The 141341-nt window shown below is 44.7% G+C and overlaps 6 protein-coding genes across 7 annotated transcripts in view; 2 read left to right on the top strand and 4 right to left on the bottom strand.

Annotated features, from left to right (window-relative positions):
* CAPN1 (calpain 1) overlaps positions 1-20539 on the bottom strand; it is a 34946-nt gene extending 14407 nt beyond the window's left edge. The window contains exons 1-7 of the mRNA XM_087705265.1: positions 20404-20539; positions 8801-9097; positions 8041-8110; positions 5257-5375; positions 2878-3011; positions 1036-1204; positions 205-288 (exon numbers count right to left, since the gene is read on the bottom strand). Of these exons, the coding sequence (XP_087561391.1) occupies positions 205-288; positions 1036-1204; positions 2878-3011; positions 5257-5375; positions 8041-8110; positions 8801-9067 (843 nt within the window). The 5' untranslated portion in view covers positions 9068-9097; positions 20404-20539. The remainder of the gene's footprint in view (positions 1-204; positions 289-1035; positions 1205-2877; positions 3012-5256; positions 5376-8040; positions 8111-8800; positions 9098-20403) is intronic.
* A 1111-nt stretch (positions 20540-21650) lies between these two features.
* Positions 21651-32016, bottom strand: SPDYC (speedy/RINGO cell cycle regulator family member C). Of its 2 annotated transcripts, XM_087703714.1 has the most exons (7): positions 31951-32016; positions 29593-29850; positions 28566-28624; positions 26969-27054; positions 26138-26309; positions 25157-25439; positions 21651-21963 (listed from the first exon to the last, which is right to left on the bottom strand). In XM_087703714.1, exons 2-7 carry the CDS (start codon positions 29804-29806, stop codon positions 21902-21904), a joined length of 876 nt encoding a protein of 291 aa, XP_087559840.1. In that variant the 5' UTR covers positions 29807-29850; positions 31951-32016; the 3' UTR covers positions 21651-21901. The 2 variants fall into 2 exon arrangements, with proteins under 2 accessions (XP_087559840.1, XP_087559839.1); XM_087703713.1 differs by lacking the exon at positions 31951-32016 and having other exon boundaries at positions 21651-21955; positions 29593-29892.
* Positions 32017-36415: 4399 nt separating this feature from the next.
* SYVN1 (synoviolin 1) lies at positions 36416-66881 on the top strand. The gene is made up of 16 exons (XM_087705264.1): positions 36416-36700; positions 43060-43210; positions 44666-44758; positions 47973-48125; positions 49007-49055; positions 53693-53796; positions 55723-55849; positions 57026-57125; positions 57299-57364; positions 58872-58988; positions 60095-60258; positions 62246-62398; positions 62480-62599; positions 62796-62982; positions 63530-63669; positions 65737-66881. Exons 2-16 carry the CDS (start codon positions 43079-43081, stop codon positions 65877-65879), a joined length of 1848 nt encoding a protein of 615 aa, XP_087561390.1. The 5' UTR covers positions 36416-36700; positions 43060-43078; the 3' UTR covers positions 65880-66881.
* An 8438-nt stretch (positions 66882-75319) lies between these two features.
* On the bottom strand, positions 75320-82724 carry SLAMF8 (SLAM family member 8). Its single transcript, XM_087703712.1, has 5 exons — positions 82659-82724; positions 80562-80891; positions 78918-79208; positions 77161-77277; positions 75320-75809 (listed from the first exon to the last, which is right to left on the bottom strand). The coding sequence occupies exons 1-5, from the start codon at positions 82693-82695 to the stop codon at positions 75760-75762; spliced, it is 825 nt and encodes a 274-aa protein (XP_087559838.1). The 5' UTR covers positions 82696-82724; the 3' UTR covers positions 75320-75759.
* A 6053-nt stretch (positions 82725-88777) lies between these two features.
* On the top strand, positions 88778-100369 carry VSIG8 (V-set and immunoglobulin domain containing 8). Its single transcript, XM_087703445.1, has 7 exons — positions 88778-88826; positions 89712-89887; positions 93120-93435; positions 95053-95217; positions 97089-97205; positions 98424-98565; positions 99928-100369. Exons 1-7 carry the CDS (start codon positions 88778-88780, stop codon positions 100367-100369), a joined length of 1407 nt encoding a protein of 468 aa, XP_087559571.1.
* A 6928-nt stretch (positions 100370-107297) lies between these two features.
* On the bottom strand, positions 107298-124420 carry LOC148048726 (V-set and immunoglobulin domain-containing protein 8-like). The gene is made up of 7 exons (XM_087703443.1): positions 124390-124420; positions 123044-123222; positions 118767-118968; positions 115243-115407; positions 113727-113849; positions 111909-112152; positions 107298-107830 (listed from the first exon to the last, which is right to left on the bottom strand). The coding sequence occupies exons 1-7, from the start codon at positions 124418-124420 to the stop codon at positions 107362-107364; spliced, it is 1413 nt and encodes a 470-aa protein (XP_087559569.1). The 3' UTR covers positions 107298-107361.
* Between the last annotated feature and the right edge of the window lie 16921 nt (positions 124421-141341).

Below are 141341 nucleotides of genomic sequence, written 5' to 3'. Positions count from 1 at the left end.
AGAGACCTAAGTCCAGCCCACCATGAATTCCTTATCTCCCGCTAATTTCCCTTGGCTGTTAGTAGTTCAGGTTCTCGTAGAGACCTTAAGCTTATGATAAATCTTTACATCCATTTGAACGGTCTGGATCTCCTGATTTCCCTTGGGCTTGACGTTACTCTTCGCTTTCTAGTTTGGTTCTTATGACGGTTTAACAATTCTCACCTGCTCACCTCCGGTGACTGAGTAAGCATGGCCCTTCACCAGTTTCTTGAAAGTGACGGCTTCCATGTCGAATGCACTGGTGATCTGGAATTCAAAATGGGAAGGAAGACGGGTTAGAAGAGGAAACACCCACATCACAAATTTTGAATGCCCACAAAGAAGTGGAACGGAGCTACTACAGGTAGTCCTCAACTTACAACCAGTCTGAAGTCACAACAGACTTCCGCAGCATTTGCTTAACGATTGACTGTAAAATCTGGTCGGTCTTGTGGATGATCTGACTTAAGACTGTCATGAATTATGATTGAGATGATCATAATCATGGTTGTAACTCAAGGACTCGCTACAGAAGTCCATCTATTCCCTCTGGTTTTAGTACAGCCTTTAATATTTTAATCTGTGTAATTTTGATGTGTCCATGTTTTAATTATATTTACTTGCTTTGTCTCCTTGCATAACAATTCAATAAATAATAAAATAATGAGAGCAGGCATCATAATTTCATTTTTTAATGGGTGCCAATGTATTCACTGAAAAAAAGTGACAATAAAAGTTATCTTACCTTATCTTATTCCTATCCTAGCCTACCTTATATTACCTTACATTACCACCTTCTCTTCTCTACTCTCCCCTCCTATCATCTTATCTTAATCTTGCCTTACCTTAACCTCTCTCCTCTCCTACCTTCCCTTCCCTCCTATCATCTTATCTTAAACTCGCCTTATCCTACCTTATCATCTTCTCTTCTCTTAGGAGTCGACCCACCTGTGCCCCTCTTGCTAAGATGCCCATCTTTAAGCGAAGGGAAGATGACCCCCCCAATGTACTCACGTCAATGGAGCATCCCATCAGAGATCCTCTCTCCAGGGCTTTCAAAATGATCTGGAAAAGGTCGCTGGGAGGCTTCCGGAGATCGTACCACTCGGTCACCCCGCCTGTAAAGTCCTCAAACCCCTCGGAGGTGCTTCCTCCAGATAAGGCCTCATAGCAGCCATTCACCCTAGGGAGACATCGAATCATAGCATCTATCCCATGGCCACTCGAGGGTGATGTTATCACGGCTTGAACCTTAATTTAATACTCTTGTTTGCTGGTGCTGCACTTAAGACTTATATTTGTGATTATATGTACAGTATATAATGTGTTTCGTTAGATAGCAGTTAGCAATAGCAGTTAGACTTATATACCGCTTCATAGGGCTTTCAGCCCTCTCTAAGCGGTTTACAGAGTCAGGATATCGCCCCCACAGTCTGGGTCCTCATTTCACCCACCTCGGAAGGATGGAAGGCTGAGTCAACCTTGAGCCGGTGAGATTAGAACCGCTGAACTACAGATAACAGTCAGCTGAAGTGGCCTGCAGTACTGCACCCGCACCACTGCGCCACCTCGGCTCTTCCGAGTGGTGCGGTGGCCTAGAGGTGGAGCTCTGGCCTCACAATCAGGAGGCTTGTGAGTTCAATCCTAGGTAGAGGCAGATATTCCTCTCTCTGGGCACCGTGAGAATATAGCTGCTGAATATAACTCCACATTGGCAACAGGAAGATCATCCGGCCAGTAAAACATTCTACCAGCTCCATACAGTTGGCCAACTCCACCCCGCAAGGGATTATGGGGCCGTTAAAAGAAGAAGATGATGATGATAAATGTGTTTTATTACAGTGATCCCCGACCTTTCTGGCCTTGTGGATTGGCAACAGTGGCGGTGGTCGGGGGAGAAGGGATGGTTTCATGCTGCTTGAGCCAGTGGAGCTTCCCACACCTATCACTTCTGCAGACGAGTTCCCGATGGGCCGCAGGCCAGTACTGGTCTACAGACTCGGGGGTGGGGACCCCTGTTTTATTACTATTGTATATCACGTCGGAGACTTCAGCTTGTCCAGAATGCAGCCGCGCGAGCGATCGTGGGTGCACCTCGGTTCACCCACGTAACACCTATCCTCCGCGAGCTGCACTGGCTGCCTATTGGTCTTCGGATACGCTTCAAGGCGCTAGTCGTTACTTATAAAGTCCTTCATGGTATTGGACCTGGGTACTTGAGAGACCGCCTGCTGCCAATTACCTCCAATAGACCGATTAGATCCCACAGATTAGGCCTCCTCCGAATTCCATCCGCCGGCCAATGCCGACTGGCGACTACCCGGAGGAGAGCCTTCTCTGTGGCTGCTCCGACCCTCTGGAACGAGCTCCCCGTGGAGATTCAAACCCTCACCACCCTCCAGGCCTTCCGCAAAGCCCTTAAAACCTGGCTGTTCCGACAGGCCTGGGGCTAAAGAGCTGTTGCCCCCCGCCTCGAATGGTATGACTGCTGTGTGTTTTTTAAATTATGTATTGTTATGCTCGGTCTTTTTATTTCTTGTCTGTACCCCCCTCCCCTGATTTGAATTGTGAGCCGCCCTGAGTCCCCTTGGGGAAAAGGGCGGCATATAAATGTAATCAAATCAAATAAAATCACTGACTGCATGATTCTGTTGGTGTCATATGAAATCACAGACCATCAGGCTGCAATTTCTCTGCCCATTTCTCAGGCGGGGAACATGGAATCCCTCTCCAGAAGCCAATTCTTGGAAGCGGGTGGAAGAATGCCAAATCTTCTGACAGCTAAGATCAACTCTGAAACACCTTCCTCCTCATCCCCTCTACTCCCCCAAAAAAGGAAAATAAAACGATACGTACTTGGCATAAGCTTTTTCGAGCAGGGCGCTCCAGAACTCGTTCCCTTCGGCTGAATGAACAAAGACCAGCTTGCCATCTTTCGTCGGGAGCAAATCGTCCACCACCACATCTATCCATTCCCCAAACTGCCAGATCTGTTTTCAGAAGGCAAAAAGAAGTCAAGAATCCTTAAATTTGCAGGTCAGCCGGACTCAGCGGCTGTTCTGTTAAGGAAACGTGTGATAATAATAGACCACAATTGTGCAACCGTAATAAACCAACAATCTCGGCCCTTTTTTTTTAAGTGCCTTTGGTCAATCCAGGTGGTCCTCGATCTACGACCATCACTGAACCCAACGTTTCTGTTGCTAAGCAAGACTGTTGTGAAGTGAGTTTTGTCCCGTTTTTACGAACCTTCCTTGCCACCGTTGTTAAGTGAATCACTGCAGTTACGTTAGTGACACGGTTGGTAAGTGGCTTCCCCAGTGACCTGGCTTGTGGGAAGGTCGCAAAAGGGGATCACTGTGACCGTCATAACTATGAGACAGTTGCAAAGCCTCTGGATTTCGAGCACGTGGCTAAGGGGATGCTGCAAAGTTCATAACTGTGAAAAACAGTCATAAGTTGCTTTTTTTCAATGTCGTTGTAACTTTGAACAGTCACTAGGTGAACGGTCGTAAGTCGGGGACTACCTGTAGTTTTTCTCACTCTAAAGGTGATGGGGAACTTGCAAGGTTATGCTAATGGAAAGTTATGATGCATATAGAGCTATACAACTCCGCGTTATAATTCTGGTTGGTATACCCTGCTTGTATTTCAAAATAGAATGGAATAGAATAAAATAGAATAGAATAGAATTTAGAATAGAATAGATAATATGGAATGGAATGGAATGGGATGGAATAGAATAGAATTTAGAATAGATAATATGGAATAGAATAGAATAGAATTTAGAATAGAATAGATAATATGGAATAGAATAGAATTTAGAATAGAATAGATAATATGGAATAGAATAGAATTTAGAATAGAATAGATAATACGGAATGGAATGGAATGGGATGGAATAGAATAGAATAGAATTTAGAATAGATAATATGGAATAGAATAGAATTTAGAATAGATAATATGGAATAGAATAGAATAGAATTTAGAATAGAATAGATAATATGGAATAGAATAGGATAGAATTTAGAATAGAATAGATAATATGGAATGGAATGGAATGGGATGGAATAGAATAGAATTTAGAATAGATAATATGGAATAGAATAGAATAGAATTTAGAATAGAATAGATAATATGGAATAGAATAGAATTTAGAATAGAATAGATAATATGGAATAGAATAGAATTTAGAATAGAATAGATAATACGGAATGGAATGGAATGGGATGGAATAGAATAGAATAGAATAGAATTTAGAATAGATGATATGGAATAGAATAGAATTTAGAATAGATAATATGGAATAGAATAGAATAGAATTTAGAATAGAATAGATAATATGGAATGGAATGGGATGGAATAGAATAGAATTTAGAATAGATAATATGGAATAGAATAGAATAGAATTTAGAATAGAATAGATAATATAGAATAGAATAGAATTTAGAATAGAATAGATAATATGGAATAGAATAGAATTTAGAATAGAATAGATAATATGGAATGGAATGGAATGGGATGGAATAGAATAGAATAGAATAGAATTTAGAATAGATAATATGGAATAGAATAGAATTTAGAATAGATAATATGGAATAGAATAGAATAGAATTTAGAATAGAATAGATAATATGGAATAGAATAGAATAGAATTTAGAATAGAATAGATAATATGGAATGGAATGGAATAGAATAGAATTTAGAATAGAATAGATAATATGGAATGGAATGGAATAGAACAGAATAGAATTTAGAATAGAATAGATAATATGGAATGGAATGGAATAGAATAGAATAGAATAGAATTTAGAATAGAATAGATAATATGGAATAGAATAGAATAGAATTTAGAATAGAATAGATAATATGGAATGGAATGGAATAGAATATAATTTAGAATAGAATAGATAATATGGAATGGAATGGAATAGAATATAATTTAGAATAGAATAGATAATATGGAATGGAATGGAATAGAATAGATAATATGGAGTAGAATAGAATTAGAATAGAGAATAGAATAGAATAGAATAGAATTCTTTATTGGCCAAGTGTGATTGGACACACAAGGAATTTGTCTTTGGTGCATTATATTCTCAGTGTCCATAAAAAGAGAAGATACATTCGTCAAGAATCTTAAGGTACAACACTTAATGATAGTCATATGGTAGAAATAAAAGAAAGAGGAGATGAATCCGTAGGCCCTGGACAAAGGATGGGGGAGGTATTTACCTGGAAGTGGAAGATACCAGCATATCCGTTCTGGAAGCTTTGTCCGTGGGGGACCACGCGATGGAGAAGGGGGTCGTTCAGCGTGAGTGACGCAATGGCAGCTAACAGCCAGCAGTCCCCTAGAGAGAACGATAGCAGAAAATTCAGCCAGAAAAAGCCCATAAAAATTAGAACATGGAATAACAGGGTCGGAAGGGACCTTGGAGGTCATCTAGTCCAACCGCCCCCTTGCCCAAGCAGAAAACCCTGCACCCTTTCTGACAGAGGGCAGTCCAGTCTCTTCTTGAAAGCCTCCAGGGATGAAGCTCCCACAACTTCCGAAGGGAACTTCTGTTTCATTGAATATAGATTATCCCCCCACTCCGCCGAAACTAGAAATAAACATCAGTTTCCAAGAGGGGAAAATTACTATACAGCCATTTACATCATCCACAATTGACAAAGTGTTTTACAGATCATCCATTTACTTAATGACGTCAGTATTCGCTTAACGACCCCTAAAAACATGGCCGCAAACGTGGATGCGGCTATGTGGTAACCCATTTAATGACTGGCACAACTTAGGACTGTGATTCTGGTTGCAAATTGTAACTTTATCTTTACTCTAAATCCATATAGACTCACATAGATTAAAAAGGCCTAATTTTTGTATACGAAACTCACCGGATCCATTCTCGACATATCCAGACAAGACTAGACAAACTAAATCAAATAAAACTCACAGGGCTTCTATCGATCAAGAATGCTGGGCAGCAAAAGTTTGCTCGCTTGGTTGACTTGGTTGCAACCTGATTCACACACCTTGTCAGTTTGAAAGGCTGTGTTGTTTGGAAACCCAGCCAGTTGTGGCTTGTTGGACACACTACGCTTAAGACAAGCCGGGGTTTGCGTGCAAGATGCATCTTCCAATTGGTTTGCAATTTTGTAGGCTCACGATCGATCGGGAAGTCTTCTGACCTCGGCTTCCCCAACTGCACAAAGCCGAATCCTCATCCATATAAACCCCTTTTATTGAATTGACGGTGAATTCCTCTCCCACAAAAGTCTTTCCTCTCCCATAGTCTTTCAAGATAGTTTACAATTACCGACTTTGATCAGGCTTGGAGAAGGGCCAGGCCGGTATCTTTCGGATGCCGCGATACTTGGTAAGAATGCAGGAATGAACTAAATGCCTCCTGCAAGCTCCACTCCCCTTTCGTTCCTCTTTTATTCCCTCTGGGAGGGGCCATTCACCGTCCACCTGTGGCCTTATTCCCAAGTCGACCCCTGTTCTTTAGCTGTTCCCTTCGTCTGGCAGCTCTGCGCATGCGGACACTGGGAACAGGCTCCAGCTGTTCTTCTGCTCCACTGATGTCTGACTCCGAAGGCAGCTGATAACTGGCACATGGCTCTGGCCCCCTCTCTGCCTCCGACACAGAGCCCTCATCGGAGCCTTCCCCAGACTCCAGGACTGGCCCATCTTCCTCCCCAACCTTCTCATTGTCCGAATCTGCTGCCAACTTTGCTGGTGGGCCACAACACATCCCTTTTAGAGCGCATTAGCTGGGGGATTCTGAGAATTGAAGTCCACTCATTGTAAAGAATGGAGGCTGAGGAATCCTGGGAGCTGAAGTCTACCCGTCTTAAAGCATGCTAGCTGGGGGATTCTGGAAGTTGAAGTCCACTCGCTTTAAACCTTGGAAGCAGAGGGATCCCGGGAGCTGAAGCATGCTGGCTGGGGGATTCTGGGAATTGAAGTTATATTCCTCCCCCCCCCCATTTTTTTAATTTACCAGGTTGTGGTCATGGAACAGCACTGGCAAGAAGTTCATTGCATCCAAACTCTACGAGGTGATTAAAACACCCTCAGCATCCCTGCTCTGCCATACTCCTCAAAGTGGATCTACCTATTAATTTACAACCTGCGGTGATGAATCCACTTTATGACCGGAATTTCAGGCTCAGTTATGGTCGTAAGTGGAGGACTACCTGTATGTAATGTCTGTTCTAAGCTCTGGAGGTTTTCGTGGTCTTTTTTTGATTTTCCTGGACAAAGGGGAATGTTCCTCCCCAACCTCCTCACTGTCCGAATCTGCTGCCAGCTCTGCGGTTGGGCCACAACAGGAAGGACCACGGAGGGGTGGTAGAGTCTGGAATTGCTACAAGCTTCAACCTGTCCTTTAGCCCCAAAGTTGGCTGGGCGCCAAAGGGTGGGGTGGCAGCGCTAGGCAGCCGCGGATCAGATAATTGAGAGGAGGGTGTGGAAGCAACCAGAAGGGGGGAGGGGGGGGAATTCCCTGCAACTTCTGGGGCCAGAAGAAACGGTTAGAAGCTGCTCAGAGGCGGATCCAACCTAGGACTAAGAAAGGATTTCCCGGCCGTGAGAAAAACTAATCAGTGGAACGGGTGTTGCCTCCAGAAGTTGTGAATGCTCCAACACTGGAGGTTTTTAAGAAGATGTTGGATAACCATTTGGCTAGAATTTTATACAGAGTAATAGACTTGGAAGGGACCTTGGAGGTCTTCTAGTCCAACCCCCTCTTCTCAGGACAGAGACCCTATTCCCATCTCAAACAAATGGCTCTCCAGCCTCTTCTTAAAAAGCCACCACTGATGGAGAACCCACCATTTATGGTGGCAAGCCGTTCCACTGGGTTCATTGTTCTCACTGTCGGGAAATCCCCCTGCCCTTAGTTCTAAGTTGCTTTTCGGTTCCCGTCTGATTGGGTGGGTGGGTGGGGAGACAGAAAAGATCCCAAGGATGTGGAACCCCTTGTGGTTTAGGGTTAGGGTCTCACCACTCACCCAGAGCTCCCTGACAAACATCGGTCCGTGTGGCGCCGTCTACGATGAAAAGTGGGTTCCGGCACATTTCCTGAAAGATTGAAAGAGACAAAGCTGTTAAGAGGCAGAAGAACGTGAGAACGCCAGCAGGGTGTGAAGACACTGCATCAGGCACCGGACTTATTTTAGGGGCCAGATAGATGCCCTCTGGTTTCCCCAGTTGCAATGGATTGCTGTGGTGAATCTAGGCAGCATCGTAAAAAGCAGAGACATCACCCTGCCAATCAAAAGTGTGTCTAGTCAAGGCTGTGGTTTCCCCAGTGGCAATGGATGGGTGTGAAGGTTGGACCACAAGGAAGGCTGAGCGCCAAAGAATGGAGGCCTTTGAACTCTGGTGCTGGAGAAGACTCCTGCATTGAGTCCCTTGGACTGCAAGGCCATCCAACCGGTCAGTCCTAGAGGAGATCAACCCTGGCTGCTCTTTAGAAGGCCGGATCCTGAAGAGGAAACTCAAAGACTTTGGCCACCTGATGAGAAGGAAGAAGGACTCCCTGGAGAAGAGCCTCATGCTGGGAACGATGGAGGGCAAAAGAAGAAGGGGACGGCAGGGAATGAGGTGGCTGGATGGAGTCACCGAAGCAGCCAGCTTGAGCTTCAATGGACCCCAGAGGATGGTAGAGGACAGGAAGGCCTGGAGGAACGTTGTCCAGGGGGCCGCAATGGGTCGGACACGACTTCACAACTAACAACAACAACCGTACCCTAAAAATTCAAGACTCACCGTTGGGCGTTTCCACTTGACTCCATGGACCTTAGAAGAGTTTGGCCCCAGTTCTTTGAAACCCAGCGAAGAGGCGGTGGCGGGGAAGGTTTCATCCCTGAAGAGGCTCCCATTCCGCAGACATTCGTTGCGGAGCATCTCAAAATCCTGACCCAAGTGCTTGACTGCGTTCTCATGTTTCCCCAAACCCAGGTCTTTGGCCCGTTGCTTCTGGACTTGAGCTGAGACCCCGGTGCAATAAATCGGGACGATGACCTCTTCCGACATGTTGGTGGATTATCCAAGAAATAGAATTCCCTGAAAGAGGTAAGAGAAGAGATACTATCACCTTTCCCCGAAAATAAGACATTCTTTTGGCCCCTGAAATAAGCGCTTGGCCTTATTTTCGGGGAGGTCTTATTATTTTTGAGGTGCGGGAGGCGGGGAGCGGGGTCACCTCTTGGCTGCTGCTGTGTTGCAATATTTGGGGAGGGGCTTATTTTCAGGGGAGGGGTTATTTTAGCGCATGCGCTCAAAAGCCCGATTGGGCTTATTATCTAGGGAGGTCTTATTTTGGAGGAAATAGGGTAGTCAGTAGGAAAACTTTTGTCGATTGCTCGGTACAAAATGGTATCTATACGTTCAAGCCTCTAGTCCTTATGGTTACTGGAAAGAATTTGAAAGCATAACTGCACAACTATCCAAAATAAAGACAGGGAGTTTTAGTAGGTTGCAGACAAACCATGCACGCTTGCACACACAGACACACACAAAATGCACACACAAAATGACAGAATTTATTATGGCCTCAGATCAGAACTGAAAAGAAAAAAATATGGAAGGTCCTTAACTTATGGCCACAATTGGGAGCAGAATTTCTATTGCTAATGGATGCGGTGAGTAACCATGATTGGAGTTGGATCGGAGATTAGAGCTGTTTTTACACTATTTTTACTATTTGTTAAGCAAAACCCACGGTTTTTAAGTGAATATACGGTTGTTAAGTGAACTTCAGCCTTGTAGGGAGTTAATATGATTTATTACTTAATCTTCGGGTCAGCCAAGCCATTTAGAGTTGAAACAAAAATGTGAAGGCTCTGGAAAGAGTGCAGAGAAGAGCAACAAAGATGATTAGGGGACTGGAGGCTAGAACATATGAAGAATGGTTGCAGGAACTGGGAATAATGAAAAAGACTAGGGATAAAATGATAGCAGTCTTCCAATATCTCAGGGGCTGTCCCAAAGAAGAGGGAGTCAAACTATTCTCCAAGGCACCTGAGGACAGAACAAGAAGCAATGGGCGGAAACTAATCAAGGAGAGAAGCAACTTAGAACTAAGGAGGAATTTCCTGACAGTTGGAACAATTAATCAGTGGAACAGAAGTTGCCTCCAGAAGTTGCGAATGCCCCAACACTGGATGTTGGAAGATGTTGGATATCCATTTGTTTGAAGCGGTGTATGGTTTCCTGCCTAAGCAGGAGGTTGGACTAGAAGACCTCTAAAGGCCCCTTCCAACTCTTATTCATTTCTAAGCTATGACTTGATGTGTCTTTTACCCATTGTGGAACCTCAGCCTGCTGTTATTAAACCACAACGACTTGGCTCTGCCACAAACCATGGTTTATAAAGCAGGTCTGCACTAAAACTGCTTTATAAAACAGACGCAGGATGAAAACCTGCCAGCATGAAGCTCATCAAATTATTAAATTAAGGAGTTGGCATGGGGACTGCTGCCTCTGTACTAAACGTGTCTGCGTGTTTAAGTGAAGGGAACATCTGTTTTATATAAGGACATGGCCTTCAAAATCCCGGAACTTTTCTAGAAAAACTTGAAATTCAGCAAGATAGCCAGCCTTGTGCAAGTTGATCAGAGTCCCTGAGGAATTCAATTGTTGAATTTAGGTCATTGCAAACAGTTCCCCTCCCTCCTTTCTCCTTTCATACAATGAAGAAAACAAGCAGATGTTACAGCAACGAAGGAAAAGAGGGAAAAAAAAACGCCAAACCTTGCAGTGGTGGGCAAAGAAATGGATTTCCTTTCTTCCTTCCAAGTTTCTGGCTAGAATAGAATAGGAGAATTCTGAATAAAATAGAATAGAAAAGAATAAGAGAATTCTGAATAGAATAGAATTCTTTATTGACCAAGTGTGACTGGATGCACAAGGAATTTGTCTTTGGTGCATATACCGAAAGAAAAATAAAATACATTCATCAAGAATAAAAAAATGCAACACTTAGTGATAGTCAAGCTTACTAATAAGCTATCAAATTGTCCCAGGAAAAAGATAAAGCAATATAAATTGAAAGATACAAGCAACATGGCTATGGTCATTAAGTGGGAAGAGAGATGTACTAGGAACGAAGAGAAGAATAATAGTAATAAAGCCTTAGTGAATTGTTTGACAGTGTTGAGGGAATTATTTGTTTAGCAGAGCGATGGCGTTCGGGGAAAAACTGTCCTTGTGTCTAGTTGTCTTGGTGTGCAGTGCCCTATAGCGTCGTTTTGAGGGTAGGAGTTGAAACAATTTACGTCTAGGATGCGAGGGGTCTGTAGATATTTTCCCAGCCCTCTTTTTGACTCCTGCAGTGTGCAGGTCCTCAATGGAAGGCAGGTTGGCAGTAATTGTTTTTTCTGCCGTTCTGGTTATCCTCTAAAGTGTGAGAAGTTATCATCCAGCCCTCTCCCAGAAAAATGAAATATCCTAGGAAATATTGAAAAGGCAGAATATTTCTCTGGATGTGAAAAGAAAGAAACATGTTTTAAAAGACAGAATAGCTCCCTGCAGCTTCCTGCCCATCCCCACTTTGTTAATGGGCCATTAAGAAGGCCAAGCTAGTCCACTTTACATAATAAAGACTTCTCCACTTCAGCTACAGGAAAGCATGATAATATTGGCCCCAACTGACCACATGGAAACTGAGAACTCAACCAAACCTGGATTCAAAACACAGCCCAGAGAGTTGCCCCTGCATGGCCCCATGAGAGTCTGCCAACCAATCAGAATACATTTCTTACACAGGAACAGGAAACAGAGAGGTGGGACTGGGGGGGGGGTATAAAAAGCCTGGCAAGCCCCTCCCTCAGCCCTTCTCTTCTTCTCCACCAACATTGAAGCATGTGATCACCTTTTCTGTTCAGGGCTCAAGCCATGTGGCCCTGTCTAACAATAAACCATCTTTCCAAGCAGCCTCCATGTCTCCAGTGTCTTTTTCTCCACTTGGAGCTGAACCCAGAAGGACATTTCTTTCATCAGAAGTCTGCAAAGATAGGGGCAAGGCCTAGGAAAATCTGAAGAGACAAATTGGGGCCTGGAGGATAGCTTCGAAATCCCACAAAAAAGCCGAATTTTGTTGGTTCCATAGGATGAGATCTTTTAATGTTTTTAGGAAATAGAACCCTATACCACTTCAGACAAATCGGTATCCAACATCTTCTTTAAAACCTCCAGTGTTGGGGCATTCACAACTTCTGGAAGCAACTTCTGTTCCACTGATTAATTGTTCTGTCAGGAAATTCCTCCTTAGTTCTAAGGCTGCTTCTCTCCTTGATTAGTTTCCACCCATTGCTTCTTGTTCTACACTCTAGCGGTCTTTTAAACCAAGCGTAGAACACACTGGCGCTGGTTTCTCCCAATACCCATTAAATGCCACCTGTTGCATCCTTGGCATTCCAGTGTCCAGGCGTCAGAAGCCCAAAAGGACAGCGCACAGGGACACACACACACACACACACTGAATTCCTGCCTGCACGGCTATCCCTATTGAACGAAAGCCAAGGGCGATCATTTTCCTGCCGGCTCTTAATCTGTCTCAGAAGCTTTTGCAGGTATCCAAGATCTCCGCCGCAGAGGCTTAGGAGGAGAAAGAAGGATTGTCTTGCGGGTTCTCGGCTTACGACCGTTCATTTAGCGACCGTGCCAAGCAGCATTGGGAAAAAAGGGGGGGCTTATGGACCACCCCGGAATGCCTGCCGTTCATGGGATTGCAATTTAGGCCATGTTTCACCTTCCCCAGCCAGCTTCCGGCAAGGTAAGTCAACGAGGGAAGCTGGATTTGCTTAACAACTGTGTGATTCACTTAACGACTTTAAAAAGATGATTAGGGGACTGGAGGCTAAAACATATGAAGAATGGTTGCAGAAACTGGGAATGGCTAGTTTAATGAAAAGAAGGACTAGGGGAGACGTGATAGCAGTCCTCCAATATCTCTGGGGCCGCCCCAAAGAAGAGGGAGTCAAACTATTCTCCAAAGCATCTGAGGGCAGGACAAGACGCAATGGGTGGAAACTAATTAAGGAGAGAAGCAACCTTAGAACTAAGGAGGAATTTCCTGACAGTTAGAACAATTAATCAGTGGAACAACTTGCCTCCAGAAGTTGTGAATGTTCCAACACTGGACGTTTGTTTTTTTATTAAAAAAAATTTATTTTCAAAACAAACATACAAATCCTCCTTCTTTACATACTGTAGAAAGTGTATCAGTTGGTTACAAAAAGCTTTTGTGCATCTCTTCCACCGTCATCAAATATAATTCATATTAATTCTAATATCTTAACTCAGATATTTATTATATTACCATCATCATACCTCCACTTTTATTTGACTATAATTATTTAAACGTCCATCATAAAATATACCAAGATTTAATACATAACCACATGCTGGCATTTCATTTACTTATTTATAAAGTCCTCCATTAACATTAAATCCTCATATCCTGTTTTAGCTAAACATCCATAATATTTAATACCGAAATTTTCTAATCCTCCATGTATATAATTTATTATCATTATCCTTCTTTGTTTAACTATATCCTAGATCATAACATTTTCCCCCTATTAGTTAAAACTTAGCTGTGTCTAATTTTATTCTTTTTTATTGTTATTGTTATTAATAACCTTTAGATATAGTACAAAAATATTTCTAACCTTCCCTTCACGGGTAACATTCAATATTCATATCCAATTATTACTTATCGTAACAGCTCAACATTGTATACATTACTATCATTATCAATTTTTATTTAACTATATCTATTATCACTGAATTTAGCTAACACTGGATGTTTTAAAGAAGATGTTGGATACCGATTTGTCTGAAGTGGTGTAGGGTTTCCTGCCTAAGCAGGGGGCTGGACTAGAAGACCTCCGAGGTCCCTTCCAACTCTGTTATTCTATTTGAACAAATCCTTAAGAGATGATTCATGACTTCGGGGAAACCTTTGGCAGACCCGCCCATCATAGGGATAGGTTGAGACTCGCTCAAACCGGTATTAGGTGAGAAGATGAGAAAGCGAGAGACACAAATCCACACTTCAGAACAATTCAAGGGCAAAAAAAAAGACACATTTGAAACACCGACTCAATATTTTGACCTAGCCAAATCTCACTGTATTTACAAAACATCTCCTGTTGTTGCAAAACACACAGTTTGAGAAAATCTGAAGGCCTATTTACATTTTGTAGATTATCATACTTACAGTGTTGAAAACCATCTCTATTTTAATACAGACATTCATAGTCTTTTTTCCTCTAATTCGTACCCCTTTTCTCTAGCCACTCATAAAAACTGTTCCATATTCCGGTAATATTCCCTTTCTTCTTTATCTTTAATTTTAAAAGTTAACCTATTCGTTTCCGCGCATTCTAAAATTTTCCTAATCACTTCCTCATTCTGGTGGGGTGTTTTCATTTGTCGAGTATTTAGCAAATATAATCCTTGCTGCTGTCAGTATAGGTAAAACTAAACAGTTGGTCCAACGGTGAAATTCAAATTTTTAACTACCATTTCTGTGGGTGTGGCTTGGTGGGCATGGCAGGGGAAAGATATTGCAAGATCTCCCTTCCCACCCCACTCCAGGGCAAGGATACTGCAAAATCCCATTCCCTCCACACTTCAGGGGAAGGATACTGCAAAATATCCATTCCCACCCCACTCCAGGGGAAGGATACTGCAAAATCCCATTCCCTCCCCACTCCAGGGGAAGGATACTGCAAAATATCCATTCTCACCCCACTCCAGGGGAAGGATACTGCAAAATATCCATTCCCTCCCCACTCCAGGGGAAGGATATTGCAAAATTCCCATTCCCTCCCCACTCCAGGGGAAGGATACTGCAAAATATCCATTCTCACCCCACTCCAGGGGAAGGATACTGCAAAATCCCATTCCCTCCCCACTTCAGGGGAAGGATACTGCAAAATATCCATTCCCACCCCACTCCAGGGGGAGGATACTGCAAAATTCCATTCCCTCCCCACTCCAGGGGAAGGATACTGCAAAATATCCATTCTCACCCCACTCCAGGGGAAGGATACTGCAAAATCCATTCCCTCCCCACTCCAGGGGAAGGATACTGCAAAATATCCATTCTCACCCCACTCCAGGGGAAGGATACTGCAAAATATCCATTCCCTCCCCACTCCAGAGGAAGGATACTGCAAAATCCCATTCCCTCCCCACTCCAGGAGAAGGATACTGCAAAATATCCATTTTCACTCCAGGGGAAGGATACTGCAAAATCTCCATTCCCACCCCACTCTGGGGCCAGCCAGAGGTGGTATTTGCCGGTTCTCTGAACTACCCAAAATTCAGAACCTGCTGAATTTCACCCCTGATGTGGTCCCTTTATTGTAACCCTCTGGTAGATTATATAAGATGATGTAATATATAAGAAAACACAGTTTAAACTATTTGGTTATACTGTTACAATTATATCTAATACAAGTGTTATATTATAGTTCCTGTTATGAATTCATGTGTTAATGTCTATCATGATTTTTTTCATGAGATAGATAGATAGATAGAGATAGAGATAGAGATAGAGATAGAGAGATAGAGAGATAGAGAGAGAGAGAGAGAGAGAGAGAGAGAGAGAGAGAGAGAGAGAGAGAGAAAGAGAGAGAGAGAGATAAGATAGAGAGAGATTGGATGCAATTACTGGCATAACACCTTGTCCTGAATCTTGATCCCAAAGAATCAAAGCCATGTGGAATTTAAAAGGTTAAAATTTTCGCAACATAGGAAGTCCTCGACTTGCGACCAAAATTGAACCCTAAATTTCTGTTGCTGAGTGAGATGTTTGTTGAGTCAGCTTTGCCCCCTCTTAATACCTTTCTTGCCCCAGATGTTAGTCGCTGCAGTTGTGAAGGTCATAACCCGGTTGCTAAGTGAATCGGACATTGGCTTCGCTTGTCGGACGGTCGCAAAAAAGGACACTGGCGGTCGCGAAAAGGGGCACTGCAACCGTCATAAGTATGAATCAGCTGCCAAGCGTCTGAATTTTGATGACATGGCCATTGGGATGGCTGCAACGACGCAAGTATGAAAAACAGTGATAAGTCTCTTTTTCAGTGTTGTGGCAACTTCAAACGGCCACTAAATGCAAGGTTGTAAGTCAAGGACAACCTGTACACAATCAGCTCAGATCTAGAGATTTTATTTCATTCAACTTGTTTCTTTTTTCTTCTGCCTTTTCCCCAAGCAGGAAGAATCTTGATTGCTTCCTCTTTCTACTGAAACACGTCATTGTGGTCATTTCAGAACCTGTATTCATCTCCTGTTTTGGAGGTAGACTCTTCAACTTACAACCATTCGTTCTACGTTACGATGGGACTGAAAAAGGCGACTCGTATCCTGTCCTCACACTTACAACTGACGCAGCATCCCCACAGCCGCACCGTCGAAATTTGGGGGGTGCTTGATGATAAAATGCCGTCAGATGAGAGTGTAATTAAGAAAATATTAGAATGCGCAGAAATGGATAGATTAACGCACATGATTAAGGATAAAGAAGAAACTGAATATTTCTTGACGTGGGATGTACTTTACCCACAGTTAGACAATAGAAACAGAAGTTAGAAAGGAGGAGATATAAAAAAGAGGAAATGCTGATGTGGAGATTTTGATGATGAAGATGTTATGCGCTATTGTAATTATTTTGATATAAGGTAAAGATAAAGGTTCTCCTCGCACATATGCGCTAGTCATTCTCAACTCTAGGGGGCGGTGCTCATCTTCATTTCAAAGCCAAAGAGCCAGCGCTGTCCGAAGACATCTCCGTGGTCATGTGGCCGGCATGACTCAACGCTGAAGGCGCACGGAATGCTGTTCCCTTCCCACCAAAGGTGGCTCCTAGTTTTCTACATGCATTTTTTACGTGCTTTTGAACTGCTAGGTTGGGAGAAGCTGGGACAAGGAACGGGAGCTCACTCCGTTACGGGGCGCTAGGGATTCGAACCGCCCAACTGCCGACCTTTCTGATCGACAAGCTCAGCGTCTTAGCCACTGAGCCACTGTGTCCCTTTATATTGATATATAGTTACATTATTATTATTATTGTGATAAATATAATAACAATCATGTGGGTCTAAAACCCAGATTTCACACTGTTCAGTGGAAACGAAAAGTAATATAAACAAAATAAATAAAACATGGGGAAATAAAAAATTTTTTTGGGGGGGGGATGCTTGAAAACCAACATGTATTTGTGATCATTGCCATGCTCCCAGGGTCACACGATAACCATTGGTGACTTTACCAACTGACTTCCAAAAAAGTCAATCCAATGGGGAAATCTGGGTTTGCTTAACGACCATATGATTCACTTAACAACCACAGCGATTGACGGCAGAAAAGGCAGTAAAAATAGCACACAATTCGATGGCAGCCTCACTTAGCGATGAAATTCAGTCCCAATTGTGGTTGTAGGTTTGAGCACCCCTTGTATTCTATTCCTCCTAAGGCCTGGGATGAAGTTTGTCCTTTCCACAAAGGAGTCCTTCGGGATTGGGCGGCCTATAAATCTAATAAATTAAATTAATTAAATTAAATTAAATTAAATTAAATTGCACGCCCCATGCCAGCTTTCCCCTACGTTTTCCACCTGGCCATGTTTAGAATAGAAATAGAAATATTTAATCTTGCACATAATTACAGCAGCCAGAATAGCACTCCCACAATGTTGGAAAAGAGATACCATGCCGACGGACTTTGATAATCCAAAAGATTTTTGATTGCGCAGAGATGGATAAACTCACATTGGAGTTAAGGGACAAGGAAGACTCAGAATATTATACAATTTGGGAAAACTGGTATCAATGGATAGATAATAGAAACATGAAATGTATATCTTAGAAACATAGATGTATAGATATAGGAATAATTAGGAATGTATGAAATGTATTTGAATAACAAATGGTTATGCTAGTAGTGCCAAAAAGGATTGTAAGTTATACCAAACTATTTTTAAAAGTACTTGTATTTTAAAGTTCATAATTTTCAATAGAAGTTTAAAACTTCTTAAAGGAAAAAAAATAGAAATAGAAATGAACAGAATAGAAAAGAATAGAATAGAATTGTGATTGGACACACAATGAATTTGTCTTTGGTGCAGATGCTCTCAGTATACTTAAAAAGACAAGATACATTTGTCAAGAATCATAAGGTACAGCACTTAATGAAAGTCACAGGGTACAAATAAGCAATCAGGAAACAATCAATATCGATAGAAAATAAGGATACAAGCAATAAAGTTAGTCCTGCAATCATAAGTGGGAAGAGATGGGTGATAGGAACGATGAGAAGACTAATAGTAATAGTAAGGCAGACTTAGTTTCATGATGCTCTGAGTTTTGAAATGCACAGAGGCTTTTCAACTTCCTGGAAAGTTTCTCTACTCTGAGTGAGAGCTGGAGGCTCAAAACACCCAGGTTGATTTCCCTACCGGGAAATCCAGGTTGGGATAACGAATGACTCCCAGTTTAAACATCCTGCCGGTTTTCAGATCAAAAGGCCTTGGCATCCTCCTCTTGAGAAACTAATGGGAGAAAACCAAAATGCACAGGTATGTGGTACCTTGCTCAATAGTAGTAACTGTGAGAGTCCTTGGAGTCCTAGTGGACAACCATTTAAATAGGAGCCAGCCGTGTGCAGCAGCTGCCTAAAAAGCCAACAGAGTTCTAGGCTGCATCAACAGAGGGATAGAATCAAGATCCCGTGAAGGGTTAATGCCACTTTATAAGGCCTTGGTAAGGCCACACTTGGAAATACGGCATCCAGTTTTGATTGCCACGATGTGAAAAAGATGTGGAGACTCTAGAAAGAGTGCAGAGAAGAGCAACAAAAAGGATTAGGGGACTGGAGGCTAAAACATATGAAGAACGGTTGCAGGAACTGGGGATGTCTAGTTTAATGAAAAGAAGGACTAGGGGAGACAGGGTAGCAGTCTTCCGATATCTCAGGGGTTGCCACAAAGAAGAGGGAGTCAAGCTATTCCCCAAAGCACCTGAGGGCAGAACAAGAAGCAATGGGTGGAAATTAGTCAAGGAGAGAAGCAACTTAGAACTGAGGATAAATTTCCTGACAGTCAGAACCAATCAATCAGTGGAACAACTTGCCTCCTGAAGTTATGAATGTTCCAACAATGGAAGTTTTTAAGAAGAGGTTGGCTATCCGTTTGTCTGAAGTGATGTAGGGTTTCCTGCCTGAGCAGGGTGTTGGACTAGAAGACCTTCAAGGTCCCTTCCAACTCTGTTATTCTATTCTAATACATCAATGCAAAACAGTTAAATGGCAAGTAGAGGCGGAGAAACAGAATTCTGCTCCCAATGTTTCCAGGAACATCTGTCAAAATTCCCCGGGTTGAAGTTCTGGGAACAGGTAACAAATTTCTACACCACACTCAGCCACAGCAGAATGCAGGACTATCTTTGGATTTGCAATCCTCAGCCTCATGAGGACTAGAATCTTCACTGGAGCATCGTTTCTAGAAGAAGGACCACAGGACACTATAATACAGATCCAGGTTTGCCCCCAGAAGGCCTAAAAAGTTAAATCCCAGAATTTCCAAACAGACTCTAGAAACTTACTGATCAAATTTTTGAAAGTCATATCTATAAAAACCTGGCTGGGATGCCCAACACGGTGACTCAGCCCGCAGATATTTACAGTATATTCCTTTTAATTTGCCTATAAAATATGCACACACACACCCTGCTATTGTTAGATGTGCTTTTTTTTTTTACAATTCGGCCACAACATTACGGGGAAATCCGACAAAAAGTGGTGGCAAAGGAACCCAGCAATGCCCTCAAATGCATGGACCACACCACCCATCCAAGCAAGAGGGAATTGTAGTCCAGATTAGGCCAAACAGATGGGGGGGGGGAATCTCACAAACACTTGGCACAACCCTTATTTTCCTGCAGCGCAAATAACCAGGCTGATCCGCTGCTTTCACGCAGTTGGAAAGCGCAATCCTCTCGGGGAGAACCCCTTAGCTTCTCTGCCCATGCTCAGAAGTACCCTTTCTTCTGCATTAAAGCCACGGAGGGCCAGCGGGAGAGAAAGAACTCTGAAAGCAAACTTAGCCGCTTTCGCTGCTGCTGCTCCTCCTTAACCAGGGCGCTTGCTTTCCCCTCCCAAATAACAAATTGAATATTTAAAGAAAATAATAAGGCCAAGTCGGACCGCTCTCCAGGAAGAGCGAGTTGTGTAATAGGCAGATACTAAGAATATATATATATGTGTTTCCCCCTCAAAAGGCCAATCCCAAACTGATCGCAAACTCCAAGACTTTCCCCTCTCCAATCTCACCTCCCCAAGCCAAGCCCCGAAGTCTTTACCTGCGCCCGGAGCGTCTCCTCGGCCTAAGGACGGAGTAAAAAAAAAAAGGCCCCGATCTTTACACCGGAGGAGGGCAAGGGAAGCTTTTTTCGGCGTAGCAGGAGCGTCGCTCGGGCACCCCCTCCTCGCCGCCCGTCTCCGCCCGTTCGTGGCAGAAGCAACTCCTCCCTCGCTGGGCGTTAGCCAAAGGGAAGCAGCCGGAGCAGGGCGCGGCGGGGAAGCCTTGCGTAAAAACGCACGGGCCGGGGAGGCCAGTTGGGGACGGAAGAGGGGCGGCCCGGGAGGGTCTCTCTCTGTCGCCGATCTCCGGTTTGTTGGTGAGGCCGAAGAGGGCAAGAAGCGGGGCAGACGGCCTCCTCTCTTCCGCGGTTGGAAGCAGCCGAAGCCTGCTTCTTCTCCCCCGCGTCCGCATTCTGCCTGCATTGCAACACCCGGGGGAGCCGCGCCCGAGAGAGCTTGGCGGCGCCCCGAAGCGCAAAGTCGGTTTTCATTTCTTTGCGCGAAAAGAGGGATGCGGATCTGCTAATGCGCGATCCCCAAAAGCGGCCGGATTTGCGGGGGTGGTGGTGGTGCAGCTGCCCCTCTAAGCCAAAATGGCTGGTTTTCCCAACTTTTTTTTGGGGGGGGGGGGGGAGCTTAGCTGCCTAACGCGCGAAGCGTATCAGCCTGGCTGCGATTAGGTTAGCTGTGTCTGTCCCCAACACTCTTTCAGAAACTTCCAGCAAGTAAAGGTGTTTTCAATTCAGACTCCAAGCCCATCTGTCATAATAATAATATAGTTAACAGGAAGGTGTTAATTGCCATTTTTATCCATGACTTTCCATCTATTTGATACTAGTTTTCTAATATTTTGTCAGCTGGCCGAAGGGCCAACAAGGCACAAAGGTGTGTCAGAAATCTAATAAGTAGCCATTGCATTAGGATATGGCTGAGGAGACAAATGGCTTTAAATCCCACCCCTCTTCTAATCTTCCATTCCTGTGGCCTGCCCCAAAATTTCCACCATGAAGGTCAACTGCAAGTAGCAAAGTAAAAATTGTCCATTTTTTCTCTTCCTCTCTGTTTCGCCCTTGTGTCTAAATACCTGAGCTCAGGGAGTGCCACTTTTCAATTGACCTGCAATTCATTCCAGATTCCTTTGGGCTAAAACAGCCATTTTAAAAAAAGCTTGTAATTCTACCAATAAATGTGCTACGAATGAACCAGAGTAAAATGTGATAAAAAGTTTGAAAACATATCCTTGTAGCCTGTTCTAGACGTCTTTATTAAGAGTCATTCCAACTGGCACATGTTGGCATTGTACAAGTCACAATTCATAAACTTTTTTGTTTTAAATATATACAAATATATAAGTATTGATGAGTGTCCTCTACAGGAACAGGAAGATAAAGTGCTTATAAATAGAATGCCGCAGATGTAGATGGAAGGACATCCATGAATACTACTACTCCGATGGGGGAAATCCGGTATGCAGAGGGGGTCTTCAGCCATCGGACATTAAGCCAAGAACTGCCAATCTTTCTCTGTTCCATCTGTCTCCATAGTGGGTCCCTGTAAGACTACCAAAGATTTATGTTGAGATTCGGTCTACGCAAAGCTTCAAATTGCATTGGGAGGTTGTCCTTGAAAACTGAAAAGCTATCTGGGGTTCATTAAAATAGCCACGTTCTTTTGCAACTTGGAAGAGATGCTACAGCTGCACGACCCTTTTGTTGATGTTTTAATGAAATTTATTTTAACAAAATATTTTGTTAAATTTCAAAAAAATGAATCGAAAGAAAGCAAAGTGAAAGTAAGTTGAAAAGAAAGTCAGATGAAAAGCAAAATCACACTACAATATTGAAAGAAAAAGGAAAGGAGGAAAAGTGGCTGTTGGCTTCCTTCAGTATAGATGAAAAAAATACATTCAACTCTTATTCTAAAGTTAACAAAAGGAGAAGGGAGGTGTGTTAAATATATTTACCACCACCCTGAGAGTTATTTGTAGAAACAATAAAATGGGATATAAATAAATAACTTTTAGAATCCCATATAATCCTAACCATCATAGCTTACGTTCACTTCTCTGTTTCTTACCAAAAGTAGCTATGCTTTAATTAAACAGATAAACTGCATTCAAACTTCTATGTGGTTCTGGCACTTTCAAAAGTAATTCAAAACACTGCACAATAGTCAAAATTATACTGGGGGGGGGGGCAAACAGTGGGCAGCTACATATATCTGGCTTGAAAAGTAATCAAATGATGACTGATGAAATTCTTGTCTTGGGCGGGGCGACAGAACGCTGCACTTCTTAAGCACGATGAAAAATTCTGGAGGATTCAAAGGTTGGAATCTTTTATGTCATTTTAGTTGGTAAAGAAATTGTCCAACTGTAGATTTCTTTCTCCACTGTAGAGTTAGCCGTTGTCTTAAAATGCTATATTCATTTAGCATTTTACTCCTATCTTAACATTGGAAGGGCTAAATGATGCTGCGCTTCAATGGTTAGATGGCCTAGGCATTGGAATTTGAACCGAAGTTCAAATAATATATTAATATGAATTGCTACTCCATGTATGCTATGCCGTATGCTAAATAAATACATAAATTGGAAGGGCTCCCCAAAGGACATCTAATTCAATTCCTGGTAGTATCTGCCTGATCTACGTCCTAATCCTGGACTTACAATCATTCATTCAGTGACCATTTGAAGTTACAATGGCACTGAAAAAAGAGATTTACAACCAGTCCTCGCATATATGACAGTTGCAGCATCCGCACAGTCATATGATAAAATGGCTAGAGAGAAAGTCCCTCAGGTTGGACTCCCAGCGTGAGTCTGAAAGCTCGGAAGACAAAACCTCTGGGCCCAGATCGGATCCTGCATACAATAACAATTCGGATGCTTGGCAACCGACATGTATTTTTAACTGTTGAAGCGTCTCAGGGTCATGTGATTCCTATTTGCGACTTTCCTAGCTGGCTTCCGGCAAGCAAAGTCAATGGGGGTAAATCAGATTCACTTAACAACTGCATGATCCACTTAACAATTATAGTGGTTCACTTCAAAACCCTGCCCCCCCCCTCCTCAAAAAAGGTTCATAAAATCAGACGCCTTGCTTAGCAATGGAAATTTTTGTCTCAGTTGGGGCCGTAAATCAAGGGCCACCTGTAATTTTGTTTTAAATATAAAACTGTCTGGTTTGGTTCTGCAACCCAATAAGACAGACAGAGATTTCAGAGGAGAATCAGAACTGCAGAAAAAACAATGGCTACCCACCTGCCTTCCATTGAGGATTTGCACACTGCGCGAGTCAAAAAGAGGGCTGGGAAAATATCTACAGACCCCTCGTATCCTGGACATAAATTATTTCAACTTCTACCCTCAAAATGACACTATAGGGCACTGCACACCAGAACAACTAGACACAGAGTTTTTCCCCCCGAACGCCATCACTCTGCTAAACAACTAATTCCCTCAACACTGTCAAACTATTCACTAAGACTGGATTACTATTACTCTCATCGTTCCTATCACCCATCTCCTCCCACTTAGTAACTTTGTTGCTTGTATTCTTACGATTTATATTGATATTGTTTCCTGATTGCATATTTGTACCCTGTGACTCTCATTAAGTGTTGTACCTTATGATTCTTGACGGAATGTGTCTTGTCTTTCTATGGACACTGAGAGCATCTGCACCAAAAGCAAATTCCTTGTGTGTCCAATCACACTTGGCCAATAAAGAATTCTATTCTATTCTATTAATCTGAACAGAAGGATAAAGGCCAAATTATTATGAGCCGGAAGAAACTTTGGCGACGCTCCCAACAAGGTCCCTGGATTGGAATTGGAGAAATGGTAAGCTTCATTTCACCACTCTGAAGTTTATCAAGACACTGGCACTGGCTTATCGCTCTGTGAATGCCCCAACACTAAATGTTAACTTCTTTAACACAGTGATAAAAGGATAAGTTCAATTTGCTCTAGGGTGGATGAACGAACAATGAAGATAACTGAAATGAATAATCTTGTGGGTAGAACAGTTATGTGTTAAGATATCTAGGAGAGTTATCAGATCCACAAAGCTAAACAGATCTTTCCATTATTGGAAATAAGCCCCAAAACATGCTTATTCGGCATTGGGTTTATTTCTAACTTTTAACCCTAACTCTGTTTAAACCAAATGGGGAATGTGGAAGATTGATTTCAAAAGAATGTACGGGGGGGGGGGGGAATTCTTCAACTTACAACAGTTCATTTAGTGACCGAAGTTAAAAACAGCACTGGAAAAAATGACTTGTGATTGTTTTTCACCCTTAACGACCGCTGCAGCATCCCCATGGTCTCATAATCAAAATTCAGATGCTTGGCAACTGACTCATATTTATGACAGAGTGTCCTGGGATCGTGTAATCCACTTTTGCGACCTTCCAACAAGCAAAGTCAATGGGGAAACCATATTCATTTAACCGTGTCACTAACTTAACAACTGGAGTAATTCACTTAACAACAGTGGCAGGAAAAGTCCTAAACTGGAGCAAAATTCGCTTAACAAATGTCTCACTTAGCAATAGAAATTTTGGGCTCAATTGAGGTCATAAATCAAGGACTAGCTGTACATTCCATTCCTTCTGAAATATAGCTTTCAAAAGTACGTGTTTTTCATTCTTTTTGAAATGTAGATTTCAAAAGAATGCATAACGGGCGTGTGTTTTTAAATTCAAAATGCCCCTAGAGATGAATTGAGATGAATGGTTAGAACTTACTTTGCATCATTGTGTAGTTAGTCTCTGAATCCAACATGAGAAAAGGACAGCTTTCCAAATCTCCTTTCAACACCTCTGTTGGTAACAGATCAGTGGCAGGGGGAGTGATCTGAGCCACATTTTCTTCCATGTCCAAAACGCAGAAAAGGCACACCGGGGGCGTAACACCAGGCCCTCTGGGGAAGAAGTCGTCTTCATTCTTCAGGTAACTCCTCAGCGCCCCGCTGTGGTGAGACGCCCGTTCACGGGACCAGGCCCAGTGAGAGGGCTCTCTCAGCATTATCTAGATAACAGGAAGATAACTGACAGTTATAAAGAGTCGGTTTCAGGAGACGGTTTTGTCAATATCAGAACAAACATCTCCCTTTTCAGGGGAAGAGACCTGCTGCTTTGCCACGGTACAAGCAGGCAGTTAGAAAGAAAAAAAAAACATTTGTTTTGGTTTAACATACTGGAATATACTGGTTCACATGGTTAACCATTAACATGCAGGAATCTTTCTGTAAACCCCATCTCTTTTTCTCAATAAACCTTGCTAAAGTTGGCACGTGTTTTCTTTTTTCTTTTTGTGCCTGGCATCTTCAACTTCTTTATCAACACGTAAAGATGCCACGAAAGGTATGAAATATCACTAGACTTCTAATACAGTATGTATTAAAATGAACATTTGCATCTTGTAGTGTTTAATGTGGAATGTTACTCTTAATCTTACACCTAATGAGAATATTTGCAGAATGTCAGGGAAGTATCTTTTTTCTAAAATCTAACCCAAGGAGAATGATTTTGGACACACCATATGCATACCATGCACAACATTAAATTTCATTCCATTATTTGCTGTTTTCCCTCAGTCATCCTCCATCACTCCCCCATCCCACTGCCAGTATCTACTGTAGAGTTTCCTTTGCAGTATTGGAAATAATTATGCCCTTCCCTCCATCATCAAGCCACCGGTATTAATCATATTAAACTGCAGCTGACCTCATCACAACATCGCTGGCTAACAAACGCTCTGTACTTCATTTTAGCCCAAAAGCCATCTCTCATTTTTAAGAATTGTGGAAATAGTTTCCTCCAGTTGTCGCCAAGGGCCCAGGGGAAGATTTCATATTTATAGTCTTCCGTGTCTTCTTCCATGTCATTGGCTAAGTACCTATAATTAGGACAGAGAGATGTTGGAAGCAGGGAAAGCCGCCGGGATTCCTTCGGTGACAATAATACTGCATAATTTTTTCAAGAAAAGCTGAGTCACTTTCTCAGTTTGAAATACACCCCTTTTTACAACTGCACAAAGTTATAATAGTCAGAGTAGAAACTCAGATTTTGTTCACATTCAAGGACAGCTTAGAGCATGGGAATAAGATAGTGGATCACCTATCTTCCACTTGTAATAACAGCTTAAATAAGTACCAAGGACAACCCCACCCCACAATGACGGCAAGTACTGTACATAAACAGAAAACAAAACCCACTTCCTTTTTCCACTGAAGATGTTATCTAATTGGTAATAAAACATCTAAGAACAAACAACCAAGTTCCGAGCAATCAGGGATTCCACAATTCAACTCTTAAGCTACAGATACCCTCTACTATTAGCGTACCAAATGGCTTATGTCAATATAATGCAGCAAATGTTTTCCATTTGTACAGTATGTACTTTGCTCTACATGATCTAAAGATTGCTTATGAATTATTTCTGAATAAGAATGTGAAGTCAACAGCCTGAGCCAAACATTTAGGAAGTGTTTAAAGCAAAACAAATGAATAACTATAGGACAAACATGAAGCTCAAAGGATAACTGTGCCACTTACAGAGCTATGAAGAAATTGATCCGTGTATATTCTTTTGTCTGTAGGCCAGCTCGTTTAAAGTACATCATAGTCATGGCTATAAGATACTGAATGAAAAAGTGAGTTTTAATATTTTTAAAGACTGGAATGGGGACAGGGAAGGAAAAAAATCATCCTAAGTACATGCATAGAAACAGAACTGAAGAGCCAAAATACCACCTGCTTTTGTTAGGAAAGCCATTATTGCTCTGTGGATTTCGAAATGAGGGTTTAATAGCCAAATTACCCTGATATCACAGAAGGTTATTGAAAGGGAAAACTAAGTGGCAGCTTGCCAGCTAAGCCCTCCCTAGTAGGCTGTTTTTTTAATTTCCTTTTCTAAAGAAAACCATTAAGAACACAAAAGTCACGGAAAAACCCAACAACACGTTTTCAGTTATAGCATCAGGAGCTCTGCATTGGGAAACCTCTTCTCTTGAATGGTTGAGTTTGGGTTGCTAAATAACATTATCATTGTAATGTAAATGTTATGTAAACAATTAAGCATGCTGTTGCAATGCTGCTTCCTGGTGCCAATGCAAAACATGGAAAAACTGTCATTGTGAATTTAAATCCAAACTAACGAAATCACTATTGTTAGCTGGTTTCATTCCTACTGCAGGACTAGAACTCACGGTCTATTGAATTTGATGCCTTTACCACTAACCAACTGGCTTTAGTTTTGGGTTACCAGTGTCCAATTTAAGAACAGGGTTTTATTTCTGACATGCTTCTAACTATGATCAGTACAGCTATAAAACAATTCTCACACTATATTGCAATTACTCTTTACATAATATAAACAAGGAGCTTCTACATTAAAAAAAAGAAAACAGAATATAATAACCCTTCCTTGATATATAGGTAGCCCTCAACTTACAATTGCGCCTAACATTTCTGTTGATGAACAAGATACGTAGATGAGTTTTTCCCCATTTTACCACCTTACTTTCCACCGTTGTTAAGTGAATCATTGCAGCTATTATGTTAGTAACACAGTTAAGTGGATCTAGCTTCCCCATTGAGTTTGCTTGTCAGAAGGTTGCAAGAGGTGATCACAGGATCATGGGACACTGCAGCAGTCATAAGTATGAAACAGTTGGGAAGCGTCTGAATTTAGACCGTGTGATAAGGGGGATGCTGCCACACCATGCCACAGACTTAAATATGAAACACGGTCATAAGTCACTTTTTCAGTGCCCTTGTAACTTCGGTTACTAAATAATGATTGTAAGTTGGGCTCTACCTGCATTTGTTTAGGTGGGGGAGGCGTTTGGGAGGAACAGAATGTATAAAGAAAAGAGATAACCAATATAACCTATTTTTCTGGAAACTGGAACAATATACACTGGAAAATGGAGGCAACCATCATTTTATCCATTCTGCTGAAAATTGTTTTTTTTTTTTAACAACAGCTGTTAAGTCTCTTATGAAAACAAATAAAAGCCTATTCTGGAACATCCTGTCTTATTTGTGTGAAAAGTAAGCTTCCAATATTGTCAATTAAAATCGAGTTGTAAAACTACAATATTGATCTAATACTGGAAGTGTTGACACATTAACATAGCAGGAAGCATACCTTATCTGAGATTCTGTAACACGTGTCTGTGGACAGGAAGTCTTGTACCAAGCCATCCTCTGATGAGAAATAGAGGGACCCAATTTAAACTACACGATTCATATAACAGACAAAGTTTAAATTCAGGTAATACAAAGTACCTTACAGTATTTTATGCTATTTTATAGCATCTGAAAAATATTAAATAAATCCAACTCTTGATCATAACGCACAATAAGAGCATGACATCCTGTTACTATAGAATTTGCCATGCTTATGAAAAACAGGAAAAACTGGTGGAATTAAGAGATTCAATATATTAGCGCCACCCCCACTCCTCCAAAAAACCAACCACATACGGTAATCACCCATGTTTGAGTGGAAAAGAGGAGATCCAATATTTTCCTGGACATATTTTAAATTTTCATTAACCTTAATTTTTGTTAATTTCACATAAACATTCCCAGACATAGCTTTTAGTGATACCATCTCAAAGCTACTAAGTCTAAAAATATTTTGTCTTTCCCTAATCAACTTCAAATCAAAAATTTTGCCATTCTGAAATGCAGATGTCTTAAATCAGCTAATCCATGATTTACTGGAAAAACACATCTCCCAAGGCCATAAACCAGAAGTTGGACAGCAATCATTTTGGATCCTATAAATCATTCTGTGATTTTAATTAAAGATCCAACTGGCCTTCCATTAAATCCCATCACATTTAAGTGGCTGTGTGATTGCATTTTTTATCATGGATTAGCTGATTTAAGTTCAGAATGCAAAATGTTTGATTTTAAGTCAATTAGGGGAAAACAAAATATTTTTATAATATTTTAATGGGGGTGGGGGGAGAAATTTGAAGGCAAGGTTTGCAATCTATCAGGCACTGTGCTGCCATACAGAAAATTGGACAAATGACACACTGGTTAAACTTTATGTATCAATTAAGTTAAAGGCTCCATTTTGCAGGCCAGCTGTGCTTTGAATGCTGTCCATCTCTGTCCCAAGCAGAGCTGAGGCCTAGCACAAGTAGATACAACTACTAGACCTAGGAGATTGAAGAATGCTTCTTGTTCTTCTCTGCGTAGCAGGAAAAATGGCTGCTGCGAAATTTTCAAGGTTGTCGTGGAAAATTCCCTCTCAAGCCCCTGTGTAGAACCACCAGTAACCAAAGCACCCTGCGTGCTACGTTGCCGTGCGCTCCCTGGCTTCACTACAGCCGTGAGTGTAGGAGGAACACAAGTACTATGACTGTCTCGCATTTTTCTTTGAAGTGGTTGATAGTAGAGGCCTCAAAATGGCCTTCCTGGGAGGGGAAACACATTCATGCATCAAATGTAAAGCAGACACATTGAATATTAGTTTTTAGAAACTTTTCTTCCCAATACATTTAAACTCTTTCAAGACTCATCTAGCACTATAGTTAAATTACATTCCAATTTCTAACATCAGATTTACCCGTGTTGTTTCTCCATCCCCCCAGCAGGAGAAATGAGAAAGTCTCAAAATAGCTACCTAAGGTTAAACTATTTGCTTAACACAAGATGCATATATTACTGAAAAGACACAATTATTCCATATATACTATACACCAAGCATTGGTGTATACTATTCTACAGTATACTGAAATGCAATAAAAGACAAACTTATATTTTGGCCTTTAACCAATAAAAATGCAATGAATAAAATAAGCAGCATAAAACTGTCCCCTAACAACAAAAACTATTAGAAAATACAGCCTATATTCTTCTCTATTGCCAGCTCTATAGACACATTTGCCACCAGTCAATTGCCTGTCTTATTTAAATTTCTGGGGCACCTTAATAGCTTTTATCTGCATTGTTTCATAAATAAGATAAATTTATTTCTCTAGATGTAATAAATTTTTGCTACATTATGTGTAAGTTTGCCCACAAATGATCGCTAACAGTTCTTGTTGTTAGGGGATAGTTTTGTATTGCTCATTTTTTTGTATCTTTACTGGTCAATGGCTAAAGTTCTGTCTGCAACAAAAGCAACACTTCATTTAAAAAGACAGCTTATTTAAGGAGATTTCAAGACTCAAAAGCAATGTTGCAGCTATTCTGAATTTGTACAACCACAGCTTAATATTAGTGCCGAATTAACCCTACTATCCACTTAGAAAAGATCTATGTTGTGTACATATATTTTTGGTAAACTCCCAAGACACTTAAGTAAAATGGGCAGAATATAAATTTAAATAAATAAAATAGGACACACACTGCACTAAGCAAGGATTTGCCCCAGCTGTGGTATAAATTATTCAACTGGCTTTATCAAACATTCTAGGCTACAAACCACAACTTAACCATAATGGTGACATTTATGGGCTAATCTAATTATATTAAAGATTATCTAGGAAAGAGTAGTATTATTCCTATTTCATAACTCAATGTACATGGACAATACAGTATTCAAAAACAGCTCCGAGTTTGTTTTGAATTATAAACTATAAAATCCCATCTAATTGTAGCCCTTAACACACTTTCTGGTGGAAATAAAGAGAACAGATTCATAACTTTGCCTGAAGCTCAATTAGATTTTTTTTCCCATGCAATTTATAATACAAGAAGGATCTGTATGGAAGGGATTCCATAAAACACAGTAAATAGTTTGCTACCACCCCAAAATTCCCATATTAGTGTTTTATGCTTGGGGTTAAAATGGGCCCAAAGCAGGACTCATCTGAAGTTATTCCCAATTAATATCTACATTTTCATTTCTAACACCAGCAGATACAAATTAAGTATTGCATGGAGATGGTCAATTTTAAAGATACATTTTCATACTATTTCCAAACACTAAACCTTTCAGAACTGGGATTATCTCCTAATCTTTAATCTTGCCACAAACTGAATCCCTGCCATTTTTTCCTCTTTCGTTTTTTTTTTTTTAAATGGGCTAGCCCGCTTGAATTCCTCCTAGTTATAAAAAAAAACATCCTTTGAGTTGCATTTCTCCCCCATTTGAATAAAACCACAGCAGGTACAATTTCCTTTGGGAACTGCTTCTCTTGCTATCCTGACAGGACTGCAGAGTTTAGGGTGAGGGGGGGAAAAAACCCCTCAAAGATGCCTTATTTTGCTGTTTTCTGGGTTAAATTGAGCTTCAATTACCCCCACAACAAACACACACCCTCAAATGGGAGCGTATTCAACCAGGGTTTTTTTTCCCATGCAAAAAGAGCAATGATTAATGTCAAGTCTCTGTGGAGAGCGCGAGAGACACCAATAGAAGAGGAGGGGAAAATGGCCACGCTCCTCTTCCTTCTTCTTCTTCTTCTTCCACCACCATTCCCCACCAAAGCCGTTTCCCGCCAAAATTTTCCCGCCCTTTTTACACTCTCCCCCCCCCCCCGCCTCCACCTGAGCACAGCGACACCCACCCAAAGAACAGAAGCAAAAGGGGCGGTTCGAAGAGCACCGCTAGCCTCGCCCACTTCTCCTCAGCGCTACCGTTTATAGGCTCGGCTGCCTCTCCGGCTGCACCAATCCCCGCGAAGAGGAGGCGGGGATAATTGGGAGAAGTCTCCCTCTTGCCATTCGTCTCCCCCCTCCCTCCCCCCCCCGTGTTTCGGGCGAGCTGTCAATCAAGCGTTGCTGACGTAGCTACTGCTTTGCTGGGAAAACTTTAAAAAAAGTTTGTAAAAGTTGTTTGTTTTTTTTAATTGCCAAATTGTGCTTCGTTTTAGGACAGGTTTGCTTGCCAAGCCGGGAGAGCTTGTACATTTTTTCTTAATAGCAATAAAAAACTTATATACCTTTTCATAATAATTATATGGTACTTATTTGGGGCTACCAGGCAACCAGCGTTAGATGGCAAAGCTATCATTTTTAAACAGTGTTACCCATTCAAGTGCAACCCTTATTATCCTTGGCTAGCCTAGGGTGGATATTTTGCAGATGATACCACTCTAATAGCAGAAAGTGAAGAGGAACTAAAGAGATCTTGATGCGGTTGAAGAAGGAGAGTGCAAAAGTTGGGTTGAAACTCAACGTTCATGACCCTATGTGGACCACATTCTTCCAGGACTTCCTGTCCTCTCCCATCCTCAAGCTCATGCCAACTGCCTCAGGACTCCATCCAGCCCCCTCCTTCTCTGCCATCCCCTTCTTCTTCTTCTGCCTTCCATCGTTCCCAGCATGAGGCTCTTCTCCAGGGAGTCCTTCTTCCTTCTCATCAGGTGGCCAAAGTCTTTGAGTTCCCTCTTCAGGATCTGGCCTTCTAAAGAGCAGACAGGGTGGATCTCCTCTAGGACTGACCGGTTGGATGGCCTTGCAGTCCAAGGGACTCATGGAAGATAGATAGATAGATAGATAGATAGATAGATAGATAGATAGATAGATAGATAGATAGATAGATAGATAGATAGATAGATAGATAGATAGATAGATAGATATAGAGTATAGATAGATAGATAGATAGATAGATAGATAGATAGATAGATAGATAGATAGATAGATAGATAGATAGATAGATAATTAAGTAAGTTGATAGATAGGTAGGCAGTCAGTCAGACAGATAGATAGAAGAAGTCCCCTTCTTCTTCTTTTGCCCTCCATCGTTCCCAGCATGAGGCTCTTCTCCAGAGAGTCCTTCCTTCTCATCAGGTGGCCAAAGCATTTGAGTTTCCTCTTCAGGATCTGGCTTCTAAAGAGCAGTCAGGGTTGATCTCCTCTAGGACTGACCGGTTGGATGGCCTTGCAGTCCAAGGGACTCAATGCAGGAGTCTTCTTCAGCACCAGAGTTCAAAGGCCTCCATTCTTTGGCGCTCAGCCTTCCTTATGCTCCAACCTTCACAGCCATCCATTGCAAGTGGGGAAACCAGAGCCTTGACTAGACACACTTTTGATTCGCAGGGTGATGTCTCTGCTTTTTTTTAGCGTGCTGTCTAGATCCGCCATAGCTTTCCTCCCCAGGAGCAAGCGTCTTGTAATTTCTTGGCTGTAGATCCCCTATCTGCGGTGATCTTGATGCCCAGGAAAATAAAATCTGTCCCTACCTCCATTTCTTCCCCATCTATTTGCCAGGAATTGAGAGGGCCAGATGCCATGATCTTAGTTTTCTTAATATCAACTTTTGCACTCTCCTCCTTCACCCGCATTAAGAGGCTCTTTAATTCCTCTTCACTTTCTGCCATTGGAGTGATATCATCTGCATATCTGAGGTTGTTGATATTTCTCCCGGCAATCTTAATTCCAACTTTTGATTTGTCTAGACCAGGGGTAGTCAACCTTTTTATACCTACCGCCCACTTTTGTATCTCTGTTAGTAGTAAAATTTTCTAACGGCCCACCGGTTCCACAGTAATGGTGATTTATAAAGTAGGGAAGTAACTTTACTTTATGAAATTTATAAAGCAGAGTTATAGCAAACCCCCACCGCCCACAATTTATATTGTTTTGTTTCCTAGTATGATTTGATTGCTTATTTAATAACCTATGACTATCACTAAGTGTTGCATCTTTTTATTCTTGATGAATGTATTTTATTTTTCTCTATGTACACCAGGGGTAGTCAACCTTTTTATACCTACCGCCCACTTTTGTATCTCTGTTAGTAGTAAAATTTTCTAACAGCCCACCAGTTTTCACAGTAATGTGCGGGAGGCCGCTCGTGTCCTTGGCCGAATTGAAAGGAAAACACCAGGCAGAATTCCTCGGGATGAGCGAGCTTCGAAGTACATTCGAAGACCTCTTTTATTAGAAAAGTTAGTTACAGCGTCATCAAAAAGGAACGTATCAAAAGGCATATATAATCACACACGATACAAGTAAACTAATGAAAAGTTCACAGCATTCTACAAATAAACCAATAGAAAATCACAGCATCGTATAGGGAGGGCAGAGGGGTGTGATGTTCCCGTGGGGGAATCTACTGCTCAGTCTATATATGGTCTACTGCTCAGTCTATATATATGGTCAAATCCTGGACGTCAATGGTAGGGCACATCTCAGAATGTTATGTTATGCATTATCAGGATGTTATGGCGTTGTAGGAGTTTGTTTTCTCCTGTGTGGTTCAGCGTGACTCTGCAAGCCCTAGTATGAACTAGGCCATGGAGGACACACACCTACACACACCTACACGAGGAACTATATTACAACAGAGGGGGAATAGAAAGTTACAGCCTAGCATAGGGGGGAGAAGGGGCAGGTGTGGGAGTAGCTGGCTCACATAGTTCATGTTACATGAGGCTGCCTAGTGAGTCCTGACCCTTAGGCCGGAAAGATGTTTCTGGTGCGATGTTTTTGCATCCCTGTGTTTGTGTGTTTCAGACACTGCCCTGCACACAGACACCCAGAATGGATTCCAACAGTAATGGTGATTTATAAAGTAGGGAAATCAATTAAATTAAAAAAAGGAAAGTGCTTCAGTATCGGACAAAACCCTGACTGCCCACCATGAAAGCAGGAACGCCCACTAGTGGGCGGTAGGGACCAGGTTGACTACCACTGGTCTCGCCCCACCTTTCTCATGATGTGCTCTGCATGGAAGTTAAAATAGGCAGGGTGACAATATACAACCTTTGCCTAAATGGCTTATTAAGGACAGCATATCTACGCCTCAGCATTGAACTGGGGTCTTCTTGGGGCCCTGGCGATGTTTTCCTAATGGGGTAATGAAACGCCTGCAAGCCAATAACCCTGAAGCACCAAGCATTCCATGGTTTGCACTGGGCAGGGGGTTGGACTAGAAGGCCTCCAAGGTCCCTTCCAAGCCTTTGTTGAAAGAAAGGTCCTTCTGGGTTCGACACTGGAAACATGGAGGCTGCTTGGAAAGATGGTTTATTGTTGGACAGGGCCACATGGCTCGAGCCCTGAACAGAAAAGGTGATCACATGCTTCAATGTTGGTGGAGAAGAAGAGAAGGGCTGAGGAAGGAGCTTGCTAGGCTTTTTATAACCTGTTCAATCCCACCTCTTTGTTTCCTGTTCCTGTGTAAGAAATGTATTCTGATTGGTTGTCAGACTCCCATGGTGCCACGCAGGGGGCTACTCTCTAGGCTGTTTTGAATACAGGTATGAGTTCTCAGATGCCATGTGGAGAGTTGAGTAATATCCCTTCCCCCTACAGCTGCAGTGGGGAAGTCTTTATTATGTAAAGTGGGCTAGCCTGGCCTTCTCAATGGCCTATTGACAAAGTGTGGATGGGCAGGAAGCTACAGGCAACTATTCTGTCTTTTAAAGCATGTTTCTTTCTTTTCACATCCAGAGAAATATTCTGCCTTTTCAATATTTCCTAGGATATTTCATTTTTCTGGGAGAGGGCTGGATGATAACTTCCCATACCTTTATGCTTCTATGTTCTAGAATGCAATTCAAAGGGATAGAAACACAGCCATGAAGATGGAAATCAATGCCAACTAATGCATAAAGTTGCATTTTTTTCAATCAATTTTTTATTTTTTTATAATCTTTATACATATAAGTGTGTGAATGGTTAGGTAACTGGGCAACATACATTTCAGTAAACATAGTCTTATTAATATAATATTTAGGAAAAAATAAGCATAACGTTGCATTTTCTTGTAACTGGGCTCGCTTCCCTCCCGAGTAACACTTCTGCTCCAGCGTAGACAGAACACCGCGTCGGCGCATGCGCAACATCCCCATCGAATTCGAACCCAGAACCACCAGGCTTTTCTCCGCTGCCTTCGCAGCTCGCTTCCTTCGCCTAGCAACAGTTATTCCGTCCCACTCGCCCTAACTCGGCAACCATTTTCCCATTGGAGGAGAGGCCAGACTTTCAGCCAATCAGCCGGAGCCACGGGACCCTCTTCCCCCCGCCCCCGTCCAGCTCGGGAGGACAACACCTCGGGACCCTGTTATGGGCCGTACCATTAAGCAAGCTCTAGAAAGGGGTGGAAAAGGGCGGAGAGAAGGCCGAGAACTTGAGAGGCGTTCGAAAAGATTTGGTTAGAAACCATCCTTCCGAGACGCTCCAAAAAAGCAGGAAAAGAATAGCGGGAGAGAAAGAGAGAGAGAGAAAAATAATAATTAAAAGGGCTCGACCGACGCGCTTGGTATATCCCGGGCGGAAGTGAGGTGTCTTCTGAGCGTCTGGACTTCCGGTTGAGCAGAGGAGAAGAGTTGGTGGTTCAGGCTGAGGGGGCGCAGAGTCTTCCGAGGCTGGGTGAGTGAGGGGCCGGCTTTGTCAGCGGGGGAAGGGGAGGCGGGCCTGGCGCTGGCCGCTCCTGAGGACCCTGCGCGGCGGCTGTCATGGCTATCGGGGGCGAGGTTGTCTTCCCTCCTTCCCTTATGAACCCTCCCCCCAAACCTATGAGTAGGTAGTCATTGAGATAGGTAATAATGGGTGAGTAATAATCGTCATACTATCTTGTTTTATTTGCAGCCTTTTTATTTGGCAGCTAGGAAGTGCCAGCCAGGCCCAGCCAGCCGGGTACGCCCCCATTCCTAGGTACCATTTTTACAGCTAGGAAGTGCCAGCCAGTCAGAGAAGCCCCCATTCCTGGACACCATTTCTGCAGCTAGGAAGTGCCAGCCAGTCAGATAAGCCCACATTCCTAGCTACCATTTCTATAGCTAGGAAATGCCAGCCAGCCAGGTACGCCCCCATTCCTAGGTACCATTTCTATAGCTAGGAAGTGCCAGCCAGTCAGAGAAGCCCCCATTCCTAGGTACCATTTCTGCAGCTAGGAAGTACCAGCCAGTCAGAGAAGCCCACATTCCTAGCTACCATTTCTACAGCTAGGAAGTGCCAGCCAGCCAGGTACGCCCCCATTCCTAGCTACCATTTCTGCAGCTAGGAAGTGCCAGCCAGTCAGATAAGCACCCATTCCTAGCTACCATTTCTGCAGCTCGGAAGTGCCAGCCAGTCAGAGAAGCCCCCATTCCTAGCTACCATTTCTACAACTAGGAAGTGCCAGCCAGTCAGAAAAGCTCCCATTCCTAGGTACCATTTTTGCAGCTCGGAAGTGCCAGCCAGTCAGAGAAGCCCCCATTCCTAGCTACCATTTCTACAACTAGGAAGTGCCAGCCAGTCAGAAAAGCTCCCATTCCTAGGTACCATTTTTGCAGCTAGGAAGTGCCAGCCACTCAGATAAGCCCCCATTCCTAGCTACCATTTCTGCAGCTAGGAAGTGCCAGCCAGTCAGATAAGCCCCCATTCCTAGCTACCATTTCTGCAGCTAGGAAGTGCCAGCCAGCCAGGTACGCCCCCATTCCTGGACACCATTTCTGCAGCTAGAAAGTGCCAGCCCACCCGATAAGCCCCCATTCCTAGGTACCATTTTTGCAGCTGGGAAGTGCCAGCCAGTCACAGAAGCCCCTATTCCTAGGTACCATTTCTATAGCTAGGAAGTGCCAGCCAGTCAGAGAAGCCCCCATTCCTAGGTACCATTTCTATCTAGGAAATAAATGCCAGCCAGCCAGCCAGCCAGTTACACTGGGGGTGGGGGGGTCACATAACCCCAGGGTATTGAAACTGTATAGCCAGTTTCCAAGCATCTGAATTTTGATCCCATGACCTTAGGGATGCTGCAATGATTGTAAATATAAAAAACAGTCAAGTCACTTTTTCAGCATTGTTGTAACTTTGAACAGTCACTAAATGAACTGTTGTAAGTTGGATTTGGATTTGGATTTATTCGACTTGTAGGCCGCCCTATTCCCAAAGGGACTCAGGGCAGCTGAACAAAAACCAAGGGGAGGGGAACAAATACAAAAAGTAAGACAAAAACAAAACAACAATACAAACAGTTTAAAAATCACAACAAGCACAACCAATTCGAGTAGGGGTGGAACTCAACAGCCCCAGGCCTGCTGGGACAGCCAGGTCTTAACGGCTTTACGGAAGGCCTGAAGGGTTGATTCTTTCTGAATAGTGTTGGGGGGGGGGTGCGTGCCTTTACCCTTGCTTATGAGTGTACCCATTTTTAGCAGTGGAAAAACTGACTTGGGAATATGCTAAAACTAAGCACCCCAAAGAAATTTTCTTCTTTCTCTGTTCATAATTCATTCTACAGATTCCGCACGTAACACTAACTGTTTGCAAGCCATTTTCATAATTCCCATATGTGACTGTGAGTCTGTAAATCATATGTACAGAGTGGGCCATGTAGATACAATAAGTGTTGTTATTGGTGGGCGTGAGAGCAGGTAGGTCTTCTCAGCTCCCAAATCTAAACTGACAGTGATTAATATTAGTGCAAATTCTTACAATAAAAATGTAGTAATGAAAGAAGCGACTCAGGATTGCCGTATGTTAACTAACACCTGTAGAACATAACATTGATCTATGTTATGCATCAAATATATCATGAACAAATGTAAAAACAGTAACCTAGAGTTTGAAATTGCCGTAGTCTGCTTCCTTGATACATAGACCTTTAAAAAAAAAAAAAAGATTTATTGAGCTTAACTTTAGCCTGTTTACCTTTCTAGAATAGAATAGAATAGAATAGACTTATTTATTGGCCAAGTGTGATTGGCCACACAAGGAATTTGTCTTTGGTGCAGATACTCTCAGTGTACATAAAAAGACAAGATACATTTCTCAAGAGTCATAAGGTACAACACTTAATGATAGTCACAGGGTACAAACAAGCAATCAGGAAACAAGCAAAATCAATATAAATGGTAAGGATACAAGCAACAAAGTTATAGTCCTGCAGTCATAAGTGGGAGGAGATGGGTGATAGGAACGATGAGAAGACTAATAATAGTAATAATAACGCAGCCTTAGTGAATGATTTCACAGTGGTGAGGGAATTATTTGTTTAGCAGAGTGATGGCGCGCGGGGAAAAACTGTCCTGTTGTCTTGGTGTGCAGTGCCCTGTAGCATCGTTTTGAGGGTAGGAGTTGAAACAATTTATGTCCAGGATGTGAGGGGTCTGTAGATATTTTCCCAGCCCTCTTTTTGACTCCTGCAGTGTGCAGGTCCTCAATGGAAGGCAGGTTGGTAGCCATTGTTTTTTCTGTAGTTCTGATTATCCTCCGAAGTCCGTGTCTGCCTTGTTGGGTTGCAGAGCCAAACCAGACAGTTATGGAGGTGCAGATGACAGACTCAATAGAACTGTATCCAATGTGTGTTATAATATGCTATCAAACAATTTTAAATAAGTATAAACATGCTAAGGTACCAGTGGCTACAGATTACATAGCCAGGTTTATAAGATCTTTGATAAAGGTAAATATTTATAGTTTTAATAAGCATGGAAGCTGGCTGAGTGGCTTTGTCCAATCTCCGGGAGGCAAGGAGTTCTAGTCCTGCCTTAAACACAACAACTGGCTTGGGTGACTCTGGGCCAATCACCAGTAGACGGAGAGTTCTAGTACCATCTTAGGTATGAAAGCCACCTGGGTGATTTTGCACCAGTCGCAGTTGGATTGATAGAAAGTTAGGAGGATTTATTTTTTTCCTATGGGAGACCCTTCAGGCATTTTTCTGTGCTTTGAAATTCTCTTCTCTCATTCAATAGTCACAGGTAGTGTCAATTAAAGGTAGTCCTCCAGTTATGACCACATAGGAGCCCGACATTTCTGTTGCTTAGCAATACAGTTGCTAAGTACGTTTTGCCCCACCTTACAACTTTTCTTGCCGCGGCTGTTAAGCGAATCACTGCCATTGTTCAATTAGTCACATGGTTGTTAAGTGAGCTTGGCCCTCCCCATTGACGTTGCTTGTCAGAAGGTCGCAAAAAAGGGGACACTGCAATTGTCGTAAAGACACGGCAAACGTCTGCATTTTGGCCACGTGTCCACAGGGATGCCTGCAATGGTCGTAAGTGTGAAAAACGGCCCATAAGTGTTGTAATATAGTTGCAGAGTCACGCTGAACTACACAGGAGAAAACAAACTCCTAAAACGCCATAACATCCTGATAATGCATAACATAACATTCTGATATGTGCCCTACCATTGACGCCCAGGATTTGACCATATATAGACTGAGCAGTAGATTAGAAATTGTACTTTTGCAGGCTGTTTTTAACCACATGCTATTGCTCCTCCTGCCTTTGTGCTATCTCAATAAAAGGGGCTCTCAGACCCCAATCCGAGCCGAGGTGGCGCAGTGGTTAGAGTGCAGTACTTCAGCTGACTGTTATCTGCAGTTCAGCGGTTCTAATCTCACCGGCTCAAGGTTGACTCAGCCTTCCATCCTTCCGAGGTGGGTGAAATGAGGACCTAGATTGTTGGGGGCAATATGCTGACTCTGTAAAACGCTTAGAGAGGGCTGAAAGCCCTATGAAGCGGTATATAAGTCTAACTGCTATTGCTAATGTGGGTCGCTCCATCCCGAGAAAGGTTGTCTCCTGTCTTTTCTCAACATTGGCCTCATGGGCGAACCACGTTACACATAAGTCACTTTCGTCTGTGCTGCTGTATCTCTGGACAGTCACTGAGCGAAAGGCTGTAAGTCGAGGCACTCTCTTGCTTGCTGCACAGTGAAGGGACGATAACCTTGCCTCTTAAAAATAGTATACTTCTCCCCGAATGAAACTTGTTATGCTTATTTATAGGGGTGTTATGTGTGCGTAGCTCAAGCACATTCCCTAGCATTAAGCATGTCTATTTCAAGAATAACACACACAGATGCTGTCGTTGCTTCTTCCTGCAATTCCTAGTGTGAACTCTTGATATATATATATATATATATATATATATATATATATATATATATATATATATATATATATAGAGAGAGAGAGAGAGAGAGAGAGAGAGAGAGAGAGAGAGAGAGAGAGAGAGAGAGAGAGAGAGAGAGAGAGAGAGAGAGAGAGAGAGAGAGAGAGTTTCACATTACAGCTCATTATGTATTTTATCTTTTTCTTCTTGTTCAACCCAAGTCACAAAGCTATCTCTTGCTGCAGAGGCCTGCAAATCCACCATATCTTTGTTTTACGACTCCTTGGCCCGTTGGAAAGTAGGAAAACAGTCTCAGTCTAGTGTAGCGTTTCTCAGCAGCTTTAAGGTGCATGGACTGCCAACTCCCCAAATGCCACAGCTGGGAATCGTGAACCTACAATTTTCTGGTGGGTTTTGTTCTGACCCATGAAGCAAACTCTTGGTCCCGACAAAAATACCCTTGTATTAATTGACTGTGAATTCTGCTCATTCACATCCAGCCAAGTCTTTCGAGGGAGGATTTGCAGTCACAGAACTTATCTGGCTTGGAGAGCTGCCAGGCCGATCTCTGCAAATCTTGGCCAGGAGTCTCAGAGAGTCACGAACCAATTAAGCAAACTAATTGTCTCTCCTGCAAACTCCACTCCCCTTTCGCTCCTCTTTTATTTCCTCTCGGAGGGGCCATGCCAAAAGAAACTCGACTTTGTTTTTCCTTGAAGACGTTTCCCTTCTCATCCAAGAAGCTTCTTCAACTTCTTCTTGGATGAGAAGCTAAACATCTTCAAGGAAAAAGCAAAGTCCACTTTCCCTTGGAAAAAGCATCTTTGGAACACCCATGACCTGGATGGAGAATCTCCATAGACACTACTTTTATTGTAAGGTCCCAGTAACAGAAACAGTTAGCATTTCAGATACAATCACAATTAGCAGAGGTCTCTCTCTCTGTCTCTCTGTCTCTCTCTCTCTCTCTCTGCCTCTCTCTGTCTGTCTCTCTCTGTATCTCTTTCTCTCTGTCTCTCTCTTTCTCTCTGTCTCTGTCTCTCTCTTTTTGTCTCTATTTCTCTCTCTCTGTGTGTGTGTATCTCTCTCTGTGTGTCTTTCTGTATCTCTCTCCTCTCTCTCCTCTCTCTCTCTCCTCTCTGTCTCTCTCTGTGTGTCTCTATTATGGAGAACCGAGTCAAACATTAAAAATTGTGTTGCTAGTCATATGTTATATTCCTGTTTGGCTTAACTTTTGGTAAGTTTTTAAGATAAACTTTGAAATATGTAGGTAATACCTATTGTTATGAGCAAGATTTAGGCTTCGGGTTTTTTTTTTTTTAACCAATTGCGTTTTCCCCCATGGCTGTTTCTATAATTTTTAAGATAAACTCCGGCAATGTGCAGGTCGCACTTACTGAATTTTTACGAGCAAGGTTTTAGGATTCAGGGATTTTGAACAGTAGCATTCCCCCCTCCCCCATGACTGTTGGTAGTAAAATCAGTCTTATCAGTTGAAGAAAGAGGCTGCTTGAATTCAAGTTAAACCCTGCTTGTTTCTCAGAGTTCAGCTTTTTTTTATTGCTGCAGCTTTAGTGAATTCCAGCACTTGCAAGGATAGCTACAGAGGTGGCTAACCCCGGGGAAAACGGATCTGACCGCCGCTTTCCCCTCTGCAGTTGATAGGTTTGGGGTTGGTTGCCATGACAGACCCTCGTTTCCCATAGGCGAGGGACACTGGAGCACGTAAATGTCCCAGCAAGACACGCTTGTATGAAGCGGTGCCGTACGTCAGAGGTTGAGAATAGCAGCCTGGGTGCGCTGAGACGCGGCATGCAAATCCAGCAGCCAGCTCTGTTTTTATTTTTCAGAGAGTGTCAATTCAGGCGTGTCCGTCATTCAGCTCCTGTCTCTCTTCCTTGCAGTGCGCCGGACGTTGGGGAGATGTTCCGGACCGCCATCATGATGGCTGCCAGCTTGGCCTTAACCTCCGCCGTGATAGCTCACGCCTATTACCTGAAGCACCAGTTCTACCCCACCGTGGTCTACCTTACCAAGTCGAGTCCCAGCATGGCGGTGAGTCTGCCCCTCGCCAGTCGGTCCCCCGGGAGTAGCAGTAGCACTTATATACCGCTTCTCTAAGCGGTTTACAGAGCCAGCCTCTTGCCCACTAACAGTCCGGGTCCTCATTTAACCCACCTCGGAAGGATGGAAGGCTGAGTCAACCTTGAGCTGGTCAGGATCGAACTGCTGGCAGTGGGCAGAGCTTGCAATACTGCATTCTAAAAGGAAGGAAGGGAGGAGGGAAAGAAGGGTGGAAGGAAAGAAGGAAGGAAGGAAGGATGGAAAATAGCAACAGCACTTAGACTTATATACCGCTTCAAAGTGCTTTTACGGCCCTCTCTAAGCGGTTTACAGAGCCAGCCCATTTGCCCCCAACAATCTGGCCCTCATTTTACCCACCTCGGAAGGACGGAAGGCTGAGTCAACCTTGAGCCTGGTGAGATTTGAACTGCCAAATTACAGGTAGCAGATGTAGCACTCTAACCACTGTGCCACCGTGGCTCAGTGTAGCCTTGAAAAGGGCCTTTGGCTTTTCTCCAGTTCCTTGCCCTTGGGACGTGCTATAGTTCGTAAGCGAAGATTTCTAGTCAACGTAGGCAGTGGAGTTGTAGTTCCAGCCAGGTTGAAATATTGATTCTTTATTTACTTATATTTTTATTTATTTAACCACCTAACTAGCTAAAAGAGCCGTGGTGGCTCAGTGAATAGAATGCAGCATTGCAGGGTAATTCTGCTGCCTTAGGCACGGAAGTCAACTAGGTGCCTTTGGGCCTCTGGGCTGAATATGTGCAATGAATGCTTGTGTTGCTGTAGAGAGTCTTCCCCTTTGGGGTCTTTTTGTGGGGCAGAGGGGGGCAGAAATTCAAACTTGGGGTCTGCTTCGGCCTCCTGGTGGGGGGCTTTGGGCGAAGGCTGGAGGGAAGCACCGCTGGTGGCGAAGAGCCGGAGGGCCTCGTTCCAGTGGGACAGCATCACGGCCTGGAACTGGCTGACCATCTCAGCCCTGTGAGCTTCCAGGCGCCGGCACCTGGCCTTGCATTCCCGCAGGCCTTCCCTCTGCTTGGAAAGCCTATGCTCCTAGTCCTCAGTGAGGTGCTTCTGCTGAGCCTCCTTCTCGGTTCAGATCCAATTTGAACTGGGCTGTTTTGCCAACTCTTTCTCCGGGTGGCTGCTTAGCTCCAGCAACTGCTTCCTGTTGGGGCCCTAAGGAGCCCGGGTGGGCTCAGGAGAGGAGTGGCTGGGAGGGGAGGGGGGAGTAGAGGATGGCAAGGCGCCCCTCAAAGTGAGTGACACCGAGTTGGCCACCCCCACTCAGTCACATGACCGCCCAGCCACGCCCGCCCAGCCGTTCATGAGGCAGATCGTATTAGTGGTCCACGGGATTTAAAATTATGGATTCCGTGGTCCTCGAGGCCCAAAAGATTGGCGACCCCTCCTCTAAACCACATTTTTCTTTTGCGATGCCAGGTGCTGTACATTCAGGCTTTCGTCTTGGTGTTCCTGCTCGGTAAATTCATGGGCAAAGTGTTTTTCGGACAACTCCGAGCGGCAGAAATGGAGGTGAGTCTTTGCCGAAGCATAGAGGGAGGACCTGCTTAAGTGGCTTTTAGCAAACTTCGCTCTCCTTTTGCAAAGAAACGTCTGTTTTGAAGCTGGGAGCATCAGTTTTTTAAGACATCCCTTTTTTCTATTCCCCCAAACCACAAGTCTTATCTTATGAACTTCAGAAAGAGCCAATTTGTACAAAGCTAAGTCTTTATTCTCTTGGGCTACATTTTTGTAGAGTGTAATTAACATCCACACACACACACTTAATAATTTGGAGCTCCCTTTGATTGGAACTGTTTTTGACTGTGGAAATGAGAGAGACGTGAAGAGATCCAGTTGCAGGACTGAGGAATACAGGTAGTCCTCGACTTACAACGGTTCATTTAGTGACTGTTCAGAGTTACGACGGTCTAAGTTACAAAAGCAACTTAGGACTGTTTTTCGCACTGAGGACCGTTGCAGCAGCACCCGTGATCACATCCGGGCATTTGCGACTAACTCGTGTTTATGACACTTGCAGCGTCCCCGGGGTCACGCAATTCAATTTTGTGACCTTCTGACAAGCAAAAGTCAACCGGGGGGGGTACCCAGATTCACTTAACAATGGGGTGACTAGCTTAAGAACTGCAATGATTCCCCATAAGAACCGTGGCAAAAAAAAGTCATAAAATTGGGCCAAACTCACTTAACAGACATCTCGTTTAGCAACAGTTGCGGTCGTAAGTCGAAGACTCCCTGTATTCAGGATCTCTTGGTGCCCAGTTTTTTTTTTAAAGTTCATTTGTTCACTTTGCAGCCAGAATGACGAAAGAGTATACTTTTAATCATAGAAAACTACGGAGGGGTGACTGCTTCAGCATATCGCTTGTCCCTTGGCTCGATTTCCTTTGTCAAAACCATTTAATTAGCTGTTAACCAATTCTGGTTTCACTTCCCTTCGCAACAGACACCTGGAAGGAGAGAGAGAGAGAGGGAGAAAGACAAAAAAAGCCCAGCCATTAAAACCGATTTACATTTACAGCAGCAATTAAAAAGCCAGATTCATAAAGGAATCTTGTAAGAAAAATGTGGGGAAAGGGAAGCAATTGTAGTAAATATTTAGCGATATAAGAAGAACCCTGTGAGATCCAGCTGCTGGCCAGTCGAGTCCCAGCATTCTGAGCCACACATTTGCCAAATGTTGCACCTTCTTATAGCAATAAGAATAGCACTTAAGACTTAATGGGCGTTCTGGCCTAGGCTTCCCCAAAAAGCACGAAGCAGATTCCTGGTACCGACAAAACCCCTTTTATTAAACGAATGTGAATTCCTCTCATTCACCTTCAGCCAAGGCCTGGCAAACAGTCTTTCAAAGGTGTATTTATGACCACAGACCTTATCTAGCTTGGAAAGCTGCCATGTCAGTATTTTCCAAATGCAAGGAAAGACTTGGGCACAAAGTCTCTGAGATTCACGGACAGATCTTCACACACCTCAAACGAACAAATGAATGAATTGCTTCCTGCAAAAGCCCCCCTCCTTTTTCGCGCCTCTTTTATTCCCTATGGGAGGGGCAATTCACTGTCCACCTGTCACTTTACTCACAAGTCAACCCTGATTTCTTAGCTGTTCTTCTGTCAGCTCTGCGCATGTGCACACTGGGAACAGGCTCCAGCTGTTCCTCTGCCTCACTGCTGTCTTGCTCCGAAGGCAGCTGAGAACTGCCAGACAGCCTTGGCCCTGTCTCTGCCTCTGACACAGAGCCCTCGTCTGAGCCTTCCCCAGCCTCCAGGAGTGGCCCATCTTCCTCCCCAACCTCCTCACTGTCCGACTCTGCTGCCAGCTCTACTGGCCACTGGCGGGCCACAACAATGGGAAGCCACAGAAGATATCCTTCGAGGGATCTTCTCCTAAGTTGGATACCTCCAGAGGCACTGGGGTTCTCAAAACCTCAACTTACTATTATTAATCATCCAAAGAGTATACAATATTTAGTGTAGCATATTCAACACCAGAAATAGTTTCCCATTGCTAATCCAAGTAGTTATTGAACTTTTCAATTCATATGTATGTATGTATGTATGTATGTATGTATGTATGTATATGTCAATTTTTCATTACATCATCATTAGTCCATTTAACATATAGAAATCTTACCAGTATAACATGGTCAATGCTTACAATTATACATAGGATTCAAATCATCCCATTCTTGTACATTAAATACATAATTGTCCTTTGTAAATCACATGATTAATAATAGCGGTAACTTGAACACATAATGCTCAATGATAAGTATGTATTTAGTTATGTTTGATGGATAACCAGTGATCTTATTTCTAATTGTAAAAACTGATGCACAAAAGTTTGTAACCAAATGACATGCTTGACGAAATTGAGGAAAGTTTTTTATATGTGTTGTTTCATTTTTGTTAGTTTTAATATATATATATTGCATTTGTGCTGATAAATAAACCGGGTTCAAATCCCAGTAAGGGTATGGCTAGCTGATGAGAGCTAAATAGCTTGAAATAGATCTATACTAGTCTCCCTTTATTTATTTATCAGCACAAATGCAACACAAATGTAACAAAAGGGCAACATTAAAAATAATGGCTTTCTGTCTGAATAGTCTCTTGGGATGAGCCAATAGAGAAAGGAAGCAGTATGTTTCCTCCCATATTTGGGCATACCAGGGGTATATATATATATATAGTGTCACAACCCCTGGTATGCCCAAATATGGGAGGAAACATACTGCTTCCTTTCTCTGTCTATCGGCTCATCCCAAGAGGCTATCCAGACATATATCTATCTATCTGTCTATCTGTCTGTCTATCTATCTATCTATCTATCTATCTATCTATCATCTATCTATCTATCTATCTATCTATCATCTATCTATCTATCTATCTATCTATCTATCTATCTATCTATCTATCCGCAACTTACGTGTCTGGGATTTATGACAATTGGCATGCTACTTCCTCTGGGTGATGCCAGCTTGACGGGCACTAGTGCATTGCCAGGCATACAAATTTGGAGGAATGGCACCAGCACTGGGTGGGATTCTGATGTAATTTCCAGAATTGGGATTTGCACAGATGTGCTAAGATGTCTGATTTATTAAATTGGAACTTTAAGGATCGTTTTGCCTTGGACTCTGATTTAATTCCACTTGATACTTGGAGCGCTGACATTAGTTTGGGTTTAGCGGCATCTTATACCCCCGTCTTTTCACACCCAGCATCTGCTCGAGCGCTCATGGTACGCCGTGACCGAGACCTGCCTGGCCTTTACCGTCTTCAGGGACGACTTCAGTCCTCGGTTTGTGGCTCTCTTCACCCTCCTCCTCTTCCTCAAGTGCTTCCATTGGCTGGCTGAAGACCGGGTGGACTTTGTAAGTGCAATCCCTACTCGAGGTGGTGGGTTCAGACACGAGACATTAACCAAATCAAGGGAAAGCTGGTTTCCCTGCTTGAAAGGGTTACATGACTCTAGTCATATAGTTTTTATTGATTTAAGGAGCAGTAGTAAGAGTGCAGTACTGCAGGCTAACGTCTGCTGACTGCCGGCTGCCTGCAATTTGGCAGTTCACATCTCACCAGGCTCAAGCCTTCCGTCCTTCCAAGGTGGGTAAAATGAGGACCCAGATTGTTGTGGGCAAGAGGCTGGCTCTGTAAACCACTTAGAGAGGGCTGTAAAAGCACTGTGAAGCAGTATATAAGTCTAAGCGCTATTGCTATTGCCCTCCCTCCCTCCCTCCCTCCCACCTTCCAAGTGGTTAGAATGCAGTATTGCAGGCTAACTTTGCTCACTGCCAGCAGTTTGATCATGCCCGGCTCAAGGTTGACTCAGCCTTCCTTCCTTCCGAGGTGGGTCAAATGAGGACCCAGATTGTTGGGGGCAAGAGGCTGACTCTGTAAACCGCTTAGAGAGGGCTGTGAAGCGGTATACAAGTCTTAAGTGTTCTTGCTATAATGTGAAATGCAAAGAAAACACAAAAGCAAATTTTGGGGAAATTAGGAAAGGAAAAAGGGAAGTGGGTATTGGGGGAAAGCAAGGGGGAAAAAAGGGGGGGGACATTGACTTCCGACTCCTTTGCTGCAGTAAAATAAGGCATTATCATCTATCCTCAACCTTTTTTACTTTTTCATAATAATAGAAACCATTTCTATAACAATTAAAGCCATGGTTCTTACCCTTGGCCACTTGAAGAGGTGTGGACTTCAACTCCCAGAATCCCTCAGCCCCTTAAACCGTGATGTTTCTTCATTCTAGATGGAGAGAAGTCCCAACATATCTTGGCTCTTCCATTTCCGCATTGTCTGTAAGTACTTTTTTAAAATTTATTTTATTAAAGTTCTGTCAAGTTTTTTTTTTTTTTTGACTGTCCTGTGATCTCTTTCATCTTGTTTTCGCTCCAGCTGATTGGTTGTGGCTTGAGACTGGATCCCAGTTTGGCTTCTTGAGAATCGAGCCATAAAATCTACCTGAAAACAATTTCCCCGGGTAGAGTTATTCTGTTTCTCTTAGGGTTATTTTTACGTGTGTGGCTCATTTCACAACAGCTTCATCGTTCATATGTCTAGTTGCAGCTAGCTGCTCATAGTCTGCACAGGTAGTCCTCGACTTACGACTCAGCAACAGTTCTGTTGCTGAGCAAGAGAGTTAAGTCAGTTTTGCCCCATTTTATGGCCTTTCTTGCCACAGTTGTTAAGTGGATCACTGCAGTCGTTAAGTTAGCAACACGGTTGCCACAAAGGGATGGCCAGAAAGAAGAGGTGGGGGGGGGGTGTCAACCTCTTCTCCAAAACACCAGAAAGCAGAACAAGAAACAATGGATGGAAGCTAATCAAGTAGAGAAGCAACTTGGAACTAAGGAGAAACTTCCTAACAGTAGAAGATTGGCCAAGTGTGATTGGACCCACAAGGAATTTGTCTTTGGTGTAGATGCTCTCAGTGTCAGTGGTAGTCAACCTGGTCCCTACCGCCCACTAGTGGGCGTTCCAGCTTTCCTGGTGGGCGGTAGGGGTTTTGTCCGATACTGAAGCACTTTCCCTTTTTTAAAAAATTTAATTGATTTCCCTACTTTATAAATCACCATTACTGTGGAACCGGTGGGCGGTTAGAAAATTTTACTGCTAGCAGAGATACAAAAGTGGGCGGTAGGTATAAAAAGGTTGACTACCCCTGGTGTACATAGAGAAAAATAAAATACATTCATCAAGAATAAAAAGATGCAACACTTAGTGATAGTCATGGGTTATTAAATAAGCAATCAAATCATACTAGGAAACAAAACAATATAAATTGTGGGCGGTGGGGGTTTGCTATAACTCTGCTTTATAAATTTCATAAAGTAAAGTTACTTCCCTACTTTATAAATCACCATTACTGTGGAACTGGTGGGCCATTAGAAAATTTTACTATTAACAGAGATACAAAAGTGGGCGGTAGGTATAAAAAGGTTGACTACCCCTGGTCTAGACAAATCAAAAGTTGGAATTAAGATTGCCGGGAGAAATATCAACAACCTCAGATATGCAGATGATATCACTCCAGTGGGAAGAGAGAGGTACTAGGAAGGAAGAGAAGAAGAATAGGAATACAGTCTTAATAAATCGTTTGACAGTGTTGTGGGAATTGGTTGTTTAGCAGAGTGATGACATTCGGGGGGGGGGGGGAAACTGTCCTTGTGTCTAGTTGTCTTGGTGTGCAGTGCCCTATAGCGTCGTTTTGAGGGTAGAAGTTGAAACAATAGCAGTAGACTTATATACCGCTTCATAGGGCTTTCAGCCCTCTTTAAGCGGTTTACAGAGAGTCAGCATATTGCCCCCAACAATCCGGGTCCTCATTTTACCCACCTCGGAAGGATGGAAGGCTGAGTCAACCCTGAGCCGGTGAGATTTGAACCGCTGAACTGCTGATCTAGCAGTAGCCTGCAGTGCTGCATTTAACCACTGCGCCACCTCGGCTCTTAAACAATTTATGTCCAGGATGCGAGGGGTCCGTAGATATTTTCCCAGCCCTCTTTTTGACTCCTGCAGTCTGTTAGGTGTCCAGTGAGGACAATTAACCAGTGGAACAGCTTGCCACCAGAAATTGTGGGTGCTCCTTCATTGGAGGTTTTAAAGAAGAGATCGGACTGCCATTTGTCTGAAATGATATAGGGCCTCTGGCTTGAGCAGGGGGTTGGACTAGAAGACCTCCAGTGTCCCTTTCAAACTCTATTATTTTGGTAAAGGTTGGATCTAAAATAGCCCTTTGATGTCTTTCTCAGCTGAGTCGCTGCTTTTGCCGGTTGCCTTGTTAAAAATACTTGTAGCTGGGCAGTGACAGAGCCATTCTTGTCTGCTGTGGGTTATTTCCAAGGTTAGATGAGGTCAAGTGACTATCAACACCAACACTGTTTGAACTGTAACTGTAAATAAGGCAGATGTTCTGGAAGGCTAATTGTGGGTGGTGATTTGCATATCGAAAATATGCAAAATTTTGCATGCAAATTTTTTTGGTTATTTGCATGCAAAAGGCCCCAAGATGTTCTTGATAGTCCTTACTTTCAGTTTTTTTAATTATTATTATTTTCAAACTTGTTAGACACCTTCTGCACCTCATTTTTCCTTCTGGCATGTTAGCTGTTACAGAGAGTCCTTGATTTACAACCATCACTGAGCTCAGTATTATCATCATTGAGCAGGTCACTTACACTATTTATCCCCCTTCCCTTGTCTATTGTGAGCCGCCCGGAGTCCTTCGGGAGTGGGCGGCATACAAGACAAATAAACTAAACGAAACTAAACTATATTGCCAAAAGTATTCGCTCACCTGCCTTTCCTCGCATATGAACTTAACGGAAGTGACCTCCCATTCCTAATCCATAGGATTCAATATGACGTTGGTCCACCCTTTGCAGCTATAACAGGTTCCAATCTTCTGGGAAGGCTGTCCACAAGGTTCAGGAGTGTCTTTATGGGAATCTTTGACCATTCTTCCAGAAGCGCATTTGTGAGGTCACACCCTGGTGTTGGACAGGTTTACGTGGCCTACCACTTCGTGGCTGAGCTGCTGTCCTTCCCAAACACTTCCACGTTCTTATAATACAGCTGACAGTTGACTGTGGTGTATTTAGGAGCGAGGAAATGTCACGACTGGATTTGTTGCACAGGTGGCATCCTATCACACTTCCACGCTGGGATTCACTGAGCTCCTGAGAGCGACCCCTTCTTTCACCAATGTGTGTAAAAACAGCCTGCACGCCTAGGTCCTTGGTTTTATACCCCTGTGGCCGTGGACGTGATTGGAACCCCTGATTCTGGTTATTTGGATGGGTGAGCGAATACTTTTGGCAATATGGTGTATCTGACTTGATTTTATGACGTCGTTTGTGAGGGTGGGGGTCATCCAATAAACCCTGCAATTATTAAGGGAATCAATTTTAATTTATGGGCACTTTTTGGCAGAAACTGGAAGTTACTTCCAGAAACTGGAAGTAAACACCAGAAACCAGCAAACAAACTGGGAAAAAAAATTGTGCTTGTGTGACCACGGGATGCTGCAAACTGCCCCAAAGAGTAGAACGTCTACACCTGTGGTGGCAAACCTATGGCATGCGTGCCAGAGGTGGCACGCATAGCCCTCTCTGTTGGCACATGCGCCCTCACCAGCTGTTTGTAGGTGCCAGAAAATGGCCTGAAAATGCCCCCCAAAAAACCCAGGGTGCTTTTTGAGCCGTTTTTCTTTGCAGCCAGCTGGTCTTCGTGGGTGCCCAGAGGGCCAAAAAATGGCCTCAAAACAGTCCAAAAAACGGGCCAAAAAACAGGCATGCGCGTGCCGGCCAGCTGGTCTTCGGGTTTACAGCATGCACATATGCATGCCTGTTCTGGTTTGGGCACTCGGGTGCCGAAAAGGTTCACCATCACTGGTTTATACCTTTAGCAATTGTCTCAGCGAAATCCACATCCAAAACCCATGTAGGTTTATGTCCCCTTCTTGGAGGGCCGCAGCTGAGGGTTCATCTGATGAGGAGATGCTGGGGGAACGTCTGACTCCAATGAGGATGGAAGCTGGGTGCTATCCTTAAGTGTTTGTCGGATGTGTGGATGAAGCCCTTTGTCTCACAGCTGTTTCTCACACTCTGGGACTGTCAGTGCAGTGACGCCAATGTCGGCCTGAGTGACGCTATCTTTTTTTTTTTTAAAGTATTGAAAATGCCCCCAAAACAGGACATTTTGGGGGGTGTTTTCTGGGCCTTTTTTGAGCTGTTTTCAGGCCATTTTTAGGTGCTTGATGGAAAAACAAAAAACAGCCTGAAAATCATCCAAAAACGGCCCCCAAAACAGGCATGCGCGTACTGGCCGGTTCCACCACAAAACCGTGTTCGACTAAAGGGCGCTCGACGAAACCGCGTAGCTGACGTCATCACAGCGCGACAACAGCCCGGAGAAAAAAGCACGCTGTAAACGCTAAACCTAAAATTAACACCTAAACCTAAACCTAACCCTAAACCTAACCCTAAACCTAACCCTAAACCTAACCCTTAACCTAACCCTAAACCTAACCCTAACCCTTAACCTAACGCTAAACCTAATCCTAACCCTAAACCTAACCCTTACCTTAAGTTGAATCGGCTTGCTTTCAAAGCGCTATTTAAAGCGCCCTTCTTTCTCCGCGCTCGCTGTTGTCGCCCTGTTGATGACATCAGCGACGCGGTTTAATCGGGCGCGCTTTAGTCGAGCGCGGTTTTGTCGTGCCACGGTGCTGGCCAACTGGTCTTCAACTGGTCTTTGGGTTTCCAGCAACCCCTGCCTGTGTACATGCATGCGCGATCCGGTTTGGCCACCTCGGTGCCGAAAAGGTTTGCCATCACTGCCCTAGGACGTTGTGAGTTCTCTGGTGTGTTGTTGTGTGTTTCCTTCGCTCCTTTCTGCTTTTCCAGTGACCGAACGGCCTTTCTTTTTTCCCTAGCTCTCATGGTACTTCTAGCCATCCTAGATTTCCTGTTTGTCAGCCACGCTTACCACAGCATCCTGACCCGGGGGGCTTCCGTCCAGCTGGTCTTTGGCTTTGAGGTGAGCAGATACCCATAAGAATAAGAATAATAAAGAATAATAATAACAATACCCTGTTTCCACCCCCCAAAATAAGCCCTCCCTGGATAATAAGCTCAATTGGGCTTTTGAGCGCATGTGCTAAAATAAGTCCTCCCCGAAAATATTGCAACAGCAGCAGCAGCAGCTATGAGGTGACCACACTCTCTGCCTCCTGCACCTCAAAAATAATAAGACCTCAAAAATGTTTATGGTTTAGGTTTGGGTTTATTGGTTTTGTATGCCGCCCACTCCCGAAGGACTCCGGGCGGCTCACAATAAACAGGGGAGGGAATAAATAAGACAATACAACAATTTTAAAATCCACAACAGTCACAATTAAGACGGGGCTGGGTGCTTTAACAGCCCCCAGCCTGCCAGAACAGCCAGGACTTAGTAGCTTTTCGGAAGGCCGGGAGGGTAGTAAGGGTCCGGATCTCCACGGGGAGCTCATTCCAGAGGGCCGGAGCAGCAACAGGGAAGGCTCTCCCCCGGGGGGTGGCCAGCCGGCATTGGCTGGCAGATGGAACCCGGAGAAGGCCAAGCCTGTGCGATCGAATTGGTCTTTGGGAGGTAATTGGCAGGAGGCCAATCACCTCCCAAAGACCAATTTGGACCAATGGATAAATCAGCTAAATGTTGGAAACGTCGCCAATTGCCAGAAACGTATTATCATATGTGGTGGATATGTAGGCATGCAAAAAGCTATTGGGTTAAAATACAAACATGGTTAGAGAAAATGATACATTAAACCCCTGGAGTTTAAGCCAGAGATATTTTTATTGGGTATTCTACCAGAGAAATACAGTAGATCAGATTCATATTTGATTGTACGAATAATAACAGCAGCTAGAATTGTATTTGCACAAAACTGGAAAGCAGAGAAAATCTCGTCGGAAGGGGAGGTAATAAAGAAGATATTAGACTGTGCAGAAACGAACAGGTTGACATTGAGAATCAAGGACAAAGAGGAATCAATGTACTACAGGACATGGCGATTTTATGAGTGGCTTGAAAAAAGATATAAATAGAAGGAAAAAGGAACAAAACCTGAAATAAATATCTCAGATGGCACATGATTAAAATAGGGGGAGGGGAAATAAGAAAATACCAAAATGTGAATATACAGGCGGAAAAATGCTATGAATTGACATATGTAAAATAACAATTATAAGAACGTATATCTAAGAATGAATTTGAAAGGAAAAATAAACTTTGTGCAATAATAATAATAATTGGCTTTCAGGTGAGCAGATACCTATAATAATATATAATAATAATAATAACACCCCATTTCCCCGAAAATAAGCCCACCCCGGATAATAAGCCCAATCGCGCTTTTGAGCATATGCGTTAAAATAGATAGATTAGATAGATAGATAGATTTTTTATTTATATGCCGCCCTTTTCCCTGGGGGGACTCAGGGCGGCTCACAATCAAAAGGGAAGGGGGGACAGACTTTTACATATAAGACAGCACATGATTAAAAACGCAACATTCATACCATTCGGGCGGGTAACAATCTTTAGCCCCAGGCCTGACGGGATAGCCAGATTCTAAGGGCTGTGCGGAAGGACTGGAGGGTGGTGAGGGTACGAAGCTCCACGGGGAGATCGTTCCATTGGGTCGGGGCTACCACCGAGAAGCCCTCCCCCCAAAAATATTGCAACAACAGCAGCAGGCAGGGAGGTGACCACGCTTGCCTCCTCCTGCACCTCAAAAATAATAAGACCTCCCCGAAAATAAGGCCGTGATTATTGGGGGGGGCGGTCAAAAGAAAATAAGCTATCGCCGTCATTAAATGAAACTGGACTGGCTTTACAATTCTTTAGAAAGAAGCCAAGCCTGTTGGCATCTTGTTCCACTAAGTTTTGGTTGGAAATGCTTTTCCTCTTGGCTCTCCACAGTATGCCATCCTCATGACGATGGTGTTGACCGTCTTCATCAAGTACCTGCTGCACTCCATCGACCTCCAGAGTGAAAACCCCTGGGACAACAAGGCCGTCTTCATGCTCTATACAGAACTCTTCACGGGTAAATAGATCCGGGGGGTGAAGGAAAGAGACACGACCCCCTGGCCCACCTATCCCAAGAAAGTAGGAACTCTGGCAGCTGAGGCACACAGGCGGCCCTTGACTTCAATAGCAATAGCATTTAGACTTATATACCGCTTCAGAGTGCTTTTACAGCCCTCTGTAAGCGGTTTACAGAGTCAGCCTCTTGCCCCGCAACAATCTGGGTCCTCATTTGATCCACCTCGGAAGGAGGGAAGGCTGAGTCAACCTTGAGCCAGTCAGGATTGAACTGTTGGCAGTGGGCAGAATTAGCCTGCAGTAGTAATCACTAGGAAGGAAGGAAAGAAAGAAGGAAGGAGGGAGGGAGGGAGGGAGGGAGGGAGGGAGGGAAGGAAGGAAGGAAGGAAGGAAGGAAGGAAGGAAGGAAGGAAGGAAGGGCAATAGCAGTTAGACATATACCACTTTACAGTGCTCTTACAGCCCTCTCTAAGTGGTTTACAGAGCCTCTTGCCCCCAACAATCTGGGTCCTCATTTGATCCACCTCAGAAGGACGGAAGGCTGAGTCAACCTTTAGGAGGAAGGAAGGAAAGGAAGGAAGGAAGGAAGGACGGGCAATAGCAATAGCACTTAGATTTATATACCGCTTCACAGTGCTTTCACAGCCCTCTCTAAGCACTTTACAGAGTCAGCCTCTTCCCCCCAACAATCTGGGTCTTCATTTGACCCACCTCGGAAGGATGGAAGGCTGAGAACCTTGAGCCGGTCAGGATCGAACTCCTGGCAATAGGCAGAGTTAGCCTGCAATACTGCATTCTGACCACTGGGAGGGAGGGAGGAAAGAAAATAGCCGGCTTCCGACATCAAGAAGACAAAACCATGAGAGCCAAGGACCCTCCTGCAGGTGTCTGCAGAGACTTTTTCTCATATGACCTGCGCTAATAGAGGGAGGGAGAATCCTATACTTTAATGATGTGGGTTTGTGCGGGAATTATCTAGATCTGGTTTTTCCCTCCTCAGTGCCGAAATGATGTACTCAATAAAGTTTTGCTCAGAGATCAGATCGTCTCGACCGTGCTTGCTTCGGTTGGGTCCGTCAGTCGGACTCGGAACGTTGACCAAGAAGGGTCTTTTTGGCAATGACCTGGAAGTGAAAAACAAAACAAAAAAATCAAATTATTATCCTTTCCTCCTCAGGTTTCATCAAGGTCCTCCTCTACATGGCCTTTATGACTATCATGATCAAAGTGCACACCTTCCCTCTCTTCGCCATCCGGCCGATGTACCTAGCAATGAGGTGAGTCCGGCGCGGGATAATTGCGAGGATGCATACCTGCAGCTCTGCACCTGTCTGAAGGTGGTCTTTTCAGCTCCCTTGCGCCGCCGCGCCGCCGCTGCCCACCCCCCGATTGCCTGCCTGCCTGCCTGTTCACCCCCCCTGAAGCCTAACTCTCGCTATCTCCATTCTAGGCAGTTCAAAAAGGCAGTCACAGATGCGATCATGTCTCGTCGGGCGATCCGCAACATGAACACATTGTGAGTATTTGCTGTCCCCCAGGAGCGCCCGATACATAGACAGCAAGATTTTTATATTGACACTGGCTGACAACCTGGCTATCAGCGTCCCAAATATCATCCAGAATTAAATCAGAGCTCAAGATATTGCCCGGGTATTTATTGATAGGGGGGGGGGGAGTGGCCGGACCAAACATCATTTCTAATGTCGGATCCCCCCCCCCCCTTACCAGAGGCAGCCCCCTTGTGGAGTACTGTGAAGCCGTTACCATGGCAACTCCACTGCTTTGTACAGTAGAAGCCATTTTATGGCTCAATAGGCTGTATCTTAACAGAACACACATCCCCGAGGGGTGTTAGGGGTCTTTTAGCCCAACAGTATTTGTTTCCAGAGAGTAAGTCATCTGTCTACCAAGTTTGGTTGAAATTGCTCCAGGCGTTCCAGAGTTATGCTGGAGAAAACACCCACACGGACACACACACTAATCTATTTCCTAATTGAAGGTGTGTCTGTTATCATCTACCTATCATTCATTTATCATCTATGTGTTTATTATCCATCCATCCCATCCATCCATGCATCTATTTCTCCATCTATGATCTCTATCTATCTATCTATCTATCTATCTATCTATCTATCTATCTATCTATCTATCTATCTATCTATCTATCTATCTCCATCTCCATCTCCATCTCCATCCATCCATCTATACCTCTTTTTGTCTGTCTTCATCCATCATCTCTCTATCTATCTAGTTCTTTCATCTATCTCCATCCATGATCTATTTCTTTCTTTCTTTCTATCTCTCTATCTCTCTACCTACCTACCTACCTACCTACCTACCTCCTCCATCCATCCATCCATCCATCCATCCATCCATCCATCCATCCATCTCTTTCTGTCTGTCTTCATCCATCATCTCTCTCTCTATATATTTATCGATCTATTTCTTTCATCTATCTCCATGATCTATTTCTATCTATCATCTATCTATCTATCTATCTATCTATCTATCTATCTATCTATCTCCATCCATCCATCCATCCATCCATCCATCCATCCATCCATCCATCCACCTCTTTCTGTCTGTCTTCATCCATCCATCCATCCATCCATCCATCCATCCATCCATCCATCCATCCATCCATCCATCTATCTATCTATCTATCTATCTATCTCCATCCATATCTATCTATCTATCTATCTATCTATCTATCTATCTATCTATCTATCTATCTATCTATCTATCTATCTATCTATCTATCTATCTAATCAATCTATCTATCTATCTATCTATCTATCTATCTATCTATCTATCTATCTTTATCCATCCATCCATCTCTTTCTGTCTCATCTCCATCCATCATATATCCATCCATCCATCCCAAGGAAAGGGCATGAAATCACACAGAGCTGAGCAGAGGAAAATTCCCAGGCAGCCTTTCTGCTCTCCGCAATGTCCACCAGGTCAGCTGTAGGCCCGCTGGATGAGGAAGGAACTGAGGTGTCTGGCTTTATTCCCCTCAGGTACCCTGATGCCACCCCAGAGGAGCTGCAAGCCATGGACAACGTTTGCATCATCTGCCGGGAGGAGATGGTGATGGGTGCGAAACGCCTGCCATGCAATCACATATTCCATACCAGGTGGGGGAGGGGGGGTGTTTTTTTTTTAAATAGAAAAGCCGAGTGAATCTGGATGCACTTGAAAGCTTGATTTGTCTGCAGGAGTGTGTGGCAGAGAAGAGAGGGAGGGAGGAGAAGAGAGAAAGAGAAAATTAAGAGATAGGGAGGGGAAAGGAGGGAGAGAAGAAGAGGAGAGAGAAAAGAAGAGAAAATAGAAAGAGAGAAAAGGAAAAAAAGAAGAAAGACAGGAGAGAAAAGGAGGCAGAAGGAGAGAGAGAAGAGGGAGGGATAGAGGGAGGGAGGAGAGAGAAAATGAGAGATTGGGGAGGAAGGGAGAGAAGAGAAAAGAAAAGGAAATAGAACGAAAGAGAAAATGAAAAGGGGGAGAAGAGGAGAAAGAGGGAGAGAAAAGGAAATAGAACGAGAGAAAAGAAGAGAATGAAAGAGGGAGAAAAGGAGAAAGACAAAGAGAGAAGGGGGAGGGAGATAATGAGAAAGAAGAATGAGAGAAAAGGAGAAAGACAGAAGGAGAGAGAATGAGAGAGAGAAAAGGAGAAAGACAGAAGGAGAGAGAAGAGAGGGAGGTAGGAGGGAGAAAATGATAGATGGAGGGAAGGAGTGGAGAGAAAAGGAGAGAGAAAAATAGAACAAGAGAGAGAGAAAAGGAGAAAGAAAGAAGGAGAGATAGAGAAAAGGAGAGAGAATGAGAGAGAAAGAGAAGGAGAGAGAAAGAGAAGGAGAGGCATAGAGGAAAAGGAGAAAGGAGGAGAATGAGAGAAAAGGAGAAAGACAGAAGGAGAGAGAGAAGAGAGGGAGGGAAGAGAGAAAAGGAGAGATGGAGGGAAGGAGTGGAGAGAGAAAAGGAGAGAGAAAAATAGAACAAGAGAGAGAAAAAAGAGGAGAGACAGAGAAAAGGAGAAAGAAGGAGAGAAAAGGAGAAAGACAGGAGAGAGAAAGAGAAGGAGAGAGAACGAGAGGCAGAGAGAGGAAAAGGAGAAAGGAGGAGAATGAGAGAGGAGAGAAAAGGAGAAAAAAGAAAGAGAGAAGGAGAGAGAGGGAGAGAAGGACCTGGAAGGCAGTTTGGAACTCACCCATTAGAACTGCAAGGGCTTCTTCATCTCCTTCAGCTGCCTCCGATCCTGGTTTCAGCGCCAGCAGACCTGCCCCACCTGCCGGATGGACGTCCTGCGCGCCTCCCTGCCCACCCAGTCGCAGCCGCCCCCCGAGCAGCCGGAAGGAGGGCAGCATCCGCCCCCCCATCAGGCCCCCTTGATGCCTCAGCCGCCCAACTGTGAGTCCCACTTCATCAGCTGTTGCTACGACTAATTAATCTTTCTCACCTATATCCTCTTTAAAGGGGGGGGGGGCGCAGATTTCGACTCTCAACATTTCCCAGACAGTCCCTACAACAACTCTGTGGGGTAGGCTGGGGTGAGAGAGAGGGACTGGCCCAAAGTCACCCAGCCTAAGGCGGAACTGGAACTCTCTGTCTCCTGGTGATTGGCCCAAAGTCACCCAGCTGGCTTTCCAGCCTAAAACGGGACTAGAACTCTCTGTCTCCTGGCGATTGGCCCAAAGTTCCCTAGCTGGCTTTCCAGCCTAAGATGGGACTAGAACTCTCTGTCTCCTGGTGATTGGCCCAAAGTCATCCAGCTGGCTTTCCAGCCTAAAATGGGACTAGAATTCTCTGTCTCCTGGCGATTGGCCCAAAGTTCCCTAGCTGGCTTCCCAGCCTAAGGCGGAATTGGAACTCTCTGTCTCCTGGTGATTGGCCCAAAGTCACCCAGCTGGCTTTCCAGCCTAAGATGGGACTAGAACTCACAGTCTCCTGGTGATTGGCCCAAAGTCACCCAGCTGGCTTTCCAGCCTAAGATGGGACTAGAACTCTCTGTCTCCTGGTGATTGGCCCAAAGTCATCCAGCTGGCTTTCCAGCCTAAAATGGGACTAGAATTCTCTGTCTCCTGGCGATTGGCCCAAAGTTCCCTAGCTGGCTTCCCAGCCTAAGGCGGAATTGGAACTCTCTGTCTCCTGGTGATTGGCCCAAAATCACCCAGCTGGCTTTCCAGCCTAAGATGGGACTAGAACTCACAGTCTCCTGGTGATTGGCCCAAAGTCACCCAGCTGGCTTTCCAGCCTAAGATGGGACTAGAACTCTCTGTCTCCTGGTGATTGGCCCAAAGTCCCATAGCTGGATTTCCTACTAAGGCGGGACTAGAACTCTCAGCGTCCTAGTGATTGGCCCAAAGTCACCCAGCCTCCTTCCATGCCTAAGAGGCGGAACTAGAACTCTCTGTCTCCTGGCGATTGTCCCCTAGTCAGCCAGGTACCTTTTGTGCCTAATGTGAGACTAGAACTCGCAGTCTGTAGTCTGGTTCTTCATCTTTTCACCTGCATTTGTCTTCACTGTCTCGCAGGTACGATTCAGATCGGGCTTTTCTGATTCAGAAAAGGGGGCTAGGGATAATTTTAAATAATGGCAAATTGAAGTTCTTGGATGGCTGGGATGATCCAGTTCTCTTAGAACCAAGGTGGGAAACGATGGCCCTTTTATGACTTGTGGATTTCAACTCCCAGAATGTTCTGACCGAGGCTTCCCAAAAGCATGAAGCCAACTCCTCGTCCCGACAAAAACCCCTTTTATTAATTGACGGTGAATTCTGCTCCTTCACATCCAGCAAAGTCTTTCCAGGGAGGATTTACGGTCACAGACCTTATCTGGCTTGGAGAGCTGCCGGGCTGATCTCTGCAGAACTTGGCCAGGAATCTCGAAGAGCCACAAACCAATGAAGCAAACTAATTGTCTCCTGCAAACTCCACTCCCCTTTTGCTCCTCTTTTATTCCCTATGGGAGGGGCCATTCACTGTCCACCTGTCGCCTTACTCCCAAGTCGACCCCTGTTCTTTAGCTGTTCCCTTCGTCTGGCAGCTCTGCGCATGCGCACACTGGGAACAGGCTCCAGCTGTTCTTCTGCCTCACTGATGTCTGACTCTGAAGGCAGCTGATAACTGGCACACGGCCCTGTCCCCCTCTCTGCCTCCGACACAGAGCCCTCCTCAGAGCCTTCCCCAGACTCCGGGACTGGCCCAGGTTCCTCCCCAACCTCCTCACTGCCTGAATCTGCCGCCAGCTCTGCTGGTGAGCCAGAACACAGAATTCCTGAGGCAGCCATGCTGGCTGAGGAATTCTGGGAGTTGCAGTCCACAAGTCATAAAAGGGCCATTGTTCTCCAGCGCTTATCTTAGAAGCAGCGTTGATGCCCTTCTTCTCTTCCTCCAGTCCCTCAAGGCCTGCTGCCTCCGTTTCCCCCCGGGATGTTCCCTCTGTGGCCACCCATGGCTCCCTTCCCTCCAGTGCCGGGCGCCCAGCCCCCCAACAATGCCGACGGTGCCGCGGCGGCTGCGTCCTCCCCGCCAGGATCCCAAGGGGCAGGTGAGACACCCCCCCACAGTCGGCTGTTCCACTGGGGAGCCACCCAAGGGGGGTCTTAACAGGGCTGCGTTTCCTCAACAGGCGCCCCCAGGCCCACCGGGGATTCGGCCACCACGTCGGACGCCACGACCTCCGCAGGGACCGCCGTGCCGGGTTTCCCCTTCCCTCCTTGGATGGGGATGCCGTTCCCCCCTCTCTTTGGTACGTTCCAAGGGTGCCTGGGCGTGGCTTCCCGCAAAGGGGTGGAGAGATCGGTGGTCATTTTTTTTCTGTCGGCGGCTTCTGATTGCCCGGTTTGCTGCCCTCGGGGGGGGGGGGGGAATTGAGGGGCTGTTTTTTTTTTTTTTGTGGGGGGCGAGTCCTTCTCTGCCATGTCCCCCTCCTCTCCTTGCTTTAGGCTTCCCTCCGATGCCGGTTCCCCCCTCGGGATTTGCAGGGCTGACTGAGGAGGAGTTGCGGGCCATGGAAGGCCACGAACGGCAACACTTGGAAGCCCGGCTGCAATGCCTACAGAATATCCACACCCTCCTGGACGCCGCCATGCTCCAGATCAACCAGTATCTGACTGTGCTGGCCACGATTGGGTGAGTTTCTTTCTCCTCTTCCTTTCCCTTTGTCTCTTTCTGTGTTTCCCCCCCTCCCTTCCTCTCTTTTTTTCCCTTCCCTTCCCTCTCACACATGTCCTCCCTCTTTCTTTCTTTCTTTCTCTCTTTCTTTCTTTCTTTCTTTCTTTCTCCCTTCCTTTCTTTCTCCCTTCCTTTCTTCCTCCCTCCCTCCCTCCCTTTCTCTCTCTCTCTCTCTCTCTCTTTCCCTATTTCTCTTTCTTTCTCTCTTAAGTTTACTTTGTCATTTTACCTCATGCAATGAAATTAAATGCCATCTTCAATGTACATTATAACTATAAAAATAAAATACAAACACACATCATTCAGATTCTATACAATTAAATTGAAACACGATGTTGCCTTCTCTTTCTCTCTTTCACTTTCTTTTTTCCTTCCTTCCTTCCTTCCTCCCTCTCTCCCTCCCTCCCTCCTTAAATTCCTATTCTGCCCATCACACTTGTGTGATTCTGGACAGTTTGCAAACACATTCTCCTCCACCCATTGGGTTGCTGTGTCTCTTGTACAGGATGCCTCGAGCTGCCCCAACGCCCCCCAGTGCTTCTGCCCCTTCGATGGCCCCTCCCGAGACCCCGGCTAGCCCTGAATCGAATTCCAGCGAAGCCACCACCTCCACCTCCCAGCCGGCAGACAGCACCTCTTCACCAGGTAGCCTCATCTGAATTCAGGCGGGTGGTGACAAGGGGGGGGGGGAGCTTGAAAAGTAGGGGGGTCTGGAGTAGAAGCCCCAGCGTTCCTTCCAGTACGGGGAGTCCTCGACTTGTGGCTAGTATTGAGCCTCCAATTCCCGTTGCTAAGTGAGATGGTTGTGAAGTGAGTTTTGCCCCATTTTACGACCTTTCTTGCCACAGCCGCTAAGTGAATTGGTGCAGTTGTTAAGTTAGTCATCCGATTGGTAAGCAAACCGGGCTTTTCCCCGTTGACTTTGCTGGCCGGAAGGTCGCAAAAGGGGATCCCACGACCCCCGAGAGGCTCTGCGACCGTCGTAAACATGAGCCAGTTGCCAAGCGTATGAATTTGGATCGCATGACCATGGGGATGCTGCAACGGTCATTAAGTGTGAAAAACGGTCTTCTTCAGTGCCGTTGTAACTTCAAACGGTCACCAAACAAAGGGTTGTAAGTGTCCGCGTTCGAAATATTATCCAAAATTAAATCAGAGTCCAAGGCAAAGCATTGCTCTAAGTTCCAGTTTATGAAGAGAGACATGTTGGCACATCTGTGGAAAACCCGAATCTGAAAGCTTCCCGGTTTTCCCCACCCAGTTGAAAGTTCATGATCTTTTTTTTTTCAATATTTTTTTATTATTTTTACATTTTAAACAATGCATATGAGCCGAGGTGGCGCAGTGGTTAAATGCAGCACTGCAGGCTACTTCAGCTGACTACAGTTCTGCAGTTCGGCTGTTCAAATCTCACCGGCTCAAAGGTTGACTCAGCCTTCCATCCTTCCGAGGTGGGTAAAGTGAGGACCCAGACTGTGGGGGCGATATGCTAACTCTGTAAACCGCTTAGAGAGGGCTGAAAGCCCTATGAAGCGGTATATAAGTCTAACTGCTATTGCTATTGCTAATGCATCATCTTGCCCCCCACACCTACAAGTCCATCCCATGGTCCAATCTCCCACTGCCACGCTGGCAGTTCCACCCATCCATTCCGGTCAGGTGCAGAGGTGCAAAGACAAAGGATGACCTTGGCTTTCTAGAAAGAATGTTGTTATGGCTACATCGCATCTAACTCCATACAATCCCCACCTCCCAATTACCCCACAGCATAGTAAAATAACAGAGAATGTGGCAGGCCAAAGGTCCTAACAGGAATATGACTGCAGGCCTGACAGTAAGTTGAGAACTACCTGTACACGGGCGTTTCTCAACCTTTGGCAACCGTCAAGGTGTGTGGACTTCAACTCCCAGAATCCCAGTGTGCATTTGCAGGACAGTGGCAGCATCTCATGGTCAGTCGGACAGTGAGGAGGTTGCGGAGGAACCTGGGCCAGTCCTGGAGTCTGGGGAAGGCTCTGAGGAGGGCTCTGTGTCGGAGGCAGAAAGGGGGCCAGGGCCGCATGCCAGTTCTCAGCTGCCTTCGGAGTCAGACATCAGTGGGGCAGAAGAACAGCTGGAGCCTCTTCCCAGTATGCGCATGGGCAGAGCTGCCAGATGAAGGGAACAGTTAAAGAACAGGGGTCAACTTGGGAGTAAGGCCACAGGTTGACGATGAATGGAAATAAAAGAGGAGTGAAAGGGGAGTGGGGTTTGCAGGAGACAATTAGTTTGCTTCATTGGTTCGTGACTCTCCCAAGACCTCTTTGCAGAGATCGGCCTGGCAGCTCTCCAAGCCAGATAAGGTCTGTGACTATAAATCCTCCCTTGAAAGACTTTGCTGGATGTGAAGGAGCAGAATTCACAGTCAATTAATAAAAGGTTTTTTTGTCGGGACTAGGAGTTGGCTTCAGGCTCTCGAGAAGCCTCGGTCAGAACAGTAAAATCAGATCTGGTGCCATGACAACTCGCTCAGCAACCCCATCCCTTAGGGATTTGTAACTCCAGGCCCATTCTGGTCATAAGTTGAGGGCTTCCTGCTGCGCCGAAAGCAACTTTTAACAAATGCAACCAAGAAGGCGGGGGGGGGGGGGGGAACCAGGCACTTTTAAAACCTCTTTGTCAGAGCCCCCAAACCCCTCGTCGAATTATTCTTCCTTTCCTTGGCCTTTCCAGATACATCCCCAGACCAAGGAGAGGGGTCAACGCAGCCCTCCAGCCTCAACGGAGACCCTTCCTCCCCGGAAGAGCCCAACGCAGCCGAGCTGCGCAGACGCCGACTTCAGAAACTCGAACTGCCTTCTTCTGCCTCCCATTGAGCCAGAGCCGTGACTCCCTTGCCAGAACCGATGGACATTTTTTTTCCCCCTTTCTCTTTGCCCCACCCCAAAATAAAATGGGGGAAAAAAACCCCGGATCTAAGAAGACCCAAGCCCCCCCCTCCTCCTCCTCTTCCTCCTCCTCTTCATTGCGGCCGCAGAAACCAGAAGAAAACCCAGCTGTCTTTTAAACTCAGGCACCAAACGTGGACCATGATCAGTTCTACAGGACCTCCGTGGTGGTGGGGACAACAGGCCATGTTTTAATCACGGCTTTACACCTTTCCGAGGAATAATTTAGCGGTGTCTTCTACGATAACAGAGACCGCGCAGACTGGCCCTCGTGGCACCAGCCTAGCCTGCTGCCCGAGGTTTCAAAATCTCTTGCGTTTTTGACCCGGACGGAGCGTGAGCTCGCCGGAAACGGAGGTTGGAGGGCGAGGGTCTCATTTGGGGAGGGGGAGAAAGAGAGAGAGAGAGAGACGCTGTTTAAAAAACCGAGGTGGTTCTTAAGCTTTGAGAATTTCTCTTTAATTTGACAAGGGTAGAGGTATTTTTCGACAACCCTATTTTGGTCCTTGTGACTCCCCCCCCCCTTTTTTTTTTTCTTCCCTAAGCTGGACACCGCATTGCCCACCTGTAATGTTTTTGGCTGGGCCCTTCCTTAAGGGGAAGTAAGAAACGGTCTTTTTGCAAGAACGAAGGAGGAGCGGGACGGAGAATTTATATTTTTGTAAGGCGGGTGGGTAGGTGAGATGGATCTCTGGATCGTTTTTGGTCTTGCAGAAAGTTTTAGTCCTGTTCTCTTCGATCCCTCCCCCCCCCCCCCCAATACAGCCAGCCTGGTTGGGGTGGGGTGGGGTGGGGGTGCAGAGAACAGGGGGCATTGCACAGCTTTTGAACGAATGGGGGTGTTGCACAACTTTTTTTTTTCTCTCTCTCTGTCTCTCTCTATGGAGCTGAGCAATTTTGCACCGCAGTAAACCTGTGACTTGAATCTTTCCCCCCCCTCCCGTGCTTCGTTTTTTGGCTCGCTCTCAAAAAAAAAAAAGTTTTAAAAAAGAACATTTCTCAAGAAAATGGGAGCAAGGTGAGATCTGGGCTTCACCTCGTGTAGGAAACCGCTGGCATTGATGGGTCCCGGAAATTCGATTTTCCCCGCTTCTGATTTGCAGCCGTGTGGGTTTGTCGCCCCGAATTCTGAGCTCGGATATCTGGCCAGCAAGGAGAGAAATTGGGGGTCTTGGTTTGGGGTAGGGAAACCACACCCAAATCCTGGAGAGATTTGAGAGCATTTCCCCAGCAGGTTTTCAGCCTGATTTTTCTTTTCCTTCCTTCCTTCCTTCCTTCCTTCCTTCCTTCCTTCCTTCCTTCCTTCCTTCTTTCCTTTTATCCTTTCTTTTTTCTTCCTTTTTTCTTCCTTCCTTTTTTCTTCCTTTCTTCCTTCCTACCTACCTACCTTCCTTTTTTTTCTTCCTTTTTTCTTTCTCCTTCTTTCCTTTTTTCTTCTTTCCTTCCATCCTTTCTTTTTTTTCCTTCCTTTTTTCTTCCTTCCTACCTACCTACCTTCCTTTTTTCTTTCTTCCTTTTTTCTTTCTCCTTCCTTTTTTCTTTCTCCTTTCTTCCTTCCTTTTTTCTTCTTCCCTTCCATCCTTTTTTCTTCTTTCCTTCCATCCTTTCTTTTTTCTTTCTTCCTTCCTTTTTTCTTTTCCTTTTTTCTTCCTTCCTTCCTTCCTCCCTCCCTCCCTCCCTCCCTCCCTTTCTTTCTGAATGGGCTCAACCTGCTCTTTCTGGTTTTGCTGCTGTCTTTATTTATTTATTTATTTGCAAAGCTTTCTTGGCTTCTGCTGCTCCGCCTTGATATTGCTGAGATGATGTGATTCCGGGTCCTATGCCCATTTTAGTTTTGGTTCCTGGACAAAAATAGGCCTTTCCCAGAGGGTTTTTTTTTTGGGTGCTGGTGGTGGAGGATGAAGCATTTCCTAATGAGGTGTGATGGAAGGAAACACCTTTGATAAGAGAGGTGCCCATTGGGGGAAGGGGGGAGGGAGAGAATCCATCCCCTATTCTGATAAGTGGCTTCCCTTTGGGTTTTAGCCATGAAAAGGCTTGGAAGGATAGGAGAGGATAGAACAGGATGGGAAGGGAGAAGGGGAGGAAGGAAGGCAGTGGTGTATTAACCGTTTTGCAGATTAAGCACATGCTTAGGGCACCAGGCCCAAAGGAGGCACCACAAAGTTGAGAAAGAAAAAAAACGAAGATTTGTACAAAGGAAGGGAGGGTAGCAAGATTTGGCAGTGCTTAGGGCACCGGTGAGCCTTAATCCGCCACTGAAAGAAGGGCTAAGGGAAGGGAAAGGGAGGAAGGAAAGACTAAGGGAAAAAAAGGAAAGGAAAACAGGCAGGAAGGAATAAGAGGAAAGTAAAGAGAGGACTAAGGGAAAGGAAGGAAGGGAAGAAGGAAGGACTAAGGGAAGAGAAGGAAAGGAAAATGGAAGGATTAAGGGAAAAGAAAGGAAAGGGAGGGAGGAAGGAAGGACTAAGGAAAGGAAAGAATGGGGAAGGAATGACTAAAGGAAAAGAAGGAAAGGAAAATGGGAGGAAGGAAAGAATGGGAAGAAAGGGAGGACTAAGGGAAAAGGAAAGGAAAATGGGAGGAAGGGAGGACTAGGGAAAAAATGAAAGGAAATAGGAAGGAAGGATTAAGAGGAAAGGAAAGGGAGAACTAAGGGAAAGGAAGGAAGGGAAGAAGGAAGGACTAAAGGAAGAGAAGGAAAGGAAAATAGGAAGGATTAAGGAAAAAGGAAGGACTAGGAAAAAGAAGAACGGGAGGAAGGAAGGACTAAGGAAAGGAAAGAATGGCAGGAAGGAAGGACTAAAGGAAAGAATGGGAGGAAGGAAGAACTAAGGGAAAAGAAAAAGGGAAATGGAGGAAGGAAGGAAGGACTTAAGGGAGAGGAAAGGGATTGGAGGGCAGAGGGAAAGGAATGGATAGAAGGATAGACTTGAGATGAAGGTGGGATCAGATAAGAGAGAAGGAAAAGGAGGTCTGGATATAGGATAACCTCCCAGGGTCTTATTTTTCTTCCTTTGAACTCTAGGAATTCTAGACAACTGACCTCATGTTGAGGGATTCCCCTGGCATGGGATTTTTCTCCTTCCAGATGTTTGCTGCTGTTTGTACCACTCCCCCCCTCCCCACACACAGGGAAACAATCTCTGAATAACAGGCTCTTTTTTCTGCATAAGCAGCCTTCCTGCCAATGCATCTTCAGTAACTTTAGTATTTTTCCCTTTTTTTTTTTTTTAAGAAGCCTGCTGCTTTTTCTTCTGCATCCCTTCTGAAATACTGTCTTTAAAAAAACCAGACACTCCCTCCAGGAAGCAAAAACAGTCAAATATTTGTTATTTGTGTGCTGTTTGTTTGTCGTCCCCCCCTTTTTTCCCCCCTGAAGGGCTAACATGTTAACTTGGGTTAGTGAACAGAATTACTCTTTGGCGGTTAGATCTGGGGTCAGGACATTGGGGAGAAATGTCGATATCAATTTTAAAAAAGGCATATGCTCAAAAACCTCTGTCCATCTGTCCGAGGGTGGGAGCCCCGCTCGTAAAGCGAGACGGAGTCACACACCCTGGGCAGGGTGGGGTGAATTTGATCTGTTCTCCGGGCGGCCTGGGAAAGTAGCAGTAGAGACCAATTGTCCTTAAGACTGCAAGAAAATTCAAGGTAGCTGGATTGAGGCTTTTAAACGTCAGAGCAGCCTGGTGTGGAAAACATAAAGCATAAAGCATAAACCTAAATCTTAGCCTATTTAACCAGCATCTCATTAAATCGTCCCGAGTTTTGAAAGTTGTGTGCCAAAATGAACAAAAAGCAGGCACAGCCCCCAAGTCAATATTTTGAGAATTGCATGCTGGCTGGGGAATTCTGGGAGTTAAAAGCCACCCATCTTAAAGCATGATGCCCGGGGAATTCTGGGAGTTAAAAGCCCATCCGTCTTAAAGGATGCTGGCTGGGGAATTCTGGGAGTTAAAAGCCACCCATCTTAAAGCATGATGCCCAGGGAATTCTGGGAGTTAAAAGCCCATCCGTCTTAAAGGATACTGGCTGGGGAATTCTGGGAGTTAAAAGCCACCCATCCTAAAGCATGATGCCCGGGGAATTCTGGGAGTTAAAAGCCACCCATCTTAAAGGATGCTGGCTGGGGAATTCTGGGAGTTAAAAGCCCATCCGTCTTAAAGGATACTGGCTGGGAGATTCTGGGAGTTAAAAGCCACCCATCTTAAAGGATACTGGCTGGGAGATTCTGGGAGTTAAAAGCCACCCATCTTAAAGGATGCTGGCTGGGGAATTCTGGGAGTTAAAAGCCCATCCATCTTAAAGGATACTGGCTGGGAGATTCTGGGAGTTAAAAGCCACCCATCTTAAAGGATGCTGGCTGGGGAATTCTGGGAGTTAAAAGCCCATCCATCTTAAAGGATGCTGGCTGGGGAATTCTGGGAGTTAAAAGCCACCCATCTTAAAGCATAATGCCCAGGGAATTCTGGGAGTTAAAAGCCCATCTGTCTTAAAGGATACTGGCTGGGGAATTCTGGGAGTTAAAAGCCCATCCGTCTTAAAGGATACTGGCTGGGAGATTCTGGGAGTTAAAAGCCACCCATCTTAAAGGATGCTGGCTGGGGAATTCTGGGAGTTAAAAGCCCATCCATCTTAAAGGATACTGGCGGGGGAATTCTGGGATTGAAGCCCACCCCTCTTAAAGCACATTGGCTGGGGAATTCTGGGAGTGGAAGTCCACCCATCTTAAAGTTGCCAATATGGAATACCCTTCATCTATTCTACACCATGTCAAGTCTTCCCAATGCCGTATTTCTTGGAAAGCAAGGGCCCTCTGTTTTAGGCAAACTCGAATCTCACATTTGTCTGGAAAAAAATATGTGTTTGAGGGAAGGGAAAAAGAACCACAAGTTTTCCCCCCAATGAGGAAGTCAGTTTTAGTTCCAAACTAAAGCTGGCATTAAAAAAAAAAGAACCTTCAAAAATGTTTTATTTTCCCACAAGAAGGAAGTGCAATTGTTTAGGGAAGAAAATGCTTCTGGTTCTTCTTCAGCATCTTTTGAACTCCTATGTTACACATGGAGAGATAAATTTTAATTGAATGTGTACATTGCATTCCTTTGGGTCTCATAAGTTTCCATGGCAAATATAGACAGCCTACTAAAAAGCAGAGGCATCACCCTGTCAATCAAAAGTGCCTCTAGTCAAGGCTGTGGTTTCCCCAGTTGCAATGGACGGCTGTGAAGATTGGACCATAAGGAAGCCTGAGCGCCAAAGAATGGAGGCCTTTGAACTCTGGTGCTGGAGAAGACTCCTGCATTGAGTCCCTTGGACTGCAAGGCCATCCAACCGGTCAGTCCTAGAGGAGATCAACCCTGGCTGCTCTTTAGAAGGCCAGATCCTGAAGAGGGAACTCAAATGCTTTGGCCACCTGATGAGAAGGAAGAAGGACTCCCTGGAGAAGAGCCTCATGCTGGGAATGATGGAGGACAGAAGAAGAAGAAGGGGACTTCTACCCTTCTACCTACCTATCTGTCTATCTGCCTGCCTGCCTGCCTACCTACCTATCTCCTGAGAATCCCTTGGACTGCAAGGCCATCCAACCAGTCAGTCCTAGAGGAGATCCACCCTGGCTGCTCTTTAGAAGGCCAGATCCTGAAGAGGAAACTCAAAGACTTTGGCCACCTAATGAGAAGGAAGAAGGACTCCCTGGAGAAGAGCCTCATGCTGGGAACAATGGAGGGCAAAAGAAGAAGAAAAAGGGGACGGCAGAGAAGGAGGTGGCTGGCTGGAGTCAATGAAGCAGTTGGCCTAAGCTTCAATGGACTCCAGAGGATGGGAGAGGACAGGAAGGCCTGGAGGAACGTTGTCCAGGGGGTCGCGATGGGTCGGACACAACTTTGCAACTAACAACAAGAAGCTTCCATGACGGAAACTGGGCAGCCCAGCCTCGTCTACTAACTTGATCAGGGAGATGTCTCTCTTTTAAAAGCATCACTGCCTCCATTTTCTGGTTGCAAAGGGTAACGGCTATTTTTCTGGAGTGCGTTTTGTTTTCCACCTGGGCCAGCAAAAAAGGAGCAAGGCAGAAACTTTTTGAAGAAGAGATTGGACAACCATTTGTCTGAAATGGTATAGGGCTGTGATGGCGATGCTATGGCATTGCATGCCAGAGGGGGCACACAGAGCCTTCTCTATGGGCAGATGTGCCATTGCCAGCTTCCGGCCAGCTGGTCTTCACGGGGGGCTGGAGCGCCTGAAAAACAGCCAAAAAATACGGCTGTTTCTGGGCTCCCTTCAAGCTGTTTTTTGGATGGTTTTCAGGCCATTTTGGGGGGTCATTTTCATCGCCAGCAGAGGGCAGTATTGGCTTATAAAATAACACATCTGCCGTCTCCTTAGAACAGTGTTTCTCAACCTAGGCAACGTGAAGATGTCCGGACTTCAACTCCCAGAATTCCCCAGCCAGCATTTGCTGGCTGGGGAATTCTGGGAGTTGAAGTCCAGACATCTTCACGTTGCCAAGGTTGAGAAACACTGCCTTAGAACAAACGGTCGCGAATTTTTTATAAAAAGGCCTTTTTGTTCCTGCTGATTTCTTTGCAATTGTGGTGTTTTTTTGGCGCTACAAATCGCCCTGGGTTCTTTCTCGGTGGGGAAACAACGAACCAGCTTTTGACCAGCCCACCGAGGTAAGACTTGCTCCCCATCGTTATAGCTACCTACACCTGGACCTACACCTGGCGTTTAATTTCGTTGTACAAGGTGCAACGACTATAAAAAACTAAACTAAACTAGAAACTCTTTGCAAAAAAAAAAAACCAGTTTGTTGGCGTTTTTCATCCCCTTGATTTTATTCTCTGGTTTACCTCCGAGGAAACCACAGCGGATTTAAGCATGCAAGTGACTTTTGAAGGGTTGCAACAGAGGGCTGGGTGATCTCTCAGTCGGTCCTAAATCGAGGACTACCTGAATCTTTCCTATCAAGTAGGAAATATCCAGCAAGGTGTGTAGTAGGGCAATTGGGTTTGAATTTTGGCTCTCTGCCCCCCACCCCACAAGTATGTAGAATAGAATAACAGAGTTGGAAGGGGCCTTGGAGGTCTTCTAGTCCAACCCCCTGCCCAGGCAGGAAACAACGTCCCATTTCAGACAAATGGGTATCCAACATCTTCTTAAAAATGACCACTGTTGGAGCATTCACAACTTCTGGAGGCAAGTTGTTCCACTGGTTAATTGTTCTCATTGTCAGTAATAGGTTGCTTCTCTCCTTGATTAGTTTCCACCCATTGCTTCTTGTCCTGCACTCAGTTGCTTTGGAGAATAGCTTGACTGCCTCTTCTTTGTGGCAGCCCCTGAGATATTGGAAGACTTCTATCATGTCTCCCCTGGTCCTTCTTTTCATTAAACTAGACCTACCCAGTTCCTGCAACCGTTCTTCATATGTTTTAGCCTCCAGTCCCCTAATCCTCTTTGTTGCTCTTCTCTGCACTCTTTCCAGAGTCTCAACATCCTTTTTACATCGTGGCGACCAAAACTGGATGCAATATTCCAAGTGTGGCTCTTACTAAGGCCTTATCAAGCGGCATTAACATTTCACGTGATTTTAAAATTATTATTTGACTGGGATTGTTTTTGCAAACTGAAGCTTTTGTACGCACCCTTTTTTAAAATAATGGACTGACAGGTCATTTTTCATTCTTGCGGAAACACCACAAAAGTCCAAAGGCCACTGTTGTTAGAGCCGAGGTGGCGCAGTGGTTAAATGCAGCACTGCAGGCTACTTCAGCTGACTGCAGTTCTGCAGTTCGGCTGTTCAAATCTCACCGGCTCAGGGTTGACTCAGCCTTCCATCCTTCCGAGGTGGGTAAAATGAGGACCCGGATTGTTGTTGGGGGCAATATGCTGACTCTGTAAACTGCTTAGAGAGGGCTGAAAGCCCTATGAAGCGGTATATAAGTCTAACTGCTATTGCTATTGTGTGCGATAGCATTTGAATGAATTGTTCATTCAACAGATCCCTCCTCAGAGCCTTCCCCAGACTCCAGGACTGGCCCAGGTTCCTCCCCAACTTCCTCACTGTTTGAATCTGCTGCCAGCTTCACTGGCTGCTGGCGGGCCACAACAACAAGTAAAACTCCCCCGGGGGAGACTGGACTCACTTAACAACTGTGATTCACTTAAGAGCTGCAGTGATTCGCTTAACAGCCGTGGCAAGAAAAGAGGTCAAACTGGGCATGACTTGCTTAGCAGCTGCTTTGCTTAGCAATGAAAATTCTGATCCCAGTTCTGGTTGTAAATGGAGAATTAGCTTGGCGTCCAATCACGAGGAGTTCGGATACTTTCTTTTTTTAAAAAAAAAAAAACTTTGCAAATTCCTTTTTTTTTTATAAAGCCGGTAGATGGTGCTGTTTTGGAACAAGAAAACGAAGCTTTTTAAAAACAACAACAACCTGTGACTTTATTTGACCTTTGGAAATAAACACGACTAGTGCAAAACTCAAAAGTGAAACTGAGCACATGATAGGAAAATTCTCTTGCTTCCTTTTGTGAAAATCCGAAGGTTGGGGGCTCTTAAAGGAATTTCCCCAACCAGCTTCCCGGGAAAAGAGAGAAAGAGAAAGAAAAATAAGACAGAGACAGAGACAGAAACAAAGAGAGGGGGGAAGAGAGAAAGAGAGGAGAGAAAGAGAAAGAGAGAGGAGAAACAGAGAGAGAAAGAGAGAGAAAGAGAGAGAGGAGAGAGAGAAAGAGGGGGGAAGAGCGAGAGAGAAAGAGGAAAGAGAAAGAGAGAGAGCAAGGGAAAGAGAGAGGAGAGAAAGAGAGAAAGAGAGAGGAGAAAGAGAGAGAGAAAGAGACAAAGAGAAAGAGAGAGAGGAGAGAGAAAAAGGGGGGAAGAGCGAGAAAGAGAGAGGATACACACACACACACACAGAGCGACACACACACACACACACAGAGACATACACAGAGAGAGAAGGAGGGAGAGATTTTAAAAATAGGCATTTATTTGCCTTACAGCTGATTAAAACAAAATGGGAACTGCTAGAATTTTGGCTCAGAAATTAAAAGATTGACTGCTGACGGATTCGAAGGGCAGCCTCCAGCTTCCAAAATTCTCAGGGGAAACCTGGGAATTGTAGTTCACAGTATGCTGGCCTATGGCTGTAATCAACCTTGGATTGATTTTAGTTCACAGACCTCAAGGACAAACTTTGGTTCCTCAGAATTCTCTGAAGTGGTTGTTTCTTGGCTGGGGAACTCTGGGAATTGTAGTACCCATGCCTGGGAGATAATCTTTGCTTCCCAGAATTCACAACAGCGCCTCTCTTGGCTGGGGAACTCTGGGAGTTGTAGTTCCAAACCCAAAGGACAATCTCCCAGAATCCTCAGGGGTTGCTGTGCTGCCTGGGGAACTCTGGGAGTTGTAGTATTGAGATCCAGAGGGCAATCTTCAGCTCCCAGAATCCTCAGTGGTTGCTGTGGTGCCTGGGGAACTCTGGGAGTTGTAGTACCCAGACCTAGATGGCAATCTTCAGCTCCCAGAATTCTCGGTGGTTGCCCTGCTGCCTGGGCTACTCCGGGAGTTGTAGTATCGAAATTCAGAGGATAATTTTCAGCTCCCAAAGTTCTCAGTGGTTGCTGTGCTGCCTGGGGAGTTGTAGTATCCAGACCCAGAGGACACTCTTCAATTCTCTGGAGGGGTCGAAGGGAAGTCTTTTCCCACCAAACACAACTTCCTTCCCACTTCTCAAGTCCCCACGAAACACCTTCCACCGTCTCAGCAGGAGTAACCCAAGGAAGATCTGCGTTTCCCCATCTGCTAAAGCTGGATCGACTCGTTTCCAGGAACCGTGTAGAACATTTTCTTCCCTATAAAGACATATTAACATTTGATACATAAGTATTCGCTCCCCTGCCTTTCCTCGCATAGGAACTTCCTGTAAGTGACCTCCCATTCCTAATCCATGGGGTTCAATATGACGTCGGTCCACCCTTTGCAGCTATAACAGCTTCCACTCTTCTGGGAAGGCTTGTCCACAAGGTTCAGGGGTGTCTTTATGGGAATCTTTGGCCATTTTTCCAGAAGCGCATTTGTGAGGTCACACTCTGGTGTTGGACGGGTTTACCACTTCGTGGCTGAGTTGCTGTCCTTCCCAAACACTTCCACATTCTTATCATACAGCTGAAAGTTGACTGTGGTGTATTTAGGAGAGAGGAAATGTCACGACTGGATTTGTGGCACAGGTGGCATCCTATCACACTTCCACGCTGGGATTCACTCAGCTGAGCTCCTGAGAGCGACCCCTTCTTTCACCAATGTGTGCAGAAACAGCCTGCACGACTAGGCCCTTGATTTTATACCCCTGTGGCCGTGGAAGTGATTGGAACCCCTGATTCTGGTTATTTGGATGGGTGAGCGAATACTTTTGGCAATATGGTGTATGACTAATCCAATGATGGAGAACCTTTTCGGCACCAAATATCCAAACCAGAACACATGTGCATGTACATGTGCTGGAGCACTGGATAACTGAAAACCAGCTGGCCGGTGCACGCATGCCTATTTTGGGGGCCGATTTTAGGCCATTTTCAGGCCGGTTTTACCCAACACCTGGCCCCAAACCAGCCTGAAAACAGCTCAGAAAATGGCCTGGGTTTTGGCTGTTTTTCAGCCAATTTCAGACCATTTCTGGCCAGAAAAACAGCCTGAAAGCGGCTGAAAAACATCCCGAAAACGGCTGAAAAACAGCCTGGGAAACAGGCTGTTTTCTGGCCTTTTTCTGGTGCTCCAACACCTGCAAAGACGAAGAATGTGCGTGCCGGAAACCAGAAGAGCAGCTGTCGACGGTGTGCATGCCGACAGAGAGCCATAGGTTTGCCATCATGGGTTTGGTGCAACAAAGACAAGGATTAGGGGGTGATCGGATAGCAGTCTTCTAATATCACAGGGAAGATGGTGTCAGCCTATTCTCCAAAGCACCCGAGGGCAGGAGAAGAAGTACGTCGAGGTGATAATTTAAGAGCTGAGCGGCTGATGGCAACGAAGGGAATGAGTCAGCAGCGTCTTTGGCTGCTGCCCCTTTAAGAGCCTGTGTAATAAGAAGAGGCCCTGCTAGAATGTTCGTAGGTTTGTCGGAAATTATCAGAAAGAGATGCAACCGAGAACCAAGGAGAAATTTGCTGCCGGTGAGATCAATGAATCAATGGAACGGCTACTTACCGGAGTTCTGTTTGTAGCACACGCAGGAAAGGACTGCCAGCATGAAGAAGAAGGAGGCCACGGGGATGACGATCAAGAGAAGCTCTCTGAAACTGTACGCCGTCTTCTTCCCGCCTTCTGGAGAAGATAGAATAACAGAGTTGGAAGGGGCCTTGGAGGTCTTCTAGTCCAGCCCCCTGCTCGAGCAGGAGATCCTATGCCATTCCAGACAAAAGGATGTCCGGTCTCTTCTTAAAGTGCTCCAGAGATGCTACTTCTGGTGGGAAGTTGTTCCACTGTGTCCCCACTGTCAAAAAGTTTCTTCTTAGTTCTACGATTCTTCTCTCCTTGATTAGTTTCCACCCATTATTCCTTGTCTGGCCTTCAGGTGCTTTGGAAAATAGGTTGACCCCCTTCCTCTCTGTGGCAGCCCTTCAAATATTGGAACAGTGCTATCGTGTCTCTCCTGGTCCTTCTCTTCATTAAACTAGACATACCCAGTTCTTGCAACCGTTCATCGTATGTTTTAGCCTCCAGTCCCCTAATCCTCTTTGTTGCTCTTCTCTGCACTCTTTACAGAGTCTCAATATCCTTTTCATATTGTGGCCACCAAAACTGGATGCAATATTCCAAGTGTGGCCTTACAAAGCCTATACTCAGTAGAATAAAAATAAGGCATATTCTTATTAAGCAGAATACGAAGGATTGTGGAAATTCAACTGGCCTTGCATGCTGAACAATGCAAACCAGCAAGGCTTGGGTTGTGTGACTTCACACACATTGTTCTTAATGAATTTTTGGGAAAACCTAGGCTGAAGGATAAGGAGAGGAGGCCCTTTGCACATGCTCAGAGCAGCTCTTTCCAAATGCATTCTTCCCCATCTTCACCGTGGGGAGCAAATGCCATATAGGAGATTTTAAAGGAAACGGATTCAGCGATAATCAAACGAAAGAGCAAGAGGGGAAAAATGCAGAGATTCCAGGAACAATTTGAGTGTCCCTTTTTTCCTTCCATCCATCCAACCTTCTCTCCTTCCTCCCTCCCTTCCTTCTCTTTCTCTTGACTTCTCTTTACTTCCTTCCTTCATTAATTTTCTTTCCTTCCTCTCTCCCTTCCTTTCCTTTCTCTTGACTTCTCTTAACTTACTTCCTTCACTATTTTTCTTCCTTCTCTCCTTCCTCCCTTCCTTCTCTTTCTCTTTACTTCTCTTAACTTTCTTCCTTCACTATTTTTCTTCCTTCCTTCCTTCTTTCCTTCCTCCCTTCCTTCTCTTTCTCTTGACTTCTTTTGACTTACTTCCTTCATTAATTTTCCTTCCTCCCTCCCTCCCTCCCGCCGTCTCTCCCTTCCTTCTCTTTCTCTTGACTTCTCTTAACTTCCTTCCTTCACTATTTTTCTTCCTTCCTTCCTTCCTTCCTTCCTTCTCTTTCTCTTGACTTCTCTTGACTTCCTTCCTTCATTAATTTTCCTTCCTTCCTTCCTTCCTTCCTTCCTTCCTTCCTTCCTTCCTTCCTTCCTTCCTTCCTCTCTCCCTTCCTTCTCTTTCTCTTGACTTCCTTCACTATTTTCCTTCCTTCCTTCCTCCATTCCTCCCTCCATCCCAGAGTTATAGGCCATCCTTGCCTATAAGGCGAAACTCGCTGAATGGTCTCCCTTAGCCAAAGAAAGTTGGGCGGGTGGGGGGGCAATTGAGGCCATAAGTCGAGGACTACCTCATTGTCCCAATATCATGCAATTGGGGAAAGGGACCCCCCCTCCCCCCAAATTGGCCGCTTACCTGAAGGTCGTTGGCAGGAGTCGCGGAGCTCGACGGTCGCTGATTTGAGGACCATGGGGTTAGAGGCCGTGCAGGTGTAACTCGCCTGGGGAGATTCCTTGGGATCTCGTTTGATCCGTAGCAGCTGCCCCTCCTCCATCATCCAATGCTTACCCCCCAGCCCTGCCCATTCGTAAGTGACGTTAGTCCTGCTGGCTGCATGGCAGCTTAAGAAAAGGAGACACGATTCGGAGGAGCCATTTACGGCCTTTTCTTCGGGGAACACCCGGATCACCGGGGTGGAAATCGTATCTGGAAGAAGAGAGACGCCAAAAATCAGGGGAGGGGGCAACGTGGGGAAGGGGGTTAAAGCAGGGAAGGTTTCCGTCCAGCCTCCCAATTTGAGACCCCTGCTAATTAGGGTCAGTGGCCAGATGTCCTAGCAAGCAATTGTGCCGAGCGAGAGACATAACCAAGGTGCTCATCTCCGTTTCAAAGCCGAATAGCCAGCGCTGTCCGAAGATGCCTCCGTGGTCATGTGGCCGGCATGACTCAACGCGGAAGGTGCACAGAACACAGTTCCCTTCCCACCAAAGGTGGTTCCTGTTTTCCTACTTGCATTTTTAACGTGCTTTCAAAATGCCAGGTTAACAGAAGCTGGGACAAGTCACGGGAGCTCACTCTGTTACATAGCGCTAGGGATTCGAACCGCCAAACTGCCAACTATTCTGATTAACAAGCTCAGCGTCTTATCCCCTGAGCCACTGCGTCCCTCAATATATCTTTACTCATATAAATTCTCATACAAATCCTTCCACATCAGCGGTGTCCTCACCACCTCTTGTGGCAATGACGAGAGCTCACTCAGTTACGCGGCGCTGGGGATTTGAACCGCCCAACTGCCAGCCTTTCTGATCAACAAGCTCAGCATTTTAGCCACTGAGCCACTTCGTCCCTTCCTAAAAGCAGTGTAAAATAACATAAAAAGACCATTTAAAGTCAGAGTGAATGTAAAAGAGAATATAGGTCAAGAAAAATAAAGTAGAAAAGTAAAGTAATGTAAACAAAAACCAAAGTTAAAAACCAAATAAAACACAGTGAAGCAAATCAAATCAAAATAAGAAGCGGGGAAGTAAAGTGCAGGGGAACAGGAATTCCTGACTGTTGCAACACGGAGAAAAACAACACTTGAAGAATTACACATAATTTACTCTGTGCTAACGTCTTCCTAGGTGACTCAGTGGCTAAGACATTGAGCTTGTCGATCAGAAAGGTCGGCGGTTCGAATCCCCAGCGCCGCATAACGGAGTGAGCCCCCGTTCCTCGTCCCAGCTTCTGCCAACCTAGCAGTTCGAAAGCAGGTGACAAAATGCAAGTAGAAAAATAGGAACCACCTTTGGTGAGAAGGGAACAGCGCTCCGTGCGCCTTTGACGGCGCTGAGTCATGCCGGCCACATGACCCCGGAGATGTCTTCGGACAGCGCTGGCTCTTCGGCCTTGAAATGGAGATGAGCAGCACCCCCTAGAGTCGGGAATGACTGGCACAGATGTGCGAGGGGAATCTTTATCTTTACCTAAGATCTTCTTGATGACAGGTTATCAGCTAGTAAAAAATAAAAGCAATAAACATGGGTTCTGACACCCTTTTTTGATAGCGCAACACACCGTAAACCTTCAGCCTGAAAGCTTGTAGTTTCATCTGTCCTGCGGTGTCCACCAGGAGAACGGAGAAGATCCCAGCATCTTCTAAATCCACTGGATTGATCTCTAAGGTGAAGTTGTCGTGCAGTTGAGTCCTTCCGTAGAAACGGGACCGGTACTGGATCTCTGTCCTTCCCTTAAACGAGGTGGCCACCAACTCTTCCAAAGGCGCCTGGGAACGCCAGATGAATTCCCGGACGTGGAAATTGGGAGGGGGGGCTGCTTTGAATAAAACCGAGCTCCCCGCTACTCCTAACACCGCTGTTGGTGTGTAGGCCCTCGACATGCGTACAGCTACAAGGAAAAAAAATGTATCTCTAAGCGTCGAGGTGTATATAATTCTATTCTACACTGCAGAGATCTCATTTTGAGTCAAATCCACAAACCCAGATCAAATATGTTCTAAGTGAAGAAAGGTAGAATTATAAGTCTGGAAGGGACTTCGGAGGTCTTCTAGTCCAACCCAAACAAAACATATGAAGAATGGTTGCAGGAACCGGGCATGGCTGGTCTAGTGAAGAGAAGGAACAGGGGAGACAGGATAGCAGACTTCCAGGGCTGCCACAGAGAGGAGGAAGGGGTTCAAGCTATTTTCCAAGGCACCAGAAGGCCAGACAAGGAATAATGGATGGAAACTAACCAAGGAGAGATTCAACCTGGAAATGAGGAGTTTTCTGATGGTGAGAACAATCAACCCATGGAACAGAAGTTGCCTTCGGAAGTTATGGGAGCTTCATCCCTGGAGGATTTGAAGAAGAGACTGGACTGCCCTCTGTCAGAAATGATGTAGGGTCTCCTGCTTGGGTGGGAGGTTAGACTAGATGACCTACAAGGTCCCTCCCAACTCTGTTATTCTAATGTTCTCCAAAAGGTGAGAAGAAGACCACAGGAAGCTCCTATCGATCGTCATCCCCGCAACTTCCTTATTCTATATCTAACCAAGCTGCAGTTCCCTGGAGTCACTCCCCATCATCGGAAGCTATCTAACAAAATGAAATTGACTGGTGGAAAGAATAAGGCTCTACATTTAGGCAAGAAAAACGAAATGCACAGGCACAGTATAGGTGGTACCTCACTCAATAGTAGTAACTAGGAGAGGGATCTTGGAGTCCTAGTGGACAACCATTTAAATGGGAGCCAGCCGTGTGCAGCAGCTGCCAAAAAAGCCAACACAGTTCTAGGCTGCATCAACGGAGGGATAGAATCAAGATCACGTGGAGTGTTAATACCACTTTATAAGGCCTTGGTAAGGCCACACTTGGAATGCGGCATTCAGTTTTGGTCCCCACAATGTAAAAAAAGATGTGGAGACTCTAGAAAGAGTGCAGAGAAGAGCAACAAAGAGGATTAGGGGACTGGAGGCTAAAACATATGAAGAACAGTTGCAGGAACTGGGAATGGCTAGTTTGATAAAAAGAAGGACCAGGGGAGACATGATAGCAGTCTTCCAATATCTCAGGGGTTGCCCCAAAGAAGAGGGAGTCAAGCTATTCTACAAAGCACCTGAAGGTAGAACAAGAAGCAATGGGTGGAAACTAATCAAGGAGAGAAGCAACCTAAGATTAAGATTAAATTTTAGTTTATTTGTATGCCGCCCTTCTCCGGGAGGGACTCAGGGCGGCGAACAACTCAAAAGGGGAAGGGGATACAAACACAATTCCAGTAATTAAAATACACAAGAGTCATACAGCCATACAAGTCGAGAGTGGAGGGGAACTCATCAACCCCTAAGCCAACTCATCAAGCTAAGAACTAAGGAGAAATTTCCTGGCAGTTAAAACAATTAATCAATGGAACGACTTGCCTCCAGAAGTTGTGAACGCTCCAACACTAGAAGTTTTTAAGAAGAAGTTGGATAACCACTTGTCTGAAGTGGTGTAGGGTTTCCTGCCTGAGCAGGGGGTTGGACTAGAAGACCTCCAAGGTCCCTTCCAACTCTTGTTAGTCTATATTCTGTCATTCTATATTCTAAATCCTGCCCACAATTCTGTGGGGCAGCCCCCTCTCTGCTGTCCTCCTCTCTGTTTTTATTTTGTTGTGAATGTAAGAGATTCCTCTTACCTGAAGCGATCATCCACGCGAGGGCCACCCAACCCATTTTAGCTCCGTCCTGGAAGGCAGCAGGAGCAGAAGTGACATCGGCAAAGAGAAAGTAAAGTCTCACATGATGGAGAGCCTTTTTTTCCACAGGAAATCCCCTTTTACGCTACCTCTTAAGGAAGAATTCAAGGACTCCCGCAATACGTTTGCAGAAAGCGGAACTGGCAAAAATAAAAAGTCCCAGGAATCTGGAGGCTGAACTTTTAAGAATACTTTGCAAGTTCAAGTTCTGATAATTGTTTTTGGTATATTTTTTTTCTGGCTCAGAAAAATTTATTTTCTGAGTATTTTTTTCTGGGAATTGTGTGGTTTCAAAAAAAAAAATCACCCTTTTTTTCTGGACTGAAAAGATTTAGCCTTGTGACCAGGGAAAAAAAAATCTGCCCGGTAGGATGGTGAAACCGAACAGAGATAAAACCCCAGGAAAAAAAAAGGAAAAAGAAAAAAAAATCAGTCCGAATAACAGTAAACGAAAGAGGGAACAACGTTATTAAAATCTGGTTGGTATCATGCAAAATGAGGATAATTTGGTAAAACAAATTAGGGACCAGTGTCAAATGCATATAAAAAGGTTGTATAATATATGGATAGAAACAGATTCCGAAACAGAGTTAGTTAAAGACTGCATGATAAAATGGGCGCAAAACTTTGAAGAACCAATAATGATGGAAACATGGGGAAAGATTTGGGTAAGAAATGTAAAATTTATGCAAGCTCAAAACTTGAGAGTCCAAGGCTCAGGCGCCTCCTGGTGGCCAACCAGCCTCTCTGCGCCCTGCTCGGAGTCGGAACCCTGTCCAGGGTCCTCCACATCCTCCAGGGCCGACTCAGAGGGCCCCTCGCTGTCGGAGTCTGGTGGCAGCTCCAACGGCTCCTGCTGGGCCACAACAGGTTCCTAGCAGGGGTGGGTTTCAACCGGTTCGCGGCGGTCCCTGCGAACCGGTTGGTCGGCAAACCCGGAAGTAAGTAACTTCCGGGAACGGCGAAGGGCGCGCCCGCCCGCCCGCGGTCCTTACCCGGTTTTGACGAGTTCTGCGCTTCCACGCATGCGCAGGATGCATACAGCGCCTGCGCGATCCTCCAGGAGCAGCTGGAGCATCGCGCAGACGCTAGTACGTATGTGTGCACCGCGCGCGTGCACGAGGACACCGCCGGCCCCGTTGCAACCGAACTGGTTGGAACGGGGCGAGAAACCCACCCCTGGTTCCTAGGGACTGACTACATTTCCAACACTTAGTGGACAGGTTACTAAACATTTTAGACACTCTTGCAGGTGGCAAATTTGGAATTTTAATGGGTCAGAATCTTGTAAGGTCTGAATGTCACTCGGATGATTTGATACCAAGCTACCTTTGTGCCGGGTTTTGGCAACTCTTCAGGGCGAAATCGAAGCCGAATTCGAGCCCTCAGCCGGAGCGAGGAGCGAGATCAAGTTTGGCCCGGAAAATCTGGCAGCGCCACCGACTTTCTTGTTAACACCTGCCAACTCACTTCCTTTTGGCAGGATGCATTAGCTGTGTAATATACACTGTCGCATGTGAAGCTGTTGCATACAGCCAGCCAGGAAGGAGAAAAGTCAACGAATGCAAGAACGGGATCCAGTAAAAAAATGATTTGCACTCAAGAGGAAATGGTGTGTGGAACTCCCTTGGCCTGGTGCAGTCTACCTTAGCTGCAAAAAAAAAAAGGGTACGTTTGAGGAAGGGAATGCTGGATCTTGGAAGCGGGGGAAGGAGGGGCTAACCTCCCTTTCCCACGTCCCTCGCTTCTTACAATAGGACTCTCTTCATCCGTCTCTTTCACTCAAGTGTACTGTACATGTGTTCACACATGTGAAAGGCAGGCAGGCATTGAATAAAATAAACGTGCTGGCTGGGGGATTCTGGGAGTTGAAGTCCACCCATCTTAAACCAAACTGGCTGGGAGATTCTGGGAGTTGAAGTCCACCCATCTTAAACCAAACTGGATGGGGGATTCTTGGAGTTGAAGTCCACCCATCTTAAAGCAAGCTGGCTGGGGGATTCTGGGAGTTGAAGTCCACCCATCTTAAACCAAACTGGATGGGGGATTCTGGGAGTTGAAGCCCACCCGTCTTAAAGCAAGCTGGCTGGGGGATTCTGGGAGTTGAAGTTCACCCATCTTAAAGCAAGCTGGCTGGGGGATTCTGGGAGTTGAAGTCCACCCGTCTTAAAACATGCTGCCTGGGGGATTCTGGGAGTTGAAGTTCACCCATCTTAAAGCAAGCTGGCTGGGGGATTCTGGGAGTTGAAGTCCACCCGTCTTAAAGCAAGCTGGCTGGGGGATTCTGGGAATTGAAGTCCACCACCTCTTAAAGCAATCTGGCTGGGGGATTCTGGGAGTTGAAGTCCACCCGTCTTAAAACATGCTGCCTGGGGGATTCTGGGAGTTGAAGTCCACCCATCTTAAAGCATGCTGGATGGGGGATTCTGGGAGTTGAAGCCCACCTATCTTAAAGCAAGCTGGCTGGGGGATTCTGGGAGTTGAAGTCCACCCGTCTTAAACCAAACTGGCTGGGGGATTCTGGGAATTGAAGTCCACCCATCTTAAACCAAACTGGATGGGGGATTCTGGGAGTTGAAGCCCACCCATCTTAAAGCAAGCTGGCTGGGGGATTCTGGGAGTTGAAGCTCACCTATCTTAAAGCAAGCTGGCTGGGGGATTCTGGGAGTTGAAGTCCACCCATCTTAAACCAAACTGGATGGGGGATTCTGGGAATTGAAGTCCACCCATCTTAAAGCAATCTAGATGGGGGATTCTGGGAGTTGAAGCCCACCCTTCTTAAAACACGCTGGATGGGGGATTCTGGGAGTTGAAGTCCACCCATCTTAAAGCACGCTAGCTGGGGGATTCTGGGAGTTGAAGTCCACCCATCTTAAAGCAAGCTGGCTGGGGGATTCTGGGAGTTGAAGTCCACCCATCTTAAAGCAAGCTGGCTAGGGGATTCTGGGAATTGACGTTCACCCATCTTAAATCAATTGTGCTAAATCAACACATCCTTCCTCTTGAGGAATAAAGAACGCAGCCATTCCACTGCAGCCAGTTAAACAGCACGAACATTCAGGCTGTTTATTTTAACAAAAATAATCAAATGGACGTAATAACAGGTCACGGGGAGCCAAAACCAACACCCAAGCGGATATAACAACTAACCCCAATTAAAAGGGCCGTTGTGTTGATTTCTGAGTAGTGCATTTCATTCACATCCTGTTTCTCTACCGGCCGTCCTCGAGTTACGACCGTATTTGAGGCCAGAAATTGCAGTCGTTAAGCAGGTCGCCACGTCCCTGCACCCGAGTTTACAACCTTTTCCATTAAATGAACCCCTCGTTCCAGGACCTTTATTTTCTTTAACGGGTGTTTTTTTGTGCTGGAAACAAGACGTAAATGCCGAACATCCACCCCAAATATCAATCAGGTGGCTGCTGGAGGTTGCAAATGGTCATAAATGCGGGTCAGAGCGTGGTCGTTTAGCAGGATTTTCCGCAGGGCTGCAACTGAAGTCCTTTTTTTGGGGGGGAATGCAAAAACATCTGGGCATTTTTTTAAAACAAAAATTTGCTGCCAATTTTTGTGCCGAAGTTTGCAAAGCGATGCCAAGGTTTGAGGAGGAAGTCAATGGTTTACCGGGGAGAAAAACGGTTCTGCCGATTCCTCAGCCGTCCCAACCCCTCCTGCTTAGACACCTCCTGGGGCAGCACCCAGGCCGAGTTGTTACAAGCCGGGGTTAATTGTGGGTTTGTAGAGCTGGCGGCAGGGATCATATCCTGCCGGCTGTGGACAGTGGGAGAGTCACGGGCCCCTCCCTGGTGAGCCCAAAATGAGACTCTGGAGAGGTTGGCAGGTCAGAGAGAGGCACCTGCGGCTCATCTCTTTCCGTTTCTGCTTCCTCTCCTTCCCCATCCCCCTTTCCCAGATCCTCCTCTTCTGTTTTCCCTTTTTATTTCTCTTTTTGTCATTCTTCCTCTTCCCTTTCTTCTTCTCCTTCCTTCCTTTCCCCCCTCCCTTTCTCTTTCGTTCTTGCCTGCCTTCCATCCATCCAAACTTCTCCCCTTCCTCCCTTCTTTTTCTCGACTTCTCTTGACTTCCATCCTTCCCTATCTTTTCCTCCCTTCCTTCCGTCCCTTTCTCTTGACTTATTTCCTTCTCTTTTCCTTCTTTCTTTTTCCCTTCCTTCCATCCATCCGACCTTGTCTCCTTCCTCCTTTCCTTCCTTCTCTTTCTGTTGACTTCTTTCCTTCACTATTTTCCTTTCTCCATTCCTCCCTTCCTTCTATTTCTCTTGACTTCTCTTGACTTTCTTCCTTCACTATCTTTTCCTTCCTTCCTTCCTTCCTTCCTTCCTTCCCCCCTCCCTTTCTCTTTCCTTTTTGCCTGCCTTCCATCCATCCAAACTTCTCTCCTTCCTCCCTTCTCTTTCTCGACTTCTCTTGACTTTCATCCTTCCCTCTTTTCCTCCCTTCCTTCCATCCCTTTCTCTTGACTTATTTCCTTCTCTTTTCCTTCTTTCTTTTTTCCTTCCATCCATCCATCCGACCTTGTCTCCTTCCTCCTTTCCTTCCTTCTCTTTCTGTTGACTTCTTTCCTTCACTATTTTCCTTCCTCCATTCCTCCCTTCCTTCTATTTCTCTTGACTTCTCTTGACTTTCTTCCTTCACTATCTTTTCCTTCCTTCCTTCCTTCCTTCCTTCCCCCCTCCCTTTCTCTTTCCTTTTTGCCTGCCTTCCATCCATCCAAACTTCTCTCCTTCCTCCCTTCTCTTTCTCGACTTCTCTTGACTTTCATCCTTCCCTATCTTTTCCTTCCTTCCTTCCTTCCTTCCTTCCTTCCTTCCTTCCTTCCTTCCTCCCTCCCTCCCTCCCTCCCTCCCTCCCTCCCTCCCATCCTTCCCTTCCTTTCTCTTGACTTTCCTTCTCTTCTTTCCTTCCAGCCATCCAACCTTCTTCCTCCTTTCCTTCCTTTTCTTTCTCTTGACTTCCTTCACTATCCTTCCTTCTTTCTTTCCTTCTTTCCTTCCTTCCTTCCTTCCTTCTTTCCTTCCTTCCGTCCGTCTTCTCCTTCTCTTCCTCCTCTTCTCCATTTTCCTTTTCCATCCCCTTCCTCCTCCTCCTCCATATAATCTTGGCTGCAGTCTTCCTTCCTTTTATCTATACACATCATCCCAGTGAGGTAGGCCGCTAGGCAGAGAGAAGGAGATAGGCCTGACCTTTGAACTTTCATAACCGAGGGGAGACTACAATCTGGGTCTCTCTGGCCTATGGCTGCCCCCTTGGCCAGCACCCCACATTCTCACTGCTCCCCCTGCCCCTATTTCCAGGTTATGCCTCACATTGCACATATCCAGCTGCCCACCCCGGGCACTTCCCGCCACCACCACAAGGGGGTGGCCTAGAGCAACGGTCACCCAACTGGTGATCCACGAGAAAGTTTTGGTGGTCCGCGGAAAAATGATTTGCATTTTTTTTTATATTGCACTAAATAACTATCTTTTTTTAAAAAAAAATCATATTAGGGGGATTTAAAATTATGAATGTAGCGGACCCTGAGGTCCAAAAAGTTGGTGACCCCTGGCCTAGAGGTAGCTTTGCTTGGGGCATCTAGAAGGAGTGAGGCTGGCTGGGCATTAGTGGAATTGTAGTCCTCTTAAATTCAGGAAGCGTGGAAGAAGACGTCTCCTTCCAGAGGCTTCAGCCTCACGTGTACTGACTGGGGATGGGATGGATGACCTCTAAGGCCCCTTCGCTTCTTTGGAATCGGGAGCAAAGCTGAAATGAAGCGTGACGGACCCGTCTTCTCAGCCTCTGGGGCATCCACGGTGAGAGGACAACCGCTTGTCTTTCCGCGACTGAGTGAAAATGTGACTCGAAGGGCGAGCGGGCGGCGGCTGTGCCAATTCACCCTTGGGATGTGGCGTGGCAGCTCCTCAATTCACCCCAAAGGCATCCAAAGGGACAGGGAGGGGCCAGGCCCGCGGCATCAAAAGCTCGGCGGCTCCAACTTCTCCCCAGTCTGGGGACAAAGACGTTCTCGCTCTCTCAAGCCTGCCAACTCCAGCGCGGAGCATGGCTGGAATTCAAGCCCTGAGGTTCTTCCTTCTCTGCCTGGCACCGGGTAAGGCTGGCATCGTCCGTTCTTGGCAGGCAGCAAAAGGCATCCCGTCCCAGGTGGCTTTCCCTGGCTGGGGAGAAGTTCGGCAGTTGGGAAACGAGGGGAGCTTCTGAACTGTACCACATTTTGGAAAGTGGCAGACAGTCAAGTTTCTAGTTCTCTTTGTTGTTGTTGGGGGTGTGTGTTGAGGTTAGATTTTGTAAAGGCAGGAGAGAGAAATATGATCCAAAGTTAATTACTGTATTAAGGTAGGAAAGAGAGGAAAAGGAAGAAAGAAAGGGAAAGTAAAGACAAAAGTGAGGAAAGAAAGAAAGAAAGAAGAGAAAGAAAGAAGGAAGGAGGCAGAAAGAAAGAAAAAAATAGAAAGGAAAGAGGAAGAAAGAAAGAGAAAGAAAGGAAAGGAAAGAAGCAGGGAAGGAAGAAAGGCAGAAAGGAAAGAGAGAGAGAGAAAGAAAAAAGAAAGAAAAAAGAAAAAGAAAAAAGGAAGGAAGGAGGCAGAAAGGAAGAGAAAGAAGAGAGGAAAGAAGGAAGGAGGCAGAAAGAAAGAAAAAAGATAGGAAGGAGGAAAAAAGAAAGAAAGCAGAAAGAAGGCAATGAAAAAGGAAAGAAAGAGAGAAAGAAAAGAAAAAGAAATGAAGGAAGGAAGTAAGCAGAAAGAGAGAAAAAAGGAAAGAAGGAAGAAAGAAAAAGAAAAAGGAGGGAGAAGAAAGGAAAGGGAAGGGAAGAGAAACAAAAGGAAAGGAAAGGAGAGGAGCTGAAGCTTTCTGGGTGTAAGCATTCAAATCTGCTGGAATATTTTTGGAGAAATTAAATTATTTTGTGTAGTAAGTTACTCTCCGGTGCTCTACAAGCAAGTAAAGACACGTCTCACTTTGTTTTGACCATCAGCTCTTTCACCTGCTGTGAAGATCAATGCCAAAGGCCGGGAGGTCATCTACCTGGCCAAGGGGGAGTCGGTGAAGCTGGGGTGTCCGTTTGAGCTGGAACCCCAAGATGATGGCCCCAATGACTTGGATATTGAGTGGACACAGATGAATGCTGATCCCACCAATTTGGACAATGTGGTGAGTTTTTTTTTCTCCCCAATATATTTTTTATTATTTTTACATTTAAAAATATTGAATAAATATTGAAAGAGTTTCAGAAGGGACCCTCCCTAGTTTCCCAGGCTGTAAAGGAGACAATGGGAGATTTCTACTTTCAGATGTGCTAGATTCTATTAATGTAGCTTTAGGCAACAGGTAGATAAGAGGCAACTGAGCCCTCGGCTGCACAATGGATAGAGAAAGAGGCTCAGAAGGGACCCTCCCTAGTTTCTCACACTGTAAAGGAGACAGTGGGAGATTTGTACTTTCAGATGTGCTAGATTCTATTAATGTAGCTTTAGGCAACAGGCAGATAAGAGGCAGCTTAGCCCTCAGCTGCACAATGGATGGAGAAAGAGGCTCAGAAGGGAGCCTCCCTAGTTTCCCAGGCTGTATAGGAGACAGGGGGAGATTCGTACTTTCAGATGCGCTAGATTCTATTAATGTAGCTTTAGGCAACAGGCAGATAAGAGGCAGCTTAGCCCTCAGCTGCACAATGGATGGAGAAAGAGGCTCAGAAGGGACCCACCCTAGTTTCCCAGGCTGTATAGGAGACAGGGGGAGATTCGTACTTTCAGATGTGCTAGATTCTATTAATGTAGCTTTAGGCAACAGGTAGATAAGAGGCAGCTGAGCCCTCGGCTGCACAATGGATGGAGAAAGAGGCTCAGAAGGGACCCACCCTAGTTTCTCACACTGTAAAGGAGACAGTGGGAGATTTGTACTTTCAGATGTGCTAGATTCTATTAATGTAGCTTTAGGCAACAGGTAGATAAGAGGCAGCTGAGCCCTCGGCTGCACAATGGATGGAGAAAGAGGCTCAGAAGGGACCCACCCTAGTTTCTCACACTGTAAAGGAGACAGTGGGAGATTTGTACTTTCAGATGTGCTAGATTCTATTAATGTAGCTTTAGGCAACAGGTAGATAAGAGGCAGCTTAGCCCTCAGCTGCACAATGGATGGAGAAAGAGGCTCAGAAGGGAGCCTCCCTAGTTTCCCAGGCTGTATAGGAGACAGGGGGAGATTCGTACTTTCAGATGCGCTAGATTCTATTAATGTAGCTTTAGGCAACAGGCAGATAAGAGGCAGCTTAGCCCTCAGCTGCACAATGGATGGAGATTATTTTTACATTTTTACATTTAAAAGTCGAGGTGACCATACATTCACATTATATACAGCTAGTCTCAACCATTAACAATTAGCCTACTTAATACATTATCCTTCTGTCCAATCACAGTATATACAGTTGGTTCCAGTCTTGTCACCTTGTCTTATACCATTCATAAAATCTGTTCCAGACTTCAAAATATTCCGATTCCTCTTCATTTTTAAGTTCAAGAGTCACCCTATCTGCTTCCGCACAGGCCAACACTTTCCTGATTATATCTAGCTCTGATGGGGTATTTTCTTTTTTTCCAATATTGTGCATAAGTTATGCGTGCCGCAGTTAGTACATGTATAATTAAATAAAGTGTACCTTTCTTAAACCCCTCCGGTATTATACCTAGGAGAAAAATTTCCAGTTTAAACAAGATTTGGTCTCCCACCATTTGTCCTAACCATGATTGAATCATTTTCCAATAATTTTTTTGCCTCATTGCACGCCCACCACGTATAATAAAAAGTGCCTGGTGTTTTTTTTTACACTTCCAACAATTTGGGGCCAGATTTTTAAACTGGTGAGTTTGTTGAGGTCATCCAGATTCGATACTTATTCCAATGTTTCCTAACTTTAGCGACTTTAAGATAGGTGGACTTCAACTCCCAGAATCCCCCAGCCGGCATGCTTTAAGATGGGTGGAAAGACAGGATGGAGAGGAGAAAGGAGAGGAACAGGAAAAAGGGAAAGGCAGAAGAAGGGGGGAAGGTTAAAAAGGAAGAAGAGAAAGGAGAGAAGGGAAGGGAGAGGTGGAAAGAAGGAAGGAGAGAAGAAAGAGAAGATAGGAAGGAGGGAGAGAAGAAGGTAGGGAAGCAAGGAGGGAAAAAGGGAGGGAAGGAAGGAGAGAAGGAGAGTAGATAGGAAGGAGGGAAGGAGGGAAGAAAGGAGGGAACGTAAGAGAAGAGAAAGGAGGGAAGGAAGGAAGAAAGGAGGGAGGGAAGGTATGAGAGAAGGAGGGGGGTGGAGAGAGGAAAGGGAAGGGGAAGGAAAGGAGGAAAGGAAAAGAAAGGAGGGAAGGAAGGAGAGAAGGAGGGAAGGAAGGAAGGGGAGTGGGAAAGAAAAAACAAGGGAAGGAAAGAGGGAGGGAGGGAAGAAGATACCTAACCTTTGATGTCTATAATGATTTTGATATCACGGGAATGTCTTGAAACATAGTCAAATGTAAAGCAAAACAGTGGATGTTGCATTGTCTTTTACCAGCTATTGGTTGTTGTATTTTTTCTTTTACTAATAAAAATAATTAAAAAAAAAAAGATGGGTGGACTTTGACTCCCAGAATCCCCCAATAATTCGACTCCCAGAATCCCCCCCGGTAAATTTGCCTTAATTTGCCAAATTTGAAGTTCAGTTTACATGACTGCAGAGGAGAAAGTTGCCTTTCCCAAGTCTAATTAATTGGAAAATTGATTAAATTAATCAGTGCATAGTTCTGGGTGGAGAAAAGGCACGCAGCGCCGCCCCCTAGAGTCGGGAACGACTAGCACATATGTGCAAGGGGAACCTTTACCTAAAAAGTTATCAAGGTAAGATTGCCTGATCGGAGTTTGCAAAGCCGAGGGAGAATAACAAATCAAAGCTTAATATCTGAAACAAACAAACCTGATTTCTGCAATTTTGGATTTGGAGAGCGACCTTTGCAGACTTGCAGAAATGAAAGACATATATATATATTGCTTCATAGGGCTTTCAGCCCTCTCTAAGCGGTTTACAATTTTTTTTAGCAAATTGAGTCAGCAACTTGCCCCCACAGTCTGGGTCCTCATTTCACCCACCTCGGAAGGATGGAAGGCTGAGTCGACCTTGAGCCGGTGAGATTTGAACCGCTGAACTGCAGATCACAGTCAGCTAAAGTGGCCTGCAGTACTGCACCCTAACCACTGCGCCACCTCGGCTCCGCGGTTCCAATTTCCACATCCAAATGGGGAGATCGAACCTGATCGGGGTTTGCAAAAATTGCAGCCACCAGATCCCATTTCCCCTGAAGCCAATCAGAAACCTCTTTCTCTCTCTTTTTTGATTCAACAGTGTTGTTCTATGCTTCCTGCCCATCAGATCTTGAGTTACCAAGGCCAGCAAGTGATACATCCCGGATACCCATATTTTCACCCCAGGGGAGCGTCAGGAAACCAAGATGCCGTCCGTTTTAGTAATCCGGGAGTCCAGCAGAGCGAAGACAGTCGCATGTTTGGGTCGGCCAACGATTGCTGCAATGGCTTACAACAGCGGGTCAACTTCGCGGCCCCGGATCCGAGCAAGTACGACGCATCCATCAACCTCCAAAATGTTCAGGTTTCCGACTCGGCCACCTACGAGTGCAAAGTGAAGAAGACTTCGGTGGCCACTCGTAAAGTGACCGTCAGGGTGCTCGGTGAGTGAGTGTGAATACTGGACAGGAAGCGGAGCACAGGCCCCTAACACAATAGCAATAGCGCTTAGACTTATATACCGCTTTACAGCCCTCCCTAAGCGGTTTACAGAGACAGTCTATTTGCCCCCAACAATCTGGGTCCTCATTTGACCCACCTCGGAAGGAGGGAAGGCTGAGCCAACTTTGAGCCAATCAGGGTCGAACTCCTTGCAGTGGGCATAAGCGGTTTACAGAGACAGTCTATTTGCCCCCAACAATCTGGGTCCTCATTTTACCATCCTTGGAAGGATGGAAGGCTGAGCCAACCTTGAGCTGGTCAGGATCGAACTCCTTGTAGTGGGCATAATTAGCCTTCAATGCTGCCTTCTAACCACAGGGAGGGAGGGAGGGAGGAAGATAGCAACAGCAGACTTATATGCCACTTCACAGTGCTTTTACAGCCCTCTCTAAGCGGTTTACAGAGTCAGCCTCTTGCCCCCAACAATCTGGGTCCTCATTTTACCCACCTCAGAAGTACGGAAGGCTGAGTCAACCTTCAGCCTGGTGAGATTCAAACTGCCAAATTGCAGGCAGCTGGCAGTCAGCAGAAGTAGCCTGCAGTACTGCACTCTAACCACTCTGCCACCGTGGCCCATACGATTACAGGAAGTCCTCGACGTACGACTACAAAGAAGCCCAAAACTTCTGTTGTTAAGTGAGAAATGTGTTCAGTGAGTTTTGCTGTAAAGGAGACAAGTGGGAGATTTGTACTTTCAGATGTGCTAGATTCTATTAATGTGGCTTTAGACAACAGAGAGATAAGAGGCAGCTGAGCCCTCAGCTGCACAATGGATGGAGAAAGAGGCTCAGAAGGGACCCTCCCTAGTTTCTCAGGCTGTAAAGGAGACAGTGGGAGATTTGTAAATGAGCCGAGGTGGCGCAGTGGTTAGGGTGCAGTACTGCAGGCCACTTCAGCTGACTGTTATCTGCAGTTCAGCGGTTCTAATCTCACCGGCTCAAGGTTGACTCAACCTTCCATCCTTCCGAGGTGAGTAAAATGAGGACCCGGATTGTTGGGCGCAATATGCTGACTCTGTAAACTGCTGAAAGCCCTATGAAGCGATATATAAGTCTAACTACTATTGCTATTGCTATTGCTATTGTATTTTCGGATATGCTAGATTCTATTAATGTAGCTTTAGGCAACAGGTAGATAAGAGGCAGCTTAGTCCTCGGCTGCACAAGGGATGGAGAAAGAGGCTCAGAAGGGACCCTCCCTAGTTTCTCAGGCTGTAAAGGAGGAGGAGGAGAATCTAGATCTATGGAAAGGGTTCAGAGTGGTGCAGGTATGTGGAGACGACGTTGGGAGACGGAGCTCAAGGACAGTCAGATAAGAGACGGCATAGCCCTCACATGTATAACAGGCAGGGCGAGAGGCTCAGAAGGGACCCTCCCTAGTTTCTCAGGCTGTAAAGGAGGCAGCAGAAGAATTATACTTTCAGACTTACAAGATCCGGCCGATGTAACTTTACCGCAAACTAGAATAAGCTCAAGCCCAGTTGTGATTCCCATCATGTTTATCCGGCGAGGCCGACAATACTTTTGCTAACCGATGCCCCGTTTTCGTCCTTCTACCAGAAAAACCCTCCACGCCACATTGCGCCATCTCAGGCAAGGTTTTCCTCGGCAACGAAGTCACGCTCCGCTGTAGCTCTCAAGCCGGCAGCCCTCTGCTCATGTACCGCTGGACCAAATTGGCAGACTACCCCATAGAGAGTGGGCTGCCCGCGAACACCATGGCAGGTAAGATAAACCGCAGGAGTGCCCCTAAAGTTGGCGTGATGGGGCGCAGGAAGTGTTGCTGGAAAGGGAGGGAGAGAGAGAGCGAGGCCAGGGATGGGGGGGGGGCACCGCGATGAAACTGATTTGTTGAAAAGTCTTCATGCGGGACTCAAACAATCCCTGTTTAGAACACCCTGGGGTGTCCTTGGACTCCAATTCCCATCTGCCCCGGCCTCCTAACACAACGGCCACCATCCGGTGGTCTGTGAGAAAATTTTGGTGGTCCGCAGAAAAATTATTTGCATTTTTTGTATTGCACTCAGTCAGGGTCCTCAAACTACGGCCCCTGGGACGGATACGTGCGATGAACGCTTGTGTTGCTGCAGAGAGTCTCCCCCTTCGGGGTCTTTTTGTGGGGGTTCGAGGACAAAATATAAAGGAACCTCTGGGATAGATGGACGGAGAGAGGAATGAGTGGATGGATGGATGGGTGGACAAATTGTTGATGGATGAATGGATGAACTGATATATGGATGAATAAGTGGATGATTAGATAGATAGATAGATAGATAGATAGATAGATAGATAGGCAAAAAGATAGATGATGGATGGATGGATGGATAGATAGATAGATAGATAGATAGATAGATAGATAGATAGATAGATAGATAGATGATGGACAGATAGATGGATGATGGATGGACTGATATGTGAATGAATAAGTGGATAATTAGATAGATAGATAGATAGATAGATAGATAGATAGACAGACAGACAGACAGACAGACAGACAGACAAAAAGATAGATGATGGATGATTAGATAGATAGATAGATAGATAGATGATAGATAGATAGATAGATAGATAGATAGATAGATAGATAGATAGACGGACAGACAGACAGACAGACAAAAAGATAGATGATGGATGGATGGATGGATGGATGGATAGATAGATAGACAAAAAGATAGTAGATAGATAGATAGATAGATAGATAGATAGATAGATAGATAGATAGACAAACAGACAGACAGACAGACAGACAAAAAGATAGATGATGGATGGATGGATGGATGGATGGATAGATAGATAGATAGATAGATAGATAGATAGATAGATAGACGGACAGACAGACAAAAAGATAGATGATGGATGGATGGATGGATGGATGGATAGATAGATAGATAGATAGATAGATAGATAGATAGATAGATAGACGGACAGACAGACAGAAAGATAGATGATGGATGGATGGATGGATGGATGGATAGATAGATAGATAGACAAAAAAATAGTAGATAGATAGATAGATAGATAGATAGATAGATAGATAGATAGATAGATAGATAGATAGATAGATAGACGGACAGACAGACAGACAGACAAAAAGATAGATGATGGATGGATGGATGGATGGATGGATAGATAGATAGACAAAAAGATAGTAGATAGATAGATAGATAGATAGATAGATAGATAGATAGATAGATAGACAAACAGACAGACAGACAGACAGACAGACAAAAAGATAGATGATGGATGGATGGATGGATGGATGGATGGATAGATAGATAGATAGATAGATAGATAGATAGATAGACGGACAGACAGACAGAAAGATAGATGATGGATGGATGGATGGATGGATGGATAGATAGATAGATAGACAAAAAGATAGTAGATAGATAGATAGATAGATAGATAGATAGATAGATAATGGACAAATAGATGGATGATGGACAGATGAACGGACGGACGGATAGAGAGAAAAAACAGTGAAGCAGATAGATCTTTTGGTAGATGGAAGGATGGATGAGTAGAGGATAGAATGGATAGGCAGACAGACAAATATACACTTATATCTTTCTTCTCTCTCTCTCTCTCCTCTGAAGGTTCCAGTCCTGGGGATTTGGTCATTCACAAAGTATCACCTAACCATCTTGGGGTTTACCAGTGCATCGTCTCCAACAAAGTTGGGTCAGCTCGCTGCACCTTGGAAGTCTCCCATGGTAAGTGAAAACCCATTTGCTATCTATTTCTCAAGCCCCAAGCTTGAGGGAGGAAGGAAGGAGGGAAAGAAAGAAAAGAGAAATGGAAGGAAAGAAAGAGAAAGAAAGAAAGAAGAAAGAAAGAAAGAAAGAAAGAAAGAAAGAAAGAAAGAAAGAAGGAAGGAAGGAAGGAGATAGGTGAAGAGCTAGACAGGGAGGGAGGGTAGGAAGGAAAGAAAAGAGAAAAGGAATTAAGGAAGGAAGGGAAGGAGGAGAAGGAAGGAAATAGGCAAAGAGGTAGACAGGGAGGGAGGGTAGGAAGGAAGGAAGAAAAGGAGAGAAAATAGAAAAAGAAGGAAGGAAAGAAGGAGAAGGAAGGAGAAGGAAAGAGATAGATAAAGAGGTATACAGGGGGGGAGGGTAGGAAGGAAGGAAGAAAAGGAGAGAAAATAGAAAAAGGAAGGAAAGAAAGAAATAGGTAAAGAGGTATACAGGAGGTAGGGAGGGTAGGAAGGAGAGAAAAGGAATTAAGGAAGGAAGGAAGGAAAGGAGGAGAAGGAAGGAGATAGGCGAAGAGGTAGACAGGGAGGGAAGGTAGGGAGGAAGGAAGAAAAGGAGATAAAATAGAAAAAGGAAGGAAAGAAAGAGATAGGTAAAGAGGTATACAGGAGGGAAGGAAGGAAAGAAGAGAAAAGAGAAATGGAATTAAGGAAGGAAGGAAGGGAAGGAGGAGAAGGAAGGAGATAGGCGAAGAGGTAGACAGGGAGGGAGGGTAGGAAGGAAGGAAGAAAAGGAGAGAAAATAGAAAAAAGAAGGAAAGAAAGAAAGAGATAGGTAAAGAGGTATTCAGGAGGGTACGAAGGAAGGAAAGAAGAGAAAAGAGAAATGGAAGGAAGGAAAGGGGGAGAAGGAAGGAGATACTGTCGGTGAGGAAGTAGACAGGGAGGAAGGAAGGAAGGAAAAGAGGAGGGAGGGAGGGAGGAAGGAATGGAAGTCTTCAGACACAAGGAAAACAACATCACATTGTCTAGAAAAATATCCAGATCCCAGAGTTAGGAAACATAGCCAGCTTCATCCTTTCACTACGGTATCCATGATCCTTGATCCTTGGCTCAAGCCAGCCCCTTCCAGCCAATGGCATCTCACTTTGGTCTCCTTCTCCTCCTCCTCCTCCTCCTCCTCCTCCTCCTCCTCCTCCTCCTCCTCCTCCTCCTCCTCCTCCTCCTCCTCCTCCTCCAGATTCCCCCCTCCTGACTATCATCGTGGGAGCGGTGCTGGGCTCCCTGCTTTTCCTGGTGCTCCTCATTTGTCTCATCGTCTGCCTTCTCCGCTGTTGCAAGAAGAAGAAGAGGGATTGCGGGAAGGAATCCAGCCAAATCAGGTGAGGGGGGGGAGGGGGAGGCCAGGGAGGGGGGGAGGGAGGGGATTTGGGGGGAGATGTCCCTTCTTCCCGACTTGCTCCTGGGACCCGTTTTGAGGACCTCGGGGTCTCCTTCTCAGAGCCCTGGGAGACCAAAGGAAGGAAGCTGTCATCGTGGTGCCATGATTAATCCATCCAGAGCGTTGGGGTGATTTGATAATATTTATTTTATATAATAAATGAATGCTCCTGGGGTCTTGGACTTTTGGTCTCTACTGGATTGTAAGCTCTCTTCCAAGGGTTCAGAATTAACTTTCCTTCCTTCCTTCCTTCCTTCCTTCCTTCCTTCCTTCCTTCCTTCCTTCCTTCCTTCCTTCCTTCCTTCCTTCCTTCCTTCCTTCTTTCCTTCCTTCCTTCCTTCTTTCCTTCCTTCCTTCCTCCCTTACCTTCCCTTCCTTCCTTCTCTTTCACACAAAATTTTCCTCCTGCTTCCTGCTTGTCTTCCTTCTCTCTTTTCTTGCACACACAATTTTCCTTTCTTTCTTCCTTCCTTCCTTCCTTCCTTCCTTCCTTCCTTCCTCCCCTCCCTCCCTCTTTCTCCTTTCCTTTCCCTTCACAAAATTCCTTTTTTCTTTCTCCTTTCCTTCTTTCCCTCCTTCTCTTTCACACAAATTTTTCCTCCTGCTTCCTTCTTGTTTTCCTTCTCTCTTTTCTTGCACACACAATTTTCCTTCCTTCCTTCCTTCCCTCTTTCTCCTTTCCTTTCCCTTCACAAAATCCCTTCCTTCTTTTTTCTCCTTTCCTTCTTTCCCTTCTCTTCCACCCAGAAATTTTCCTCTTCCTTCCTTCTAGCCTTCCTTCTCTCTTTCCTTTCACACACAAATTTCCTCCCTCCCTTTTTCCTTTCCTTTCCCTTCACAAAATTCCTTTTTTTCCTTCTCCTTTCCTTCTTTCCCTCCTTCTCTTTCACACGAATTTTTCCTCCTGCTTCCTTCTTGTCTTCCTTGTCTCTTTTCTTTCACACACACTTTTCCTTCCTTGCTTCCTTATTTCCTTCCTTCCTTCTTTATTTCCTTCCTTCCTTCCTTTTTTTCCCTCTAACATTTTCTTCCGCTTCCTTCTCCAACTGAGGAATACCAGCGAAACCCAGGTGGCCATCTCTGCAGGATGTTTTAATTTAAATTCTTGCACCGGGCAGAGGTCAGACTGGATATCCTCAAGGGTTCCTCATTGCTTCCAACTCCAGGATTCTAAGGGTGCCCAAAAGGTCTTTTAAGTCTCCCTTTGCGCCACGTCTCTCTCTCTCTCTTTCTTGGCTGGGCTTCCTTGGAAACAGATCCCCAAATTGCCCAGAGAAGTAAGATTTTTCCTTCCCGCTTCCAGAGTAGACACCGCTGCACCCCGTCCCAGACAGGAGAGCCGTAACAGCAGTTTACGATCCGTTTTGGGGTACATCCCCCATAACATCAACTTCATGCAACGCCGGAAATACGAGTCCCCCCGGGAACAAGAAGGGGTGGAGATGGTCTCTGCGAGTCAAGACCCAGAGCCGAGTTCGAATTCCTGCGCCTCGCCCCCATCCAGTGGCCATCCTTCCACGGTCACCACCAAGGCTCGGGTTCACTACGACCCCTGCGGGCCTTCCTACAGCCACGGGAAATCCTCCGCCTCGGCCTCTTCTAACCTTCCGTGCCACGAGAGTCCGAATTCAGATTCTCCCACTTGTGACCGGGAGGCAACTCACGGAAAAAGGAGCCATCCGGGACAATTTGGCGGTGTTCCCGTAATGATGCAGGCTAAAACCCGCGAAGGACTCGTCATTTAAGTCTCCTGCTCTTGATTTCCCCCCCGTCCAGCCCCGAACATTTGCAAACGGTGCGGGTTAGAGTTACAAAAATGGCAGGGAATATCTAATCTAACTTTGCAACCGATTATTATTATTATTATTTTTAAATGCAATAGTTCACTGTTTTTCAACCTGCTACCTGGAGACTACAATTTCACACAGACAAAGCCTACATTGTTGTTGTGAGTTGTGAAGTCGTGTCCGACCCATCGCGATCCCATGGACAACGTTCCTCCAGGCCTTCCTGTCATCTACCATCCTCTGGAGTCCATTGAAGCTCAGGCCAGCTGCTTCGGGGACTCCATCCAGCCACCTCCTTCTCTGCTGTCCCATTCTTCTTTTGCCCTCCATCGTTCCCAGCATGAGGCTCTTCTCCAGGGAGTCCTTCTTCCTTCTCATCAGGTGGCCAAAGTCTTTGAGTTTCCTCTTCAGGATCTGGCCTTCTAAAGAGCAGCCAGGGTTGATCTCCTCTAGGACTGACCGGTTGGATGGCCTTGCAGTCCAAGGGACTCGCAGGATGGATAGATAGATGGATAGATAGAAAGATGGATGGATGGATAGATAGATAGATAGATAGATAGATAGATAGATAGATAGATAGATAGATAGATAGAGTAGTTGTTGTTGGTTGCTAAGTCATGTCTGACCCATCGCGACCCCCTGGACAATGTTCCTCCAGGCCTTCCTGTCCTCCTCCATCCTCTGGAGTCCATCGAAGCTCAGGCTGACTGCTTCAGTGACTCCATCCAGCCACCTCCTTCTCTGCCGTCCCCTTCTTCTTCTTTTGCCCTCCATCGTTCCCAGCATGAGGCTCTTCTCCAGGGAATCCTTCCTTCTCAAAGGCCAAAGGATTTGAGTTTCCTCTTCAGGATCTGGCCTTCTAAAGAGCAGCCGGGGTTGATCTCCTCCAGGACTGACCGATTGGATGGCCTTGCAGTCCAAGGGACTCAATGCAGGAATCTTCATCTCCAGCACCAGAGTTCAAAGCCCCCCATTCTTTGGCCCACAGCCTTCCTTGTGGTCCAACCTTCACAGCCATTCATGGCAACTGGGAAAACCAGAGCCTTGACTAGACACACTTTTGATTGGCAGGGTGATATCTCTGCTTTTTAGGATGCTGTCTAGATTCACCATTCACCACCTTTTCAAGGAGAATGCAAACCCATCAGCCAGACGTTCGGGCCAGATGTTGATATGTATTTTTTTTGGGGGGGGGGTCTGCCGATCAAGTTCTTCCCACGGATTTCAAATCACGATAGGACAACGATGAAGAATCGGCTCCCCTGGATTTGAGAATGGCGAGTTCTCGAATTTGAGAAAACTTAAGTTGCTGGTGGTTTAATTTTTTTCCTTTCCTTTCACCCAAAATGTGGAGACTTTTAACTCCGCCTTTGGTCTCGCTGCAAGGTTATTTATTTAATTATAGTAACACAGCACTCTCCAGCCTGTGATTGACAGGCTGACTGAAGGGTGAGCTTTCATCCTGTTGAAGGTAAAATAAGTCATTCCTTAACACTTTGCCGTCGGAAGGAAAAGGCGTAGAAATTCTCTTAATAAACAAGATATTGTTATCCAAATGACTCAAGTCCTGTTTTTATAAATGGCCATTTAAACATCCGCCGAGGATGAAATAGGGCAGAAAAGTCTCTTCCTGGCTTGATGGTGAAGAGTCAGTCCTTGACTGAGTCCAAAATTTCTGTTGCTAAGCAAGACAGCTGTTTACTGAAAATTTTCCCCGGTTACGACTAATCTTGCCGCGGTTGTTAAGTGAATCACCACAGTTATTAAATTGGTGACACCGTTGTTAAGTGAGTCTGGCTTCCCCCATTGACTTGGCTTATCAGAAGGTCGCAAAAGGGGATCATGTCACCCCGGGACATGGCGACCGTCGTAAATATGAATCAGTGGCCAAGGGTCCGAATTTTGATCACGTGATCACCAGGATAGTGCCAATGTCGTAAGTGTGAAAAATGCTCCTTTTTTTTGGTTCCATCGTAACTTTGAACGGTCGCTAAATGAACTGTTATAAGTCGAGAACTACCTGTACTGAAAAAAGTGACTTATGGGACACTGGAAAATTTCAGTAGCTTACTGAAATTTGCCCCCATGTTACGACTATTCTTGACACAGTGGTTAAGTGAATCACTGCAGTCATTAAGTTAGTGACCCCGTTGTTAAGTGAATCTGGCTTCCCCATTGACTTGGGGTCGCAAAAGGGGATCCCGCGACTTCCCGGGACACTGGAACCGTCATTAATACGAGCCAAGTGTCTGAATTTTGATCATGTGAACAGTCGTAAGCGTGAAAAACGCTCAAGTCACTTTTCCCGTCGTAACTTTGAATGGTCGATAAATGAACTGTCGTAAACCGAGGACTGTTGATACACCCTGACAGTCTGGATTGTATTTCTCACAGGAAATGCTCGACTAATGAGCTGGCCTGCCAGAGAAACTCCCAAAATTTAACGTGACAACGAGTTGAGTTCTCAAAACAGATCTGACCCATTTTCTGATTCAACATAAACCTGAATTGCAAGCCGCCCTAAGAGATTTTCTCGTTTTGTCACCAGGCAAACAAACAATGTTTGTTCCACGTTCGGATTAGGCCACGTTTAAGAGACGCGACGGGATTTATGGCAGTGGGTTTATGGGACACGGTGGCTCAGGGGCTAAGACGCTGAGCTTGTCGATCAGAAAGATCGGCGGTTCGAATCCCCAGCACCGCGTAACAGAGTGAGTTGTCCCAGCTTCCCAGCTTCTGCCAACTTAGCAGTTCGAAAGCAGGTAAAAAATGCAAGTAGAAAAATAGGAACCACCTTTGGTGGGAAGGGAGCAGCGGTCCGTGTGCCTTCGGCATTTAGTCATGCCGGCCACATGACCACGGAGACGTCTTCGGACAGCACTGGCTCTTCGGCTTTCAAACGGAGATGAGCACCGCCCCCTAGAGTCGGGAACGACTAGCACAGATGTGCGAGGAGAATTTTCACCTTTGGGTTTTTCCACTTTGAAGAAACCATCTAAGTATCTTGGGCAGTCAAGGTGACGGGGAAAAGGTGGACTTTCCCACCCGGGAGATCCTCGACTTACAACCAGAACTGAGCCCCAAACTTCTCGTTGCTAAACGAGACAATTGTCAGATGAGTTTCGCCCACCGAGCCCCGTGTCATGACTTTTCTTGCCGCGAGGGAATCCCTGCAGTTGTTAATCACACGGACGTTAAGTGAGTCTGGCTTCCCCATTGACTTGGCTTGTTAGAAGGTCGCAAAAGAGGGTCGCATGACCCCGGGAACACTGCGACCGTCATAAATACGAGTCATTCACCAAGCATCTGAATTTTGATCACATGACCACGGGGATGCCGACATGGTCGTAAGTGTGAATAAACTGTGCCTGTCCCTTTTTTTCAGTGCGTTTAAATAGTCACTAAACGTGCCCAAATGCTGCATTTTGATTAGATGGGATGTTGCAATGGTGATAAGTCTGAAAACTGTCCGTAAGTTACTTTCTTCAGTAAAGGTAGTCCTCAACTTACAACGGTTTAGTTTAGTGACTGTTCAAAGTTACGATGGCACTGAAAAACGTGACTTATGACCATTTTTTGCAGTTACGACCGTTTTTCGCAGTTATGACAGTTGTGATTATGTGATCAAAATTCAGTGGCTTGGCCAGTGGTTCGTATTTACGACGGTCGCAGCGTCCTGGGGTCACATGATTCCCCTTTTGCGACCTTCCGGCAAGCGGAGTCAAGGGGGGAAGCCAGATTCATTTAACAACCATGTCACTAACTGAACCACTGCAGTGGTTCGCTTAACAACTGTGTCAAGAAAGGTCATGAAACGGGGCAGAACTCACTTAACAAATGCCTCACTAAACAAGGGAAGTGTTGTGCTCAATTGGGTCGTAAGTCGAGGACTACCTATTGCAACAGTCACTAAATGAATGGTCGTAAGTGAAAGACAACCTGTATTGGGTGAGAAAATGCTTCACAAGAGTTGTTGGAAAAGTTGTTGGCCACCTCGATTGAAAACCAAAAAGAGAAACTAGCAACTTCTGCAGATCTTTCGATGACGTGGAAAAGTCTGGCCTCCTCTGACTTCTAACCACATCAGTTTCGGTGTGTCTTTACCCACAACCCGCAAACAACAGGAGTTGCTCCCCACACACCTCCTTCAGATGCTAGGATGACAACTTGCAACACAAAATCAGCTGTTTGCACCAAAGACCTAGATAAGAACTACTGTATATGAATTCCAGCCAAGGGAAGGAATACAAAGTTGGCTTATTTGATCAAGATTAAAATACCTAAAATCCTCGATTTACGACCCTCAAGGATCCCAAAGTTTCTGTAGCTGAGCAAGACAGCTGTTTAAGTGAGTTTGGCCTCATTTTACAGTCTTGTTTCCCCAGTTGCTAAATCACTTGAGTTCGTCGCATGGTTGTTAAGTGATTTTTTTTTTAAGGCTGTCATCATGCCCAAAGAATGATAGATCAATGACACCTCTTCTCTTTATTTCTGACATCCGATTGGAAGTGAAGCATTAAAAAGGGAACTTAAAACAAATACTCCAAACACAACATCCATCAGTGAAAGCAGATGATTTATTGACAACGGATCAATCCTGAAGGACGCACCGTATTTTAGGAAAAAGGCCCTCTTACTCATAAAACTCTACAAACAAACTACATTTTAAGAATTTTTTAGAGACTGCACACTTGGTTTTTGGTTAAAAACACACACGAACCCAGACAGACAGCAGGCCGATGCTAAAGTCATTCAAATCCCAATTTGCAAGACTTTCAGATAACAAAATAAAGTATTATTGTTATTTTTTTTAAAAAAAACAGACACAAGATCGCACCGCGGAGGAATGGCGGAATGCGTGTTCTGTCTCGTTACAGATTTTGCAATCCCTGTACAGTATCTTAAAAAAAAAGAAAGAAAGAAAGGAAAAGAAATAATAATAATAAAAAATAAAGTTGCACGTGTAAACGGATGAACTAGAAGCAATTCCTTATTTGTACCGGTATATTTCCTGCCTAAGCAGGGGGTTGGACTAGAAGACCTCCAAGGTCCCTTCCAACTCTGTAAATTGCCCATTTTTTAAAAAAAATTTGGAGTTTCTTTACGACAAATCTTACAACAAAATTGCAGCTGGCAGATTATCTAAGCCAGATAACTCGTTTGGTCCATTGGGTTCTGAATATATAGATATATGTGCCACTAATTCTTCTCCTTCTCCATCACGAGTGCAAATCCAGGAATTTCCAGATAGATTGGATGGATTTTTGCAACCATTTTGCAAAAATTCTTGCTCCATGTTTTTCAGAATAGGAAGAAACAACATGGTGTCAACGCATCGTTGGATCTTTCTAGCCATCAAACAATTTTTTGACCGATTAGGAAGCAAATTTTGTTTCCCCGTTTCCAGAGGCAACTGCTCAAATAATCCAGTTTGGGTGAGTATATAGACCAATGAATTTTGCTCTGAAGTTGTCCCACCGCAAATCTGCTTTTGCAAGAGGTGATGGAGTCACACTTGCCTCTAAAAAAAGTGAACCCTGAAATTGTGGGGAAATAGAGGGGTGGGGGGGAAACCATGCAAGCAGGTATAAATTTAAAATAATCTACGGTAATTCTGGGTTTTTCAAAGAGTGTAATTTCACCAGAAGCTTTTTAAAAGGAAAAAATAAAAGTAGCAGTATTTTCTAGAGGTTTTTTTTTTTTTTTAATTGATCCATTCTGGGGATTTTCCCCTTTTTTTATGACCGGATTTGTGAAAAGTTTGCAATCCAACATTCTCCTTTTGGATGGGGTTTATTGGATAAGCCTATTTTGCATTGCAATGTAAAACATTTTAAAGGTAAGATTTTTCCACTGCCCTGTTGGGTTTTGCAGTTGAATGAATACTGATGGGTTTTTCTCCACGCCTGCTACTGTTTTTACAAAAAGTCTTTTTCTTTTTAAAAAAAAAATATTGCTAAGAAAGACAGCCGAATCTTGCTCTCAAACCTCGGTGCATTTCACATACAGGGCAGACTTCTCTGTACTTAAATCTTCTCTTGAATGCTTGTGGGTTGCCTTGAGGCAAAGAAGGATTTTCCTTGCTCCCGAATTTGCTAACAAGAGAGCGTAGCTCTTTTGCGAGGAAAAAACTCAGGTTGCGCTCCAGGCCTTTCGGTTAAAAAAAGCAAATAAAGCTTTGGCGAGGCAAAATGAAAAGATTCGCTCTTTAGGGGTGAGCCAATCAGGCAGGCATCCAACATGATCCACACACTTTTGCTTGGACTAAGTCATATTTAATGCAGGCTTATTTTGGATAAAAATCACGCAGGTTTTATTTTCACGCAAGATCCCGCTCTTGCCCTCGATCCTACATTCTTGGTTTTTCCCTCCCCGACTCATGGCTACTGTGCGGTGCAGATAACTTTTAAAGGTTATCGTTTAAAAGTTGCAAACTTATTTTGATTCCCACCCACCCACCCCCAGTATCGCACTGGATCAAAACTATCTGGGAATCTGGGAGAAGATTGCAACCAATCAGTGGAACGGCTTCCTTCTTAGAAGTTGTGGATGCTCCATCACTGGAGGTTTTTAAGCAGAGATTCTCACCGGAATGGTATCCGTAGAGTCTCCTGCTTGAGCAAGGGGTTGGGCTAGATGACCTCTAAGGTCCCTCCTCACCCTGTTATTTGATTCTAATGTTGCCAAGACTGCCCGGAAGATTCTCCTCTTCTTAGCAGGTTGGCTCATTCGTACGGGGAGTATCCGAGTCGGTAAATTGACGGGAAAATTAAGGTGACGTTTAAGGATTCTGGGATTGGCAGGCCAAAACTTACCGCCTTTTGGCGTGAAAAATCCCGATCCGTCATCCCTAAAGAGCAAAGGGTTGGCCTGCCTCTTGGTTCGTGGGCTGGGGATGTCTGGATGGAGAAGAACAGGTGGTCTTTGTGGCCCCCGCCCCCACCTTCAGCTCATATTAAAAGACCATCCCTGCTGGAGGACCTCATCATAAGCACCGCACTCTTATACTGCCGGTTGTTTCCGTCCTTCCAGCGAAGGCCGGTGGGGTCCGAGCAAGCCGAGGTGTAGTTATGGGGCTCGCAGTAGATTTGGGACCGCGAGCCTTTGATGTTATCGACTTTGATCTGGTCGCAGCAGGGGCCGGCTTCAGAGTACATGGTGCTCCCTTTGGGGGGGTAGTAGGGCTCGGAGATCTCCCCTTGTTCTGAATCGGGGGGCGAAGGGATCTCGAGAGGCAGGACCACGCTGACGTCACTGTCCGGAGGAGAACTCATCTTGACCTGGACGATGGGAGGGGTGTACTTGCGGCCTTGAGTGTACGAGACGCCCTTCGTTTGATAGCCCAGCAAGGAGTGGAGGCTGCTGGCCCGACTGATGACCTGGCTGCAGGGTCGGCTGGGGGGGGCGTCAGCATCCACACTGGAGCGGGGAAGGAGCATGGTCAGTCCAGGGAGAGAAAGGGGCAGAGAAAGGGGTGCATGGTCAGTCGAGGAAGGGAAAGGAGGACCCTGCGCGGCCCAGGAGGAGGGGGGCCCCACGGTTACCCCAGGAAGGGAAAGGAAGATGGTCATCCCAAGGAAGGGACCCTGGACGATCCAGGAGGAGGAAGGCCCACGGTTATTCCAGGAAGGACCAATGGTCAGTCCAAGAACATGGTCATCCCAGGGAGGGAAAGGACCTTGGTCAAACCAGGGAGAAAAACCATCAATTGAGGAAGCGAAAGGAAGATGGTCATCCCAAGGAAGGGAAAGGACCCTGGACAATCCAGGAGGAGGAAGGCCCACGGTTATTCCAGGAAGGACCAATGGTCAGTCCAGGAACATGGTCATCCCAGGGAGGGAAAGGAGCTTGGTCAAACCAGGGAGAAAAACCATCAATTGAGGAAGCAAAAGGAAGATGGTCATCTCAAGGAAGGGAAAGGACCCTGGACGATCCAGGAGGAGGAAGGCCCATGGTTATTCCAGGAAGGGAAAGGAAGATGGTCATCTCAAGGAAGGGAAAGGACCCTGGACGATCCAGGAGGAGGAAGGCCCATGGTTATTCCAGGAAGGGAATGGAAGATGGTCATCCCAATAAAGGGAAAGGACCCTGGATGATCCAGGAGGAGGAAGGCCCACGGTTATTCCAGGAAGGACCAATGGTCAGTCCAGGAACATGGTCATCCCAGGGAGGGAAAGGACCTTGGTCAAACCAGGGAGAAAAACCATCAATTGAGGAAGCGAAAGGAAGATGGTCATCTCAAGGAAGGGAAAGGACCCTGGACGATCCAGGAGGAGGAAGGCCCATGGTTATTCCAGGAAGGACCAATGGTCAGTCCAGGAACATGGTCATCCCAGGGAGGGAAAGGAGCTTGGTCAAACCAGGGAGAAAAACCATCAATTGAGGAAGCAAAAGGAAGATGGTCATCTCAAGGAAGGGAAAGGACCCTGGACGATCCAGGAGGAGGAAGGCCCATGGTTATTCCAGGAAGGACCAATGGTCAGTCCAGGAACATGGTCATCCCAGGGAGGGAAAGGAGCTTGGTCAAACCAGGGAGAAAAACCATCAATTGAGGAAGCAAAAGGAAGATGGTCATCTCAAGGAAGGGAAAGGACCCTGGACGATCCAGGAGGAGGAAGGCCCATGGTTATTCCAGGAAGGGAAGGGAAGATGGTCATCTCAAGGAAGGGAAAGGACCCTGGACAATCCAGGAGGAGGAAGGCCCATGGTTATTCCAGGAAGGGAAGGGAAGATGGTCATCTCAAGGAAGGGAAAGGACCCTGGACGATCCAGGAGGAGGAAGGCCCATGGTTATTCCAGGAAGGACCAATGGTCAGTCCAGGAACATGGTCATCCCAGGGAGGGAAAGGAGCTTGGTCAAACCAGGGAGAAAAACCATCAATTGAGGAAGCAAAAGGAAGATGGTCATCTCAAGGAAGGGAAAGGACCCTGGACGATCCAGGAGGAGGAAGGCCCACGGTTATTCCAGGAAGGGAAAGGAAGATGGTCATCCCAAGGAAGGGAAAGGACCCTGGACGATCCAGGTGGAGGGAGGCCCATGGTTATTCCAGGAAGGACCAATGGTCAGTCCAGGAACGTGGTCATCCCAGGGAGAGCAAAGCTACAGAAAACGGAGGAACGGATCAGCCAAGAAGGAGATAGGAGCTGCCACAGGAGCATTCTTTCTTTCCCTCCCTCCCCTCCCCTCCCTCATGGAGAAAAGAGGTGGTGGGAGACCCATTTTTTTTTTGGTTCTTAAAAAAAAATAAGTCAGGGAACAATTTGAACTCACCAAGTCAGCCTGTGTCATCATAAGATCGGACCGAATTCGGATTCCACCTAGCTGCTCTTCCAAGCGGCTACCTTTTCCCCCACCTCATGGGGCAGTGAGTTCCCCAGACCCTTTGCAACCTCCTCTGTTGCCTTCTGGTGCTGGAAGTGATTCAACGCTAAAGGCAGGTAGGCTCCCGTCGGGGAAAGATTCTTCCCCCCAATGCCAACCCACGCATTTGTGCAGTGATGCTATCCATCACTGCGGAAATAAATTAACCGACGCATCTTGTCAGGTGCCCATTATGTCCTCTCGGAAGAAGGGAATTTAATTCCGCTAATGGCTGCCTTTCTGGAGTCGGCAAGAGCTTGGGGGGGAAATCCGTGCGAAACACGAATCGTGGTTTAAGAATTATGCCTTTTGCTCTTCCGTGCCTGAGGGCTGCATCAAGTTAAGGGCTTTTTATTATTCATCTGTTAATTCTACCTTCTCCTAGTTAGGCTTTTCGTAGGTCTGCATTCCTCATTCCTTTCGCACCCATCACCGTGGATGTCTATGGCCTTATTTTGAAGGAAAAGTCTCTCCGGATAATTCATATTAATCACTGCTGTTCCATTTCTCCCCGGGGCCTGTAATGTTTCTCCCTCCCTTTATGGCTTTGGAAGTTCTCCTGCCTAACAAAATAAATTTGTCAGGCACCCGGCTGGGGTTCAAAAGCAGGAAAAAAGGATGTTTTATCCAAGCTGGGCAAGTTGTGGAAATATGCTAGACTTGATCTTAAGATAAAGGTTCCCCTCGCACATATGTGCTAGTCGTTCCCGACTCTAGGGGGCGTTGCTCCTCTCCGTTTCAAAGCCGAAGAGCCAGCACTGTCCGAAGACGTCTCCGTGGTCATGTGGCCGGCATGACTCAATGCCGAAGGAGCACGGAAGGCTGTTCCCTTCCCACCAAAGGTGGTTCCCATTTTTCTACTTGCATTTTTTTACCTGCTTTCGAACTGCTAAGTTGGCAGAAGCTGGGACAAGCCACGGGGGGCTCACTCCGTTATGTGGCGCTAGGGATTCGAACCGCCCAACTGCCGACCTTTCTGATCGAGAAGCTCAGCGTCTTAGCCACTGAGCCACTTTATATTAGTGGCTAACATTAAAAAGATTTTTCAACTTGGCTTGGGATCTGAATGAGTTCATTTGTTTAAGGCAGACCAGGTTGTGTCTCTCTGCGTGGAGGCTTTGCGCTGTGTTAAGACCACCGGTGTGAGGCTGCAGCTCACACGTGTGTGTGTGTGTTTGTGTGTGTGTGTGTGTAATTATTGACAAGGCACCCAGAAAGTGAGCTCCGAAGTAGCACTTCCCAAAGGGAATGGAATTGGTGGAAAGGAGAAAAAAATAGAGGGAGGGAGAGAGGGAGGAAGGAAGGAAGGGAAGAACTGGGAAGGAAGGAGAAGTGAAAAAATGAGTGGGAGAGGGAAGAAGGAAGGAAAAAGAAGGAAGGAAGGAAGGAAGGAAGGAAGGAAGGAGGAGGAAGAAGGAAAAGGAAATGAAAGGGGGAAGAAGGAAGGAAGGAAGGAAGGAAGGAAGGAAGGAAGGAAGGAAAAAAACAAAAGAAAGGAGGAGGAAGGAATGAGAGAAAGGGAAGCAAGGAAGGAATGAGAGAAAGGGAAGGAAGGAGGGAAGGAATGAAAGAAAGAAGGAGAGAAGAAAGGAGGAACAGGAAGGAATTGGGAAGGAAGAGGAAATGAAGGGGAGGAAAGAAGGAAGGAAGAGGAAAGAAGTGAAGGAAGGAAGGAAAAATGAAAAAACAAAGGAAAGGAGGGAAGGAATGAAAGAAAGAGAAGGAAGGAGGGAAGGAACGAAAGAAAGAGAAGGAAGGAAGGAGAGAAAGAGAAGGAAGCAGGGAATGAAAGAAAGAGAAGGAAGGAAGGAGAGAAAGGGAAGAGGGAAGGAATGAAAGAAAGAGAAAGAGGGAAGGAATGAAAGAAAGAGAAGGAAGGGAGAAAGAGAAGGAAGGAAGGAATGAGAGAAAGGGAAGGAAGGAAGGAACGAAAGAAAGAGAAGGAAGGAAGGAGAGAAAGAGAAGGAAGCAGGGAATGAAAGAAAGAGAAGGAAGGCAGGAAGGAGAGAAGGAGAGGAAGCTCTGGACCTTTGGAAGAGAACTTTCGGTCCAGTGTAGATTGGGAGACGAAATCTCTGGGGCTCTTGGGCCGCCCCCATGCACCCCCCCACTCCCCGGGCCCAGGGGGGGGCTCACCAGATGTCGCTGGCCTTGGTCTGGGAGTACTGCTGATGCTTCTCGGGGGTCTCGGAGCCGAAGTTGCAGCAACAGTCCCAGCAATAGTCCTTCCCGCAGTAGCAGCTGGGACACTGGTCCCCGCAGCAGCCCCCGCCTTTGCCCCAGCAGCACCAGCAGCACCAGATCACGCCCCCGATGATGAGCGCCATGGTCAGCAGCGCGATGATGATCGAGCCCGCGATGATCCAGCCTCGGCTCCAACCTGCGGCAAAGGCAAGCGGGGCAACATGAGCTTCGGAGCGGCGGATTCGGCCTTTGGCAGCCACAATCACCCTGCGAGGTAGGACCCACCGGCAGTATGGGACGCACGACCGTTCACTTACTGGGTGTTCGAAGTTACAAAGGCCTGAGGACTGGTTTTTCCACACTTACGACCGTGGCAGGCCTCCCCCCGCGGTCACAAGAGCGGAATGCAGACCCTTGGCAGCTGACTCGTACTTATGACGGCTCGGGGTCTTGCGATCCCCTTTTGCGACCTTCCGACTAGCAAAGTCAGTGGGGAAGGGAGTGTTCCTACTGAGGCTTCCCGTGAGCCTGAAGCCAACTCCTTGTCCCGACAAAAGCCCCTTTTATTAATTGACGGTGAATTCTGCTCCTTCCCATCCAGCAAAGTCTTTCAAGGGAGGATTTACGGTCACAGACCTTATCTGCTTTGGAGAGCTGCCAGGCCGATCTCTGCAAAACTTGGCCAGGAGTCTCGGAGAGTCACAAACCAATGAAGCGAACTCATAGTCTCCTGCAAACTCCACTCCCCTGTCGCTCCTCTTTTACTTCCTCTGGGAGGGGCCATTCACCGTCCACTTGTGGCCTTCCTCCCAAGTCAACCCCTGTTCTTTAGCTGTTCCCTTCGTCTGGCTGCTCTGCGCATGCGCACACTGGGAACAGGCTCCAGCTGTTCTTCTGCCTCACTGAAGGCAGCTGATAACTGTCAGACGGCCCTGGCCCCCTCTCTGCCTCCGACACAGAGCCCTCCTCAGAGCCTTCCCCAGACTCCAGGACTGGCCCAGGTTCCTCCCCAACCTCCTCACTGTCCGAATCTGAGGGCCACAACAGCCAGATTCACTTAACAACCGGGTTCACTAACGTAACAAGTGCAGTGATTTGCTTAACAACGGTGGCCAGAAAGGTCATAAAATGGGGCCAAACTCCCTGAACAACTGTCTCACTTAGCGTCAAAAATTCGGGGCTCAATTGTGGTCGTACGTGGGAGGCAAAACGGAGGGGCTCAAGCTACTTTGTGAGCCTCCTGACAAACCAGAATCGTTCTTCAGCTACAAAACGTTGGGGGGAACTTTAGCTATATAAAGTCCGGCTGGGGAAATTCTGAAAGTCCTCGAACTTACGACCACCAGAGAGCCCCGAATTTCCATGCCTACGCAAAGCTCTTGTTAAGTGCCTTTTAACACCCCCTTTTGCAATCTTTTTGCCATGGTCGCTAAGCGAATCACTGCCGTCGTTAAATGAATCCTGTGAGCCGTTACTCCGACCTGACTTCCCCTATTGACTTGGCTCGTCGGGGGGGGGGGGGAGGAGGTTACAAAAATGGGGAACACGGGTCCTCGGGACACTGCGACCGTCGTAAATGCGAGTCAGTTGCCCAGCTTTCCAAATTCTGATCACGTGACCACGGGGGGAGGGAGGGGGGACGCTGCGGGTGTGTGAAAAGCAGTGCTAAGTCACTTTTTTTCAGGGCCGCCACTTCAAACCGTCACTAAGCGAATGGTAGTGGAAACACTTTTGCGCCTGCCAGTTTTCTGCATCCCGGCTTTGCCTTACCTCCTCCAAACTGAATGTCCACCGAACAATAAGCCATGCCGACGTTATTGCCCACGCTGCATTGGTAGGTCCCCACATGGTCATCGCACAGATCCCGGATCTGGAGTTCCCCTGGAATGACACCTGAAGGAGGGAGAGGCACAAGGGTTACAAGGCTGCAGGTACCAAGAGGTTGAAATGGCATTAGCTCCTGAGCATGTGCAGATAGATTTCCATCCATGCACAGAATGGCCATGCTGGCTGGGGGATTCTGGGAGTTGAAGTCCACCCATCTTAAAGCATACCAGCTGGGGGATTCTGGTAGTTGAAGTCCACCCATCTTAAAGCATACCAGCTGGGGGATTCTGGTAGTTGAAGTCCACCCATCTTAAAGCATACCAGCTGGGGGATTCTGGGAGTTGAAGCCCACCCATCTTAAAGCATACCAGCTGGGGGATTCTGGGAGTTGAAGCCCACCCATCTTAAAGTATGCTGACTGAGGGATTCTGGGAGTTGAAGTCCACCCATCTTAAAGCATGCTGGCTGGGGGATTCTGGGAGTTGAAGTCCACCCATCTTAAAACATGCTGACTGAGGGATTCTGGGAGTTGAAGTCCACCCATCTTAAAGCGTGCTGGCTGGGGGATTCTGGGAGTGGAAGCCCACCCATCTTAAAGCATGCTGACTGAGGGATTCTGGGAGTTGAAGTCCACCCATCTTAAAGCATGCTGGCTGGGGGATTCTGGGAGTTGAAGTCCACCCATCTTAAAACATGCTGACTGAGGGATTCTGGGAGTTGAAGTCCACCCATCTTAAAGCATGCTGGCTGGGGGATTCTGGGAGTTGAAGTCCACCCATCTTAAAACATGCTGACTGAGGGATTCTGGGAGTTGAAGTCCACCCATCTTAAAGCGTGCTGGCTGGGGGATTCTGGGAGTTGAAGCCCACCCATCTTAAAGCATGCTGGCTGGGGGATTCTGGGAGTTGAACTCCACCCATCTTAAAACATGCTGGATGGGGAATTCTGGGAGTTGAAGCCCGCCCATCTTAAAGCATGCTGGCTGAGGGATTCTGGGAGTTGAAGTCCACCCATCTTAAAACATGCTGGATGGGGGATTTTGGGAGTTGAAGCCCGCCCATCTTAAAGCATGCTGGCTGAGGGATTCTGGGAGTTGAAGCCCACCCATCTTAAAGCATGCTGGATGGGGAATTCTGGGAGTTGAAGCCCACCCATCTCAAAGCATGCTGGCTGAGGGATTCTGGGAGTTGAAGTCCACCCATCTTAAAACATGCTGGCTGTGGGATTCTGGGAATTGAAGTCCACCCATCCTAAAGCTTCCAAGGTTAAGAAACTAGTCCTAGATTCATCTTTGACATCTTTTTGGTAATGTGGCGACCAAAGCTGGATGCAGGATTCTAGCTGTGCTCTTCTTAATCCTATCTAGTGGCAAGGAGTGCCATACGCTGGATGACGTCTATCTTCCCAGCCTATTTCTCCTTCGGTTTCCAACCAGCCCAAGGTGCAGCTGCAGGAAGGCCATAGGACTCACTTGCTGAGGGCATCCAATCTTGATGACTGCCACCGGACATGGACCAGTGATAGCTGAACGGCGGAGTCCCCATTTCAGCGATGCAACGGAGAAGGACGTCTCCCCCGTACATGACCTCACCAATGATCAAGCAGCGAGGAGCGGCTGGTTTTTCTAGACAGGTCAAGCAGAGACAATAAATCAGTATTTTTCCCCCCACCCTAATTTTTAAATACGGCTGCTGCTGCCCCTCCACAAGGCCTTTGCCTTGGCTGCTTAATTCTAAACTCTAAAAAGGAAGATGAAGAAGAGAAAGGGAAAGAAAAAGAAAGGAAGGAGAAAGAAAGAGGAAGAAAGGAAGGAAGGAAGAAAGAAAGAAAAAGAAAGAAAGGAAGAGAAAGAAAGGAAGGAAGGGAGAGAGAAAGAGAGAGAGAGAGAATGAAGAAAAAAGAAAGAGAAAGAAGAAGAAGAAGAAGAGAAATGGAAATGGAAAGAGAAAGAGAGAAAGAGAAAGAAAGGAAGATGAAGAAGAGAAAGGGAAAGAAAAAGAAAGGAAGGAGAAAGAAAGAAAGAAAGAAAGGAAGAGGAAGAAAGGAAGGAAGAAAGAAAGAAAGAAAAAGAAAGAAAGGAAGAGAAAGAAAGGAAGGAAGGGAGAGAGAAAGAGAGAGAGAGAGAATGAAGAAAAGAGAAAGAGAAAGAAGAAGAAGAAGAAGAGAAATGGCAATGGAAAGAGAAAGAAAGAGAAAGAGAAAGAAAGGAAGATGAAGAAGTGAAAGGGAAAGAAAAAGAAAGAAAGAAAGGAAGAGGAAGAAAGGAAGAGAAAGAAAGGAAGGGAGAGAGAAAGAGAGAGAATGAAGAAAAAAGAAAGAGAAAGAAGAAGAAGAAGAGAAATGGAAATGGAAAGAGAAAGAAAGAGAAAGAAAAAAAGGAAGATGAAGAAGAGAAAGGGAAAGAAAGAGAAAAAGAAAGAAAAGAAAGAAGAAAGTAAGAAAGAAGAAAGTAAGAAAGAAGTAATCCATCCTTTTTGGATGGATATCGAAATGTCTATCGATACTGTGCTGCCAAACACCCCCATTCTCTTTGCAGCTGAAAAAAACAAGGCCCAGAATTTCCACGGTTTCACAGGGGGAAAAAGAAGAAGAATTTAGGGGGTGACATGATAGCAGTCTTCCAGTATTTGAGGGGCTGCCCCAAAGAAGAGGGGGGGGTGTCAACTTATTTTCCAAAGCACCAGAAGGCAGGAGAAGAGACGACGGATGGAAACTAATCGGAGAGAGAAGAAACCTGGAACGGAGGAGAAACTTCCTGACAGCGAGGACAATTAACCAGTGGAACAGCGTGACACCAGAATTTGTGGGTGCTTCGTCACTGGAGGTTTTTAAGAAGAGATTGGCTAGTCATCTGTCTTGAGATAATATCGGTTCTTCTGCTTGAGCAGGGGGCTGGACTAGAAGACCTCCAAGGTCCCTTCCAGCTCTATTCCATTCCATTCCTCTCCATATTCTCTATTGTATTCCTATTCCATTCCATATTCTTTATTCTATTCTACTCTGTTCTGTTCTATTCTCTTCTTTATTCCAATCTCTATTCTGTTTTATTCTTATCTATTCTATTCTATTCTATTCTACTCCACTCCACTCCACTCACTCATATATTCTATTCTATTCTATTCATCCCATCCATTCCATATTCTCTACTACTTACTCCATTCCATTCATATTATCTATTCTATCTATTCTATTTCTATTCCATTCCATATTCTCTATTCTACTCTACTCCATTCCATTCATCTTTTCTTTTCTTTTCTATTCTATTTTATTCTACTCCACTCCACTCCACTCCATTCATCTATTCTATTCTATTCTATTCCATCCCATCCCATCCCATTCCATATTCTCTACTACTTACTCCATTCCATTCATATTTTCTATTCTATTCTATTCTATTCCATTCCATTCCATTCATCTTTTCTTTTCATTCTATTCTATTCTATTCTATTTTACTCTACTCCACTCCACTCCACTCCATCTATTCTATTCTATTCTATTCTATTCTATTCCATCCCATCCCATCCCATTCCATATTCTCTACTACTCTACTCCATTCCACTCATATTTTCTATTCTATTCTATTCCATTCCATTCCATATTCTCTATTCTACTCTACTCCATTCCATTCATCTTTTCTTTTCTTTTCTATTCTATTCTATTCTATTTTACTCCACTCCATTCTATTCTATTCTATTCTATTCTATTCTATTCTATTCTATTCTATTCTATTCCATCCCATCCCATCCCATTCCATATTCTCTACTACTCTACTCCATTCCATTCATATTTTCTATTCTATTCTATTCTATTCCATTCCATTCCATATTCTCTATTCTACTCTACTCCATTCCATTCATCTTTTCTTTTCTATTCTATTTTACTCTACTCTACTCCACTCCACTCCATTCCATTCATATATTCTATTCTATTCCATCCCATCCCATTCCATATTCTCTACTACTCTACTCCATTCCATTCATATTTTCTATTCTATTCTATTCCATTCCATTCCATATTCTCTATTCTACTCTACTCCATTCCATTCATCTTTTCTTTTCTTTTCTTTTCTTTTCTATTCTATTCTATTTTACTCCACTCCACTCTATTCTATTCTATTCTATTCTATTCCATCCCATCCCATCCCATTCCATATTCTCTACTACTCTACTCCATTCCATTCATATTTTCTATTCTATTCTATTCTATTCCATTCCATTCCATATTCTCTATTCTACTCTACTCCATTCCATTCATCTTTTCTTTTCTATTCTATTTTACTCTACTCTACTCCACTCCACTCCATTCCATTCATATATTCTATTCCATCCCATCCCATTCCATATTCTCTACTACTCTACTCCATTCCATTCATATTTTCTATTCTATTCTATTCCATTCCATTCCATATTCTCTATTCTACTCTACTCCATTCCATTCATCTTTTCTTTTCTTTTCTTTTCTATTCTATTCTATTTTACTCCACTCCACTCTATTCTATTCTATTCCATCCCATCCCATCCCATCCAATTCCATTCCATATTCTCTACTACTCTACTCCATTCCATTCATATTTTCTATTCTATTCTATTCTATTCCATTCCATTCCATTCCATTCCATATTCTCTATTCTACTCTACTCCATTCCATTCATCTTTTCTTTTCTATTCTATTTTACTCTACTCTACTCCACTCCACTCCATTCCATTCATATATTCTATTCTATTCTATTCCATCCCATGCCATCCCATTCCATATTCTCTACTACTCTACTCCATTCCATTCATATTTTCTATTCTATTCTATTCCATTCCATATTCTCTATTCTATTCTACTCTACTCCATTCCATTCATCTTTTCTTTTCTTTTCTTTTCTTTTCTTTTCTTTTCTTTTCTTTTCTATTCTATTCTATTCTATTCTACTCTACTCTACTCTACTCTACTCTATTCCTCTGCTCTGCTCTGCTCCGCTCCACTCCACTCTACCTTGAACGGTGATGGTGACTTTGCGAGTTGCTTCCGTGGTCTTCTTCACCGTGCATTCATACGTGGCGGAGTCGCTCATCTGCAGATCCCGGAGTTGCATGGAGGCGTCGTAGAGGCTGGGGTTGGAGGAGATGAACCCCACTCGTTTCTGGAGATCAGGGGGTCCCGGGTAGATGATACGTTGGCCATGATAACCCAGGAGCTGGCGAAAAAACGGAGGAGAGAATAGAATGGAACAGAATAGAATTCTCTATTGGCCAAGTGTGATTGGACACACAAGGAATTTGCCTTCCCTGCATAAGCTCTCAGTGTACGTAAAGAAAAATGAAATACATTCATCAAGAATCCACTTAGTGATAGTCATAGGGCACTAAATAAGCAATCAAAACCACACCAGGAAACTAAGTAAAACAATATAAATTGTAAAGATACAAGCAACAAGTTTATAGTTATACATAGAGAAGGAGATGGGCAGTAGGAAGGATGGGAAGAAGAAGAGTAATATAGTCTCAAGTAAATAGTTTGACAGTGTTGTGGGAATTAGTTTTTTTAGCAGAGTGAGGGCAGAGAGGAAGGAAGGAAGGAAGGGAGGAAGGAAGGAAGGAAGGAAGGAAAGAAAATTGGAGAGAGAATGGAAAATAGAATAGAATGGGATAGGGATGGAATAGGAATAGGAATGGAATGGAATAGAATAGAATAAGAAGTAGAGAATGGAATAGAATGGAATGGAGTGGGGTGGAGTGGAATAGAATAGAATAGAATAGAATAAGAAGTATAGAATAGAATAGAATAAGAAGTATAGAATAGAATAGAATAGAATAAGAAGTAGAGAATGGGATAGAATAGAATAGAATAGAATAGAATAAGAAGTAGAGAATGGAATAGAATGGAATGGAGTGGGGTGGAGTGGAATAGAATAGAATAGAATAGAATAAGAAGTATAGAATAGAATAGAATAAGAAGTATAGAATAGAATAGAATAAGAAGTAGAGAATGGAATAGAATGGAATAGAATAGAATAGAATAGAATAGAATAAGAAGTAGAGAATGGAATAGAATGGAATGGAGTGGGGTGGAGTGGAATAGAATAGATTAGAATATAATATAATAGAATAGATTAGAATAGAATAGAATAGAATAAGTAGTAGAGAATAGAATAGAATAAGAAGTAGAGAATGGAATAGAATGGAATGGAGTGGGGTGGAGTGGAATAGAATAGTTTAGAATATAATAGAATAGAATAGAATAGAATAAGAAGTAGAGAATAGAATAGAATAGAATAGAATAGAATAGAATAAGAAGTATAGTATAGTATAGAATAGAATAGAATAAGAAGAATAGAATAGAATAGAATAGAATTCTTTATTGACTAAGTGTAATTGGACACACAAGGAATTTGTCCTCGGTGCATAAGCTCTCAGTGTACATAAAAAAATACATTCATTATGAATCATAAGACACAACACTTAGTGATAGTCATAGGATGCTAAATAAGCAATCAATACCACACCAGGAAACTAAATAAAGCAATGTAATCATAAAGATAAAAGCAACAAGGTTACAGCCACAGGTACTAATAGGAAGGATGAGAAAAAGAATACTAATACAGCCTTAGTAAATAGTTTGACAGTGTTGTGGGAATTAGTTGTTTAGCAGAGGGATGGCATGCAGGGGGAAACAACTCTCCTTGTGTCCAGTTGTTCTAGTGTACGGGGCTTGGATGTCTTTGGCGCCGAGGCGCGCAACACCCAAGTTCCTAGTCCTCCTGAGTAAAAGAAATTCCAGGCGACAGGTAATGCCTGATTAAGCTTTCAGCAGCTGCTAAGGTGTTTCCAGACAAATTCCCCAGGACTGAGACAGCCTTTAGTCCACCCATGTTTATCGCAAACCGTGAAAAGATAATTATCTCATTGAAATTGCAGATTACCAGATGCCAAGGCGAAGAGGAGGTTGGAGATGTCACATTTTCCTATCTTCCCTATCGCTGCTGTTTATTTTTTTCTTCTCTAAAGGAGGACACAGGTGTGCAGACGGCAGGCACTTTTGCCACCATCCCTTCCTTATCTCCACCCAAACCAGAGAATCACCATATTTTCGAATCGGTTTCCTGGTCGGTTAGCAGGAGCGGTTCAAAACTTTTTTTCTCTTTTTGGAACGAGAGAGAGAGACAAAGACTGGCGTGGCCCCTAAATTGTATTTTATTTTTTAACGTATTAAATGGTGCCTCCCGTCGCTCCACCTGACGACTCTGGGTGGTTTGGTTACGATTCTGAGTATTTTATAATCAGGGAGTCCTCAGTTTACAACCGCAGCCAACTCCAATATTTCCATCCTCAAGCAAGACCGTTGTTAAATAAGTTTTGCCAGGTTTACGATCTCTCTCGCCACCGCTGTTAAGTGAATCGCTGCCATGTTCAGCTAGTAACACGAGTGTGAAGTGACTTCCCTGTTGACTGTCAGAAATGGGGTAAAGTCTCCCTGCTTGGGCGGAGGAGGGGGTTGGACTAGATGACCTACATGATCCCTTCCAACTCTCTTCATCTGGATTTTAAAAGGTAAAGATAAAAGTTCCCCTCGCACATAATATGTGCTAGTCGTTCCCGACTCTAGGGGGCGCTGCTCATCCTCGTTTCAAAGCCGAAGAGCCAGCGCTGTCCGGAGACGTCTCCGTGGTCATGTGGCCGGCATGACTCAATGCCGAAGGTGCACGGAACACTGTCATTACCTTCCCACCAAAGGTGGTTCCTATTTTCCTACTTGCATTTTTTACCTGCTTTTGAACTGCTAGGTTGGCCGAAACTGGGACAAGTCATGGGAGCTCACCGCGTTACGCGGCGCTAGGGATTCAAACCGCCAAAGTGCCTAAAATAAACTAAAATATCCATCCCCCAGATGAATGAGTGATTCAGAAAATTCTAAATTGCGCCGAAATGGATAAATTAACATTAAGATTAAAGGACAAAGAAGAATCTGAATACTATGGAATTTGAAGCAATTGGTATAAATGGTTAGAAGCAGAAATAAAGTTAATTTAGCCAAGAAGCAATCGAGAAATGAATGCATATAAATAGAGAAGCAATATAAGATTGATATTGATATGTATGTATGTATGTATGTATGTATGTATGTATGTATGTATGTATGTATGTAGTGTCACAACCCCTAGTATGCCCAAATATGGGAGGAAGCTTACTGCTTCCTTTCTCTGTCTATCGGCTCGTCACATGACGAGACAGAGAAAGGAAGCAGTAGACTTCCTCCCATATTTGGGCATACCAGGGGTTGTGACACTAAATACATACCTATTTCCCTGGCTCAGCTGATAAAGGAGGAGAACCTTGTGGTTAACACATCTGCCTAATATGTAATACAGCCCAGGTTCGAATCCCAGTAAGGGTATGGCTAGCTGATGAGAGCTAAATAGCTTGAAATAGATCTATACTAGTCTCCCTTTATTAATTTATCAGCACAAATACAACATATCTATATCTATATCTATATATCTATATCTATCTATCTATCTATCTATCTATCTATCTATCTATCTATCTATCTATCTATCTATCTATCTATCTATCTACCTATCTACCTATCTATACATCTACATCTAAATCTACATCTACAGATAGATAGATAGATAGATAGATAGATAGATAGATAGATAGATAGATAGATAGATAGATAGATAGATAGATAGACATAGACATAGACATAGACATAGACATAGACATAGACATAGACATATGTAATTAGTGTCACAACCCCTGATATGCCCAAATATGGGAGGAAGCTAACTGCTTCCATTCTCTGTCCTTCGGCTCGTCACAAGAGCCCATCCAGACAGAAACCCAATATTTTTACTGTTGCCTTTTTGTTACATTTGTGTTGTATTTGTGCTGATAAATAAATAAAGGGAGTCTCCCTTTATTTATTTATCAGCACAAATACAACGTGTGTGTGTGTGTGTGTGTGTGTATTTAGTGTCACAACCCCTGATATGCCCAAATATGGGAGGAGGCATACTGCTTCCTTTCTCTGTCTATCGGCTCGTCATAAGAGACCATCCAGACAGAAACCCAATATTTTTACTGTTGCCTTTGTTACAAATACAACGTATGTATGTATGTATGTATGTATGTATGTATGTATGTATGTATGTATGTATGTATGTATGTGTATGATGACACAGCAATGTCAATGTGATGACTGAAAGTTGTTATAAATGGAAAAAGCAATAAAAATCTATTAAACCCAAAAAGATAAAATATCTGACTTACGGGATTGTACTGGGGATGCGCTCCAGTCTTCACCTGATTCCACTGAATGTCCCAGTCATTATCCGGGGTGTTATCTTCAGGATCTGAAGAAAAGGGGCACCCCAATTTCACAGACTCCCCTTTAGGCAAGTAAATGATTTTATGCCCGTCTTCGTTAATCCTCACAGCGAGACCTGCCCCTGGAAAAAGGAAGACGCCACGCTGTGAAATTCCTTCCGAAATACAGTTGCCTTCCTAACACAACTGCCTTCCCTTTGCCCCGGTTTGACTTGTGGCGGTAACAGAGTTTGGAATTATGGTTGTAGATAGAGGACTGCTTTCCATCTTGCCCCTGCTCCTGCAGATGTCCCTGCTTATCAGAAAAGATAAATCAAATCAAGATAAACTACGTCAGCTTAATTCCCCCAATCTACCAGCAAGACGATTGATGGAAAACGGAAGCTGGGTGATATATTTGGAGCGACATATTCTTCCCACCTCTTCATAATCAATGCATGCTTTCCAAGATAATAAACAAGTCAGCAGTTTAATTATCCATCCTACAACTTAAGCTAGGATTGAGTTAGCCTTCCGGTCTATAATTTCCCAGGCAGGATTTCCCCCCACCCCACCCCAATTCCATCTCATCCTCCTGTTTCAGGATATCCTGGGCCCATGTCTGATTTTTTTCTTCAAAGAATTCTTTATTTTTATTCTCTTACATACCATTTTAAGTATATACATTCACATGATTGTTATTCTTCTTTACATTTATCATTCTTATACATTTATTATTTCATTTAATAGGTTATAATATACGGTTTGAGTTGCTTTAGCATCCCTTCCTCCTGTTGTAACATCACCTGATTTTCCCTTTCTTTTCTCCCTCCCTTCTTCCATCCTACTTCCTTCCTTCCTCCTCTCCTTCCCTTCTTCCCTTTCTCCTACTCTTCCTCTTCCCCTTCTTCCCCTCTCTTTCTCTTTCTCTCCTTTCCATCCTCCTCTCCTTCCCTCCTTCCCTTCCCTTTCTCCTACTCTTCCTCTTCCCCTTCTTCCCCTCTCCTTCTCTTTCTCTCCTTTCCATCCTCCTCTCCTTACCTCTTTCTTCTTTCCACCATCTTCCTTTCATTCTTTCCTCCTCTCTCTCCCTTTCTTTTTCAATCGTTGTTGGCGTATATTTCAAAACTCCCTTGGGATAGTATTCCCACCAACCCAGATATAATTTAATATCATTTCTTATTCCCTTACCTTCGCTAGTCTACCCTAGTTATGTTCCCCCACCCCACTTTATATCTTGCTCTTGAATATATACTTATATATTTCATATTTTCTTTTCTGTTTTCCCCTCCCATGTCTGATTATTTGACCTCTCTTAAAGTTCTCGGATTCCTTCCTCATGATGGCGTGCTGGTTAGACGGATTCTTTTTTTCTCGCCGACAAACTACTGATTTTGCTGCCAAAGCTGGTTACTTGGTGGCTTCAATCCCCAGCCAGGTATATTTGAAGCTGTACAGATCTGATTTATTAGAGTCAGACATTGTAAAGTCCATCATCATCGTTGGAAGGGACCTTGGAGGTCTTCTAGTCCAACCTCCTGCTCAAGCGGGAAAACCCTATCCCCATTTCAGACAAGCGGCTGTCCGATCTCTTCTTAAAAACCTCCAGCGATGGAGCACCCACAACTTCTAGAGGCAAGTTGTTCCGCTGGTTAAATTGTTCTCACTGTTCAAAAGTTACTCCTTTGATTTAGGTTGCTTTTCTCCTTGATTAGTTTCCGGAGTCTTTGAACAATCCAACAAAGAAGGCGTTTGGATGGCTGCAATTTTGGGAGGTGTGGTGTCTTCCATCTTCCCTTACAATCTTTTGATTGATTGATTGATCAGTTGACTTCTTACCTATTTTATAACCCCTTGCTGGACATCTCCGAAGGTTCTCTATAAAATTATTCAGCGTTTGTTTGTGTGTGAGAGAGACTCTGTTCTATCTGGAAAGAGTCAAATTTTGCCGGCTGTTTACGCATCGCATTTAAGGATCTCCCTTTTCCCCCCTCTGCCCCCCCAAATATTCCTTCCTTTTTGCTCGAGAAAAAGATTGCTCTTCTCACCGTCAATATAATCTTGATTGAATACCTGCAAAGCTTTTGAAATGAGGTTGGTTATTTATCATTATTGGTTAATCTTTGGTGAGATTCACAGCCTTTGGGGCTGGTTGGTAGCTCAACAGCTCGAGTCCTAACCAAGGACCTAGGAACTGTTAAGGTAACGTCGGAAGATATAAGTTGTTCCAAGTAGGGCGGATTTTTGTAGAATCAGAATGTTCAATTCCGATAAATTTAGAATTTCCAAATAGCGAGGTAGGCCTTTAGGTATTGCTCTAAGGCAGTGTTTTTCAACCTTTTTTGTGCAAAGGCACACTTTTTTCATGAAAAAAATCACGAGGCACACCACCATTAGAAAATGTTAAAAATTTTTAACTCTGTGCCTATATTGACTATATATAAAGTAATTCTCTTGAATTTCCCATGGCACACCTTACACTATGTCACGGCACACTAGTGTGCCGCGGCACAGTGGTTGAAAAACACTACTCTAAGGGCTCCAATTACAATCAGGACATAACACAATTTCTTTTTCCACAGTCGCTCAACTTCAATTTGCAAGTCCCGGTACTTTGTGATTTTTTTCTTGCTGTTTATCTTCAATCCGTGCATCTCCAGGTATTGCAATGTCAATGAACCATACTTTTTTTCTTTTCAACTATTGTTATGTCAGGTGTGTTGTGGGCCAAGTGCCTGTCAGTCTGGATTCTGAAGTCCCACAAGATCTTGACTTTCTCATTCTCTAAAACCTTCTCAACCTGATGGTCCCAGTGGTTTTTGCTGTACTCAAATCCCAAACTTTTGGCACAATTTCCAGTGAATGATCTTAGCAACGCGGTCCTGGCGTTATAGGTAGTCAGTTTGTGAAATTTTGCTGCACCCACTGATCAAATGGCCGACTGTCTCATCTTTCTCATTACAGAGGCGACATTTGCTGTTGGTGGTAACATGCTGAATTTTTGCCTTCATGTAATTTGTGGCTAAGGCTTGTTCTTGAGCTGCCAAAATAAAGCCTTCTGTTTCTTTTTTCAGTGCTCCTGATCTTAACCAGTTCCAAGTTAGCTTTTGGTCAGCTTTGCCTTCAATACTTTTCAAGTATTGGCTATGCTTTGTTTTTCCAATTTTCAGCTCGCTTCTCAATTACTTCTTTCTTGTATTCAGCTTTTGACTTAGTTGTCTTTGAAAGGCCTCCTTTATTTACTTCCTTAATCATTGGTTCTTCCCTTTTCTGGATGTAGTCATTCAAGCTGTGTCTTTCTTCTTCCCCAGTTTACTTGTAGGAGTCCTCGACCACGCTCTGCTCTTGGTAGATATAATTGGTCAACATCACTTTTAGGGTGCAAAGGCATGATTCACTGTCACGAGCTTCCTTGTTTTTCTGTCCAAATCGTCCAATTCCATCTAGGTCCAGTCAATTATTCCTGCAGAGTATTATTATTTAATCCTGCCTTTCCGTTAAAAGCCAAATCGCTTGTGGGCTTGCCGGCAAAATTAAAACCTGATCTCAAGTATACCAATTATCTTGTTGCTCCAAAAAAATAAAAATAAAAAAATCCAGGGAGAAAACTCCACGCCTGTTGAGATTGTGGTTTCAGGTTGTCAAAGTGGCGGATCTGCTCCTCTTTGTTTTGCTCATCTTAATCATTCCTGGCTTTGGCGAGTGAGATCTCGGCGAAGGATAAAGATAATGCCAGCCTTGCAACCTTCATTAGCCGTCGTGCTCCCTAACTTGTTCCTCTGCTGTGTCTAATAATTAAGATGATGGCAGGGTATAATCCCCTTTGGAAGCCTTTGTTTACAGGAATTAAGCTATTTTCCTCCTTCGCGGTGGGTTAGGAAGCTGTACACGGAGGACTCTGCTTGTTCTGTGCGGTTTATTTATTTATCTTTATCTAGGTATCGCAACAGAATATTTGTAGCTCAGGATTGAAAGGAGGGCTCCTTGTGGAGAGGAGGAGGACTGTGGAGTTCTTGGTATTCTCTGAGTTTCCTTGTTTTCTTGCAGACGTTTCATTACCCAACTAGGTAACATCATCAGTGTTAGAAGGGAATGGAGTTAGGAGGAGGAGGGCTGTGGGGTCCTTGGTGCTCTCTGAGTTTCCTTGTTGTCTTGCAGATGTTTCATGAACAAACTAGGTAACACCATCAGTGTTAGAAAGGAGTGGGGATTGTGGAGAGGAGGAGGAGGAAGAAGAAGGTGATGATGAGGAGGAGGCAATGGAGGGGAAAGAGAGGGAGGAGTGTGGGGTCCTTGGTGCCCTCTGAGCCTCCTTGTTTTCTTGCAGGCGTTTCATTACCCAACTAGGTAACATCATCAGTGCTAGAAGGGAGTGGGGAGAAGGAGGAGGAGGAATATTGTGGGGTCCTTGACGCTCTCTGAGCTTGGTTGTTTTCTTCCAAACGTTTCATGACCCAATTAGGTAACATCATCAGTGCTAGAAGGGAAGAGAATTAGGAACAGCCTCCAAAAAAGCAGGATTTGATGACACACACACACACACACACACACACACACACACACACACACACACACAGAGGAATAAAACCCACCCGAATGGATTGTTGCGAACGTATCGTAGCTCGCCTGTTGCATGATTCTTAAAAATGCAATTTTAAGGGATTTAACACAGGGAGGCCGGTGATGGTCTCAGACCTGGTAGCTTTGGTTTAGGATAAACCTCTGACAAGATTTGGAGAGGGGAAAAGCGAGGAGGTAAATATTTCAATATCTGATCGCGAAATCCAGGCCGTTGAAATGAGGCGACATCTAGCTAACCTCAGCCGACCTGGGGAAGGTAAAACGGGGACAGATTTGGGAAGCTGCAAGAGAGCTTGGAAAAAAGCCAAGACAAAGGACTCTTGCCAAGAAAACAAGAGGAACTAGCAAGATAATTAGAATAAGAATAGAGTAGAATAGAAAAGAAATTAGAGTAGAGTAGAGTAGGACAGGACAGGAATAGGAATAATAACAATAGAAATAAGAATAACAATAGAATGGAATGGAATAGGATTGAAATTAGAATAGAATAGAAATAAGAATAGAAATAAAAGTATAGAATAGAGTAGGACAGGACAGGAATAGGAATAATAACAATAGAAATAAGAATAACAATGGAATGGAATAGAATTGAAATTAGAATAGAATAGAAATAAGAGTAAGTAGGACAGGAATAGGAATAACAATAACAATAGAAATAAGAATAACAATGGAATGGAATAGAATTGAAATTAGAATAGAATAGAAATAAGAATAGAAATAAGAATAGAAATAAGAATAGAAATAAGAATAGAAATAAGAATAGAAATAAGAATAGAAATAAGAATAGAAATAAGAATAGAAATAAGAATAGAAATAAAAGTATAGAATAGAGTAGGAATAACAGGAATAACAATAACAATAGAAATAAGAATAACAATAGAATGGAATGGAATGGAATAGAATAGAAATAAGAATAGAAATAAGAGTAGAGTAGGACAGGAATAGGAATAACAATAACAATAGAAATAAGAATAACAATAGAATGGAATGGAATAGAATAGAATTGAAATTAGAATAGAATAGAAATAAGAATAGAAATAAGAATAGAAATAAAAGTATAGAATAGAGTAGGACAGGAATAGGAATAACAATAACAATAGAAATAATAACAATAGAATGGAATGGAAATAAGAAGAGAAATAAGAAGAGAAATAAGAAGAGAAATAAGAGTAGAGTTGAAGTCGAAGTCCAACTGTCTTAAAGAAACTGGATGGAGGATTCTGGGAGCCGAAGCCCACCCATCTTTAAGCCAAGCCGGGCAGACGATTCTGGGAACTGACGTTCAACACCCATCTCAGCGCTGCCACATTTTGAAAAGCCCCAGCGTCAAGAAATGGAGACATGCCACGAAGACATAAATCCGGAACGTGCGTCTTACCTAAAAGAATGCAGGAGATTAAAAACCGCCATCCTTTGTTGCTTCCCATGCCCAAAACTAGATGGTAGCTGGATCCAAGGCAGGTACGGTACTTGGCACAGAAACCTGGAGCCCCACGACGTTTTTTTTTACTCCCCCACTTCGGGTCCTTGCGAGCTGGTTTCGAACAGACGAGGGAGGCACCTCCAAACTGCAAAAACTAAGCCAGAGAGATCAACCTCAGCTTCCCTTGATGTCCTGAGACATCCTCCACAATTAAGCAAGATTTTTATCCCAATGTTTTTTTCTCCACCCACAGCCAATCCGCTCCCCAAGATTTCCCACAGAGGAAAAACCAAATCTGTCAATTCCCTATGGGCGAGTGAGTCAATTTCCTTGGCCACCAGTCAATTCCCTTGGCCGTCAGTCAATTTCAGTTTCTCGTTGTTTTTTAAGAATACGGTGAAGGCAAGGTCGGCATCCTTAAACATTCTAAGAGAATTTCCCACAGGAAAAAGAACACACACAGGGAGCCACAAATCCCCTCCCGTGCCTGACTATTTCCTGAGCGGCCACAATGTAGTTGAATTAAACATTGTTTTCTTCTGCAACTCTTCTTTTCTGGGATTTAACCATGATTGGCCGACCGGGGGATTGCAAAGCTCAATAAATCACGTGCCAGCGGGTGTCGCACATTGGCGTTCGTGACACATAGAAAAATGAACAAAAAAACAGATTCTTCCCTTAACTGGAGCCGCATGTGGCTCTTTCGTCCTCCTGCTGCGGAAGGGAGCCACAGCAGAGGGACGAAAGAGCCACATGCGGCTCCAGTTAAGGAAATAATCTCTGTTTTTTGTTCATTTTTTAAGAAAATTCTCGCTTTCTCACGTGACCGTCTGGCGGGCATTGTCCTTGCAAACTTTGCAAATCTCTGGATTTGCACAGATCCTATTTTGCCTGCTACTTTCGTGAGCCGATCGGTTGCCGAGTTCCGAAACGAACGGAGGCTTGGCGTGGCTCCGATTTTTGGGGACAAAAAGTGGGCGGCGTGGCATGCCTCGCCGAGCCTCGGTTTGGGAACATAATTTTCATCGCTGAACCGCGGTGATAAAAATGCGAGATGAAGTCAGATTGCATTGAAATGCAAATGACAGCGGTTTCTCAGCCCACACCTAGTTGAGGGAGAACTGGGCTCACACAGTCCCAGATTTTGAGGGTAGGGTAGTTTCATTCCGGAAGTTTAGGCTAAGTTGATGAAGAGGCGCTGGCTGGTTTTAAGAAGGTTGTGATTTCACACCAGTGGCATTTCAAGGCAAATCTGGAACCAGGGTGATTTTGGGCCTGTCCTCTCTGTCTCCCTCCCTCCCCTCCCTCTCCACATTTCTTTCCCTCTCTTTTCTTCTTCCACCCTCTCTCTCCCTCTCTCTTTCCCTCTCTCCCACTCCCTCTCTCTCTCCCTTTCTTTTCTTCTTCCACCCTTCCTCTCTCCCCCTCTGTCTTCCTTCCCCCTCTGTCCCCCTCTGTCTCTCCCACCCTTTCTCCCTCCCTTTGCCTCTCCCTCTCTCTTTCCTTCTCTCCTACTGTCTTTCTTCTTCCCTTCCTCTCCCTCTCTCTCCCTCCCTCTCTCCCTCTCTCTTTACTTCCCGCTCTGTCCCCATCTGTCTCTGCCACCCTGTCTCTCTGCCACCCTGTCTCTCTCCCTCCCTTTGCCTCTCCCTCTCTCTTTTCTTCTCTCCCACTGTCTCTCCTTCCCTTCCTCTCCCTCTCTTTTCCCTACCTCTCTCCCCCTCCCTCACTCCTTCCTTCTCTCTTTCCTTCCCACTCTGTCCCCATCTGTCTCTCCCACCCTGTCTCTCTCCCTCCTTTTGCCTCTCCCTCTCTCTTTCCTTCTCTCCCACTGTCTCTCTCCCCTTCCTCTCCCTCTCTTTTTCCCTCCTCCTCTCCCTCCCTCTCTCCTTCCTTCTCTTTTTCCTTCCTGCTCTGCCCTCTGTCTCTCCCACCCTGTCTCTCTCCCTCCCTTTGCCTCTCCCTCTCTCTTTCCTTCTCTCCCACTGTCTCTCTCCTTCCCTTCCTCTCCCTTCCCCCCCTTTTTCCTTCCGTCTTTCCCTCTCTCTTTCCTTCCCACTCTGCCCCCTCTGTCTCTCCCACCCTGTCTCTCTCCCTCCATTTGCCCCTCCTTCTCTCTTTCCTTCTCCCCCACTGTCTGTCTCCTTCCCTCTCCTTTTCTCCCCCCCTCCCTCTCTTTTCCTCCCTCTCTTTCCCCTTCTTCTCCCTCCCTCTCCCTCCCTCTCTCCTTCCCTGTCTCCCTCTCTTTTCCTGCTCTGCCCCTCTCTCACCCTCCCTCCCTCTCTCTTTCCTTCCCCCTCTTTTTCTCCCTCTCCATTCCTCTCCCTCCCTCCCCTCCCCCCTCTCTTCCTTTCTCCCTCTCTCACACAAAAGCCCAGCCTACCTGGCAGGGTTGTCTTGTTAGCAAAAAGTTGGGATAGGAAAGCATATTATTTATGCTGCCTTGATTCCCGAAAAGGAAATGAGCTACAATAAAACTAATGAATAATTATAACGGGCATGGCCCATGTTCTTTTCAATATGCAATTTCTCTTCCATCATCACAGCTATATGTGGTTCTTCCCAATTCTTCCTGGCCATTCTATTTAGTTTCACATCATTTTACTGACCAATTATATTTTTGGGGGGATGATGGAGGGAAAATATTATTAGTGGGGGTGCAATAAAAGAATTGCACCGGATCCCAAGAAATTCCTCTATGTCCCCCGTCGATGTCTTTATTCCGTTTATATGTATGGATAGTCCTCAACTTACAACTATTTGTTTAATGACTGTTTGAAGTTACAACAGCCTGAAAAAAAGTGACTTATTTATTTATTACTATATCTTCGCCCTTACGACCACCGCAGCATTCCCCAAGTTCACCTGTTATGGCGGTCGCGGCCTCACCTGGTCACTATTTGCGACCTTGCCCGCCTTGGCTTCCGAGAAACAAAACTACTGTCATGTCTCCTGCAATGACTATAGGGATTCACTTAATGACCACAGCAGAAAAGGTTGAAAAATTGTGTGCAGTCACACGAGACCTCGTTTACCAACTGCACTGATTTAACAACACTGATTTTCCCATCCCAATTGTGGTCGTAAGTTGAGGACTACCTTAGTATATCCCTAACCCTAACCCTAACCCTATATCGATCGGCTGGGGAAATAGATTTATCCCCAAACCGTCAAACATGGGGGGGGAAAAATCAGAAATAAAAATTAAACCAGTTTTGTTCCTTATAACATTAGTACATCCAAATCTGGGTACCTAGAACCAGAAAATTACAATACAAGCTTTACGTCGTAACCCCGAAACACTTGAGCCGTCGTTATAAAAAGTTGTGTCCGCAGCAGGGACCGTTTCTGACAAATCGAATCAACAAACCGCCATCAAACAACTCAATAAACCTGGAAACTGAACCCCGTTGGTGTAAATTAGGCTGCCTGCTGAATAGCCAGGTCAGATTTCAGGATCAAATTACACGAATGCCCGAAATCATAATTCTATTCTACGCTTCCTTACTTACACACACACACACACAAACACACACACAAATGCACAAACACATACCCTGTTTGAAAGAACTAGATTGCAGAGAATTAATTTGACTCGTATTTGGAGCACCCATCCTTAAATACGATTTTTGCACATCGTACGGCGAGATTAAAATGCCACCGTCAGTCTTCCCACTGGTTTTTAACTGCGCCTAAATGATTTCAGCCCAGCCTGCATAGCAAAACTCTCTCCCACTACTCCAAATTAACATCCAAATCCTTGCAAGCAGAAATGTAGAGTGTCAAGGGGGGGGGAAAGGCTCGCCTTGACTTGCCAGATGTCTACAATCTCTTGCTTGCAAAGGGATTTTCTGCTGCCCCGTCTCTCTCCTGCTCCCCTTGTGCCTTGCCAGGATCGGCAGCGGGTACCTCGTTCCGCTCCGGCGATGCCTCGGTGAGCGCTCGGCTTTGTGCCTTGCCAGGACGGATGCCACCGGCCTTCTAAGAGCCTCATCAGGAAGGAAGAGGGGGGAAATAACACCTGCACCGTGCAATTAGCTAGACACCCCGGAGCGAAGAGGGCGGCGCCCTCTTTTTTAAAAACCAAATCAAGATATGAGTTATGGAGCAGCAGAGGAAACCTGCGTTTTGGGATGCTGTCGGGTGAGCGGGGTGAGGCGTGAGCAATCTTTTCTCTCTCCTCCTTTCCAAGGCTTCCCCGTCATGTCACAAAACTGCACGCCAAATTTAGCAGGCGTGCGACACACGGGGCCTCCAGGACAAAGCTGCCCAGCCCTACCGCTCACCAATTAGGCCATGCCCTCCATCACCCTTCCTCCTTCCCTCCCTCTCTCTCTTTCTCTCTCTCTCTCTCTCTCTTTCTTTCTTTCTTTCTTTCTTTTCTTTCTTTCTTTTCTTTCTTTTCTTTCATTCTTTCTTTTCTTTCTTTCTTTCTTTCTTTCTTTCTTTTCTTTCTTTTCTTTCTTTTCTTTCTTTCTTTTCTTTCTTTCTTTCTTTCATTCTTTTCTTTCTTTTCTTTCTTTCTTTCTTTTCTTTCTTTTCTTTCTTTTCTTTCTTTTCTTTCTTTCTTTTCTTTCTTTCTTTTCTTTCATTCTTTTCTTTCTTTTCTTTCTTTTCTTTCTTTTCTTTCTTTTCTTTCTTTTCTTTCTTTTCTTTCTTTTCTTTCATTCTTTTCTTTCTTTATTTCTTTGTTTTCTTTCTTTTCTTTCATTCTTTTCTTTCATTCTTTCTTTCTTTCTTTCATTTCTTTCATTTCTTTCTTTTCTTTCATTCTTTTCTTTCTTTCTTTCTTTCTTTCCTTTCTTTCTTTTCTTTCTTTCTTTCATTTCTTTCTTTTCTTTCATTATTTTCTTTCTTTCTTTTCTTTCATTATTTTCTTTCTTTCTTTCTTTCTTTCTTTTCTTTCATTATTTTCTTTCATTATTTTCTTCCTTTCTTCCTTCCTTCCTTCCTTCCTTCCTTCCTTCCTTCCTTCCTTCCTTCCTTTCTTTCTTTCTTTCTTTCTTTCTTTCTTTTCTTTTCTTTCTTTTTCTCTCTCTCTGCTTACAACTGCCCTAACAGGTAGGCACGAAATGCAGGGTGTCACCGTTTCCTTGGCTGGGTTTATGAAATGACACCAATGTCGGTTAGGCAGAAATCGGAGAATGCAGGAAAATGATCAAAATGGCTGCATCGTCAAATGCCCCCCCTGTTTAGAACATTCAGACATTTGCATTCTTTTTTTCCTTTCTTGAGGGCTAGTAACTTGCTTTAAAAAAAAGCCTTAACCCCTAGTTAACTATAATAATAATAAAGATATGTTAGAGAGAGGAAATGTTAGATGTTAGAACTGGGGCAAGGGGGGGGAAAATGCCAGCAGGTGGCTGTGTTTTTGAAATCTTAACTAAATGAAAAGTGTGGTATGGTGATAGTAAAATATATAAATTTTTAACATATGCAATTTAAACTGAATGGAATATATGTGATTGTGGAGAGAACGCACGAAATGTACTTGTGACCAATGGATACGCTTTCTACAAGATGTAATGAATGATGATGCTTTTCTTTTTGTGTTTTTTCCTGTAATAAAACTAATAAAAAATTATATATATATAATTTAGAGACCATCCAGACAGAAACCCAATATTTTTTACTGTTGCCTTTTTGTTACATTTGTTATATTTATGCTGATAAATAACAAGGGTGTGGCTAGCTGATGAGAGCTAAATAGCTAGTCTCCCTTTATTTATTTATCAGCATAAATATAACATATATATATATATATATATATATATATATATATATATATATATATATGTTTATATATATATATAATTTTGGGTTTCTGCCTGGATGGTCTCTTGTGACGAGCCAAAGGACAGAGAATGGAAGTAGTGATCTTCCTCCCATATTTGGGCATACCGGGGGTTGTAAAAATCTAATAGATACCTTTCACCCTGGCTTTGCTGATAACGGATAAGAGCCTGTGGCCCAATGGCTAAGATGTCTGCCTAGTATGTAATATAGCCCAAGTTCAAATCCCAGTAAGGGTATGGCTAGCTAATGAGAGCTAAATAGCTTGAAATAGATCTATACTAGTCTCCCTTTATTTATTTATCAGCACAAATACAACAAAATGTAATAAAAAGGCAACAGTAAAAATATTGGGTTTCTGTCTGGATGGTCTCTTGTGACGAGCCGAAGGACAGAGAATGGAAGTAGTGATCTTCCTCCCATATTTGGGCATACCGGGGGTTGTAAAAATCATATATATATATATATATATATATATATATATATATATATATGTATGTATGTATGTATGTATGTATGTATGTATGTATGTATGTATGTATATGTATATGTATATGTATATGTATATGTATATGTATATGTATATGTATATGTATATGTATATGTATATGTATATGTATATGTATATGTATATGTATATGTATATGATGTATATGTATATGTATATGTATATGTATATGTATATGAATATAAATATAAATATAAATATAAATATAAATATAAATATAAATATAAATAATATAAATATAAATATAAATATAAATATAAATATAAATATAAATATAAATATAAATATAAATATAAATATAAATATAAATATAAATATAAATATAAAAAGCCTTGTAACATGCATGCTAAATGCACACGTTTCTCATCTGGCCAAATTCCAAGGCTCAAGGTGCACAACTTCCTCCATGCAATTTGAGGAAGGAAGCATGCATAAACAATTGGTAGCCAGGTAAGCGATCCAGGATGTCTGTGGAACAGGAAAACAACTGTCTGTGCAAATGCCACTACGGTAAATTAGCGTGGTGCCTTCTTTGCCTCGGATGCCTACAATTGTCTTGCAGGATGCAGTTGGCAAACTCAAGAAGAGAAGCATTTATTAAAAGTCGTTCTCAGCTTGCAACCGTTCATTTAAGCATCCGTAAGAAGCTATCAAGGGACGTGGTGGCTCAGTGGCTAAGACGCCGAGCTTGACAATCAGAAAGGTCGGCAGTTCGGCGGTTCGAATCCCTAGCGCCGCGTAACAGAGTGAGCTCCCGTGACTTGTCCCAGCTTCTGCCAACCTAGCAGTTCGAAAGCACGTTAAAAAATGCAAGTAGAAAAATAGGAGCCACCTTTGGTGGGAAGGTAATAACAGCGTTCCGCGCGCCTTTGGCGTTGAGTCATGCCGGCCACATGACCACGGAGACGTCTTCGGACAGCGCTGGCTCTTCGGCTTTGAAACGGAGATGAGCACCGCCGCCTAGAGTCTGGAACGACTAGCACAGATGGGTGAGGGGAACCTTTATCTAAGAAGTTATCAAGGTGCTGAAAACAGCAGCTTATGACCGGTCCTCGCATTTTTATGACCGTCCCAGTGTCCCCATGTTCACGTGATTACGACCGGCCTGAATTTATGACGGTTGTAGCATCCCGGGGTGACGTGATTCCTGCTTGCGGCTTCCGAGGAGCAAAGTCAACGGGGGAAGACGGGTTCACTTACTGACTGCATGATTGACTTAACACGTGCAGGATTGGTTTAACAACATTCTTCTGCCCTAACCAGGGTCATTAGCCGAGGACTAGCTGCAGATGAGATCAAAGACCTCAAATGCCCGACGAAACGATTGTTGTTATTGCCGGAGCACGTTTGTGGCGCAAGGAACGTTTCCACATCCATTCATTTATTTAATTTGGTCCCGATGGTTCCCCTTCGTTAAGGATACTCAAAATCCCTCAACCAAACTGAAAGTTAATTGCTTCATGGTGGCAGGGTTGTTTACACAATTGCACAACCATCTCACAACCCTGTTTCTAAGCCGTGCTTTTCATGTGGCTCCCTCCTGCTTCAGATTTACATATGAATGTTGCATGGTATGGCTTCACCGGGCCATAAATACCTGACACTCATCACAAACTCGTTCACCGACACACTCCGGTGTTTTCCTGCCTTTCAGTTTTACACACAGACACACACAAACACACACAGGGACTCTGTTCCACCGAAGCCCAGTGGGATGGCAAAGTTGAAATTCACACATTCAAAGGAGGAACCGGGGGAGTTGAGGGGGCCAGAACTCAAAACACAGAAGATGCAAAGGTGCTTTATTAGAAAGTCCCGTTTAATGGATTTATTGATGTGCCACCCCATCTCCCTGTTGACTGACGATGACAGGGAGGGTGGACCTTTTCAGCACCGAGGGACCAAACTGGAACAGGCGTGCCTATGCGCATGCCGGAGGGCTAGAACCCCGAAGACCAGCTGGCCGGTGCGCGCATGGCTGTTTTCACCCCTGTTCTTTAGGCCGTTTTTCAGGCTGTTTTCAGGCCATATTTCAGGTTGTTTTTAGGCTATTTTCCAGGCATTTTCAGGCCATTTTCGGGTTATTTTCAGGACATTTTTCAGGCCGTTTCCAGGCCACTTTTCCAGCTGTTTTCAGGCCAGTTTTCAGGCTATTTTGGGTCCTTTTCAGGCCACTTTTCAGGCCGTTTTCAGACCATATTTCAGGTTGTTTTTAGGCTATTTTCCAGGCATTTTCAGGCCATTTTTGGGTTGTTTTCAGGCTATTTTCAGGCCATTTTCAGGCCACTTTTCAGCTGTTTTTAGGCCATTTTTCAGGCTGTTTTGAGACCATTTTTTCAGGCCGTTTTCAGGCCATTTTGGGGTCGTTTTCAGGCCGTTTTCAGGCCACTTTTCCGGCTGTTTTTAGGCCATTTTTCAGGCTGTTTTGAGACCATTTTTCAGGTCGCTTTCAGGCTGTTTTGGGGTTATTTTCAGGCCATTTTCAGACCATTTTTCAGGCCGTTTTCAGACCATTTTTCAGGCTGTTTTCAGGCCATTTTTAGGCTGTTTTGAGACCATTTTTCAGACCGTTTTCAGGCCACTTTTCCAGCTGTTTTCAGGCCATTTTTCAGGTCGCTTTCAGGCTGTTTTCGGGTTATTTTCAGGCCATTTTCAGGCCATTTTGGGGTCGTTTTCAGGCCATTTTCAGGCCACTTTTCCAGCTGTTTTCAGACCATTTTCAGGCTGTTTTTTGGCCATTTTTCAGGCTGTTTTGAGACCATTTTTCAGGTCACTTTCAGGCCACTTTTCCAGCTGTTTTCAGGCCATTTTTCAGGCCATTTTGAGACCACATTTCAGGCCATTTTCAGGCCATTTTGGGTCCTTTTCAGGCCACTTTTCAGACAGTTTTCAGGCCAGTTTTCGGGCTTTTTTGGTACCATTTTTCAGGCCAAAACCAGCTTGAAAATGGTCTGGAAAACAGCCTAAAATGGACTGGAAAACAGGATGCCCAAGCATGCCATAGGTTCGCCATCATGGGACTATGACATAAGATTGTGGCCTGATTGAAGGTTGCGTATTAATTTTTGAACATACAATCCTAGGGCCAGAAGGGATCTTGGAGGTCTTCTAGTCCAACCCCTTTTGCAAGCAGGAGACCCTATACCCTTCCGGTCAAATGGTTGTCCAATTTTTTTCTTGAAAACCTCCAGGGTTGAAGCGCCCACAACTTCTGGAGGCAAGCAGTTCCACTGGTTAATTGTCCTGAATGTCAGGGAATTTCGCCTTATTTCTAGGTTGGTTTTCTCCTTGGTGAGTTTCCATCCATTGCTTCTTGTTCTGCCTTCGGGGTCTTTGGAGAATAGGTTTTTGGGGCAGCCCCGCAAATATTGGAAGAGCCGAGGTGGCGCAGTGGTTAAATGCAGCACTGCAGGCTACTTCAGCTGACTGCAGTTCTGCAGTTCGGCTGTTCAAATCTCACCGGCTCAGGGTTGACTCAGCCTTCCATCCTTCCGAGGTGGGTAAAATGAGGACCCGGATTGTTGTTGGGGGCAATATGCTGACTCTGTAAACCGCTTAGAGAGGGCTGAAAGCCCTATGAAGCGGTATATAAGTCGAACTGCTATTGCTATTGCTATTGCTATTGCTATTGGAAGACTGAAGATGGCATTTAATTTCGTTGTACGATACACAATGACCGTAAAGTAAATTAAAATGTTATCATGTCGACCCTCAGTCCTTCTTTTCATCAAACTAGACGTACTCAATTCCTGCAACCGTTCTTCATATGTTTTAGGCTCCAGTCCCCTAATCCTCTTTGTTGCTCTTCTCTGCACTCTTTCTAGAATCTCCACTTCTTTTTTACATCGTGGCAACCAAAACTGGATGCAGGATTCCAAGTGTGGCCTTACCAAGGCATTATAACGTGGCATTAATCCTTCACGTGATCTTGATTCTCTCCCTCTGTTGATGCAGCCTAGGATTGCATTAGCTTTTTTGGCAGCTGCAGAGCACACAGCTGGCTCATACATAAGTGATTGTCCAATAAAACACGCCGAGAGAGAATAAATCTACAGCTCACTGAATCTTAAGTTTGCTGACGAGGCAGAATTGATGCAACCCGCGTGGCTGGCTGCATTAGGAAATCTCAGGCTGAAGAGGACGGCAAGGCGGATCGCCTGCAAACAATGGCTGGATGTAAGGTTTGGGCTGAGTCGACATTGAGTTTGCATTTATACGACGCAACGAGTACCTTGTGAACTTGCGGAACTCATTGCCACAAGAGGCGGTGAGGACGCCGCTAATGTGGAAGGATTGGTATGAGAATTAATATGAGTAAAGATACACCGAGGGACGCAGTGGCTCAGGGGACAAGACACTGAGCTTGTCGATCCGAATAGTCGGCAGTTTGGCGGTTCGGATCCCTAGCGCCACGTAACGGAGTGAGCTCCCGTTCCTTCTCCCAGCTTCTGTTAACCTAGCAGTTCGGAAGCAGGTTAAAAATTCAAGTAGAAAAATAGGGCCCACCTTTGGTGGGAAGGAAACAGCGTTCCGTGCGCCTTCGGCATTGAGTTATGCCGGCCACATGACCACAGAGACGTCTTCGGACAGCGCTGGCTCTTCGGCTTTGAAACGGAGATGAGCAGCGCCCCCTAGAGTCAGGAACGGCTAGCACATACACTATATTGGCAAAAGTATTCGCTCACCTGCCTTTCCTCACATATGAACTTACTATAAGCAACATCCCACTCCTAATCCATAGGGTTCAATTTGACGTCGGTCCACCCTTTGCAGCTGTAACAGCTTCCACTCTTCTGGGAAGGCTGTCCACAAGGTTTAGAGTGTGTTTATGGGAATCTTTGGCCATTCGTCCAGAAGCGCATTTGTGAGGTCACACCCTGGTGTTGGACGGGTTTACGTGGCCTACCACTTCGTGGCTGAGCTGCTGTCCTTCCCAAACACTTCCACGCTCTTATAATACAGCTGACAGTTGACTGTGGTGTATTTAGGAGCGAGGAAATGTCACGACTGGATTTGTTGCACAGGTGGCATCCTCTCACACTTCCACGCTGGGATTCACTGAGCTCCTGAGAGCGACCCCTTCTTTCACCAATGTGTGCAAAAACAGCCTGCACGCCTAGGCCCTTGATTTTATACCCCTGTGGCCGTGGAAGTGATTGGAACCCCTGATTCTGGTTATTTGGATGGGTGAGCGAATACTTTTGGCAATATAGTGTATGTGTGAGGGGAACTTTTACCCTTACCTAAAGATACACTAATTCCCACAATGAAAGAATGGAGGGTAAAAGTGACGGACTTGGCCCAATTTGTTGTTTTAATTAAAGCCAATAATTTATCTACTTTGGTTTCTATAAGGACTCTGCTTGTGGATTTTTGTACTCGAAACTGAGGGGGAAACTCCCCCAAAACTCTTAATTTTAGATTTGGATGATTAAAATGAGCTTTTTAATAGAAAGGGCTTGAAATACAGATATTCCTCGGCTTACGACCATAATGGAAATTAGCTATTTCCGATGCTAAGCGAGGCAGTGGTTAAGTAAGTTGCTATGCCCAATTGTATAACCTTTCTGGATGTGGCGGTTAACCAAATCACTGCGGTCGTTAAGCAAATCACGTGGTCCTTAAGCAAATCCATCCTCTCCCATCCTCTTCGCTTGTCGGATGCCGGCTGGGAAGGTTGCAAATGGTGACCCCGGGAGCCAAGCAACAAAATTTTGATCCTGTGACTGTGAGGATGCTTTGGTGTAAGAGCAAGGCCTGGTCCAAACCCCCTTTATCTGTGCTGTTGTAAATTTGAATGGTCACTAAAGAAATCGTTGTAAGTTGAGGACTATCTGTATTTAGAAATGTGAAGCAAAAAGTTGAGGTTGTAATTTTTTTGGTATTTTACTACTATACAAAAAAAGTTGGAAGTTCCTTCCTTCCTTCCTTTCCTCCCTCCTTTTGCACTTATTTCT

The sequence above is a fragment of the Thamnophis sirtalis genome, unplaced genomic scaffold (assembly GCF_051295495.1).
Source record: "Thamnophis sirtalis isolate CommonGarterSnake01/CBP01778 unplaced genomic scaffold, rThaSir2_p1.2 scaffold_2, whole genome shotgun sequence".
In the NCBI taxonomy this organism is placed as follows: domain Eukaryota; kingdom Metazoa; phylum Chordata; class Lepidosauria; order Squamata; family Natricidae; genus Thamnophis; species Thamnophis sirtalis.
The sequence above is the reverse complement of the archived record's forward strand: the minus strand, read 5'-3'. Positions and strand labels throughout refer to the sequence as shown.

What these genes read in the sequence shown, in the direction of transcription:
- SPDYC (XM_087703713.1), bottom strand. Translation starts at nt 29,806, where the DNA reads ATGCGAGACAGTCATAGTACTTGTGTTCCTCCTACACTCACGGCTGTA. An exon ending in AGCATTCTTCAATCTCCTAG is followed by an intron (nt 28,625 to 29,592) that starts GTCTAGTAGTTG and finishes ATTTCTCATCAG; the next exon opens with AGGATGGCTTGGTACAAGAC. An exon ending in TAACTACACAATGATGCAAA is followed by an intron (nt 21,956 to 25,156) that starts GTAAGTTCTAAC and finishes GTAGTCTTACAG; the next exon opens with GGACCCACTATGGAGACAGA.
- SYVN1 (XM_087705264.1), top strand. Translation starts at nt 43,079, where the DNA reads ATGTTCCGGACCGCCATCATGATGGCTGCCAGCTTGGCCTTAACCTCC. An exon ending in AGTCGAGTCCCAGCATGGCG is followed by an intron (nt 43,211 to 44,665) that starts GTGAGTCTGCCC and finishes TTGCGATGCCAG; the next exon opens with GTGCTGTACATTCAGGCTTT. An exon ending in GATGCCTCAGCCGCCCAACT is followed by an intron (nt 60,259 to 62,245) that starts GTGAGTCCCACT and finishes CTCTTCCTCCAG; the next exon opens with TCCCTCAAGGCCTGCTGCCT.
- SLAMF8 (XM_087703712.1), bottom strand. Translation starts at nt 82,695, where the DNA reads ATGGGTTGGGTGGCCCTCGCGTGGATGATCGCTTCAG. An exon ending in TTTCAGGCTGAAGGTTTACG is followed by an intron (nt 79,209 to 80,561) that starts GTGTGTTGCGCT and finishes CTCTTCTTCCAG; the next exon opens with ATACGATTTCCACCCCGGTG. An exon ending in GTGCTACAAACAGAACTCCG is followed by an intron (nt 75,810 to 77,160) that starts GTAAGTAGCCGT and finishes ATGTCTTTATAG; the next exon opens with GGAAGAAAATGTTCTACACG.
- VSIG8 (XM_087703445.1), top strand. Translation starts at nt 88,778, where the DNA reads ATGGCTGGAATTCAAGCCCTGAGGTTCTTCCTTCTCTGCCTGGCACCG. An exon ending in AGTGACCGTCAGGGTGCTCG is followed by an intron (nt 93,436 to 95,052) that starts GTGAGTGAGTGT and finishes TCCTTCTACCAG; the next exon opens with AAAAACCCTCCACGCCACAT. An exon ending in GCCCGCGAACACCATGGCAG is followed by an intron (nt 95,218 to 97,088) that starts GTAAGATAAACC and finishes TCTCCTCTGAAG; the next exon opens with GTTCCAGTCCTGGGGATTTG.
- LOC148048726 (XM_087703443.1), bottom strand. Translation starts at nt 124,420, where the DNA reads ATGAGGAAGGAATCCGAGAACTTTAAGAGAG. An exon ending in ATCCGAGAACTTTAAGAGAG is followed by an intron (nt 123,223 to 124,389) that starts GTCAAATAATCA and finishes TCCTTTTTCCAG; the next exon opens with GGGCAGGTCTCGCTGTGAGG. An exon ending in ACCAAGGCCAGCGACATCTG is followed by an intron (nt 107,831 to 111,908) that starts GTGAGCCCCCCC and finishes TCCCCGCTCCAG; the next exon opens with TGTGGATGCTGACGCCCCCC.